At 43.2% G+C, this 144179-nt stretch overlaps 8 protein-coding genes and 1 long non-coding RNA gene across 13 annotated transcripts in view; 7 read left to right on the forward strand and 2 right to left on the reverse strand.

The window, feature by feature from the left end:
* Window positions 1-7336: 7336 nt before the first annotated feature.
* On the reverse strand, window positions 7337-12949 carry LOC139372457 (histone deacetylase complex subunit SAP18-like). Its single transcript, XM_071112180.1, has 4 exons — window positions 12797-12949; window positions 12418-12527; window positions 11264-11386; window positions 7337-8113 (listed from the first exon to the last, which is right to left on the reverse strand). Exons 1-4 carry the CDS (start codon window positions 12866-12868, stop codon window positions 7948-7950), a joined length of 471 nt encoding a protein of 156 aa, XP_070968281.1. The 5' UTR covers window positions 12869-12949; the 3' UTR covers window positions 7337-7947.
* Window positions 12950-23259: 10310 nt separating this feature from the next.
* LOC139372458 (gap junction beta-2 protein-like) lies at window positions 23260-28022 on the forward strand. Its single transcript, XM_071112181.1, has 3 exons — window positions 23260-23328; window positions 26547-27069; window positions 27538-28022. Exons 2-3 carry the CDS (start codon window positions 26585-26587, stop codon window positions 27899-27901), a joined length of 849 nt encoding a protein of 282 aa, XP_070968282.1. The 5' UTR covers window positions 23260-23328; window positions 26547-26584; the 3' UTR covers window positions 27902-28022.
* An 856-nt stretch (window positions 28023-28878) lies between these two features.
* On the forward strand, window positions 28879-33775 carry LOC139373037 (gap junction alpha-3 protein-like). Of its 4 annotated transcripts, none has more exons than XM_071113047.1 (4): window positions 28879-29088; window positions 30490-30552; window positions 31778-31865; window positions 31982-33775. In XM_071113047.1, exons 3-4 carry the CDS (start codon window positions 31797-31799, stop codon window positions 33329-33331), a joined length of 1419 nt encoding a protein of 472 aa, XP_070969148.1. In that variant the 5' UTR covers window positions 28879-29088; window positions 30490-30552; window positions 31778-31796; the 3' UTR covers window positions 33332-33775. The 4 variants fall into 4 exon arrangements, with proteins under 4 accessions (XP_070969148.1, XP_070969151.1, XP_070969149.1 ...); XM_071113048.1 differs by lacking the exon at window positions 28879-29088 and adding an exon at window positions 30309-30365; XM_071113050.1 differs by lacking the exon at window positions 30490-30552.
* Window positions 33776-39587: 5812 nt separating this feature from the next.
* On the forward strand, window positions 39588-67056 carry LOC139373038 (paraspeckle component 1-like). 2 transcript variants are annotated; one of them, XM_071113052.1, is made up of 9 exons: window positions 39588-40149; window positions 40505-40806; window positions 40924-41019; window positions 41217-41413; window positions 42317-42401; window positions 42491-42596; window positions 50342-50399; window positions 52872-53026; window positions 53641-54409. In XM_071113052.1, the coding sequence occupies exons 1-9, from the start codon at window positions 39733-39735 to the stop codon at window positions 53875-53877; spliced, it is 1653 nt and encodes a 550-aa protein (XP_070969153.1). In that variant the 5' UTR covers window positions 39588-39732; the 3' UTR covers window positions 53878-54409. The 2 variants fall into 2 exon arrangements, with proteins under 2 accessions (XP_070969153.1, XP_070969154.1); XM_071113053.1 differs by lacking the exons at window positions 50342-50399; window positions 52872-53026; window positions 53641-54409 and adding an exon at window positions 66923-67056.
* Window positions 67057-78318: 11262 nt separating this feature from the next.
* On the forward strand, window positions 78319-93970 carry LOC139372249 (zinc finger protein 420-like). The gene is made up of 6 exons (XM_071112017.1): window positions 78319-78581; window positions 82527-83353; window positions 87254-87318; window positions 88036-88403; window positions 90523-90771; window positions 93082-93970. Exons 1-6 carry the CDS (start codon window positions 78389-78391, stop codon window positions 93825-93827), a joined length of 2448 nt encoding a protein of 815 aa, XP_070968118.1. The 5' UTR covers window positions 78319-78388; the 3' UTR covers window positions 93828-93970.
* A 2061-nt stretch (window positions 93971-96031) lies between these two features.
* LOC139373039 (zinc finger protein 502-like) lies at window positions 96032-103699 on the forward strand. The gene is made up of 2 exons (XM_071113054.1): window positions 96032-96333; window positions 101677-103699. The coding sequence occupies exons 1-2, from the start codon at window positions 96144-96146 to the stop codon at window positions 102504-102506; spliced, it is 1020 nt and encodes a 339-aa protein (XP_070969155.1). The 5' UTR covers window positions 96032-96143; the 3' UTR covers window positions 102507-103699.
* Window positions 103700-106734: 3035 nt separating this feature from the next.
* LOC139373040 (uncharacterized) lies at window positions 106735-112747 on the forward strand. The gene is made up of 2 exons (XR_011627527.1): window positions 106735-107079; window positions 110210-112747. It is a non-coding gene; the product is annotated as an uncharacterized lncRNA (long non-coding RNA).
* A 14085-nt stretch (window positions 112748-126832) lies between these two features.
* Window positions 126833-143686, forward strand: LOC139373041 (rho GTPase-activating protein 20-like). The gene is made up of 15 exons (XM_071113055.1): window positions 126833-127255; window positions 133130-133215; window positions 134433-134603; window positions 134725-134874; window positions 135614-135655; window positions 135927-136095; window positions 136217-136283; window positions 136433-136621; window positions 136840-137021; window positions 137161-137325; window positions 138319-138443; window positions 139328-139517; window positions 140357-140459; window positions 140595-141625; window positions 141725-143686. The coding sequence occupies exons 1-15, from the start codon at window positions 127160-127162 to the stop codon at window positions 142553-142555; spliced, it is 3597 nt and encodes a 1198-aa protein (XP_070969156.1). The 5' UTR covers window positions 126833-127159; the 3' UTR covers window positions 142556-143686.
* A 51-nt stretch (window positions 143687-143737) lies between these two features.
* The window catches only part of LOC139373043 (adrenodoxin, mitochondrial-like), a 6863-nt gene continuing 6421 nt past the window's right edge, over window positions 143738-144179 (reverse strand). Inside the window, exon 4 of the mRNA XM_071113060.1 lies at window positions 143738-144179. This exon is cut by the window's right edge and continues 2896 nt beyond it. The gene's annotated coding sequence lies outside the window, so the exon portion shown is untranslated.

The raw sequence follows: 144179 nt of genomic DNA on the forward strand, positions 1-144179 counted from the left end.
GGTTTGTACAATATTTGCACATTATTATTTTTTTTAATTATTCAAGCTCTGTCAAGTTGGTTGGTTGTCAAGTTAATTTCTTTGACACATTTTTTGCAGTTTTACTTTAGTTCCATGTTTTGGAATATTTGTATTCTGTACAGGCTTCCTTCTTTTCACTCTGTCAATTAGGTTAGTATTGTGGAGTAACTACAATGTTGTTGATCCATCCTCAGTTTCCTCCTTTCACAGACATTAAACTCAGTAACTGTTTTAAAGTCACCATTGGCCTGTGAAATCCCTGAGCTGTTTCCATCCTCTCCGGCAACTGAGTTAGGAAGGACACCTGTATCTTTGAAGTGACTAATTAACAACTTCACAATGCTCAAAGGGATATCAATGTCAGCTTTTCTTTTTACTTTTTTTTTTTACCAAGAAGTGCCCTTCTTTGCGAGGCATTGGAAAACCTTCCTGGTTTTTGTGGTTGAATCTGTTAGAAATTCACTGTTCAACTGCGTCAAGCCCATTTTTACTCCTGAACTTATTTAGGCTTGCCAAAACAAAGGGGTTGAATACTTATTGACTCAAGACATTTCAGCTTTCCATTTTTTATTTAGTTTTTAAACATGAAAACATAATTCCACTTTGACATTTTGGGGTACTGTGTGTAGGCCAGTTGTATTCACACTGTAACACACCAACATGTGGAAAAAGTAAAGGAGTGTGAATACTTTCTGAAGGTCCTGTAGATGATCTAATGAGACAAAGAGGGAGAGAGGGAGAGGGAGAGAGGGAGCGGGAGGGAGAGAGGGAGAGGGAGAGAGAGGGAGAGAGAGAGAGGGAGAGAGGGAGCGGGGGGGAGAGAGGGAGAGGGAGAGGGAGGGAGAGGGGGATGAGGGGTTGCAGACTATATTTGAGCTAGGACATGAAACTATAATGAATTACAACCAATATTAACTCTCAAATTTGACACAAAACGCATAAAACCAAATACAAGGAAAGTGGGTATCTATTTGAATCAGTGTTGTTGTGTATGTTGTGGTTGTGCTGTCTTCGTTGCTGAGGATTTGCACTTTACAGAAAGGGTTTGTATATAGAGGGTTGGTATATAGAGGGTTGGTGTTACGGTTTTCTTCCGATGAAGGGGAGGAGGACCAAAATGCGGCGTGGTTATTTAGATTCATGTTTAATGACGAAAAATACAAACAATACAAAAACAATAAACGTAACGCAAAAACCAAACCAGCCTATACTGGTGCAAAACAAACACAGAGACAGGAACAATCACCCACGAAACACTCAAAGACTATGGCTGCCTAAATATGGTTCCCAATCAGAGACAACGATAAACACCTGCCTCTGATTGAGAACCACTCCAGAACACACCACATAAATAACCCATGTCACACCCTGGCCTGACCAAAATAATAAAGAAAACACAAAATACTAAGACCAGGGCGTGACAGTTGGTATATAGTGGGTTGGTATATAGTGGGTTGGTATATAGTGGGTTGGTATATAGAGGGTTGGTATATAGTGGGTTGGTATATAGAGGGTTGGTATATAGTGGGTTGGTATATAGTGGGTTGGTATATAGAGGGTTGGTATATAGTGGGTTGGTATATAGAGGGTTGGTATATAGTGGGTTGGTATATAGTGGGTTGGTATATAGAGGGTTGGTATATAGTGGGTTGGTATATAGAGGGTTGGTATATAGTGGGTTGGTATATAGTGGGTTGGTATATAGTGGGTTGGTATATAGAGGGTTGGTATATAGTGGGTTGGTATATAGTGGGTTGGTATATAGTGGGTTGGTATATAGAGGGTTGGTATATAGTGGGTTGGTATATAGAGGGTTGGTATATAGTGGGTTGGTATATAGTGGGTTGGTATATAGTGGGTTGGTATATAGTGGGTTGGTATATAGAGGGTTGGTATATAGTGGGTTGGTATATAGAGGGTTGGTATATAGTGGGTTGGTATATAGTGGGTTGGTATATAGTGGGTTGGTATATAGTGGGTTGGTATATAGTGGGTTGGTATATAGTGGGTTGGTATATAGTGGGTTGGTATATAGTGGGTTGGTATATAGAGGGTTGGTATATAGTGGGTTGGTATATAGAGGGTTGGTATATAGTGGGTTGGTATATAGTGGGTTGGTATATAGTGGGTTGGTATATAGAGGGTTGGTATATAGTGGGTTGGTATATAGAGGGTTGGTATATAGTGGGTTGGTATATAGTGGGTTGGTATATAGTGGGTTGGTATATAGTGGGTTGGTATATAGAGGGTTGGTATATAGAGGGTTGGTATATAGTGGGTTGGTATATAGAGGGTTGGTATATAGAGGGTTGGTATATAGAGGGTTGGTATATAGTGGGTTGGTATATAGAGGGTTGGTATATAGTGGGTTGGTATATAGAGGGTTGGTATATAGTGGGTTGGTATATAGTGGGTTGGTATATAGTGGGTTGGTATATAGAGGGTTGGTATATAGTGGGTTGGTATATAGTGGGTTGGTATATAGAGGGTTGGTATATAGAGGGTTGGTATATAGTGGGTTGGTATATAGTGGGTTGGTATATAGTGGGTTGGTATATAGAGGGTTGGTATATAGTGGGTTGGTATATAGTGGGTTTGTATATAGTGGGTTGGTATATAGTGGGTTGGTATATAGTGGGTTGGTATATAGTGGGTTGGTATATAGTGGGTTGGTATATAGTGGGTTGGTATATAGAGGGTTGGTATATAGAGGGTTGGTATATAGTGGGTTGGTATATAGTGGGTTGGTATATAGTGGGTTGGTATATAGAGGGTTGGTATATAGTGGGTTGGTATATAGTGGGTTGGTATATAGAGGGTTGGTATATAGAGGGTTGGTATATAGTGGGTTGGTATATAGTGGGTTGGTATATAGTGGGTTGGTATATAGAGGGTTGGTATATAGTGGGTTGGTATATAGAGGGTTGGTATATAGAGGGTTGGTATATAGTGGGTTGGTATATAGAGGGTTGGTATATAGTGGGTTGGTATATAGAGGGTTGGTATATAGAGGGTTGGTATATAGAGGGTTGGTATATAAAGGGTTTGCAGAGGGTTTTTTACCTCTTGCCATCTGATAATGTGTTCCCAATACAAACCTTTTAGTGTGGAAAAAGCATTGAGGCTGGAGAATAAAAATTCCCATCAATGCAGTTAATGAATTCAAACGTGATGCTACGTAGTTAATGAGGCAGCTAATATTCTCTGAACATATACAGCGCATTCGGAAAGTATTCAGATCCCTTGGCTTTTTCCACATTTTGTTACGTTACAGCCTTATTCTAAAATTAATTTAATTGTTTTTTTCCCCTCATCAATCTGCAAACAATACCCCATAATGACAAAGCAAAAATAGGTTTTGAGACATTTTTTCAAAAAAATAAATAAAAAAGATCACATTTACATAAATTTTCAGACCCTTTACTCAGTACTTTGTTGAAGCACCTTTGATAGCGATTACAGCCTCAAGTCTTCTTGGGTATGACGCTACAAGCTTGGAACACCTGTATTTGGGGAGTTTCTCCCATTCTTCTCTGCAGATCCTCTCAAGCTCTGTCAGGTTGGATGGAGAGTGTTGCTGCACAGCTATTTTCAGGTCTCCAGAGATGTTTGATCAGGTTTAAGTCCAGGCTCTGGCTGGACATCTCAAGGACATTCAGAGACTTGTCCCGTAGCCACTCCTGCGTTGTCTTGGCTGTGTGCTTGGGGTCGTTGTCCTGTTGGAAGGTGAACCTTCGTTCCAATCTGAGGTCCTGAGCACTCTGGAGCAGGTTTTCATCAAGGATCTCTCCGTACTTTGCTCTGTAAGCTTTCCCTCGGTCCTGACTATTCTCCCAGTCCCTGCCACTGAAAAACATCCCCACAGCATGATGCTGCTAACACCATGCTTCACCGTAGGGATGGTGCCAGGTTTCCTCAAGACGTGACGCTTGTCATTCAGTCCAAAGAGTTCAATCTTGGATCATCAGACCAGAGAATCTTGTTTCTCATGGTCTGAGAGTCTTCAGGTGCCTTTTGGCAAACTCCAAGAGGGCTGTCATTTACCTTTTACTGAGGAGTGGCTTCCGTCTGGACACTCTACCATCAAGGCCTAATTGGTGAAGTGCTGCAGAGATGGTTTTCCTTCTAGAATTTTCTCCCATCTCCACAAATGAAGTATTTTTGTATTTGCAAAAAATTCTAAAAACCCGTTTTCGATCTGTGATTATGGGGTATTGTGTGTAGATTTGTATTTCATCCATTTTTGAATAAGGCTGTAATGTAACAAAATGTGGAAAAAGTCAAGGGGTCTGAGTACTTTCCGAATGCACTGTAAATAGATAGAAACATAAATAGATAGGTTGAGAGAGAGAAGGGGGAGTAAAAGAGAGAAAGAGAGAAAGAGAGAGAGAGAGTGAGTGAGTGAGTGAGTGAGTGAGTGAGTGAGTGTGTGAGAGACAGAGAGAGAGAGAGAGAGAGAGAGAGAGACAGAGACAGAGAGAGAGAGAGAGATGGGGGTGAGTCTCTTTCTTAATAGGTTTCCTTCAAACACACCTGCTGCCAGAAATACCATTTAATGTCAGCCGTCCGTATCAGACACACACACTGGCCCCTGTCCCATGAGCCTCCAGGGTAAGTTCAAGGTCGTCTTGCCAGGCTGATGCCATGGTCTGTGACTCAGACCAGAGTGGGTGGCTGAAGAGGCTGCCAGTAGAAGATGCACCCAGGCACAGGTCTGGACAACTCAATATTAGGAAGGCGTTCTTAAAGCTGCAATATGTAACTTTTTGTGTTATAGATCTGTCAATGTCATTGAAAGCAAGTCTAAGAAGCGGTGTATCTGTTCTATGTGCACTATTTCTATGCTTCCCATTCTTAAGTTTTGTGTTTGTGTCTTTTACTTATGTTTTTATACACCAGCTTCAAATAGCTGAAAATACTATATTCATGTTATGGGAAAGATATTTCACAGCGTTTTTGGTGTTACAATGATTATCTACACTATTCTTGCTTGTTTTTTCACACAAACTGAAATTAGGCTAACCATTCTAATTTTAGCAACAAAGAAATGCCGGAGCGATTTCTGCATAGTGCATCTTTAATATTTTGTATACTTAGTGTACGTCATAATAATGTTAAAATACAATGGTATTAGATTTTGTCCATTTTGATATCAACAAGTGTTTTTGGTTGAAAACAATAATGGCCAAAGGCAAGCCAAACTCTGTCGATAACTCTGTAGAGTCGCCCAGCCCTACTGGACTGGTAGCACCACCGCACACAGGGAAATAACTATTCATCTCAATTAGCCCGTTGGACAGTGCTCAGCTACGACTGAGTGGCTACTGGGCTGAGTACACCATCAAGTCAGAGATAGAAAATAAACACACACACATCTTGGCATGAGCACACTGTTGCATATGTAATATGATGGATGTGGCTGAATCAAGAGTGCACGTGCCTGTTAATATCATATCATCTGCAATTCTAATCTAATCTAGGATACTCACTGATATTAAAATCATTCATTTAATTGGCAAAGGGACTTGGGTGTGTGAGTGCTGCTTCATTTCTTCATTCATGTTCTACTCCTTTCTATCCATCCTGTCCATTGTCGCAGCTGTGTCTGTCTCACCAATGCAGTCCCACAATCATTGGTGTGCTTGCTCCTTAATTGGCAATTTCTCCAAGTGCCACACACCCAGTTGGGGGCCAACTATAAATAAACCCAGCGATTGCTCTCGGAGAATAAACAGGTTTCCCCCCCTTCACACACCCAGTTGGGGGCCAACTATAAATAAACCCAGCGATTGCTCTCGGAGAATAAACAGGTTTACCCCCTTCACACACCCGTCTGACAGCAGCGTGTCGAATGAATGAACCGGGAGGGCGTGCAGGCAGAGAGAAAACGCTCTCTCCCTAAAACATGGGCTTGTCTTTACATCTCTTCCCATTTACTCTGAATGCCCACCGTGGCCTCTCTGCGTAGCTCAGGTGGAATAACTCAGCCCATATTTGCTCTGATGAAAAGTGGTTTGCTCCTCTGATTCAAATGTCCGTTGTCATTAAAGCAAATTGCCACTGAAGCGTCAGTCTGTTGTGTTATTCTCTGTGATGTCTCTTCTCATTTCAGAGACACAATACCCATTACGCTATTACAGTATATAGTTGGCTCAATAACCCCAGTGACTGGACCACTGATCTGACATGACAACCTATTCCGAGGTTGTTCCAGTATATCTGAGAATCAACAGATCAACGGTGCTGTAAATTAGCCTTACCTAGAAGCATTATACTACAACGCTCCTGACTGTGGGTGATTCGGTGGTCAGCGTGTCACTGTTTTGTGTCTGTTCCCTGTAGAAACCATTGGAGGAATGAAATGGGAAAGTCACATCAAAACCGCTTAGCCTCAGATGAATATCTTCAGGAAATATGCATCAACTTACACTGCAAGGCATGTGTTGCCACATAGACAATGTTGACAACCACCACAAACAAATTGGGATGCCTTATGCAGATACGAGAGATGTAAGATAAGAAAAACATTATTGTCCCTCAGGGGACACAGCTGTAAACACCCTATATGGCCATGTTTTGATGTCATACTTGATTCTTATTTAATATGTGCAAATATTAATCTCTAATAAAACCCTCAATGGTGTCATAACCTTTTCTCAGTCTGATGCATCCAATAATAGCAGTGTCTAATGTGAATTAATGACTGGCAACATTAGCAGTGATGCATTATCAATCATCGGAGACCTTAGAACACAGAGACAGGAGCAGGTTTCAAAACAAGTCTTCAAACTCACTGAGGATTATTATATTAGAAAGAAAGCCATTGTCACTTTTTTTACACAATCATTTTTTTAAGCTACATCAGAATTCAAGACCTGGTCCCATGTCCACAAAGCAATTCAGAGTAGAAGTGCTGATCTAGGACCTGTCCATATATTTTAATTACGATCTAAAAGGCCAAACGGATCCTAGATCAGCACTCTGAGACGCTTTGTAGCTATAAGCCCAGAACATTAAAATGGCTATCCTTATTGGTAGAGTCGATCATAGATATAGAACAATTAGAATTACTGGCAACTGATATGTCTATAAGGTCTCTCCTAAGTGAAGTATAAGAGACATTCATCAATATAAAACATCCGATTCAATAACTGGATCCAAGCCAGATGAGCAGATGGCAGAGGGGTTCCCTGGCCTAGATGACAGTACAGGTTTGGTTCTGCAGGACCACAGGGATCCATCATATCTGTGATGCGCTCGCCAGCCCTGATGTTCCGTCCTCATTACGGCTGGATTCCAGAAATAAGGGGTCTAGTAATCACCATGCCAACAGCTTTATTACATCACTCTTCACAAGGAGGGGGGGGGAACAAAAAGAAGGGGGAAAAAGTATATTACAGATGAAAAAAAAAGAAACATTCCAAGAGAAGCCTTCGGAAACAGATGAGCTGGGATGAAAGGAAACAAGGCCCCAGATGGCTTCCTCTGTTCTAGTGGGAAGGGGTCTAGACTGGGTTAACAGTATGTGTATTAATGCTGCCCCCTATAGGAACCATTATGACATTGCAACAACCCCAACTACACCAGACAAGGCATTACACAAACACTCTTTCTGCTGGTATCGTTATAAAAAGGAATGACAGAAATTGTTTTAAGACGAAAGACGGCAACTTTATTTCACATTATCCAAGATGGGAGACAAGAGGGTAAAAAATTAACATGCATGTCTGACAAATATGATCTATCAGAAGATAAAAAGGCCCCAAAAAAAGCATGTATGTGGGGGACAGTGAAATCTGAAGGATGGCCCTATTGAAAGTCACGGTAGTCTCCTCAGTCAGTCAGTGTGATCAGAAAGGCTTTATGTATGTTTAGAGGTGGGTTTGGGTTTTGTGATATGATGGTTATGTTCAGGTGTGGATGCGTTCAGAAGGGCCTCCCCATGCCCATGCGTGGGTTAAGTGGGGGGGCTCTGTTGGGTGGTGTGATGGCTATGTCCAGGTAGTCTCCTATCTGGAAGCGCTGCGACTGTAGCGTCATGGAGTCATTTTCCCCCTTCCTGCCTGACACAGTGTTGCCGATGTCTTTCACTCTGTAACCATAGAGACCGTGGGTGAGACAACAGTACTTTCATAATGACATCATCCAATCAAACAACTGAGGTCATGTTTAAATACTTTTAAAAAAGGCAAACAGCCGATTTACCTAATCCACTGACCACCAAGCTGTTGATTTAAGGTAGTCAGCAATGCACAAAGCAAACAGCAATGTCAGGCCGACTTCCGCAACAACTACAGAGCATTCAGAATGTATTCAGACTCCTTGACATTCTCCAAATTTTGTATATGTTACAGCCTTATTCTAAAATGTATTAAATTAATTGTTTTCCTCATCAATCAACACACAACCCCATAATGACAAAGCGAAAACAAGTTGTTTTTAAAAAATATTTTTCTATTTTTTTAAAACATTTTTTTTTTTTTAAATACCCTATTTACATAAGTATTCAGATCATTTGCTGTTCCTATTGATCATCCTTGAGATTGTACAACTTGATTGGCGTCCACCTGTGGTAAAATCAATTGATTGGACATGATTTGGAAAGGCACACCTGTCTATATAAAAATGTCCCACAGTTGACAGTGCATGTCAGAGCAAAAACCAAACCAGCTCGAAAGGAATTGTCCGTAGAGCTCCGAGACAGGATTGTGTCGAGGCACAGATCTGGGGAAGGGTATCAAACATTTTTGCAGCATTGAAGATGGCCAAGAACACAGTGGCCTCCATCATTCTTAAATGAAATAAGTATGATACCACCAAGACTCTTCCTAGAGCTGGCCTCCCGGCCAAACAGAACAATTGGGGGAGAAGGGCCTTGGTTAGGGAGGTGACCAAGAACCCGATGGTCACCGACAGAGCTCCAGAGTTCCTCTGTGGAGATGGGAGAACCTTCCAGAAAATCAACCATCTCTGCAGCACTCTACCAATCAGGCCTTTATAGTAGAATGGCCAGACGGAAGCCGCCACGCAGTAAAAAAGCACATGACAGTCCACTTGGAGTTTCCCAAAAGGCACCTAAAGGACTATCACACCATGAGAAATAAGATTCTGGTCTGATGAAACCAAGATTGAACTCTTTGGCCTGAATTCCAAGACTCACATCTGGAGGAAACTTGGCAGCATCCCTACGGTGAAGTATGGTGGCATCATGCTGTGGGGATGTTTTTCAGCAGCAGGGACTGGGAGACTTGTCAGGATTAAGGGAAAGATGAACGGAGCAAAGTACAGAGAGATCCTTGATGAAAACCTGCTCCAAAGCACACGACTTCAGACTGGGGCGAAGGTTCACCTTCCAAAAGGACAACGACCCTAAGCACACAGCCTAGACAATGCAGGAGTGACTGCATTGGAGTCTATGAATGTACTTGAGTGGCCCAGCCAGATTCCGGACTTGAACTTGATCGAACATCTCTGGAGAGACCTGAGAATAGTTGTGCAGTGACGCTCCCCATACAACCTGACAGGGCTTAAGAGGATCTGCAGAGAAGAATGGGAGAAACCCCCCAAATACAGGTATGCCAAGCTTGTAGCATCATACTCAAAGACTTGATGCTGTAGTTGCTGCCATAGGTGCTTCAACCTAGTACTGAGTAAAGGGTCTGAATACTTCTGTAAAGTATATACACATTTTTTTCTCTATTTTTTTCAAATAAACAAATAAAATCTGATTTTCTATATCATTATGGGATGTTGAATCCATTTTAGAATAAGTCAGTAATGCAGTGGCATGAAGTGCACCTACGCAGATATTTTTTTGCCAGTGCAACGTCTTGCATTGCACTCATCTGAACCCTGCGGTTCATCCTGCTGCTCGTGACAACATGTCGCTGAGTCTCACTTTAATTAAGTCAGGTGTGTTACAGGGTTTCCATTAGCCAGCTAATGCCAGCTTTTAGCTAGAAAAAAAAAATGAAGCCAATAAATAAATGTTGCCAGCCAAAATTTAAAAAAAATCCAGTTGCAAAATATTACTTTTTAATCATTGATGTTAAGACCAGTGGATGGAAATACATTTGACTGAGATGCTTATCAGTCTATAGGTTCATTTGAATAATTTAGTGGAATTCAAGTTGTCCTGTGTGTATTTGTTATTCATTGTGTATCTTATTTATCCAATACAACTATCACACATGCATACACAGCCTATTTTAAGCGGGATTTCTCCTGCAGCTCAACTGGTTACTGCTGGAGTAAAACATGTGATTTATCAGCCCATTCAATGCACAACAATTTCTAAATGCAATTGCATGTTAACAGTTTTGGTACACGATTAAAGAGAGCTACCATTTTTATTTCTCAACTGGTAATTGAAGCACGCCTCCCATTCACTATGAAAGTGCAGGCCAACAAGCTATCAGCGCGACATCCACCACTTTACAATGTGAGCTGGAGGCAGTATGCATTTTGTTTTTTTAAATACTTAATTGTTTGAAACCTGAATATTTGATTTAATATTATGAGACATGTCTTACCTTGCTTCAAAGTAGCCTATAGGCAAAATCCAACCATGGAAACGTGGAGGCAATTATTTTATAAAGGCTTCATAGGCAGCGCGTGAGTATCAAGTTGGGGAAGCTTACAATTTATCCTACCATTTCTATCGTTCTGCCTGCTAGTTATATTTCCAGATACTCATTTTCTTGGACCAGTTTCATTTCAATAACGGTTTTGTTTCTCAAAATCATTGTGAAATGTTTAATCATAAAAATGTCAATTAAAATGTCATTGAATTTAAAAGTCGAGATCACCAGCCTCTGCCATATGGACACATTTTCAAATCTTCCTGGTCACGTTGTCCACCGCCACATTTTCCTAACAGAAACCCTGGTGTGTTAGCACTGGACTGGAACAAAACCGTGCACACCCTGTGTCCAAGATTATAGAGCACAGCGTGACTTCAATCTACAAGAGTCCAGTTGCTCTGAAGGTAGATCCAACAAAATGACATTGCCACGAGCAGCACCACAGATATTGAGATGCAAAACTTCGCTCTCACAGTATCTGCAGATGTGAATGGGTTCACATCACGCTGACACAGCGTGATAGCCATGGGACCAAAACAGCAGAGAAGTTGAGACTTGCGCTTCAACGCTCTTAAAACTGACCCACTACTGTTTACTTTGTGCCTCTGTCATATCGCTGACTCTACCTTTAAGCTAGGGCCGGAGAGTAATATACTAACCTGTAGCCATTTCTTTTGGGCTCAGGATAAACGATGGCGAAACCAAAGTGTGTTCCTTTCTTCCGAGCTTCAGGGTACACCTCCTTCACTAGGCTGGTCAGCTCCTTTAGCGAGGCATCCATCCTTCAGGAGAAGGACACAACATAGTTTTGATTATTGTGGTGATAAATTATGTAGCCATGGTACCCTGTATAATACACACAACACTACCACCAGTGCTCAACTTGGGCAGAGCAGAATGTCAGTACCACATGTTTTACTCCTTGAGTTCATGCACCTCTTATAGAATATTAGCTCAGAGGTATTGTGGCACTCCTGCACCTAAATATAAGCACCCAAAATGAGTACCGGTGTTGTGCCGAAAATCTCCCCCCTGCCAGAACCCCCCCCCCCCCTTTGCGTTCTTCATTTCTGCGACTTGTTTGCTAGTTGAGATTTCTGCTCTTCACTCAGATCTTAGTAGCAGAAAGCATTTCTCTGCAGTTCTGCTATTTGTTTCAAGTGTATGTGGCGGTTCAAGCTTGTATGGCGCCCTGGGTGAACCACCCTATCAGCGCCCGCCCCCAGGCCCCGTTCCACCCCGGCGGCTGCCCATGTCACCCGCACCGAAATCCATTAATGATTTTGTATTAGTCTATAAATAAATCTCTTTGCCAAAATTCGTCATCTCTCCCATGTCTTATTCAACTAGTATATTTTAAAGTGTAAGGAAAATAATTCAGCCATAGTTGTTCTGAAATGTTTATTGCTTGCCAACATTTTACTCCCTCTGTTTAACATAACACACATACATTAATTCATAATTTTGGTCTGGTTTGTTCTACATAAAGTATTTGACTCTAGCCAAAATGAATGAAATTAGAAGGAGGGTGAATTCTGGCAAAGGGAAGATTTTCAGCACAACCCCGGCACCTATTTCTGTCCAATTCGAGCACTGGCTATCACATTTAAAAAAATCTTTATTTATCTAGGTACGTCAGTTAAGAACAAATTCTAATTTACAATGACGTCTAGGAACAGTGGGTTAACTGCCTTGTTCAGGGGCAAACTACAGATTATTTCCTTGTCTTCTTGGGGATTCGATCTAGCAACCTTTGGGTTACTGGCCCAACGCTCTAGACCCTAGGTGCAGCCAACCATTTATATCTTCTTACCATGTGTAGATTTGCAGCTCACTTGAAGGGACTTGTCCTCGTGCGAATTCGTCCCCTCTGTGATGCCTGCCACCGTTGGTCGTAAATACCCGCAGCAGAAGAGGACACGTCTATAGACACACAAACAGTTAACGTTAGTTAGACAGGCACGTGGCTAGTCTCCTAGAAAATGCGGTAGCAGGAAAAAATATTAAATGCCCGTATAGCCACTTACAGAACTACAACCAATTAGTTGAGTTTTAAGTGTGAGTCACTTGCACAGTTCAAGCAGTGCAGCGGCGTTTGCTAGCACAGCAGGCTCGTTAATGCTAGCTAACGTTACGTTAACGAATTGCTGTCTCACAAACCAAGCGAAGATAAAACGCTTATAGCTAGCTACCTTTTCTCGGTCGATAGGCTTTTCGGGTATTTTTCGAATCTCTTCTTGTGTGATTCTTGATTCAAGAGCCATTTTAGGGAGTAAAGAATTAATTAATTGACGTTGATGCTCACACCAGAAGATTTGCAAACACTGTGCCAAATAGTTGTTTCCGCTTCCGCTTTTCCATCATGATGACGTACGAAAGGTGCGCTAAAACTTTAACGATTGCCTTATAAAAAACATATACGAATAGATTCCAGTTAGCTGGAACTAGGCAAGTCAGTTAAGAACAAATTATTATTTACAATGACGGCCTACCCTGGCAAAACCCTATCCCCGGACGGCGCTGGGCCAAATGTGCGCCGCCCTATAGAACTCCTAATCACGGCCAGTTGTGATACAGCCTGGAATCAAACCAAAGTCTGTAGTGACGCCTCTAGCACTGAGATGCAGTGCCTTAGACCGCTGCGCCACTCGGGAACCTTAACCCCTACCCTTACCTTTACCCTTACCCTAACCATAACCTGTACCTAACCATAACCTTAACCCTTAACCATTTTAAATGTCAACCTCAATGTACCCCACTCTTATGGGACAGTGGTGCATATACATATTCTAAATCTCCTCTCAATAAGGTTAAAATACTGTTAAGTGGATGTCTACTGAGAATATTTTGTTCACTTCCCAGTTCATGTCAAATCAAATCAATTTGAATTTTATTGGTCACATACACATGGTTAGCAGCTGTTAATGCAAGTGTAGCGAAATGCTTGTGCTTCTAGTTCCGACAATGCAGTAATATCTAACAAGTAATGTAACAAATTCACAACAACTACCTTATACACACAAATGTAAAGGGATAAATAAGAATATGTACATATAAATATATGGATGAGCGATGGCCATACAGCATAGGCAAGATAGGTAAAGGTATAGAATACAATATATACATATGAGATGAGTAATGTAGGATATGTAGACATTATTAAAGTGACGTTATTTAAAGTGACTAGTGATAACTTTGTGAAGTCCATTTATTTAAGTGGCCAGAGATTTGAGTCTGTATGTTAGCAGCAGCCTCTATGTTAGGGATGTTTAACAGTCTGATGGCCTTGAGATTGAAGCTGTTTTTCAGTCTCTCAGTCCCAGCTTTGATGAACCTGTACTGACCTCGCCTTCTGGATGATAGAAGAGTGAACAGGCAGTGGCTCGGGTGGTTGTTGTCCTTGATTATATTTTTGGCCTTCCTGTGACTTTGGGTACTGTAGGTGCCCTGGAGGGCAGGTGGTTTGCCCCCAGTGATGCGTTGTGCAGACCACACTACCCTCCGGAGAGCCTTGTGGTTGAGGGCGGTGCAGTTGCCATACCAGGCGGTGATACAGCCCGACAGGATGTTCTCGATTGTGCATCTGTAAAAGTTTGTGAGTGTTTTAGGTGTAAAGACAAATTTCTTCAGCCTCCTGAGGTTCATCACGCTGTCTGTGTGGGTGGACCATTTCAGTTTGTCCATGATGTGTACGCAGAGAAACTTAAAACTTTCCACTTTCTCCACCACTGTCCCTTCGATGTGGATGGGGGGGGGGGGGGGGGGGTGCTCCCTCTGCTGTTTCCTGAAGTCCACAATCATCTACTTTGTTTTGTTGACGTTGAGTGAGAGGTTGTTTTCCTGACACCACACTCTGAGGCTCTTCACCTCCTCCCTGTAGGCCGTGTTGTCGTTTTTGGTAATCAGGCCTACCACTGTAGTGCCGTCTGCAAACTTGATGATTGAGTTGGAGGCGTGCATGGCCACGCAGTCATGGGTGAACTTGGAGTACAGAAGAGGGCTGAGAACACACCCTTGTGGGGCCCCAGTGTTGAGGATCAGCGGGGTGGAGATGTTGTTTCCTACCTTCACCACCTGGGGGCGGCCCGTCAGAAAGTCCAGGACCCAATTGCACAGGGCGGGGTTGAGACCCAGGGCCTCGAGCTTAGAGATGATTTTGGAGGGTACCATGGTGTTAAATGCTGAGCGGTAGTCAATAAACAGCATTCTTACATACAGTGCCTTGCGAAAGTATTCGGCCCCCTTGAACTTTGCGACCTTTTGCCACATTTCAGGCTTCAAACATAAAGATATAAAACTGTATTTTTTTGTGAAGAATCAACAACAAGTAGGACACAATCATGAAGTGGTTCCACTTCATGATTGTGTCCCACTTGTTGTTGATTCTTCACAAAAAAATACAGTTTTATATCTTTATGTTTGAAGCCTGAAATGTGGCAAAAGGTCGCAAAGTTCAAGGGGGCCGAATACTTTCGCAAGGCACTGTAGGTATTCCTCTTGTCCAGATGGGATAGGGCAGTGTGCAGTGTGATGGCGATTGCATCATCTGTGGACCTATTGGGGCGGTAAGCAAATTGGAGTGGGTCTAGGGTATCAGGTAGGGTGGAGGTGATATGATCCTTGACTAGTCTCTCAAAGCACTTCATGATGACAGAAGTGAGTGCAACGGGGCGATAGTCATTTAGTTCAGTTACCTTCGCTTTCTTGGAAACAGGAACAATGGTGGCCATCTTGAAGCATGTGGGGACAACAGACTGAGATAGGGATTGATTGACTATGTCCGTAAACACACCAGCCAGCTGGTCTGCGCATGTTCTGAGGACGCGGCTAGGGATGCCGTCTGGGCCGGCAGCCTTGCGAGAGTTAACACGTTTAAATGTTTTACTCACGTTGGCCACAGTGAAGGAGAGCCCACAGGCTTTGGTAGTGGGCCGTGTCAGTGGCACTGTATTGTCCTCAAAATTAGCAAAGAAGTTGTTTAATTTGTCTGGGAGCAAGACGCCAACGGGGGCTGGTTTTCTTTCTGTAATCCGTGATTGACTGTAGACCCTACCACATACGTCTCGTGTTTGAGCCATTGAATTGCGACTCTACTTTGTCTCTATACTGATGCTTTGCTTGTTTGATTGCCATGAGGATGGAATAGCTGCACTGTTTGCATTTGGTCATGTTTCCAGTCACCTTGCCATGATTAAAAGCGTTGGTTCGCGCTTTCAAATTTGCGCGAATGCTGCCATCAATCCACAGTTTCTGGTTAGGGAAGGTTTTAATAGTCACAGTGGGTACGACATCTCCAATGCACTTGCTAATAAACTTGCTCACTGAGTCAGCGTATACATCAATGTTATTGTCTGAGGCTATCCGGAACATATCCCAGTCCATGTGATCGAAGCAATCTTGAAGCGTGGAATCCGATAGATCAGACCAGCATTTCATAGACCTGAGCACGGGTGTTTCCTGTTTTAGTTTTTGGCTATAGGTTGGGAGCAAGTCAGATTTGCCGAAGGCAGGGTGGAGGAGGGCTTTGTATGCATCACGGAAGTTAGAGTAGCAATGATCCAGAATGCTACCAGCATTCAATATGCTGATAGAATTTAGGAAGTCTTGTTCTGAGGTTAGCTTTGTTAAAATCCCCAGCTACAATAAATGCAGCCTCAGGATGTATGGTATCCAGTTTACATAGAGTCCAGTGAAGTTCTTTCAGGGCCAATGAGGTATCTGCTTGGGGGGGATATACACTGCTGTGACTATAATCAAAGAGAATTCTCTTGGTAGATAATGCAGTCGGCATTTATTGTAAGGAATTCTAGGTCAGGTGAACAAAAGGACTTGAGTTCCTGTATGTTGTTGTTATTACACCATGAGTCGTTAATCATAAGGCATACACCCCCACCCTTCTTCTTACCAGAGAGATGTTTGTTTCTGTCGGCCCGATGCATGAAGAAACCGGGTGGCTGTACCGACTCTGACGACATATCCAGAGTGAGCCATGTTTCCGTGAAACAGAGAATGTTACCATCTCTGATGCCTCTCTAGAAGGCACCTCGTGCCCTAATTTCGTTCACCTTGTTATCTAGAGATTGGACATTGGCGAGTAATATGCTCGGAAGCGGTGGATGGTGTGCTCGCCTTCTGAGACCAATAGGCCGCTCAGTCTGCCTCTTCTGCGGCGACCGCGTTGTTTTGCGTCGGCCTCTGGGATAAGATCCCATGTCCAGGGTGGAGGTCCGAACAAAGGATTCACTTTGGGAAAGACGTATTCCTGGTCGTAATGTTGGTAAGTTGACATTGCTTTATATCCAATAGTTCTTCCTGGTTGTAGGTAATAACACTTGAGATTTTCTGGGCTAACAATGTAAGAAATAATACAGAAAAAGGCGACCATCTGTGTCAAGGAAAGAAGCCACTATTGAAACCCCACATTTGTCATCATCATTTGTGTTAATTAAGAAATAATCATTTTCCAGCAATTGAGGTGTAGCTCAAATCTGACATAATGATTTAATTGATTTGTCTGCTGGAGTGTGGACAGTGCATGTCAAAAAAACAGTAGTCTATAAAGCATACCAGACAGACTGGGCAATGTAGTGCGTGTATAGGCTATCTATCAATGCAGATCGTGTGTGAATTTCTATGTGTGATTGTAGTTGTGCGCGTGTCTACGTATGCCTCTGCTTATCTCCACATACTGTAATGACTTAGTGAGTGTGTAAATGTACTGGATATACATGATGGGTTTGCAGTTGGGTCTGCATTGCAAGCCCCATTGTCTGAGCCTCTGGCCTGGACATCTGTGTGCGTGCGCTCGTGCAAGTGTGTGCATGTGCATGCTTGTGTGTGCGGCATGCCAGCAGGAGTGGGACCGTCCAGTCGTAGATCACCTCTGACCCCTGTTCTCAGATCAGCCCAAACCTCCCTCATCAGGAGTTACACAATACAGCTGTATATCAAATGTGTTTTGCCTTGAAATGAATTGAATCAACCCAACTCCATCAAGTGACTTCTGGCCTTTTAAGACAACTAAAGACAAGTATGAGATTACCCTTTGATACTGTTTATCAGTATTCAAATTGCTGTGTATTGAAGAAACTAGAGTCAAGCACGTTCCAACCTCATCTATCACAACTAACTTGGCTGAGATCAATGGTAATTGTCCACCTACACGGCCGAGACCTACTGTTTAGTCACATGCAGCTAGAGCCTCTCTCTCCCACTGTCTATCCTTCCCGCTGAGAGAGGCCTCACACTGGCCTCCTCTGTTCGGCTGCTGGCTGGATGACCAGGGTCTACTCTCACTAACAATCACATCCATTTTACCCTGAACAGGCCCATCCCCTCGCAGCCCCGCACCAGAATTCTCATGGATCCACTTCAAAGAATCTATCCGCCACTCTCTCTCTCTCTTTTCATTCTTCTTTTCTTCTCTCTCTCTCTCTCTTGCTTTCGCTCTCTCTTTCTCTCCACCTCTCTCTCTCTCTCTCGCTTTCTCTATCTTTCTCTCTCTCCATCCCTATCTCTCTGTCTTTCTGTATCTCTCTCTCTCCACCCCTCCATCTCTCTCTCTCTCTCTTTCTATCTCTCTCTCTGTCTCTCTCTCCCATAACAGTGTGTTTTAGAGCCCTCTCGAGACACTGATATCAATTCATTATTTTCCGCAATAACCGGATTACGATCAATGACCCCCCTCCATCTCCTCTCTAAAAAGGGATCATTTCCTCTGTCCATTTTCTCTCATTCCCCCCGAATCCCTCTATGCTCTATGCGTTTAGTTGTAATGTATAAACCCCTCTTTTCAGATGGACACAATGGGGCCTTGTAACCCTGCTGGTGTTGATTCTGCCTCAGGGAGAACAGAGACATTTACTGTAGCTCCTGTACCTGAATCTGGTAACAAGGTGACTGACTGATGTGAAAAGAGGGGATGGAGAGCGGAGGTAGACACTTCAGAGTCTCTTTTTGAAAGTGTATACTGTAGGCTGATTTTGAAGGTCATTTGGTCATTTTAATGTGTGCTTCCCGGGTTCTGGACATGTGTGCATGCATGTGTGTGTGTGTGTGTGTGCGAGTCACTGAGTAGTTGGCCTTCCTCTGGACTGTGAGTGGCTGACTGCTGCCTCCTCCTCCTGTATGGAGCAGCAATACATAGGGTATTATGGCTAAAATGCCTCATCTCTCTGCTCACCTGAAGACATCTAATGTAATGGACACATTACTGTCATCACTGGCCACCACCATCAGCTTAGTAGGGGCAGAGATGGGAGTGATACGACAGAGAGGAGACATTTGGTTATAATGAGCGTACCTCACTTCCTCAACATCTTTGGTATTTGGTCATTTATTAGGATCCCCATTAGCTGTTGTGAAAGCAGCAGCTACTCTTCCTGAGGTCCACACAGAACATGAAACATGACATAATACACAACATTAATAGAACAGATCAAGGACAGAACTACATCAATTTAAAAATGGCACACATCGCCTACATATCAATACAAACATGCAAACTTTCTAGGTCAAATAGGGGAGAGACGTTGTGCCATAAGGTGTTGCTTTATCTGTTTTTTCATTTGAGCAATATGAGTCCATGCAATAAGGGCTCTATATAATACTGTACGCTTTCTTGAACATGTTCTGGATTTGGGGACTGTGAAAAGACCCCTGGTGCCATGTCTGGTGGAGTAAGTGTGTTTCAGGGCTGTGTGTAAGTTGACTATGCAAACAATTTGGAACACATTAAGTGTGTGTGTGTGTGTGTGTGTGTGTGTGTGTGTGCGTGTGTGTGTGTGTGTGTGTGTGTGTGTGTGTGTGTGTGTGTGTGTGTGTGTGTGTGTGTGTGTGTGTGTGTGTGTGTGTGTGTGTGTGTGCTGCAGGGTTGAAGCTACGAACCCATAGGCTTGGCTCTCTCATCCCTCCTGGGCTTTTGGGAGGGAGGATGGAAAAATGGGCCTGTCATAGCAGATGTAAGAAATGTCCCCACGCGCTCTGGCAGCTTTTATGGCTGGGATAAGTTCTTTCCTCTTCTGGAGCACAGCTTCCGAATAGTTCTAGATGAGGAAGATATACATTCCTCTGAAGTTCTTGGCTCTTTCCAGAACAGATAGTGGTCAAGGATCTTGACCACTATCTCATGTGGAGATTCTGCAATTCCGTCCACAGCCATGTTGTTCTGCATTGATTGTCCCTCGAGATAATCAGATTTTTCCGTCATTGTTATCATGGATTCACATACAGAACTAATGTCCTCTCTCTCAATGACTTACAGAATGCAGTCATGTTTCCGTTCTCATGTTTAAAGTCATCGAGCTGACCCTGGGAGAACTGCCAATTGCTCTTCAGGTCCTGGACCTCTCTGGTCAGGTCGTCCATTCTTTTATTAGTTGACTCCACCAGTATTTGGACAAAATACTTGAAGCTATTTTCTTGTTGTTGTGACAACTGCTTGTAGAACTCTTTTTCTTTGTTAAAAGATCCTTCCCCTGTGATAGAGAGACACCACTGTCCTCATAGGTACTCCTGCCCGCTTTGGTCTTTGTCATGGTAGCAACACAGGTTACGCTGTAACTCCTCGCAGTTCCAGACAGGGCAGGTCGCAGGGAAGATTGAAAACAACAAACAGCAGAGATCTAGACAGCCACAAGCCCAGGACAAGCTGCGGTCCCAGCCACAATGGCTAACAGCGTCGCGTGCTGCCTTCAAGCCCTCAAGAAAACCCAGCTATTTTGATAGGCTGGCTGCTACGCCAAGCAGCTCCTCAGACCCTGGGTCGGCAGGATCACTGGACAGATAGCAGCGGTCCAAGCACCCGTGCCAAGTGTGGAGAAGTGTGAAAAAATGAATATGCATATTAATCTTCCTGTTACACAAAAACATGCCATAGAAATATAGATATATATATATATATACAATACACACTCACTGTCTCAATACAATACACACTCACTGTCTCAATACGATACACACTCACAGTCTCACTACAATACATACTCACTGTCTCAATACAATACACACTCACAGTCTCACTACAATACACACTCACAGTCTCACTACAATACACACTCACTGTCTCAATACAATACACACTCACAGTCTCACTACACTACACACTCACAGTCTCACTACAATACACACTCACAGTCTCACGACAATACACACTCACAGTCTCACTACAATACACACTCACAGTCTCACTACAATACACACTCACTGTCTCAATACAATACACACTCACTGTCTCAATACAATACACACTCACTGTCTCAATACAATACACACTCACAGTCTCACTACAATGCACACTCACTGTCTCAATACAATACACACTCACAGTCTCAATACAATACACACTCACAGTCTCAATGCAATACACACTCACAGTCTCAATACAATACACACTCACAGTCTCACTACAATACACACTCACTGTCTCAATACAATACACACTCACAGTCTCACTACAATACACACTCACTGTCTCAATACAATACACACTCAATGTCTCAATACAATACACACTCACAGTCTCACTACAATACACACTCACTGTCTCAATACAATACACACTCACAGTCTCACTACAATACACACTCACAGTCTCACTACAATACACACTCACAGTCTCACTACAATACACACTCACTGTCTCAATACAATACACACTCACAGTCTCAATACAATACACACTCACAGTCTCACTACAATACACACTCACTGTCTCAATACAATACACACTCACAGTCTCAATATGGTACACACTCACAGTCTCAATACAATACACACTCAATGTCTCAATACAATACACACTCACTGTCTCAATACGGTATACACAGTCGAAATACTACACACACTTTCTCAGATGAGCAAATCACATCTGGCTGAGGAGGACATTACCAGTTATCATCACTCTGGTTGTGTCTCTTGTCATGCAGCACCAGACCCCAGTGTCAACTCACCTCGTTGGTAAACAGAACTGTTGTTGTCGCCAAAAAGAGCCACACAAAGCCATGCCTGTACTCACTACCCACCCCACCTCAGCCCTATCGAGCCCTGTACCCCCTCCTTCCTCTGCCCTCACCAGGGTTTGTGACCAGTGCCCACCCTTCAGCTCCTCTGCTCTGTCCACACCCAATCTACCATTGGGCATCCGCCCCCAATCCCCAAGAAATAGGAGACAACCGTGTGTGTGTGTGTGTGTGTGTGTGTGTGTGTGTGTGTGTGTGTGTGTGTGTGTGTGTGTGTGTGTGTGTGTGTGTGTGTGTGTGTGTGTGTGTGTGTGTCCTCACTGTGCCCTGCTGTTACCCTGGTGGGGCAGGATGGGGGTGATTAGGGAAACCCAATCTGGTGGGAGCAGTTTGGTAGTGAGGGATGAAGGGAGGGAAGAACAGAGAGATGAATAGAAAGGAAAGTGTTTCACTTCGTCCACTGAGCCACTCAGACAGAAGGGGAGTGTTTGGGATGGAATACTGTACACTGCTACAATGCAGTTCAACCAAGGTGCATGAACAAACTGGATCTTGCAAGCACCTGGATGGGGGTGGGATGGGGTAGGCTAGTTGAGAACAAATTCTAATTTACAACTGCGACATGGCCAAGATAAAGCATAGCAGTGTGAACAGACAACAACACAGAGTTACACATGGAGTAAACAATAAACAAGTCAATAATACAGTAGAACAAAGAGTCTATATACATTGTGTGCAAAAGGCATGAGGAGGTAGGCAATAAATAGGTCATAGGAGTGAATAATTACAATTTAGCAGATTAACACTGGAGTGATAAATGATCAGATGGTCATGTGCAGGTAGAGATACTGGTGTGCAAAAGAGCAGAAAAGTAAATAAATTAAAAACAGTATGGGGATGAGGTAGGTAAATTGGGTGGGCTATTTACCGATGGACTATGTACAGCTGCAGCGATCGGTTAGCTGCTCAAATAGCAGATGTTTAAAGTTGGTGAGGGAGATAAAAGTCTCCAACTTCAGCGATTTTTGCAATTCGTTCCAGTCACAGGCAGCAGAGAACTGGAAGGAAAGGCGGCCAAATGTTGGCTTTAGGGATGATCAGTGAGATACACCTGCTGGAGCGCGTGCTAAGGGTGGGTGTTGCCATCGTGACCAGTGAACTGAGATGTGTTTTGTGGAGTGTTTAAGTCTATTTTAGCAAAAAATTCAGAGTGTGTTAAACATTCCCTGAGGTCAACATTTTGACCACATTTGAGTGTAAAGACATCAAGACCTGGTTTGTGCATCCACACACCCAAAAAAAGTATAATCACCCAATGTGGGATTCGCTGTTTGGTTAGAACCACAAGAAAGCAAAACAAAACCTCTTTTGATAAACTGACTGAATGAACTCCTCCTCAGTCAGTATATATATACACACACACACACACACACATAAATATATTTGAGTGAAGCAGAGAAGGATGCAGATCAGCACAACATCTATGGCTTGTGTGTTTCTTATACATAGGAACATCCGCTCAAGACTCACTCAAACTGCACTTGTTGTCGCTCCAGATTTCAGCTCTGCACCGAAACTGACGTCACGTAGGTGAATCCACAAGTTCAGGTGCGTCTCTGAGAGCGCTCAGAGCACATCAGTTCTAGTCAGCGTCTCACCCTAGACGGCCTCTCCCTGGAGCTCTGTTGGATCTGACTATGGCAGAGTGAACCAAGCAGCCGAAAGTGGGGGTACATGGAGCCTCCCTGACACTCAGGAGAGAAAAGGTGAGGAAGACAGGCTGATGTGTTGTTCTGTTCTCTGTCAGCTGACTTCTCTTTCTCTGTTTATTTAATTAGATGAAACATTTCAAAAACTTTGGAGACGTGTTATGTAAAGTGTATTTTTGTTATCACATGATGAAAGTATTGTGGGGTTGAAAATAATAATTTCATGCACAATGTCTTGAATTGACCTATCATAATAATAATAGATGTATTTTATATAGGGGTTTTCAGTACACATTGAATCTCAATCACTTTAAAAACACCTTATGAAGTGAATAAAAAAACAACACTTCAACTTCTTGATATTTTATTACTATAGCATGTAAACCGCATTGATGTGAATATTGTGTGTCTTCGAGAGGTGAATGTAACGTGCAGTTATAAAAACTTAGTACGGCTATACAGCTCAGCTGTACAGTCTTAGGGGGAACCTAAAAGGGTTCTTCGACTGTCCCCATAGGAGAAACGGGTTTGACCTGGAACCAAAAAGGGTTCTACCTGGAACCAAAAACTGTTCTCTTATGGGGAAAGACAAAGAACCCCTTTTTTCTAAGAGTGAAGTACATTAGAAATGTTCTAGCCAAGCAGCTGTATTCAGTTCTCTTTCTCTGTCTCTCTCTCCTCCTCCTCTCATCTCTATACTTCCTCCTCTCATCTCATTCTTATTCTCCTCCCTCCCTCTCTATTTATTTTTTTAACCTCAACTTTCACCCCCCTTCTCCTCTCCTCTCTCCCTAGAGTAGAGAGATTGTTCCTGGGCAGCAGAGGAACGATGAGCTTGGGGACCCTGTACCTAATGTTTTTTATTATTTTTATTTTACCCCTTTTTCTCCCCAATTTCGTGCTATCCAATTGTTAGTAATTACTATCTTGTCTCATTGCTACAACTCCCGTACGGGCTAGGGAGAGACGATGGTCGAAAGCCATGCGTCCTCCGAAACACAACTCAACCAAGCCGCACTGCTTCTTAACACAGCGCGCATCCAACCCGGAAGCCAGCCGCACCAATGTGTCGGAGGAAACACCGTGCACCTGGCGACCTGGTTAGCGTGCACTGCGCCCGACAAGGACATCCCTAAATCAAATCAAATCAAATTTATTTATATAGCCCTTCGTACATCAGCTGATATCTCAAAGTGCTGTACAGAAACCCAGCCTAAAACCCCAAACAGCAAGCAATGCAGGTGTAGAAGCACGGTGGCTAGGAAAAACTCCCTAGAAAGGCCAAAACCTAGGAAGAAACCTAGAGAGGAACCAGGCTATGTGGGGTGGCCAGTCCTCTTCTGGCTGTGCCGGGTGGAGATTATAACAAAACATGGTCAAGATGTTCAAATGTTCATAAATGACCAGCATGGTCGAATTATAATAAGGCAGAATAGTTGAAACTGGAGCAGCAGCACAGTCAGGTGGACTGGGGACAGCAAGGAGTCATCATGTCAGGTATTCCTGGGGCATGGTCCTATGGCTCAGGTCAGTTGAAACTGGAGCAGCAGCACAGCCAGGTGGACTGGGGACAGCAAGGAGTCATCATGTCAGGTAGTCCTGGGGCATGGTCCTAGGGCTCAGGTCCTCCGAGAGAGAGAAAGAGAGAAGGAGAGAATTAGAGAACGCACACTTAGATTCACACAGGACACCGAATAGGACAGGAGAAGTACTCCAGATATAACAAACTGACCCTAGCCCCCCGACACATAAACTACTGCAGCATAAATACTGGAGGCTGAGACAGGAGGGGTCAGGAGACACTGTGGCCCCATCCGAGGACACCCCCGGACAGGGCCAAACAGGAAGGATATAACCCCACCCACTTTGCCAAAGCACAGCCCCCACAACACTAGAGGGATATCTTCAACCACCAACTTACCATCCTGAGACAAGGCTGAGTATAGCCCACAAAGACCTCCGCCACGGCACAACCCAAGGGGGGGGGGGGGGGGGGTGCCAACCCAGACAGGATGACCACATCAGTGACTCAACCCACTCAGGTGACGCACCCCCTCCAGGGACGGCATGAGAGAGCCCCAGTAAAGCCAGTGACTACCGGCCAAGCCCTCCCTAACCCGGACAACGCTAGGCCTGGGCTCGAACCCAGAGTCTCTGGTGGCACAGCTAGCACTGTGATGCAGTGCCCTAGACCACTGCGCCCGACAAGGACATCCCTACCGGCCAAGCCCTCCCTAACCCGGACAACGCTAGGCCTGGGCTCGAACCCAGAGTCTCTGGTGGCACAGCTAGCACTGTGATGCAGTGCCCTAGACCACTGCGCCCGACAAGGACATCCCTACCGGCCAAGCCCTCCCTAACCCGGACAACGCTAGGCCTGGGCTCGAACCCAGAGTCTCTGGTGGCACAGCTGGCACTGTGATGCAGTGCCCTAGACCACTGCGCCCGACAAGGACATCCCTACCGGCCAAGCCCTCCCTAACCCGGACAACGCTAGGCCTGGGCTCGAACCCAGAGTCTCTGGTGGCACAGCTGGCACTGTGATGCAGTGCCCTAGACCACTGCGCCCGACAAGGACATCCCTACCGGCCAAGCCCTCCCTAACCCGGACAACGCTAGGCCTGGGCTCGAACCCAGAGTCTCTGGTGGCACAGCTGGCACTGTGATGCAGTGCCCTAGACCACTGCGCCCGACAAGGACATCCCTACCGGCCAAGCCCTCCCTAACCCGGACAACGCTAGGCCTGGGCTCGAACCCAGAGTCTCTGGTGGCACAGCTGGCACTGTGATGCAGTGCCCTAGACCACTGCGCCCGACAAGGACATCCCTACCGACCAAGCCCTCCCTAACCCGGACAACGCTAGGCCTGGGCTCGAACCCAGAGTCTCTGGTGGCACAGCTGGCACTGTGATGCAGTGCCCTAGACCACTGCGCCCGACAAGGACATCCCTACCGGCCAAGCCCTCCCTAACCCGGACAACGCTAGGCCTGGGCTCGAACCCAGAGTCTCTGGTGGCACAGCTAGCACTGTGATGCAGTGCCCTAGACCACTGCGTCCGACAAGGACATCCCTACCGGCCAAGCCCTCCCTAACCCGGACAACGCTAGGCCTGGGCTCGAACCCAGAGTCTCTGGTGGCACAGCTAGCACTGTGATGCAGTGCCCTAGACCACTGCGCACCTAATGTTTTCTTATTTCCTCCTTCCTCTCTCTTCCCTCCAACTCTCCCTACTTAGATCCAGCTCTCACCCCCTCTCTCCTCTGGTCTCTCCCCAGGGTAGAGGTGTGTGTTCTGGGCCAGAGGAGCAGGAGAGATGACCTGGGGGACCCTGTATGCCCAGCTGGCTGGTGTGAACCGCCACTCCACCAGCCTGGGGAAGGTGTGGCTGTCTGTCCTCTTCATCTTCCGTGTCACCGTGCTGGTCCTGGCGGCCGAAAGTGTCTGGGGGGACGAACAGAGTGACTTTGTCTGCAACACCCTGCAGCCGGGCTGCGAGAACGTCTGCTACGACCACTTCTTCCCCGTGTCCCACATCAGGCTCTGGTGTCTACAGCTTGTCTTCGTCTCCACGCCCGCTCTCCTCGTCGCCATGTACGTGGCCTACCGTAATCACGGCGACAAACGCCAGGTCCTGCAGCAGGGTTCAGTCGGGGGGCGTTGCCGTAGCGACAAGGCCCAGGCGGCCCAGGAGGCTGAGCTAGAGAGCCTGAGGAGGCGGAGGCTGCCAATCACCGGGCCGCTGTGGTGGACGTACGCCTGTAGTCTGGTCTTCCGCCTGCTGTTCGAGGGAGGCTTCATGTACGTACTGTGTTAGCTCACTGAGCAAAGCCTAACAAGTCTTTATTTCAGGCCGACAAGTTACTTGAGTGTAGCTCAATGAACCACCTCCATTACATACAAACGCTTAAGAATAAGATGTCGATACACTTCCTCAAGATTCATGACATCACCATGTACAAGTGTAGGATCTTAATTTGATCACCCTGTTGCGGGAGAATGTTCCCGCAATGCAGGAAATGTAAATCTTGTAGTGTATTTGAGGTTAAAAAGGCTTCTGAAGTTTGTAATTTCCACTTTGAAATGTCAGACATGATTTTCCCTTTAAGAAAAATATATCAACCCTTACAAAATGTCCATTAATTATAATCCACATAATAATTCACATTTCCTGTTGCTGTAGGACTTTTTACCCGCTGTTGCAAACTGTCTGAAATAAAGATGCTACATCTGTAGTTCTAAGGTTTTATCTTCCCCTTCGTTCTCCAGGTATGCTCTGTACGTCTTGTACGACGGCTTCCAGATGCCCAGGCTGGTCCAGTGTGACCAGTGGCCCTGTCCCAACGTGGTGGACTGCTTTGTCTCCCGCCCCACGGAAAAAACTGTCTTCACCGTTTTCATGGCCGCCTCCTCCTGCGTCTGTATGGCTCTCAACATGGCCGAACTGGCCTACCTGGTCGCCAAGGCTATCGCTCGGTGCCCGTCATCACGGCGCAGAGGGGGGAAACAGAAAGGGAAGGGTGCAAACTGTTCCTCAACCTCTTCCAAAGACAAGACTGCCCAGCAGAACAAGAAGAATGAGAAGTTGTTGTCGTCCTCTTCGTCTGGGTCCACCTGCAGCAAGGCGGTGTGAGGACGGGGGAGCTATAGACATAGCGTACATATGCACACACAGACGTGCAAAACATAAGTAGCCTACAGTACACACACAAACACACTGAATCATAAATATGTGTAAACACTGTGTAGTCCACTCCAGATCTCCTTCCCCGCTTCAGTCATTGGAGTCACTACGCCATCTAGTGGCCAATATTCACACATGGCCACTGACCACTCACAGGCAAAGACAGACAGACAGACAGACAGACAGACAGACAGACAGACAGACAGACAGACAGACAGACAGACAGTATTGCTCCTATGGAATTGTGATGTTGGTAATGAAGAGATAACATTGTAAATACACTGACAATGGCATTCGCAGAACCACAGTAGAGTACTATGAGTCAAGGCTTACGCAATGACCTACAGAGGATGTGTGTGTTTTAAAAACGCTGAAATAAAAACATTAGATATTTGATATACTGTCTGATCATTGAGACACATTTTAGCAAAGCTGCATTTCACAATTTGGGTGATGGTGAGTGGGTAGATGTTTGTAAATCATGTGGTTGTGTTAGTGGGCCTGAGGAAGCACATCCCAGCACTTAATCATGAGATGTGATGTGATGTATTATATACATTCTTTTCAGATAGCATAAATGTCAAATAGAATACTACAAAAAATATACAAAGTGCACAAAGAAGATGTTCAGATAGTACAGATAATATGGGAGAGGAACATCCAGTCCTGTACCATAACTCATCTATATGCATTTATGCCTACTCTCCAACATAGTCAAGGCCATCATTTCCCCCCTGCCCGCGGAGACGCCATGCACAATTTTGGAGTCCTGGTGTGGAATTTCGGAAGAGCAGGGTGGCAGGGTGGGATGGGAGGTGACGGGGGGTTGACGGGTGGGCGACGCCGCCCCCACCCTCCCCCACGCGTGCACTTATGGATGGTCACACAATGTGACAGTAGCAATGGTTGGGCACGGGACGCAGCCGCTGCGCTTTGCGGGACCCAATCTCCAGGTTCCACACGCGCCCTTAGACTAGCATCGCTTTGCTCACCCTCACGCTGTCTCTCTCTCTCTCTTGTTCGCTCTCTTTCTCTCCCGCACGCCTGGCCTCGAACCCCGCGGGAGAAAATAAGAGAACGCAGATCGCGACGCTTCCGGGAAAAAGTTGTTTGCCGGCCGCTGTCAAAGGAGATTGGTAAGCTGTCAGGGATGGGGAGTGAGGGGGAAGAGGAGGGATCTTTCTACCTGGGAAGGTCTGTAGGATTTTCCAACCCTTTCATTTGGATAGCTTCAGTGACCACCGGAGATTGCTTCAAGTGGCCAAGGCTTGGGGAGTCTATCCATGCACCCTGTCCTTATGCTTATTTGGGAACGCCAAGGAGACACTTTTACGCTCACCAATTCCAATGCGAGTGATGTTGACTTGACTTAGCCTGCAATCAATTAGTGCATCAATAGGTATTCTGTTAGTATATCTACTGCCTAAGGTTAATATATTTAAATTACTTGGGTCAGTGTGGTCAAAGAGTTAAATGGTACGGCCGCTGGAACACAATGCCGCTGATCCCCGTCAATAGCCAGTGCCAATGAGCACAATGCGTGTCTGGCAGCTTCTCTATTGTCACAGGTGACAGACGGTATTTCATCAAAACCTCAAAAGGATCAACACATATACTGTGCAGCTCGACACATACTGTTATTATAGAGGGGTATTGCACCACTTTGATACCAGCGCGTTATTGAGTAGGCTAGGCCAGGAATAACGACCATGGAGTCATCTATTGAAATTAACATTGAACTGTAGAAGGCCAGTGATTTGAGTTGAGCTGATATGGGCTACATTCAGCAACAATGCAACACCAATCATAGATTGGGATACTGTGGTAATCATAGTGATCATAGATTTGACAGTGTTTTAACATGGGGAAAATAACTCCTTGTTTTCAAAGTTTGTCCAAACAGGAGTTTGTAACAGGTGGGATCTAATGCAGCTGGGATCTGTTGTTTTGTGGTTGTTGTATCTATGCATTGGTGATATAAAGCCCTCTGTAAATGCATATCAGTCGATCCGGGGCAAATATTTCCCCTCATCAGCAGTTCTGTGTTCTGATGATCCGAGCATTCCTCCCAGGCTGTTATGTACTCATTCAGACTGCCACAGATGGCCAGCCATTGTAACCCGCTTGCCCAGCAACACACAGACAGGCCTATGGATGGATTGTATACATTCCTCAATTAAATCTGCCTTTCAAAACAAAACACATATGTCTATCAATGCTGTGGCATTCATAGGGTTCATGGTTCCATGTAGTCTGTCCAATTAGAAACACCAGTCACCTATTTCAGAGAAATAGACATTTTTGGGGAAGATAATGGAGGTTTTTGACTGATACATTTTTATTGGTGGCCAGTAGGCTTGTAGCCAGTTTAAAAAGATTAGAGTTTTCCACTCATCTCCGAAGTGTCTATATCGTAAGTTGCATGGACAATAGGCATACAAAAGAATGGTTAATTAGGGTATTTGGGTAATGTGAGCATATTTAAATGACATTATAATTGTAATTCATAACTGATATGATTTGTTTTTTGCTTCCAGGTATTGTATTTATTTTGAACCACTAGTTGATGGATTTATCACTGACAATACAACAACATTTTAGTAAGTCCACCGTCTGTCACTACTTTGGGTGCTTTTTGTGTCATTGGATATCTGGTCCTTTTTTCGTCTGCCTTGTTTAAAAGTTGCCGTGGGAACTAGATTCTCAATTGTAGCTGATTTGAAATTGATACAACTGTAAAATGTCAGCACCGGGAAAAACTTTCCTTTGAATTGCTGCTAATGATTCTAGTAGGCCTGTAAGAAGCACAATGGTGGTGCTCAGGATTTTTTATTGGCACGTTTAACCTCAGTCTCCAGTACTGTGATTAGAGAATGTATTAGAGAAGTATGTGGCCGGCCGAGAGTGAAAGTGATCAAGGCAGCTTGTTAGTCCCGTATGACTGACTCGATGGCGTCCATCCTGTGTCTGAGGGTGGTTGTTCGGTGGTCTCCACAGCTGTTCTGGGCTGTGCTGAGTGGGATGCCACATTACAGAACCTCCAAATAGAAATATATTAGAACAGATATGTATCCTTTACGTAGAACAAGGAATCATGCCGCCTCCTAAATGCAACCCTGCTGCCTCCTTCAGTGCCAAACGCATTGGCTTTGACTGAGAAATTGTGTGACTTCACTGAGTGATGTCGGGAGCAGAAAGTGCATAGGATGGATACAATGTGTGTGCATAATATGAAAGTAATCTTTTGTAATATTATGGCTTCAAACCAGAGGTCAACTCCACCAATGTTTGTTTTGGTTTCTGAACCTGTAAATTTTCATTCAAAGTTTTTATTCCCCTCTTCTCTCATGTCCCCTTCTCTAATTTCCCCACCTCCCTTTCCTGTTTTCTTACCCTCTCAGTTGTTACTCACCCATGCCTGTGCTCCCCCTCTCCCTGGCCTATGCTCTCTCATTCTGTGTGTGTTCTCTCCCCACCTCTCTCTTCCCTCTCATCCCCAGTCGGTGCCTACACAGCCCTATTCCCTCTCTGTTGCTCCCACCTATCTCCAGCTTTCCCCCACATCTCTATCTGCACCTCTCTCCAGCTTTCCCCCACATCTCTAGCTGCACCTCTATCCTGCTTCACCCAACCTTTCTCCTGCCTCTCCTCCAACCTCTCTCCTGCCTCTCCTCCAACCTCTCCACTCCTCTCTCCCCCAGCTTCTCCCCCTCTCTCTTTCCCAGCCGTTCCCCACCTCTCTCCCCCAGCCATTCCCCCCTAGCCTCTCCCCACCCAGGCCTCGCCCAGTTGCTACTCATCCCAGGCTGTGCTCTCTCTCCCCAGGCTAGAAATCGTGTGAAGCATGGGGGACTGGAGCTTTCTGGGGCGGCTGCTGGAGAACGCTCAAGAACACTCCACCGTGATTGGCAAGGTGACTGATTGATGGATTGATACATTTATACAGTCATTTGATTGATTGACCCTTTTATTCCTGTGGTATATAGCCCCTTATGCCGTCTTATGTGGCGTTATGTCCCTTGTGTCCAGGTGTGGCTGACAGTCCTCTTCATATTTCGTATCCTGGTCCTGGGGGCGGCTGCGGAGGAAGTGTGGGGAGACGAGCAGTCGGACTTCACCTGCAACACGCAGCAGCCCGGTTGCGAGAACGTGTGCTACGACGAAGCCTTCCCCATCTCGCACATCCGCTTCTGGGTGCTGCAGATTATCTTCGTGTCCACGCCCACCTTGATCTACCTGGGACACGTGCTGCACATTGTCCGCATGGAGGAGAAACACCGGGAGAAGGAGGAGGAGCAGCGGAAGGCCAGCCGGCACCAGGAGGAGAGAGACCCTCTGTACAGGAACGGAGGAGGAGGAGGGAAAAAGGAGAAGCCCCCAATCAGAGACGAGCACGGTAAAATCCGCATCCGGGGGGCTCTCCTGCGCACATACGTGTTCAACATCATCTTCAAGACGCTGTTCGAAGTGGGCTTCATCCTGGGTCAGTACTTCCTGTATGGCTTCCAGCTCAGCCCCCTGTATAAGTGTGGTCGCTGGCCCTGCCCCAACACGGTTGACTGCTTCATCTCACGCCCCACAGAGAAGACCATCTTCATCATCTTCATGCTGGTGGTAGCCTGCGTCTCCCTGCTACTCAACCTGCTGGAGATATACCACCTGGGATGGAAGAAGGTGAAGCAGGGGGTCAGCAACGAGTTTGCGCCTGACCGAATGGCGCTCCCCCTGGCCAGAGACGAGGCGGTGGAGTCCAACATGATCCAGGAGGGGATCGCCCACCGGACCCTCAACTGCCTGCCCACGTACGGTGGCGTGAACGTGGTGTACCTGCCCAACGAGCATGCAAACGCCACGGCCGCTTTATCCGAGCAGCAGGTAGCGGCGGCAGAACTCAAGATGGACCCTTTCCATGAAGACTTCCTGCTGGAGGCTCCTCCCACGTCCTTCTACAACAGTGAGGGCAGTGGCCAGCAGCAGTCCATGGAGCAGAACTGGGCCAACATGGCCATGGAGCTGCAGACTCTGGACCCTGCCAAGTCCTCCTCGTACCCTCCTCCTCCCTCCTCCCCTTCTCCGCCACCCTCCTCCTCCTCCCACACCTCCTCTGACCAGGAGCAGTCAACCCCTCCACCGGACACTGCCCCTCCTATCCCCGACTCCCGCTCCTCCACCCTCCCGCTGGGGGAATCGAGAAGGAGTGAGGAGCACCAGCAGCAGGAAGAAGAGGCGGCGCTGCCGCTGACGCACGTTGATGATGTCACGGTGACCCGGGTGGAGATGCACGAGCCGCCCGTTTTCATAGCGGCGGATGCGCGCAGGCTGAGCAGGGCCAGCAAAACCAGCAGTGTCCGAGCCCGGCCCGACGACCTTGCCGTGTAACACATACACACACACACACTCTCACACACCTTCACACAATCACATACAAACACATGCAGACCCCTATCCACCACCGCACCCCAACGCCTCTGGGTTCTATACATTATATATCTTTGAGGCTCAGGTGTCAAATGTTGTGTGAAATACAGAGGCGATGTGGGAGGGGGGGGGGGGGCTCTGGAGTTGAGATGCTCCTGACATTACTCTCTACAAAAGTTGCGTTATCTGGAGATGCATTCGGTGAGGTGAGGCATAGCTTAGTGCCCCAACGTTATGAGGTGCCAACACGTGTGTGGAGAGGGAACACACACATTCACTGTTTGCAGCTCAGATGCCATGAAAGGATTAGAGATATTGGACTAACTAGTTTGGGACATTAGCAACATTTCGGATGAATATAATTCTGCTGTTTTCTTTAGTCTTTGATGGTAGACATCAGAAGAGGGTTTGTGCTTTCGTTCATTTCTTTCTCTCCCCCCTTTTCTTTTTTCTTTCCTTTTTCTTTCCCTTTAAGATGAAGCCGATGTGTCCTATTGTCTCTTCCTGGTGTCTGTCTGTCTGCCTCGTAGCTAGCCGTCTGTCTGTTCCATGCTCACCCTTCCTATTAAGCTGAATGAAGAGAGGGACGCTCTGACAGTATGGTGGAGTGGAGAAAGACAGGGATGAGGTACCTGGGTGGCACTTTATTCAAAATGACTTGCTATTTACTTACAAATGACATGTTAATCACACACGACTAGGCACATTTTGGTACCAGGTAGTTAACAATGAAGTACCCTCTGATAATATGTAATGTACCAGTAAATACCAGGTTAATACCAGTGCATAAGGTAACGTCCTACCGGTTACTGTCGTGTGTAGCCATACTAGTGTGAAGCTTCAACCTATGTTACCACCGCGATCCCAACCTGAGGCTTGGTCTTTAGGATTCACAGGCTTTGTGTGTGTGTGTGTGTGTGTTTCTGTCTGTCTGTGTGTGTGTGTGTGTGTGTGTGTGTGTGTGTGTGTGTGTGTGTGTGTGTGTGTGTGTGTGTGTGTGTGTGTGTGTGTGTGTGTGTGTGTGTGTGTGTGTGTGTGTGTGTGTGTGTGCGTGCGTGCGTGCGTGCGTGCGCAATAGATATATTATAGAGTCTTGTTTCAATGTCTACAACAACATTTAGGCAGTTACATCAGGGTAAATAATATATATATGTAAATATATTACATAGTACATACAGGGTATATCATACATATAGAATTATGACTTATAAAGAACCCATACTGACGCTTGTGTTTGCAGTGTGTTAAAGAAGTGTGTGTCCTCATCGTAAAGAAATTCAGCAGATTTAAGACTGTAGGCCCCCACTGGTAGTCAGTATGGGAAGTTTCAGTATAGTGCTTAGAGAGAGTAGGCAATAGAATTGCTAGAAGATAGATAGATACGGAGTATTATTTAAAGCAATGACATTTCATTCTTTGTTACTGAGTCATAATAGCAAAATCAATAGGAATGTGCATTTGCGTATCATTTTCTTAAACTCCTGCCAGTTTTTTAAATCAGAAAATGGCTCTTAACATGCAGTTGTATTTCTTTTAAGCTTCCTGTTTTTTTTTCTCTCCAGATTAATTAATTATTGTCATCTAACATTCAGGAAAAAATCATAGCTATCGAACAATGTTTTGGACAAATCTCTTTTGCATTTTGTACCTCTTTATGTTTTGAACAACGGTATATTCTGTTACTGTGAAACTACAACTCACTACTCCCTCAAGCACTTGACCTTTGACCTTGTTATGATGAAATCATATGTTATCATTCCACCACCACCTGGGGTTATTACCATAAAGCAACAAGAAGCAGGGGGCACTTCAATTTTGCCACTTAAAGTAAGAACAGAAAGTTGTGATTCTTACAGTACATTTCAACAATGTAGATAGGCTGTTTGTTCCCATTTCTCTCTCTATCTCCCCCTCCTTACCCTCACACTCGTCCTTCCTTCCTTCCTTTCTTTTCTCTCTTTCTTTTATTCTCTCTCTCACACACACACACACACACACACACACACACACACACACACACACACACACACACACACACACACACACACCACACACACACACACACACACACACACACACACACACACACACACACACACACACACACAAACTCTACATTGGGGTATATCTTGGAGTAGAGGGTTCAGACCGAGACTGTGAATGGGCTGTTGCTATGCTCTGTTGTATGATGTGTTAAAATGCTTAGAGAATCAGGTCTGCTGCTTGTTGCGTTGCCACACACACAGAATCCAAGTGCCTCACAAATCGTTTACATACCATGCACATACAGTATGTTAAAAAAAAGCCACCAGGTGATGGGATCGAGCTGTGACATTGTAATCCAAAAAAAACGAAGAGCAAGTCAGCTGTCCACCAAAGAGAGAAAATCTAAAATGGCCACCAATAGAACTCTGTTAAGAGTTGTTGAAAACAGGTTACGGTTCTGTTAACTCATAATTTCTGTTTATAACCTTGTCATTTCGATTGTTTAAAGTTGACACTTTAGCATGTAGATAATGATCTGGACAGTTAAGACAGAATGGTGTTCTAAGATAAAATAACAAAGGACATCTCAAAAAGAGGATGTCTCAGTATTTTAGAAAGTATTTATATTTATGAGAGAATTACAAGATTACCAAATACAAAAAAGTTGATTTTGAAAAAAAGATTGCATCTTTGTTGACTTTTTTGTCGAAAAAATACTGGAGAGGTGTTTGGCTAGGTTAAAGTTATACTCCATTGTTGTGTCAGGCACCCCCCCCCCCCCTCCCCCCATCAGAAAACTGACATTTTGTTGGACTTTTGGAATCTCTGGCGTGGAGTGAGATTTCATTGGCCAGTGAGGCAGGGAAGGAGATTTAGACATGCTCAGACCAGATACCCCATTGTGAAATCACTGTCTATGAAGAGAAGTGCCTTACGTCTGAACTTTTGTAAGAACATGTTGATGTAAATGTTAATTTACCTCAAATGTTTACAAAACTGTTAATGAATAAACTTTTTGTACCATATCTAACTTGTCGCCTGGGGGTTTTGTTTGGTGAAATAAAATAAGTACTTTGGCTTCCCACAATGCATAAAGAGAGAAAAAGTTATGCTCTTTGAGGACATGGGGGTATGAAGGGAGGGGGAGACGAAGTGAGAGGAGAGGAAGGGGTGGGGGAGAGAGGAGAAGGGAGTGAGAGGTTGGGAAGACACACAGGCACACGGTTTTCACACTGTGATGAGGAACATCCATCAAAATGTAATTTAGTTTCCTTTATAACATGTAACTATAGCTAGCCTATCTGACAGGCTGTAACCAACACCAGTTGGGTGTGATAGTGAAATTCAAGATATCTCAGTCACTTTCAGTACTTAGCCCTTACTGGTTCAGTATTCACAGAGATAAAAAAAAATACAATTTGGGGAGGGGCCTGAGGGAAGTGTAGGGGTGAAATGGATCACAATCTTGGAGAATTGGGGACGTCTGGAGTGAATTTGGTGGATTGAAGAAAAGATAGTGGGCGAAGTGTTGGACTAGGAGAGGAAGATCTTAGTCCTTGGAAGAGTACAGACAGCATATTCCATCCTTAGCTCTCCCTCCTTTGCTCTACATACATCTCTCCTACTCTTCCTGTCTCTCTCTCTCCCCCAAACCCCACCGTGTAGTGTGCTCTCTCCCGCTACATACCACCCCTCCCTCCACATCTCCCACTCCCCCGCCTCTCTCACTCTCACTCTGACCCCCAAACCCCACCCTATACTGTGCTCTCTCCCTCTACTTACCTCCCCTCCCCTCCCCCACATCTCCCTCTCCCCTGCCTCTCAATTCAGTTAAATTCAAGGGGCTTTATTGGCATGGGAAACATATGTTAACATTGCAACAGCAAGTGAAGTAGATAATATACAAAAGTTAAATAAACAATAAAAATTAACAGTAAACATTACAGTCACAGAAGTTACAAAAGAATAAAGACATTACAAATGTCATATTATGTCTATATACAGTGTTGTAACGATATGCAAATGGTTAAAGTACAAAAGGGAAAATAAATAAACATAAATATAGGTTGTATTTACAATGGTGTTTACTCTTCACTGGTTGCCCTTTTCTTGTGGCAACAGGGCACAAATCTTGCTGCTGTGATGGCACACTGTGGTATTTCACCCAGTAGATATGGGAGTTTATCAACATCGGGTTTATTTTCGAATTCTTTGTGGATCTGTGTAATCTGAGGGAAATATGTTTCTAATATGGTCATACATTGGGCAAGAGGTTAGGAAGTGCAGCTCAGTTTCCACCTCATTTTGTGGGCGGTGTGCACATAGCCTGTCTTCTCTTGACAACCAGGTCTGCCTACGGCGGCCTTTATCAATAGCAAGGCTATGCTCACAGAGTCTGTACATAGTCAAAGCTTTCTTTAAGTTTGGGTCAGTCACGGTGGTCAGGTATTCTGCCACTGTGTACTCTCTGTTTAGGGCCAAATGGCATTCTAGTTTGCTTTGTTTTTTTGTTAATTCTTTCCAATGTGTCAAGTAGTTATCTTTTTGTTTTCTCATGATTTGGTTGGATCTAATTGTGTTGCTGTCCTGGGGCTCTGTGGGGTGTGTTTGTGTTTGTGAACAGAGCCCCAGGACCAGCTTGCTTAGGGGACTCGCAGGTGATAGGTGTAGGAATCGCTTCCTTTTAGGTGGTCTCTCTCTCTCCCTCTCCCCCCTGTTGGTTTTTCATTGCCACACTAGTTCATATCATGTGATTGGCAGAGGATTGTCTAGTTAATCGCTGGCTATAATTCCCCCTTCGCCACTGGCGTGCCTCTGCAGACCTAGCCCACTGACCCTGCTGAGAGCAGCACTTCCTTTATGCCCCCGAAAGCACAGGGGATTGAGCCCTAACAACAAAAACTAATCACCCTCCTCCCCTCTCTTTCTATTGCCCGGCCACTAGCCTGGCAGTGTGTGTGTGTGTGTGTGTGTGTGTGTGTGTGTGTGTGTGTGTGTGTGTGTGTGTGTGTGTGTGTGTGTGTGTGTGTGTGTGTGTGTGTGTGTGTGTGTGTGTGTGTGTGTGTGTGTGTGTTCATGTGACACACACACACATCAGTCAGGTGAAGGTTAGCTGCCAAACTTTTCTCTGTGACCCTTTCCAGGGATCTGGGAAGACTATCGTTGCTATGCAAACATTAGCACACAGACGATAAATTGGGTAAACAACTTTGGTAAAGAGACACCAGATGCTGGGAAACTAGCCCATCACAGAGCTAGGTACCTACCTATACATTATTTTGTCACTGAGCTTGTCCAGGTAGAAATGGACCTTTGGCATAGATCTAGGACCAGTTTACCATCACCTTAATAACCATTAAGGGGGAACACAAAACTGACTTAAGATCATTCATCTGCAATGAGGATAGTATACCAGCTGTCATAAACAGGAATGACAGCTTATGTCAGCTTATAACCAGTTTATGTGGGCTCTGGTCAACTATGTGGGGAATAGGGGTTTTATTTTAATATCAGCTCCCTGTCGTTTTTACACATTATACAATACATAGGGAATAGTGTGTATTATACTGTCAGGCATCTGTGTCTGTCTGGTTTCCAGTGACCCTGGCGTCTTTTGTCATCACAATGGGCAAAAATGTGGCTACAGGGCCATTTAGTTGTGTGGAGGTCCGTGAATGCCATCGTTGTCACATGACCAGTCTCAGCCATCGTTGTCACATGACCAGTCTCAGACATCTGGCACAAAGAGACCAACCATCCCTTTTATCACCCCATGAACCCCTTCCCTCCACTTTACCCCCATAGGATGTGTGTGTGTGTGTGTGTGCATAAACTTTGGACCATAGACAGAGTGACTGAGTATGAGATCTGCCCCAGGCTTAAATGGCATTAATGATTATTTATATAAGCAATAAGAATAGTGAGCAGTGCCAAGTGGAGTAATACTCCTACTGGCATAGTGTTCCCACCTTGGGAAGGGAACCAACATGCTGCTGTTACGAATATCAATCATTTAGATAGTAAAGTGTCAGCGGCAGCACACTGAATCTTCCCATGACATTGACCTTGAACATGTTGAACAAAGTGGACACCAACATCAGCATCAGCATGCCACCGTGTCATGCAAAAACTTCCCGACATCCCTGAGCTTGTGAAAGTCTTCGTATACCACCTAGTGGCCAAGGGGAAAACCACAGCCACGTTGAATACCTCGCGTCAACGGTGCGCGCGCAGTCATCGCCATTTTGAATTACAGCCGCACTTCGCTGGCTGTTGACTGAAAGGAAGGCACGATTTCTTCGTTTCTGAAACATTTCTGCGCATTCAAAGCTATACTTACTGGATACATATTGTGAGGGATTTACTTCGCTCTAAGTATGGCTCACCGAAATCTTAAACAGATCAACATTCAAAACAACGCACCGTCGCCGAAACCTCAGCAGCAGCAGCAGTACCACCAGCAGCAGCAGCACACAAAGCGTAACATGGACTCTCCAGGCATGGAGCGAAGGCCGAATGTTGCGGATGGGAAAACCCCACTACCAAAGCCGCCGACGGCTGCCAGCCCTGCGGCAGAGGGGGAGGTTGGAGCCGGAGAGTCGCAGGAGATGACGCTGGATATAAAGAGTTTCAGGAGACCCGGGGAGAAAACCTTCACGCAGCGTTGTAGATTGTTCATCGGTAACCTCCCGACAGACCTCACGGAGGATGATTTCAAAAAGCTGTTTTCCAAGTATGGCGAGGCTAACGAGGTGTTTATCAACCGAGACCGAGGATTCGGCTTCATTCGACTGGTAAGACTGCGTATTAGAGTAACGTTAATCAGTAATATCTAACTCCGTGGTGAAGGAAGCTCCTTTTGAATGTTGGCGTTTAGGCCGCATTAGTATCGATAGCCATCTGTTTCCCCTAGTTAGTTAGCTACGATTTATTACTCAGGCGGATGGGTCTGCCTCACCAGTTGTTAAGCCTACTCCTCCACCCGAAACCATTCATTACTTGATACATCGGGTCCCTTTGAAACATACTTGACTAGAGTTTGTGGTAACACTATCTAGGTGGCAATTCTCATTAATCAACCAAGACTGTATAAAAAAACGTTTGAAAGTTTGCTATCAATAGAGCCTAACCTTTGACCTGGTATTCTAGGAAACCAGGACGCTGGCGGAGATTGCCAAGGCAGAGTTGGACGGCATAGTGCTGGGGAACCGACCTATCCGGATCCGCTTTGCCACTCACGGCTCTGCCCTCACGGTGCGGAACCTTTCCCCCGTGGTCTCCAACGAGCTCCTTGAGGAGGCCTTCTCCGAGTTCGGCCCCGTGGAAAGGGCTATCGTTGTGGTGGACGACCGAGGAAGGCCCACTGGGAAGGGCTTCGTGGAGTTTGCCAACAAACCTTGTGCTCGTAAAGCCCTGGATCGCTGTGCTGACGGGGCGCTGCTGCTCACCACGTAAGACAACCAACGACTGCATTTACTTAGTTACCTGGTTTAAGAAATAACCCAAACGCACCAAATCAATTCCAAGCAGTGTGAGTGATCACTCCCATCTCACCATGTTGTCTCCAGGTCTCCTCGGCCTGCCATTGTGGAACCCACCGAGCAGCTGGATGAAGAAGATGGACTCCCAGAGAAATTGCTTGTGAAATCTGTACACTACCACAAGTACGTTATACACACAATCTCCTATTTGGAGTTTTACTCTCTGTACCAGTCTTGACAACCGGAGTTCTTTATCATAACCAGTATGAATTTGTTGATTTATTCACTTGCCTGTGTGTGTGTGCACCGTTCCACTTTCCTCGTGGTCTCCCTGCAGGTCTTAGTCCAGCCACTAACCCCTCTCCTCCCCGTCTCTCCAGGGAGAGGGAGCACCCCCCGCGGTTTGCCCAGCCGGGGACATTTGAGTTTGAGTACTCGTCCCGCTGGAAGGCCCTGGACGAGATGGAAAAGCAGCAGAGAGACCAGGTTGAGCGCAACATCCGAGAGGCAAAGGAGAAGCTGGAGCAAGAGATGGAGGCCGCCAAGCACGAGCATCAGCTCATGATGATGAGACAAGGTACACACACTCAAAGGAACCTCTCACACACACACACTGAGGAAGACACTCACTTCTCAAGGACAAAGTTAACATGTTACCTTTTGTGTTGTGCGCATATTCAACATTAGCAGACATAGCCATAGGCCTACTTCAAGTGTTGTCAGAAACTGTCACATGTGAATACAAAAAAACATTAATACCAAGCCAACCCCGTTCTCTCAGACCTGATGTAATACCAAGCCAACCCCGTTCTCTCAGACCTGATGTAATACCAAGCCAACCCCTTTCTCTCAGACCTGATGTAATACCAAGCCAACCCCATTCTCTCAGACCTGATGTAATACCAAGCCAACCCCTTTCTCTCAGACCTGATGTAATACCAAGCCAACCCCGTTCTCTCAGACCTGATGTAATACCAAGCCAACCCCTTTCTCTCAGACCTGATGTAATACCAAGCCAACCCCTTTCTCTCAGACCTGATGTAATACCAAGCCAACCCCTTTCTCTCAGACCTGATGTAATACCAAGCCAATACCCCGTTCTCTCAGACCTGATGTAATACCAAGCCAACCCCTCCTCTCAGACCTGATGTAATACCAAGCCAACCCCTTTCTCTCAGACCTGATGTAATACCAAGCCAACCCCTTTCTCTCAGACCTGATGTAATACCAAGCCAACCCCTTTCTCTCAGACCTGATGTAATACCAAGCCAACCCCTCCTCTCAGACCTGATGTAATACCAAGCCAACCCCTCCTCTCAGACCTGATGTAATACCAAGCCAACCCCTTTCTCTCAGACCTGATGTAATACCAAGCCAACCCCTTTCTCTCAGACCTGATGTAATACCAAGCCAACCCCTTTCTCTCAGAACTGATGTAATACCAAGCCAACCCATATTTCTCTCATCTTCTCTTTCTCAGACCTGATGAGGCGTCAAGAGGAGCTGAGACGTCTGGAGGAGCTTCGCAACCAGGAGCTGCAGAAACGCAAGAATATAGAGATGAGGTACGTGTGTGTGTACCTCCCACTCTATTTTCTACTCGTCACAAGGAGAGTCAGAAGTGAGTGTGTTAAACGTTCTTTCCTGTTTGTAGACATGAGGAGAGGCGTAGGCAGGAGGAGGAGATGATGCAGCGCCATCGAGAGCAGGAAGAGTTGAGACGCCAACCAGACGGCTTCAAGCCAAACTATGCGGACAACGTGAGTTCACCGGACAGACACACAAACATGCACACACAAAGTCTAACTTCATGAAGAGTGTGAATACACTTGGAGAACACACACACAGCCAACATAGACATTCACATCAGTACAGTCAGTATCACTCATTTCTAGGTTTCTGAATACACAAACTATCACACTTTTTTCTTCTTCTTCACACACGTTCATTCACATGATTCGGCGGATATGATAGGGATTTTTCGGGTCCATCGATCATGTTGGGTGCTGAGAATAGATGCCTAACAGTCCTACCACTCTACGTCACACTGATGATCAAGCATACTAGGGACAGGCACGGTTAATTAAATACCCGGATATCCCACCGAATGTTAGTATTCAATTACCCTAGTGTTCATTTTTTTAGATACATATTTATTTAGACCTTTTTTAATGATGAAAAAGCTTTGTCTATATTACATCGTCCTTGTGATATTTTTTATCTACAAAGAAATACCAGGACATTTGAAATTCTTAATTTAATTAAATTACAAATCTTTGAATGTAGTTTCTATAGCGGTGCGTTGAGCTACTGCTGGGTATTTAGCCCTCCAGGCTGCCCCGACTCGTTATGCCATTTCCCCCACTTCAAATAGCAATTACAGGCACTCCCTTCACAGAGTTTCCACTATACCTGACACAGTTCAATGCAAAACACTCACCAGAAAACCTTTTTCGTAGCAGAATCAGTTCTATCACGGCGAAAATCGGACTTCTTTCGCTGTTGCTGTTAGCCAAACTACCGGAAACGCAGTATCTCCTCTGTTTACCTCTGCCATGTGCATGTGCATTTTTCGACTATCCGGATATCTGGAAAATATAAGTGATGATATTATTTGAATGGTAAAATCATTTTGAATACCCATTCCTAAAGCATCCCAGAATGCTGCCTTTTTCTTTTCAAATAGTGTCCCATATCACTATAGGAGCATATATTTTCTAGGTAACCACAGATGAACATAGTGTACCGTAGTCCTGTGTGTGAAAGTCTAATAAAAATGTATTTTGGGTTGGTCTAGTTTAGGGTAGCCTACTACCTATTTAGTGCTATTTTTTATGTAAGTAGCATGTCACAATATCAACAGGGCTCTAGGTTTGGCTTTGGTATCTTCCAAAGACTTTCGCGTGAAAGACACAACCCTGATCTGAAATTGGCGTCAAGCCACTATTAATTTTCCTTCTTACGGGACTGATAGGTGTAAGCAGTGCAGCGATTGCTCAATCTAGCCCTCCAATGTGCTTAGGGTAGCAGCTGACGGCCACCATCTTGTTTACACCCATCTGGTTTCTTCAGATCTGCTAAAACCAAAAGAGAAAGGCTGAGGGGTTTTCATATTGGTTCATCTGTGTTTTACTGTGGTTTTCAGGGTGTATTTTTCTCACCAAACTGATGTCCAGCAGTAGCAGCCCTTCTAAGCCATGTATCCACAATACTAGCCTCACAGCCAGCGACATAAAACACCATGTAGCTGTCCCACGTTATACGTATCTCATCAATTCAAATGTCTGTTGTATTTACCTGGGTTTTAAACACCTGTTTTACTAAAGTAGTATGGGAGAGGGACACCTGCTAGAACAAAATACTGCTCTATCTCTGCTGAGTTGTCTGAAGTAAGTTAGATCCTGTAACCGACAGCTTGGCTTTCTTGTGGGAACGTTAAGAGGGGAGAGGCTAATGATTTGACAGACCCTTTCACCACAATGCTCATTTGTCATGCTTGAGTGTGTTCCAGATGAGAGTAACTTCACTTCCAGAGAGAGTCCTCAGAATAGTTCTAAGTTTTTCCATGAAGGCGATAGGGTAACTTGAATGTCAATCTGTTAAAATTTGAATGGCATGTCTAGAAATGGCCACTGTGCAAATGCTGTGTCCTTTGGTATCTTTATCTAATCACTTGACAAAAACACACAGGCAAAGAGTTGAGGAATCTGTCATCGGCTTTTTTGGGGTGGATTTTGGTCCCAATTTTCAGAACTTCAACAGTCTCCAGTCAACTTTTTCATCATTGCAACTCTGTGATCATGGGTTGGTGAACATACTGACATTCTCAGGAAACATGTGTTTATCTACTTAGCCCTTAGTGCACTTGTATTACTGCATGCCTGTGGATGTGATGTGTCTTATGATGTTGCTGCATAATAACTTTTCTTCTCTGTTTCTATTGTGTGTTGAGAGGCCGTAGAGAAAGAGGACCGGCTGGAAATATCGTCTGTTACAGCCACCCTTACACTACTCTTAGCATGTAACTGTTGCATAGTAGCAAGAGTTCAACTCCTACAGCTTAACCTAAAACAACCCGCACAAGGATTAGCTTAGCTCTATTGTCGTTACCCTTTACCATTAGTCTTGGGGGGGATGTTAGACTGGCGGCAATCTCAGAACATGCTCGCAAGCCTCACACACACTTACGAACAACACGTATACCTAACACACTTTTAGATTTACATTTTAGTAATTTAGCAGACGCTCTCATCCAGAGCAACTTGCATTCATCGTAAGAAAGCTAGGTGAGACAACCACATATCAGTCGTAGTAAGTACATTTTTCCTCAATTAAAGTAGTGATCAGCAATGTCAGTGCTAGTAGGAAAAGACGAGTGCAAGTTAAAAAATAAAATGAGGCTCCATCCCCTAACTTAATGTGCTATCGACCGAGGAATGAAAACCAAAAGGGGTGGTTGAATAGAAGTCCAGAAGACAAAGCTGAACTACAACTTAGAAGTCAGAAGTGTCTGGCATTAAAATAACTTTTAAAGATCTATCAATTGGGCGCCACTTTGTATTCAATGTGTCCCGTCATCCAGAGTGCCAAAGTTGTGCTCGTGTAAAACATACACAGGATTACAGTATATGTAGGCCTACTATTATTAGTGGCACTAGCAACAGTCTTCGCTTTAAATATTGTAAAAAAATATAGAAATAAAAAAAACAGACTTGTGGTTATGTAGCACACTACACTGTTTCAGATAGAAATACCATTCAAATGTCAAAATGTGTAGGCTGGTCTGGATTAAGTTGCTTGCATACAGGTTTTTTTCATAGCATATATACCGATTTTTTTTTATTTTTTACCCCCCCGTTTTTCCCCAATTTTGATCTTGTCTCATCGCTGCAACTCCCCAACGGGCTCCGGAGGCGAAGGTCGAGTCATGCGTCGTCTGAAACATGACCTGCCAAACCGCGCTTCTTAACCCCCAACAGCTTAATCCGAAAGCCAGGCGCACCAATGTGTTGGAGGAAACACTGTTCACCTGACGACCGAGGTCAGCCTGCAGGCGCCCGGCCCGCCGCAAGTGGTCGCTAGAGCGCGAATAGCCAAATGAAGTTCCCCCGGTCAAACCCTAACCCGGACGATGCTGGGCCAATTGTGCGCCGCCCTATGGGATTTCCGATCACGACCGGTTATGTGATACAGCCCGGGATCAAACCAGGGTCTGTAGTGACACCTCTAGCACTACGATCGATGCAGTGCCTTAGACCGCTGCGCCACTCAGGAATCCCAGCATATATACTTTTTAAAAGATTCAACTTTTTGTCCTTCTTAAAAACTTTGTAAAACAAGGTGACTTTTTACACATCAGCTACTTGAACACTTTCCCAACAATTTAGACAAAACTTAGAGGATATGAAATATTGGTCTTCTCTGCTATTCAAATCTGAAATTGGGAACGGAATTATCTTCTAACAATCAAACTATACAGCTGTTTTAGGAACCGCATCAACTACTATTTCTTCAATTTGACAAACTTTTGACTACTTTCATAAAAACTTAGTGTATGAAATCTTTAGTCTGCTTTTCAAATCGGAAATCAGAACAGCAAAATCTAATTATAACACTTACTCTAACTAACCTATGGCCTACCTATCTAAAACACTACTGCAATGTAGACTACTGCTACTAGTACTTCTGGGCTACTTACTACTACCTAGTCTCTCACCGAAGGCTACTATTCACTATTTATAAATCAGTCACGCCCTCTACTACACCAGACTTAAATTTAACACTAACAAGCTTCTAAACTTCCACCACTTGGTGTAACATATTCATCACCCCTAATTATAGCCTACAACTTTTCTAATTCCTTATGAGTAAAAATGTTGTAGTCTGAGTGTATTTACTGTATTTGTGGTGAAATATGTGATCTAACTCCCCTACACGCCAAAGTAATAAGGTTTTTATAGTTGTCTATCATAGTATGGGCTTATCAGACTAGATATTTTATCATTTAATTTTGGCTATAATTCTTCACTTAAGTAAAATGTTTTACATTTCCTCAACTACCACACAAATACTTTCAATGACCTAAAGCAAGTCCCACAATTTTTGATAATTGATAATTACCTTCTAGTTACTTTTTATGACAAAACAAATGTCATAAAAATGTTTAGTAGTAGTGCATACTGTACTTTGGGGAGTTTTTATCCATAAACATTGTGTGGAAATTGTTCCAGGCAAAAGACCTATATCTTGATCAATACTCAAGATTTAATTCCAACAAATACTGTTTGTTTTGTTTCTCGCTTAACAGTTCTCATTCTTTTTCCTTTAAAGTTTCTTGCATTTAATTATTTCAACATTATAGATGACAAACGTTTGTAATACTGTCACGTCATGTTAATTAACATGACATTTTAATATCCCATACTGCACTTACCTCTGTACTCAACAGAGACGAGAGAGAGAGAGTGTGTGTGTGTGAGAATTTGTTGCCGTGTGTGTTTGTCTGTGATTTGAATTTGTTTCTGTGTGTGTACTTAAACTACTTCATGTGCTTGTCTTGAGGGAGTGTTGTGTGCAAGTATGTGTGATGGAAGTGTTCGATCTTCAATGTGGACCATTTGCATTGTATTCCAGGTAAGTATATTCAGGTGGAGCTGTAACTATATAACTAGAACACAATTTGTCCCACTACAGATGAGTGAATGCAACCGGTGAAGGATATCGTTTTTAGTGTCCATCCCTCATTAACTATTTAAATGTAACATGATTTGAAATATAGTATATTAATATGGAATATATAATATATGTACTATTTACCCATGTTTACTTTGTTTTAGCTGGCCAGTTTAAAATTCACAGGAAACTCAGATTTTGCAACATATCTTAAGACATTTTGGACCAGGAGGTGTATTCTGTGGTTCTGCAATGTTTAGAATGTTGCTGGTAGAAATGCAATGTGTAGAGCTGACACTGTTCCCTATTACACGTTACAGAGCATGTCTGTTCTAAACAATGCTTTTCTATCTGTAACGCTTCTGACTTTGACAATATAACGTAGCACACAGGACTATACTGTATGTGTATCATATTTGTATGATGGTGTGAGTGAGCGAGTTAGGAGGATGTTGAGTGTACTTGCATATTATTTGTGTCTGTGCGAGTGTGTTGGGGGGGGTTGAGTTGAGTGATCATGTTGTGTACTTACAGGTGTGTGTGAGAGAGAGCAAGTGTGGGCATGTTTATTGCATGTCCTTTATGATAAGATATTTTATGTGAGTGTGTGTGTGAGGGGAGGTCAGTGTTGATAATGTGTGTGCTTTGTACAGCTTCATTTGTGCGTTTGTGTAGAGTACATATATATTTGTGTGTACTAATGTTTGGGTTGTCTGAACATCTATGTGTGGAGGGGATTTGGGGATTTATCTACTTCTCTATCTTTTGTCTTGCATATTTATCAGTAACCCTTATTCCTCTAGGCTGAAATCACCACAACAAGGTCACTTCAGTGTTTGATCAACTTTGGACTAAATCCATGTTATATTTTGGCTTAGCCCATATTAAGTTATATGCTCATCACATACAGACCGATATTGACCTTTTTAGATGGGCCTTGAGAATCCATACTGGACACATAGGTAACTTGTTAAGCAAACCTAGGAACTCAGATGATCATTCCGTATGTGCTCCTCTCTCACTAAATTCTTACATATCCAATACAGTATCATTCCACACACAGCTTTTGTAACTCCTCCTTCAGGACTTTTTCTATCACAGTTGGGAGAACATTATTATCCTTATTCCCTGGCTGTTGCTTATACAGTGAGGCAAACAAGTATTTAGTCAGCCACCAATTGTGCAAGTTCTCCCACTTAAAAAGATGAGAGGCCTGTAATTTTCATCATAGGTACACTTCAACTATGACAGACAAAATGAGAAGAAAACAAATCCAGAAAATCACATTGTAGGATTTTTTATGAATGTATTTGCAAATTATGGTGGAAAATAAGTATTTGGTCAATAACAAAAGTTTATCTCAATACTTTGTTATATACCCTTTGTTGGCAATGACAGAGGTAAAATGTTTTCTGTAAGTCTTCACACACTGTTGCTGGTATTTTAGCCCATTCCTCCATGCAGATATGTTTTGGGGCTGTTGCTGGGCTACACAGACTTTCAACTCCCTCCAAAGATTTTCTATGGGGTTGAGATCTGGAGACTGGCTAGGCCACTCCAGGACCTTGAAATTCTTCTTACGAAGCCACTCCTTCGTTGCCCGGGCGGTGTGTTTGGGATCATTGTCATGCTGAAAGACCCAGCCACGTTTCATCTTCAATGCCCTTGCTGATGGAAGGAGGTTTTCACTCAAAATCTCACGATACATGGCCCCATTCATTCTTTCCTTTACACGGATGTCGTCCTGGTCCCTTTGCAGAAAAACAGCCACAAAGCATGATGTTTCCACCCCCATGCTTCCAAGTAGGTATGGTGTTCTTTGGATGCAACTCAGCATTCTTTGTTCTCCAAACACGACGAGTTGAGTTTTTACCAAAAAGTTATATTTTGTCATATGGTCAGATGAAACCATTCTCCCAATCTTCTTCTGGATCATCCAAATGCTCTCTAGCAAACTTCAGACGGGCCTGGACATGTACTGGCTTACGCAGGGGGACAACTCTGGCACTGCAGGATTTGAGTCCCTGGTGGCGTAGTGTGTTACTGATGGTAGGCTTTGTTACTTTGGTCCCAGCTCTCTGCAGGTCATTCACTAGGTCCCCCCGTGTGGTTCTGGGATTTTTGCTCACCGTTCTTGTGATCATTTTGACCCCACGGGGTGAGATCTTGCGTGGAGCCCCAGATCGAGGGAGATTATCAGTGGTCTTGAATGTCTTCCATTTCCTAATAATTGCTCCCACAGTTGATTTCTTCAAACCAAGCTGCTTACCTATTGCAGATTCAGTCTTCCCAGCCTGGTGCAGGTCTACAATTTTGTTTCTGGTGTCCTTTGACAGCTCTTTGGTCTTGGCCATAGTGGAGTTTGGAGTGTGACTGTTTGAGGTTGTGGACAGGTGTCTTTTATACTGATAACAAGTTCAAACAAGTGCCATTAATACAAGTAACGAGTGGAGGACAGAGGAGCCTCTTAAAGAAGAAGTTACAGGTCTGTGAGAGCCAGAAATCTTGCTTGTTTGTAGGTGACCAAATACTTATTTTCCACCATAATTTGCAAATAAATTCATACAAATCCTACAATGCGATTTTCTGGATTTTTTTTCCTTCTCATTTTGTCTGTCATAGTTGAAGTGTACCTATGATGAAAATTACAGGCCTCATATTTTTAAGTGGGAGAACTTGCACAATTGGTGGTTGACTAAATACTTTTTTGCCCCACTGTATAGCTGTGTGAGTGTTGTGATGTGTGAGGAATCATCCTACACATGTCCTAATGGTCCTAGTAGTTATTGTCCACAAGGTTTACGGGTGCACCACTCTTCTTCACTTCTTCCAGAGAGAACAGGAAATGAGAATGGGTGAACTGGGCCCTCGTGGAGCCATTAATATGGGAGGTAGGGTCATAATGATGACTCAGCACTGACTGGTCCATAAACAACAATGAACTACCCCCTCCCCCTTTCGGTGTCTACAGATCTAAAGGAACTGGGAGGGTGTTGGCCATATGGCTAGGTTTGTGAAATTCTGGTAACTTTCTCAATTCCCAGGGACTGGGATTCCTGGAAAGCCTGGGAATTTGAGGAAAGTTACTGGAGTTTTGCCGCCCCAGCCATAAGGCAGAAGTTCCCCCTAAGAAGGCTAGGTGGAGGCACCGCCATATTGTGTGCACCTGGCTAGTTCCTTCAGGTCGGCAGACATTAAAGGGCTCGGAGCAGGGCTAAAGATATATTGTGAGGCTCTGAACGGGATGGGCTGTGTGAGGTTCATGGTGGCTCCTTCACCACTTCATGATTGTAACCCGGGGCTGCACATCACCTACATACTGTGTGTACTGAAGTACTAATACTACTGGGGGAAATATGCTCATGTGGTGTAGTCTGAGAACATGCTAATTATGTTTTTGTGTCACTGATTAGATATGTGAGTGAGAGTGACTAGGGTGTAAGTGTGTTTTGGGGGAATGTGAGACTGAAATAATCGTGGAGGGGTAAAAGTTATCGATCACTTTGCAGCAATCCTTTGCAGTGATCGATAACTTTAACCCCGCCACGATTATTTCAGTAGATATAGATATAGATATATAGATATATATATATATATATATATAGATAGATATGACTAAATGGTGTAACTCAGTTTTAATACATGTACAAAACTCCTCTTTCCTGACAAGAAATTATGGCCATGCCTTTTCTATTTTCATGAAAAATGAGTTTTGCAGTCGAACTGAAATTGACTTAAATTTCAGTCATGGGATTTCTTTTGTTTTTACCCCTGATTTGTGTGGAGAAACTGAGTACATCAATTCGTAGAAAGTCACATCTACCTTTTTTTAGTGTGAATTTTACATGATGACTTCACTAATGATCTTTTCATTATCAGGTCATTTGTTATTTAGTCAACTGGTTGAAGTAAACCATTGTTTTCTTTAGTCCTTAATGTTTTATGCAACTTCACTTTTGCCCGTTCTGCAGACCTACTTATTTATCGTGCCACACATGTGGAAGGTTACCTGATTCGAACAATAGATGAGGCCCAAACAGAACAAACATTTTGTATCAGCAGTAGCCACCAATCCCAACACTTGGTAAACGTTCTTATCTACAAGCTTAGAATACACCCATCCCTTTGTTTGTATTTACATTTTATCTGTGTGTATGTTTACTACTTATAAACATAATGGTGTGCGTTGTTCAATGAGATGGTGCATTATTTTTATTGAGGGGGGGGGGTTTGCAGTATCATTTCTGTGTACATATACCATCTAGGAAATAGTTTATCTTTTCATTTCCAGCAGTGTGGGTGGGTGGAGTCAATTCATAACTAATACAGCTGTCTCATTTAGTACCTAGAAAGCATAATGAACTCTTTACTCGTGTTTCCATTAGTAGTTGATGCAACATTTTCTATCTTCTTAATTTAAAAAAAAAAAGTATTTATTAAATGACTTGTCATCCTACTGATGATTTTACAGTGTTCTCAAAGACCTGTGTCATATGGCTGTGAATGGGGTTTTGGGTCCGGGGTTGAGTATTTGGCAACGGTGATGTGCAGTCACGGTTTTTAACCTAGAAGCAGAACTGGGTGATGGTGTTCTTTCGCCTGAAATCGGAAATTCATCCAGACTATCTGAGGGCCTCTCACAGCTTGTCCCACTGTTTTACTGTAATGGAACTCTTGCTCTGTTGATTTTATGGTATGATGCACTGCTCCTGTTCCCAATGACCTGTAAATAGTCTGTTGTAGGCATCTATATGCTAACGTTGGTTTTTGGTTGTTCAGCTTATATTAATACAACTTAACCAATTTTAAGTCATAGCCTAATGATTACAGGTGCTGTAGACTGTTAACCTGCCATATGAAATCATCAACAAATGATGTATGTTTTTAAAAGGGTTTTATATATATATATATACACTAAACAAAAAATAAATGTAACATGCAAACATTTCAAATATTTAGCTGAGTTACAGTTCATAGAAGGAAATCAGTCAATTGAAAAATTCATCAGTACCCCAGCTCATGTAACATGGGACCAACATTTTACATGTTGCATTTCATTTTTTGTTCAGTGTATATATCGATATGGATATCTCACCAAAGACTAACAAAATTTGATATGTTTTCAATTGTGTACCACCGGGCTCAATATTGACTTATTTTTCCCTATCAAACTAGGAAACAAAACATTTGACACCTACATAATTGGCATTGCTTGTGTGACCAACAACCAACGTTAGCTAGCTCTGTCAGCCCTGAGAGATTTTTTTTACACCACTCTACAACAACAAACAGTGCACATGGGGTGTGATGGGTGGGGTTTACTTCCAGTGTGACCAAACGATGCTACGTTGTTTTGCGTGTAGATGGGTTTAACCCCGCCTCTGTTGCCGGGGCCAGTGTAAACCAGGGACCCCCTCAAATGATGGGCATAGGCATGAGCGGAAGGGCCGGAGCCATGGGCCCCGAGGGAACTCCAAACATGGGCGCACCAAACATGATGCCAGACAATGGAGCCATGGTAATGTATGCGCTAAGATGGGCGCTTACACTCAACCTCCTTTTTAATTTCTCTCTCAATAACTCGCTCTCCTTAACCTGCTCAACCCTTGGTGTTGAATAGAAACTACAGTGTATTGTTTTCAGGTTTTAACCAGTGGTGAGAGGAGATGCCAGAGGCTATTTAGATGCTGCTTATGGATATTACATTCCAAGGTGTTTTGCCAGTGACTTTGATTTTAATAGTTTATGGTACAGATATCTCATCCAGCTGGTCTTTTCTGGCATCTTTTCCCCTACCATTGTGATATCTTTAATCATGATATCATAGTATCCCGTGGTGGTTAATAATAACATTTACTCCCCTGATTTCACTTTTCACATCATGAGGTTAGTGCAGGTTAGGAAAGGGATTCTCATAGCTTATATCAGCTCTGCACCCATAACTAATGGACTGATTCCTCTCTCCCTCTTCTGACTCTGCCCGGAACTCCTCTGCTTGCCTACTTTGACGTTCGGAACGCCTTCTCATTGCCTCGCCAAAACGAACATTGTTATTGAATATCCCTCCCATCTGATTCTTCTGCATCTGGACTGCTCATAATATCTCCACCAACCTTTCCCTTTATATTGTAGCTGCGCAACGATAGGTTCCCCCAGGGGGCTCCTAATCAGATTGGTTCGTCCCCCATGAGTGGCCGTCCAGGTGTCGAGTCCCCTCAGCAGCAACAGGCAGTGGGGGCAGGGCTTATGGGGGCAGGGCTTATGGGGGCAGGGCCTGGACCTGCAGTGGGGGGGCCAGCAGGCTTTGGGAGGGGAATCCCTGTTGTGGGAAACTATGAAGGGCCTAACAACAAACGTCGCAGATACTGATTGTGTTATGTTGACATTTTTTCAACGGTGTACCCCAAGGCTCAATATTCGGATCTCCTGCTTCTCCTTTCTCATTATGTAAAATAACTGATTTATTTTCTCGTCAAATGTTTTTTTTTGTTCTTTTAATTTGGGCTGATTATTTCCCTCGGCTTCTTCATGTGTCCCGAATGTTGACTTAGGGGGAAAAAAATAAATAATTATATCACAAGCCAGGCCCAATGTTGATTGAAAAACACAAATCTTCAATGTTGGCCGCCAAAGGCCAATATCAACTGCGATGTATCTTGATGTAGTCAGGTCTGTAGATGGCTTATAAACTTCTGTATGATGTCTTTTCTTGCTTTTTGCTATCAGTATCCTATCCTCCTGTTATTGTTGTTTTCAGTAGATCCTAGTAACAAGTGAAGACCTGCATTGCCTCTGCAATGGTTAGCTTACTTTGATTTCCTCCCGTCCATGGAATGTATTTCCGGTACATTGCATCCTGTAGTAGTTGTTTGACTAACTGCAATAAAACTGTGAAATGCCATTTTGTGAATACTAAGTTGATTGAAGTAAAAAAACAAACACAAACTATTTTGTAGCCTCTAGATATTTTGGGATTTTCTCACCCTCATCCTTGTTTCAAGTATTGTGAACTCAAACTAATCTTTTAATTTTTCAGAGCAGAGAGCCAAAATGATGTCTGTGTAAAACATGCACAGCCTTATGTTGTCACCCAGAGTCACATTTGTTTAGCTATAGCACACAATATTTTACAAAGCTAGGTTTTAAAGGACCATAGAGTTTTCAGTCTGCTTCGTGTTTTCTTTTTTGCCAAGGAAAATCTGCTATCTTAGTATTGCGATACTGGTATCGGTACAACGCTATTGGGTGTATTGATCCTCAAGCAGGCAGAATACCCATATCGGATATTCTGATCAATACACTGGAGTTTAATTTGAACCAATAGGCAACTCAACATTTTGTTAGTCATTTCTCATTCTTTTTCTGTATATTTAAAGTTTCTTGTATTTTAATTAACTCAACATTATAGACAAACTTTTGTAATATCGTGTTAATTAACATGACATTTGAATATCCCATACTCGTGCACTTACCTCTGTACTCGAGCAAGAGAATTTGTGTTGCCGTGTGTGTGAAGAATCATGTGCTTGTCTTGAGTGAGTGTTGTGTGCAAGCATGAGGAAAGTCTTTGTGACGTGTAACATTTGCATTATATTTCAGGTAAGTATATTCAGGTGGAGCTGTAACTACACTACATGCCAAAGTATGTGGACACCTCATCGAACATCTCATTCCAAAATCATGGGCATTTAATATGGAGTTGGTCCCCCTTTGCTGCTATAACAGCTTCTAGGAAGGCTTTCCACTAGATGTTGGAACATTGCTGTGGGGACTTGCATCCATTCAGCCATGAGCATTTGTGAGGTGGGTCACTGATATTGGGCGATTAGGCCTGGCTCGCAGTCGGCGTTCCAATTCATCCCAAGGTGTTTGATGGGGTTGAGGTCAGGGCTCTGCAGGCCTGTCAAGTTCTTCACACCGATCTCGACAAACCATTTATGTATGGACCTCGCTTCATGCACGGGCATTGTCATGCTGAAACAGGAAAGGGCCTTCCTCAAATGTATTTATTTTGATTGAATATCCAAAACATACAATATACTTGCAGTGAAGCCGCTCAACAACTACACCACACCAGTCATCCAACAGACTCCCATTCAGGATGACACAAGGCCAAAAACAGGGACCCAGATCAATGTGTATTTTCAGCCATTCCTGAACCTAAGACCAGAAACAGGCTTCCTGAGGGCAATACCAAAATAAATTGTCTATTGATTCTGTATCCTCACAACAAAATCTGCAGAGCTTCAATGATTTTATGCCCCAAATATTCAACGTTTTGTTGGTGGCAAGAATTCTGTATAATAATTTTTGCTGACGAGCTTGAAGTCTTGAATCTTGCTTCGTTTTAAAAATCAACTTAAACACCCTGTACCATGGAATCGGTATATCAAAAAATGTCTTCCCAACTATTTTGCAATCTGTATGGCACAGTTGTCAACATCCTGGTCCTCAAATGAAACTGGTATACTTTCTTATTTGTTCTGTTTTTATTCTTCTGACAGTTTTTATATTGGGCAGACAGATAAGTTCCCTACCACCTCCCGCTGCCACCTGCCTTCTCTGTTTTTGGGGTAACGCTGTAATCAGTTGCTTGTACTCTTGGATTGAGCAGACCTTCTTGTACAATTCTGATAACTCCATGAAAGACACAACTACCATTCCAATTTACAATATACTTTAAGTACAAAATACAATTTTCCCATAAATACAGGTATTTTGACAACCAGCACATTTTTAGTTCAGCCATAATATTTGTTAGAACAAATATTACATTTTCAGGGGGATGAAATTGTAGTCAGCTCTGCAATGCTTGTTTGAAAAAGAGAGATTTTGAAAAAAAGTATAATTTTCAATTCATTGAAAATGAGACATGGCTATCTGCAAAAAGACTTTAAATATTGGATGAGCTTTTCTTAATCTACTTGAGAACCATTTAGGGTTCAAGTAAAACTTTTGAACTGGTGAAGCTTTTAGAGTGGTTTAGTGCTTTTATATTTAATACTCTCAACCCACCCTATTCATTATATGCTTTATTTTGTCTGGTTTAGCGTTGTCTGGTTTAGCGTCCCAGATAAAGCAAAATATTTTTTGCTCATGATTTGAAAAACAAATCATCAGGAGTAGGCAGTGCCGTAAGTGAGTAAACAGAGTTAATCAGGGCGATTTTTCCACAAATAGACAGGTATTTTCCTCTCCATGGTTGCATGATCTTGTCTAGTTTTCTATTTTTCTATTGAAATTCATTGTGGAGGGCTCATATCTTTTGTCATATGAATACCAAGTATGTCAACTTCACCGTCAGCCAATTTTATAGGTAAACTGCAGGGTAATGTAAAAGTTGTATTTTTTAAAATCCAATATGTAATATTGTACACAATTAGATTTTAGTCCAGACAAATATAGCTTGTGGACTTAATATAAAACTTGAGTCATTGGCATACATGGGCACCTTTGTTTTTAAGCCTTGGATTTCTAATCCCCTAATGTTATTGGATCTGATTTTAATAGCTAGCATTTCGATGGCCATAACTAATAGATATGGTGACAGCGGACACCTTTGTTTAACTTCTCTTGGCAATTCAAAACTCTAAGTAGCCGATATTTACTATTTTACACCTGGTGTTACTATACATTACTTTTACCCATTTTATAAGAGAATCACCGAAATTTTAAAAATCCAGTCTTTATCAAAGGCCTTTTCAAAATCCGCTATAAATACCAGGCCTGGTTTCTTAGATATTTCATGATGTTCTATTATTTCTAGTAGTTGTCATATATTATCTCCAACGTATCGTCCATGTAAAAATAAACCTGCCTGATCAGATGGAGCAATACCTGGTAAAACCTCTTTAATTCTGAGTGCTATGCATTTCGCTAGTATTTTTGCATCACAACATTTAAATGTAAGGGGCCTACAGTCTAAAAAAACGGAATCTTTATATTTGCCATCTGGGTCTTGTTTTAGTAATTAGTGAAATCAGACCTTCCTGCTGAGTACCTGACAGACTACCATTTCTATAGGAGTAGTTAAAACAATCTAACAATGGAGCTTTTAGTATATATACAGAGGGGAGAACAAGTATTTGATACACTGCCGATTTTCCTACTTACAAAGCATGTAGAGGTCTGTCATTTTTATCATAGGTACACTTCAACTGTGAGACGGAATCTAAATCTCACATTATGATTTTTAAGTAATTAATTAGCATTTTATTGCATGACATACAGTGGGGCAAAAAAGTATTTAGTCAGCCACCAATTGTGCAAGTTCTTCCAATTAAAAGATGAGAGGCCTGTAATTTTCATCATAGGTACACTTCAACTATGACAGACAAAATGAGGAAAAAAATCCAGAAAATCACATTTGTAGGATTTTTTTATGAATTTATTTGCCAATTATGGTGGAAAATAAGTATTTGGTCAATAACAAAAGTTTATCTCAATACTTTGTTATATACCCTTTGTTGGCAATGACAGAGGTAAAATGTTTTCTGTAAGTCTTCACACGCTGTTGCTGGTATTTTGGCCCATTCCTCCATGCAGATCTCTAGAGCAGTGATGTTTTGGGGCTGTTGCTTGGCAACACGGACTTTCAACTCCCTCCAAAGATTTTCTATGGGGTTGAGATCTGGAGACTGGCTAGGCCACTCCAGGACCTTGAAATGCTTCTTACGAAGCCACTCCTTCGTTGCCCGGGCGGTGTGTTTGGGATCATTGTCATGCTGAAAGACCCAGCCACGTTTCATCTTCAATGCCCTTGCTGATGGAAGGAGGTTTTCACTCAAAATCTCACGATACATGGCCCCATTCATTCTTTCCTTTACACGGATGTCGTCCTGGTCCCTTTGCAGAAAAACAGCCACAAAGCATGATGTTTCCACCCCCATGCTTCCAAGTAGGTATGGTGTTCTTTGGATGCAACTCAGCATTCTTTGTCCTCCAAACACGATGAGTTGAGTTTACCAAAAAATTATATTTTGGTTTCATCTGACCATATGACATTCTCCCAATCTTCTTCTGGATCATCCAAATGCTCTCTAGCAGACTTCAGACGGGCCTGGACATGTACTGGCTTAAGCAGGGGAACACGTCTGGCACTGCAGGATTTGAGTCCCTGGCGGCGTAGTGTGTTACTGATGGTAGGCTTTGTTACTTTGGTCCCAGCTCTCTGCGGGTCATTCACTAGGTCCCCCCGTGTGGTTCTGGGATTTTTGCTCACCGTTCTTGTGATCATTTTGACCCCGCGGGGTGAGATCTTGCGTGGAGGGAGATTATCAGTGGTCTTGTATGTCTTCCATTTCCTAATAATTGCTCCCACAGTTGATTTCTTCAAACCAAGCTGCTTACCTATTGCAGATTCAGTCTTCCCAGCCTGGTGCAGGTCTAAAATTTTGTTTCTGGTGTCCTTTGACAGCTCTTTGGTCTTGGCCATAGTGGAGTTTGGAGTGTGACTGTTTGAGGTTGTGGACAGGTGTCTTTTATACTGATAACAAGTTCAAACAGGTGCCATTAATACAGGTAATGAGTGGAGGACAGAGGAGCCTCTTAAAGAAGAAGTTACAGGTCTGTGAGAGCCAGAAATCTTGCTTGTTTGTAGGTTACCAAATACTTATTTTCCACCATAATTTGCAAATTAAATTCATAAAAATCCTACGATGTGATTTTCTGGATTTTTTTTTTCTTATTTTGTCTGTCATAGTTGAAGTGTACCTATGATGAAAATTACAGGCCTCTCTCATCTTTTTAAGTGGGAGAACTTGCACAATTGGTGGCTGACTAAATACTTTTTTGGCCCACTAAGTATTTGATACATCAGAAAAGCAGAACTTAATATTTGGTACAGAAACCTTTGTTTGCAATTACAGAGATCATATGTTTCCTGTAGTTCTTGACCAGGTTTGCACACACTGCAGCAGGGATTTTGGCCCACTCCTCCATACAGACCTTCTCCAGATCCTTCAGGTTTTGGTGCTGTTGCTGGGCAATACGGACTTTCAGCTCCCTCCAAAGATTTTCTATTGGGTTCAGGTCTGGAGACTGGCTAGGCCACTCCAGGATCTTGAGATGCTTCTTACGGCGCCACACCTTAGTTGCCCTGGCTGTGTGTTTCGGGTTGTTGTCATGCTGGAAGACCCAGCCACGACCCATCTTCAATGCTCTTACTGAGGGAAGGAGGCTGTTGGCCAAGATCTCGTGATACATGGCCCCATCCATCCTCCCCTTAATACGGTGCAGTCGTCCTGTCCCCTTTGCAGAAAAGCATCCCCAAAGAATGATGTTTCCACCTCCATGCTTCATGGTTGGGATGGTGTTCTTGGGGTTGTACTCATCCTTCTTCCTCCAAACACAGCGAGTGGAGTTTAGACCAAAAAGCTATATTTTTGTCTCGTCAGACCACATGACCTTCTCCCATTCCTCCTCTGGTTCATCCAGATGGTCATTGGCAAACTTCAGACGGGCCTGGACATGCGCTGGCTTGAGCAGGGGGACCTTGTGTGCGCTGCAGGATTTTAATCCATGACGTCGTAGTATGTTACTAATGGTTTTCTTTGAGACTGTGGTCCCAGCTCTCTTCAGGTCATTGACCAGGTCCTGCCGTGTAGTTCTGGGCTGATCCCTCACCTTCCTCATGGTCATTGATGCCCCACGAGGTGAGATCTTGCATGGAGCCCCAGACCGAGGGTAATTGACCGTCATCTTGAACTTCTTCCATTTTCTAATAATTGCGCCAACAGTTGTTGCCTTCTCACCAAGCTGCTTGCCTATTGTCCTGTAGCCCGTGCAGGTCTACAATTTAGCCCTGATGTCCTTACACAGCCCTCTGGTCTTGGCCATTGTGGAGAGGTTGGAGTCTGTTTGATTGAGTGTGTGGACAGGTGTCTTTTATAGAGGCAACGAGTTCAAACAGGTGCAGTTAATACAGGTAATGAGTGGAGAACAGGAGGGCTTCTTAAAGAAAAACGAACAAGTCTGTGAGAGCTGGAATCCTTACTGGTTGGTAGGTGATCAAATACTTATGTCATGCAATAAAATGCAAATTAACTACTTAATCATACAATGTGATTTTCTGGATATTTGTTTTAGATTCTGTCTCTCATAGTTGAAGTGTACCTATGATAAAATATTACAGACCACTACATGCTTTGTAAGTAGGAAACCCCCCCCCCCCCCCCCCCAAAAAAAGCAAAATCGGGAGTGTATCAAATACTTGTTCTCCCCACTGTGTGTGTGTGTGTGTGTGTGTGTGTGTAATATATACATATATATATATATTTAATAAAAGGCTTGATAGACCTCTACTGGTATGCCATCAAACCTCTACCGGTATGCCATCCCCAAACTGTTGCCATAAAGTTGGAAGCATAGAATCGTCTAGAATGGCATTATATGCTGCAGCAATAAGGTTTCCCTTCACTGGAAATAAGGAGCCTAGACCGAACCATGCAAAACAGCACCAGACCATTATTCTTAGTCCACCAAACTTTACAGTTGACTATACATTGGGGCAGGTAGTGTTCTCCTGACATCCGCCAAACCCAGATTTGTCCGTCGGACTGCCAGATGGTGAAGCGTGATTTCATCACTCCAGAGAATGCGTTTCCACTGCTCCAGAGTTCAATGGCGGCAAGCTTTTACATCACTCCAGCCTACGCTTGGCATTGCGCATGGTGATCTTAGGCTTTTGTGCGGCTGCTCGTCCATGGAGACCCATTTCATGAAGCTCCCGACGAACAGTTTGGAACTCTGTAGTGAGTGTTGCAACCGAGGACAGACAATTTCTACATGCTTCAGCACTCGGCTGTCCCGTTCTGGGAGCTTGTGTGGCCTACCACTTCGTGGCTGAGCCATTGTTGCTCCTAGACATTTCCACTTCACAATAACAGCACTTACAGTTGACCGGGGCAGCTCTAGCAGGGCAGAAATTTGACAAACTAACTTTTTGGAAAGGTGGCATCCTATTACAGTGCCACGTTGAAAGTCACTGAGCTCTTCAGTAAGGCCATTCTACTACCAATATTTGTCTATGGAGATTGCATGGCTGTGTGCTCGATTTTTATACAGCTGTCCGCAATGGGTGTGGCTGAAATAGACAAATCCACTCATTTTGAGGGGTGTCCACATACTTTTGTGTGTGTAACTATGTATGGGTGTCTAACTAGAACTCAGATAAATCCACCACAGATTAGTGAATGCAACTGGTGAAGGAATTAGTGTCCATCCATCATTAAGTATTTTAATGTAAATCATGATTTTCAATATAGTATATATGTTTAATTTGTGTTAGTTGGCCAGTTTTTTAAATTCAGAGGAAACTCTCATATCTTGCAACATCTTAAGACATTAAATTTAGATTTTTGGACTAGGTGTATTCTGTGGTTCTGCAATGTTTAGAATGTTGCTGATAGAAATGTAATGTGTAGAGCTGACACTGTTCCCCATAACACCTTACAGAGAATGTCTATTCTAAACAATGCTTTTCGATCTGTGACTCTTCTGACTTTGACAATATAACGTAGCATACAGGACTATACTGTGTGTGTATATTTGTATGATTGAGCGAGTGGGGAGGATGTGTCGAGTGATAATGACTTGCACTTACAAATGTTTGAGAGGGAGTGATTTAATGGTATGTCCTTCAAAAAGGTCATTTGTGATTTTGGTAGTCTTATGTCATGCTGACTGCAGGAATGTCCATCAGAGCTGTTGCCAGGGAATTGAATGTTCATTTCTCTACCATATGAGGCCTCCGTTTTAGAGAATTTGGCAGTACGTCCAACCGGCCTCACAACCGCAGACCACGTGTGACCACGCCAGCCCAGGACCTCCACATCCAGCTTCTTCAACTGCAGGATCGTCTGAGACCAGCCACCCAGATAGCCAATAAAAGTGTGGGTTTGCACAACCGAAGAATTTCTGAACAAACTGTCTGCACAAGCTCATCTGAATGCTCGTCATCCTCACCAGGGTCTGTTCGGCATCGTAACTGACTTCAGTGTCAAATGCTCACCTTCGATGGCCACTGGCACGCTGGAAAAGTGTGCTCTTCACGGATGAATCCCGGTTTCAACTGTACTGGACAGGTGGCAGACAGCATGACGTTGTATGGGTGAGCAGTTTGCTGATGTCAATGTTGTGAACAGAGTAACCCATGGTGCCGGTGGGGTTATAGTATGGGCAGGCATAAGCTATGGACAATGAACACAATTGCGTTTCATATATAGCAATTTGCATCCACGGAGATACCGTGACGAGATCCTGAGGCCCATTGTCGTGCCATTCATCCGCCGCAATCACCTCATGTTTCAGAATGATAATGCACACTCCATGCCGCAAGGATATGTATACAATTCCTGGAAGCTGAAAATGTCCCAATTCTAAAGTGACCTTCAGACCTACCAGACGTGTCACATATTGAGCATGTTTGGGATGCTCTGGAAGTCCGGATCAACGTGTACGACAGTCGGTTTCAGTTCTGGCCAATAACCAGCAACTTTGCACAGCCATTGAAGAGAAGTGGGACAACATTCCACAGCCGCAATCAACGGCCTGATCAACTCTATGCAAAGGAGATGTCACGCTGCATGAGGCAAATGGTGGTCACACCAGATCCTGACTGGTTTTCTGAACCACTCCTCTACATTATTTTTTTAAAGGTATCTGTGACCAATCGATGCATACCTGTATTCCCAGTCATGTGAAATCCATAGATGGGGTGGCAGGGTAGCATAGTGGTTAGAGCATTGGACTAGTAACCGGAAGGTTGCAAGTTCAAATCCCCGAGCTGACAAGGTACAAATCTGTCGTTCTGCCCCTGAGCAGGCAGTTAACCCACTGTTCCTAGGCCGTCATTGAAAAACATAATTTGTTCTTTAACTGACTTGCCTAGTAAAATAAAGGTAAAATAAAATAAGGGCCTAATGAATTGATTTAAATTGACTGATTTCATCATATGAACTGTAACTCAAGTCTTTGGAATTGTTGCATGTTGTTTTATATTGTTCAGTGTCATTTGGGCCAAAACAAATGTCTCAACAGAAAGAAACAAAACTGGTTTCAAGTTTTGAACATGCTTATATTGCAGTAATTACCAACAATGGTGGGTGCCTTTTTGTAGGCCCACACAATAAAAAAAGACAGTTCAAACATAATTTAGCCAACAAAAATGTCTCGGCAAAGAAACAACACACTATTTGCAATAATAATATACAATACTAAAACAAATTATAATCCGTTCGAAAATAATAATTTCACTATACTATACTTTGTTGCTAATGGAGATCCTATTCAAAATCCTATAACTTTAATTTTACGTCAATGAAAAAGGCATCCATCTTCGCAATCAATAGTAGCCTAGGCTAGGGCTGTTGTGGTGACCGCGGTCACGAGTCATGAAGGCAGTCAAATTCCACATGACCGTTTAGTCATGGTAATTAGGCTTCTCCAAGCTCTGATAGTGCTGCTGGTCATTAGTAGCCTACCAAACGTGCTAACTGCCTGGTACTCCGCACTCTATTGTCCCTCTAATCACTCTGACATCAATGCAAATGTATTCAAATCGAATAAAACACTCATGAAAGCCCATTCGCTCATGTTGCGCAACCTTTCTATAGGCTATGCAATTGAGTGACAAAACAGAGTGATGGCCGCTAATAAAAAGTCCCATCAGCTTTCTATAGGCTAGGCCTACTATATTTATTTCTCAACTTTCCTAATATTAAGCACATTGCTTCTCTTTACAACAGCAGTATAGTGTACCTGGCTGGAATGAAATAAACCACAGGGAAAAGCATCCTCTATTCGTTATTTAAGTGCATAGATGACATGTATTTTTTTCCTGCTGCCCCTGTTTTGATACAGGTGCATGATAATGGTCCATTCTAAATCAAAACAAATGTCACACATTATTTAGTATATGTAAAGACAAGAATAAATCAAGAATAGTCTGATGGATGACAATATTATAAGCTTATCAATTTTTAATTATATATTATCACTTGTGAATGATGCCCAGCATATTTCATAGCCCTTAGGCCTATAAGTATTCATAAGGTTTGTGTCACAACTAAAGTGGCCAAATAACATCTTAAAATGAAGCACATTAATCTGCTTTACAAAGGCTGTAGCGATGCAGCGCGTGAGTTTCAAGTTTGGGGAAGATCATTTTCACCATTAAAAATGCACTTTTTTAATAAAAGCATTACATGCATAATTGCATTTGCGGTCACTTTTGATAATGGTGTTTTCCACTAATGGAACATTTGTGCTTATGTGAAGAAATAGCCTAATAGTTAATAAACATTTTAAGCTAGGCCTAATGAACTGCTAGGCCTAATGAACTGCAAAAGCACTAGGCTATGTCAATCTACTATCCCTCATAGTACAAAGGTTGACCTATTCTATTCAGTGCGAGAAATAAATATTCCAAACAGTCTGGGACAGTTGTGGGATGCGATAGATCCTAAACGAATACAACCACTAGCATCAATTTTATTTATTTGTTCATGCAATGTGGCTGATGCAACAGATCAAAGCATTTAGCTTAAAATGTTTATTAACTATTAGGCTATTTCTTCACATAAGCACAGCAATGCACACATGGTAGTAGGCTATAAGCACGAATGTTCCATTAGTGGAAAACACCATTATCAAAAGTGACCGCAAATGCAATTATGCATGTAATGCTTTTATTAAAAAGGTGCATTTTTAATAGTGAAAATGATCTTCCCCAAACTTGAAACTCACGCGCTGCTTATGTATGCCAGTTAGGCACTACAGCCTTTGTAAAGCAGATTAATGTGCTTCATTTTAAGATGTTATTTGGCCACTTTAGTTGTGACACAAACCTTATGAATACATATAGGCAGGCCTAAGGGCTATGAAATATGCTGGGCATCATTCACAAGTGATAATATATAATAAAAAATTGATAAGCTTATAATATTGTCATCCATCAGACTATTCTTGATTGAAGTTTTTATTTTATTTTAAATTTTCCCCCATTTCTCCCCAATTTCGTGGTATCCAATTAGGCCAAGGCTCCTTTCACTCGTTCTCTCCGTCTCCACATCAGAAGGCACATGTGAGGTGAGCAGCCGAACCCAGTTTCAGCTATACATAAGCTATACATTTGATTGAGTTGCAATTGGCTGACACATAACAAGCTTGCATAGTTATCATCACCTCACACACACATTAAAGAGGACGGTTCTGGTCGGTAAATCATTTTCAATTGCACGTACCTGAGACCGTGACAATTATCAGATCTGAGTCAAAAGTCTGAATTTAGAACCCGCTCGGGTCTCTGGTCAGATCTCAATATTTCAGGCCTGTTGGACCTGTGAAGACCTCTGTTGTCTGTTGACATGCCACTAGTATTGATGAAATAACAGCATTTCTGTAGCTTGTTGGTTGCCTAGCAGCAGGACTGACAAACACTGCTTTAGGGCCATTTGTTCCGTTTAACACAACAGTCCTTACAACATACACCTGTCATTAGTATCCTGAATGAATGTTGTTTCATTGTCCTCTGTGACATGACATACTACCAATCCACTTGGTGGAATCCACGGTGTATTAGTAGAATGAAGGATGAATTAATAAGTGAGTCAATGAATGAAGGATGCTTGTCCTTCAAGTGGATATTACCTGGCGACCATCTCGCACATCTCAAGGCCGCAGCACTGTCTCATTCTAAAGGGTGGGTCTGATTTGTCCTGTTTCACTAAAGCATGTACCACATGGAGTTTCGTATTGCATCTGACACACACACACAATTATCTCTATCGATATGTGTTTGTCATCTACAAAACGTGCACCCAGAGGGGGTCCCAGGACCGAGTTTGGGAAACCCTGATCTACTTAGTAAATGAACCTCATCTATCAGTACTCATAAGCCCATTGACATATCAATATAACGAGTAATAATGATGGCCTGTTTTACAGATGGAGGTCCGGTGTTGAAACAACCCCATGGGTGCACAACTATGCTCCTTGAAGGCAGCTGGTTTTCATCCTAGTGTAATATCAGGGGATGTATTCAGTGAGGTGAAACAGTGACCATTTCAGATCAACATCGAAGTTAATGAGAAGAGCTGACATGATTTACTCATCTAATGACAGACAACCATATGTTACATTTGAGTCATTTAGCAGACGCTCTTATCCAGAGCGACTTACAGGAGGAATTAGAGTTAAGTGCCTTGCTCAAGGGCACATTGACAGATTTTTCACCTAGTCTCTGGGATTCAAACCAGCAACCTTGTGGTTACTGGCCCAACACTCAGTAGGCTACCTGCTGCCCTGTTCTAATCTATACAATGTATTTCTGTCTGTAGAGGTTTTCCTGGGTTGGGATAGGTCGACTGGTGTGGAGGTGGTTTTAATCATGTCATTGTCTCCCTCTGTTCCCCAGGTGCAGTCACTCTACATGCTACAGATATGAGACCAGAAAACTGGTTAAAAACAACAACATTAACATTGCTCTTCAGTGTTACCTCATTCCAACTGTTTTTATTGGGATTCCCTACAGGTAAGTGTTGCTTTTTCATCCTATTTATTCTTCAACACAGTGTTATGTCTCTTATTACAGTAAATAAAAAATACAGCTTTCAAAAACCAAGTGTTTGGTGCCTTATTCCTTTATTGATTGATTTCAGAGGTAATGACAAATGAGTGTGACTTGTGTATGATTCTCATGCTAGTATTGTTCTGCTTAGAAATTCAGTTCATTTAAACTTGTTCTATGAATTAAGCAAGTTTTGTGTGAAAAAATACTCACTTAGGACTGTTAGATTTGATTAGGAAGCAATAAAAAAAACAGGCCAACTCAACGTTGGTGTCTTGGTCTTGTCTTGGGACCCTCATTGACACTGAAAACAGCTCATACTGCTCAAAGATCACAATACTGCAAAAATACCATAACTTGTGAAATCGTTGGGAATTTATCCGATGCCTATCTGTGTCACAGATGTGGCGTTATAGCAAAATAGCTGGAAATTCAGCGTAGAGGAAAGTCTTAAGTTGTTCGATATCCACTTGTAGGCTACTTTTTCGTCTTACAGTGCATTTGGAAAGTATTCAGGCCACTTGACTTTTTCCACATTTTGTTACGTTACAGCCTTGTTCTAAAATGTATTACATTGTTTTCTTTCCCTCAATCTACACAGAATACCCTATAATGACAAAGCAAAAACAGGTTTTTAGAAGTTTTTGCAAATGTTAAAATATATTTATATCACATTTACGTAAGATTCAGACCCCGTTACTCAGTACTTTTGTTGAATCACCATTTGGTGGTGATTACAGTGTCAAGTCTTTTTGGGTATGATGCTACAAGCTTGGCACACCTGTATTTGGGGAGTTTCTCCCATTCTCCTATGCAGATGCTCTGTCAGGTTGGATGGGGAGCGTCGCTGCACAGCTATATTCAGGTCTCCGGAGATGTTCGATCGGGTTCAAGTCTGGGCTCTGGCTGGGCCACTCAAGGACATTGAGACTTGTCCTAAAGCCACTCCTGCGTTGTCTTGGCTGTGTGCTTAGGGTCGTTGTCCTGTTGGAAGGTGAACCTTCGTCCCAGTCTGAGGTTCTGAGTGCTCTGGAGCAGGTTTTCATCAAGGATCTCTCTGTACTTTGCTCCGTTCATCTTTCCCTCGATCCTGACTAGTGTCCCAGTCCATGCTGCTGAAAAACATCCCCACAGCATGATGCTGCCACCACCATGCTTCACCGTAGGGATGGTGCCAGGCCAGAGTTCAATCTTGGTTTAATCAGACCAGAGAATCTTGTTTCCTCATGGTCTGAGTCCTTTAGGTGCCTTTTGGCCAAGTCCAAGCGGGCTGTCATGTGTCTTTTTACTTAGGAGTGTCTTCGGTTTGGCCACTCTACCATAAAAGCCTGATTGGTGGAGTGCTGCAGAGATGGTGGTCCTTCTGGAAGGTTCTCCCATCTCCACAGACGAACTCTGTCAGTGACCATCGGGTTCTTGGTCACCTCCCTGACCAAGGCCCTTTTCCCCTGATTGCTCAGTTTGGCCGGGTGGCCAGCTCTAGGAAGAGTATTGGTCGTTCCAAACTCCAACTATTCAGAGGAGATTGTGTGAATCAGGCCTTCATGGTTGAATTGCTGCAACAAAACCACTACTAAAGGACACCAATAAGAAGAAGAAGATACTTGCTTGGGCCAAGAAACATGAGCAATGGACATTAGACTGTTGAAAATGTCCTTTGGTCTGATGAGTGCAAATTTTAGATTTTTGGTTCCAACCGCTGTGTCTTTGTGAGACGCAGAGTAGGTGAACGGATGATCTCTGCATGTATGGTTCTCACTGTGGAGCATGGAGGAGGTGGGGTGGGGTTGCTTTGCTGGTGGCACTGTCTGTGATGTATTTAGAATTTAAGGCACACTTAACCAGCATGGCTACCACAGCATTCTGCAGCGATACACCATCCCATCTGGTTTGTGCTTCGTGGGACTATCATTTGTTTTTCAACAGGACAATTACCCAACACAGCCCTTACCACAGCCTGGAGATATTTGACCAAGAAGGAGAGTGATGAAGTGCTGCATCAGATGACCTGGCCTCCACAATCACCTGACATCAACCCAATTGATATGGTTTTGGATGAGTTGGACTGCAGAGTGAAGGAAAAGCAGCCAACAAGTGCTCAGCATATGTGGGGCCTCCTTCAAGACTGTTGGAAAAGCATTCTAGGTGAAGCTGGTAGAGAATGCCAAGAGTGTGCAAAGCTGTCATGAAGGCAAATGGTGGCTACTTTGAAGAATATATTTTGATTTGTTTAACACCTTTTTTGGTTACTACATGATTCCATATGTGTTTAGTTATGTCTTCACTATTTATTATACAATGTAGAAAATAGTAAAAAATAAAAGACAACCCTTCAATGAGTAGGTGTCCAAACTTGACCGGTCCCATATGCAAATAAGGTCCATATATTTTTTATTTTTAATAAATTTGTAAAAAGGTCTAAACCTGTTGTCGCTTTGTCATTATGGGTTATTGTGTGTAGATTGATAATTGTATCCATTTTGGAATACGGCTGTAACATAACAAAATGTGGAAAAGAGGAAGGGGGCTGAATACTTTCCGAATGCACTGTATTATATCGAGCCACTAGGTGACCCTGCAACGGTATAGTAGCCTACATAATTGGACAAACTCTGTAAACCATAGCCTAGCTTACCTCATTGCCAACTTGGTTTTCGAAGTGTGTGGCACTTTCCCTCTGGACTGTCTGGAGAGCACTGAAGGTGACGCAGTCCAGGAGAGACCGACGGATCAGAGCCAAGTTTCCCAGTTGCGGTGTAACTTAAAGGGGCAATCAGCAGTTACTACATACATTTTGTACTTAGAAATATGTTAATTCTTGAAAAATGTAACTTAAATGCATCATGAGCTTAGTTCAACTGTCGTTCTCCACCAGAACCCAACATTTACTCCAACGTTTAGCCTTTTTTTTTCACAAAACATTTTTATATCATGGATGGTCAGGCCTTGCATCCGTAGCTCTATGAATTTGAGAGTGGTATAATTTATCCAGACCCATCCCTGAGCGTTACACCAAACCAGGGGTGGGTAGGGCCCGCTTTATTATTGTTTCTATTGCTGATTGCCGCTTTAAGTGTTACGATGGTCGTAACAAATGCGTCGTTATTTACGATCCAACTTTGTAAGTGTTTACCAAACAAGCAGATAGAGTGACAGCTAAAAGCGTCGTTGGGGGAATGTTCGGTTTTTCACGTGACTCCGTTGGGGGATCTGTCCATTTTCCTGCTGCTGAAATTGATGCCGCTTGCGTCATAAGCAACGACAACTAGTAACCCACATTTCATGTGAAACATAGGCTAGGCCTATACATTTCGCAGACTTTTTTTGAATGAAAATAAATAACACTATAATCTACAAGTCATTTTGATTGATTTCCTGATTTGAACCCCGGTGGTCTTATTTCTTCCACAGTGCTCTAGCACACTGCACCACAATGTTTTGACTTCTGTGCTATGTCCTGATCAGTTGTAGTTTTTTACTGTAAAATGTATTTATTTTTTCCTGTTTTGTATATGTTTCCATGTCTGGATATTTTAGGTACTACGGATGGAAATGAACTATTCGCTAAATCTGGTGCGACATGTTTGGTGCTCTGAGACAGCCTATGCTTTTGTTGTGCATTGTCCCTGCCAAACAAACGTAATAAAAATAAATATCTGTCTGTTTCCTTTTAGCCCACACATATGTACAGTAACTAACCCTCTACTGCACACATTTTGGTTTTGCCCTTATGTTCTGATGACGTGTCCATCCCCAAGGAGCTGGAGAGAACTCCCCACTACGTAAAAACCCCATGCTGTTCGATTGCAGTGGGTTGGTTGGCTGAATGAGGGGACACAAGGTCGAGCAGCCTGAGTATCTCCTCTCTTGTATTTCTAATCCATCATTGTGTGTGTGCAACGGGCTCGGGTTGTTGAGAATATGCGCATTACACCAACCGCCTGCGCAGCCGCGGGTTATGTTGGAGAGCAACAATCTGCTGAATAGCAGCAAAATATATGCTGTATTATTGTTATTTCGCTGAAGCCTGACAATGACTTGGTGTTTATAGTGTTCCAGGTGTTTCCAATTTGTACCAGTTAAGATTCAGCTTGGGATAAAACTGATCTTGACAAAATGTTACAAATACATATTTCAAATATTACATTAGATATTTTTTACATTACCCAAATTAAACATTTGTCATCGTATGATCATCCCCATTTACACAAAACTCGTATAAATAGGTTTTGGAATTATGTCTTGTGAGTTAAGGAAGAAAATTAGCCCAACGGTGCACTTTGGCTGCTCTATATGTGTCTGGATCACTCGTAGATGTGCAAGGGTTTCAGAGCCACGTTACTAACGAAGGCTCTGGGAAACACCTCGGCTACTAAATATACATCGTAAGATGGTTCTAACGCTATACAAAGGCTCTGGGAAAACGATGCCCCGAGCTCCGTTTGCCAAAAGCAGCTTAAAGCTATATTCATCAAGATGATTTTGGGAACTGGGCCCCGGTCTTTTACCCACCGTTGCGCGTCAGAGTTTGAAAATACGTGTCATATGCTATAGGTCCGTGGACAGAGCTCTTAAAACAAATATATCATACCTTATTATTTATGTAACTTATAGGCTCATCACAAATGGCCAGATCCTGACATAGGCAAGACTAAACTAACTATTCTCCATAGGTCATGACCACTGTATAGCATTGGTCATGACGCGCGAATTTCAACGGGCTGACTGCCCATGTGGTCATGTTGTCTAAACTCGTAGGCACTGAAGCTTGTGGTGATCAGTGGCATGTTATAGAGCCTATACACAATTATGTAGGCTACAGGTTAGTCGTTAAGGTTGTAAAAGTTTTGGAAGTTCAAGTGACTGTCTCACTGACCTAGGCCAATTTGGACTCAGGACTGGTCACATGACCCACTACGTTGAGTGTCAATCGTCAAATCATTAGAAGAGAAACTGTTTTGTTTTTTACAAATAAATAATTGTTTGTTTATTCGATTACATATGCAGATTAAACACATGAAGACGCATTTATATTTTCTGTGTTGTCTGGAAGCCACGGCTATTAATTGACCAAAACAAACATACAGTGCACGGATTGAACCAGAACCGATATGTAAAAACAACATTTGAATAATCAAATAATTATTCCGTTTCTCGTTATTTTATATTTACTTTAGACAATAAAAACAATCCGTTTGTTTGATTTTAGATTTAAATCAAATAAAGGAAGAACGACCCTTTACTATTTTTTATCCTTTCATCTAAACAGGAAATATTTTGCCCAAAAAGTACACCGACCCTGTGTCCAACTTTCATCACTTAAACGCTCCAGTCAGATTTAAGCTATGTGTGCAAAATTGATTTATTTGCAATCATAGCAATCAAACGAGTTAAAACGACATGTATTGATGGAAAATGATCTGGCGAGTTTAATAACGGCGAATTAAGCGTTCTCATTCCTATATTGCATCACGTTAGCTCACACGAATGATTATTTTGATGAAACCGAATTTGGCTTCTTACGTCGATTTTCCTTAATTCTCTCGATAATGTTATAGAGAAAGGATAAATGTGTCAACTCCTCTCTTGCTGCGCAAAACATTTTTGGGGATGGTTTTTAGGCCTTGTCCGTGTGTTTCGAGTGGTCATTGATCTGGAAATGTTATCTCAACCTGGCAACACTAGAAAGAAGTAAACAACAATTATGCAGTATGCAAAGGTTGTGGAGTAGACGCCAGCCTAGGCTAATCAGACAGAGTTTTCAACCAACATTTATTTGATAAAACGAACAGCTAGACTTTCATAACCATCGCCAATACGTCCAAACTACAGTTGTTTAATGTGTTCGTCACCGAGCGCTTGCCGGGAGCTGCTGTGAGATATTCGTGGCCGTGGAGAAGATTATAGCAGCGTATCAGCAAGACATCTGCCGTTCAACAGAGGAGATCGAGCGCCTACGGAGGCTGTTGGACATGGTTTTCCAACCAGAGATTAAGTGACATGGAGCAGGTTTGTAGCGAGCTACAGTTGTTATCACGAAGATATTTGATTTGTAGATTAACGTTACAAAACTTGAGAATTAATGTGGCAGTTTGTAATATGCGCACTCTGAACGCAACATTGCTTTCTTGAATTCAGGGTAGAACGACTGCCCCCTCCCATGGAAGCCACGAAGTTCGAGTCCGTTTCCCTGTGCTTGACATACGCAGTCTCAGCCAGGATAGCATGAAGTAAAAAGACTGCACCGTTTTCCACCTGCATCTCCATCCCGAATCTCCCCATTGCCCCCCAGCAACATTAGCCTACATTTAGGCCATTGCTTATAGGTGTATGTCACACTATGTTGAGGTAAAGATCGGAGTATAATGCTGTATAGATGTCAACCCCAACACATGTTCATGACATCGTCATCAATCAACTGCATTACAGTTAAAAACTACTGACTACCACCACCTATTTCTATATGCTAACTATGCTACCAGTTTATACGAATGGGAGTTATCATTTAGCAGTCACTTTTTCCCGAACCTGAAAAGTGACAACTGCTACATTTTATGCAGTGAAAACACCCAAATATATCAAAATCTGATTTTAGTAACCACATTGTGGGCCTGTTACAATACATCAATCATGATGGATTTGACAAATATCCACTCTGTTAGATCAGATTTGTTGAATGTACGCCAATCCAGCGTCCTATCCCCCATGGTCTGCTACCATTGACCTCTTTACCACATCTATCCCAATGACATATATACACTGCTCAAAAAATAAAGGGAACACTAAAATAACACATCCTAGATCTGAATGAATGAAATATTCTTATTAAATACTTTTTTCTGTACATAGTTGAATGTGCTGACAACAAAATCACACAAAAATTATCAATGGAAATCAAATTTATCAACCCATGGAGGTCTAGGTTTGGAGTCACACTCAAAATTAAAGTGGAAAACCACACTACAGGCTGATCCAACGTTGATGTAATGTCCTTAAAACAAGTCAAAATGAGGCTCAGTAGTGTGTGTGACCTCCACGTGCCTGTATGACCTCCCTACAACGCATGGGCATGCTCCTGATGAGGTGGCGAATGGTCTCCTGAGGGATCTCCCAGACCTGGACTAAAGCATCCGCCAACTCCTGGACAGTCTGTGGTGGATGGAGCGAGACATGATGTCCCAGATGTGTTCAATAGGATTCAGGTCTGGGGAACGGGCGGGCCAGTCCATAGCATCAATGCCTTCCTCTTGCAGGAACTGCTGACACACTCCAGCCACATGAGGTCTAGCATTGTCTTGCATTAGGAGGAACCCAGGGCCAACCGCACCAGCATATGGTCTCACAAGGGGTCTGAGGATCTCATCTCTGTACCTAATGGCAGTCAGGCTACCTCTGGCGAGCACATGGAGGGCTGTGCGGCCCCCCAAAGAAATGCCACCCCACACCATGACTGACCCACCGCCAAACCGGTCATGCTGGAAGATGTTGCAGGCAGCAGAACGTTCTCCACGGCGTCTCCAGACTCTGTCACGTCTGTCACATGTGCTCAGTGTGAACCTGCTTTCATCTGTGAAGAGCACAGGGCGCCAGTGGCGAATTTGCCAATCTTGGTGTTCTCTGGCAAATGCCAAACATCCTGCACGGTGTTGGGCTGTAAGCACAACCCCCACCTGTGGATGTCGGGCCCTCATACCACCCTCATGGAGTCTGTTTCTGACCGTTTGAGCAGACACATGCACATGGACACAATCCTGTCTCGGTGCTCTACAGACAATTCCTGTGACCTCATGGCTTGGTTTTTTTCTCTGACATGCACTGTCAACTGTGGGACCTTATGTAGACAGGTGTGTGCCTTTCCAAATCATGTCCAATCAATTGAATTTACCACCAATCAAGTTGAAGAAACATCTCAAGGATGATCAATAAAAAAAGGATGCACCTGAGCTCAATTTCGAGTCTCATAGCAAATTATCTGAATACTTTTATTTTTAATACATTTGCTAAAATTTCAAAAAAACAGTTTTTGCTTTTTCATTATGGGGTATTGTGTGTAGATTGACGAGGAAAACAATTTAACAGAACCTGATGGAGAGGGCTTCAGAGTACCACAACCAACCTGTGATCAGCCCCTCTCAGTTCATCCAGACTACTCTGCTGCAGTAGAGAATCTATATCAGTGTAGACAATGTGGCAAAAACTTTACACGTAAGGGAAACTTAACCTTGCATTTAAAAATACACACAGGAGAGAAACCTCATCTGTGCAAACAGTGGCAAAAGCTTCATCCAGGAGGATGATTTGAACAGACATACAAGGGTACACACAGGAGAGAAACCTTATCTGTGCAAACAATGATGTGGCAAAAGCTTCATCCAGAAGCACGACTTGACCATCCATACAAGGATACACACAGGAGAGAATCCCTATCAGTGCAAACAATGTGGCAAAATGTTTAACCAGAAGGGACACTTGACCATTATTTCAAGGATACATACAGGGGAGAGACCATATCAGTGCAAAAACTGTGGCAAAGCCTTCAACCAGAAGATAGAATTGACATTGCATATGAGAGCTCATACAGGAGAGAGACCATATATCTGTCCTGTATGCAAGAAAGGTTACATCACATTAAGCTATTTAAGACGTCTTAAGCTATTTAAGAAATCTTACCAGTGCAAAGAATGTTACAAATGCTTTGGTTATAAACATCGTCTAACATCACATATGAACACTCATACTAAAGGGCATAAATTATATTACTGCACTGAGTGCAATAGTAGCCTGAAATGAAAATAACAAATTAACATTTTGTCATTGTGAATTTCTTAATACGTCCAACTTCTGAATAATTATGTTCTGTTTTCTGGCAATTGACAACAGAACAAACTGAGTAATGTGTGTTGAGGGGAAATCACCAGTCAGTATCAGATTGGTAAACTGAATCTAGCGCTCAGTTTCACGGACCTACCCTCCAGGACACTGCTGGCTTCAGGAAGTCCTCACCACTGTATCTAGCACAGAGCACACACTTGGATTTCCAAACAACAGGAGTTCCTATTCAATTGTTTAACAATGACATTTAGGATATCTTCTATCTGTACTGATGGCTGCATGTTAGCATATTGAAGTAGCCCATCACATCTGTATTGACTCAATACAGCAAATAAACTTTGTTTTAATAAAGCTGTTTTTTTCAATGGATGTCATAGTGAAACCCTATTTTTCTCTGTTGAACATGATTTCTGTGCTGGTTCATATCAGGAAGGTTTAATACATCCTCAATTCCCTGCTTCTTACCCCAACCCTATCCTGAACCATTAGGCAGATGGGAAACTATCTGAGCCCATATTCATAAAGGCTCAGATAAGTGCTGATCTAGGGTCAGATCACCACTGTAATTTAAAATGCAAAACAGATCCTAGATCAGCACTCCTACTCTAAGACACTCTGTGAATAGAACCCTGTGTTACTGGTTTGGGTCAACATTCACCTCCTCACAGTTGGTGTCTCCTGGGACATGATGATTTAAAGGTGCACCACAGACAGTACAGTATGAAGATGGGCATAAACTGCCCAAATAGAAATCCCTGATCACACTTCTAGGCGACGTTGGCTAGCTAAGCTCATGTGCAGAAACACGTCATCGGGTTGTATCGTGCTGAATTACACGTGCTGGCCGTCAAATAAAGGCACTCCTTCCATATAAAGTTGTTTTTGATGAAAATGAAAACGTGTCAGTTTGTCACAAGGAGAAACACTTTAGGTGACAGACAGTGACACATTCAATACTGCCTTGTACACTCTTGCCTGCATCTAGCTTATCTAAGGTGTAATTATTAGTCCAACAGTTGCAAACGAGAGTTTCTATTGGACAAATTCAGGTATGTTTATTCCTGTTTCATTCCATCTGCATCCGTTTTTCCATCTGCAAACGTTTTTCAACAGAATCGTCAGAATGAATACACCCCTGGTCATGCTGAAACACAGTTCACTTTCATAGCAGCCACATTATATACCTTCTCGCATCTATGCGCTCTCCTTCTCTCACCTTTTCCCTTCGCTTGTGGATTTCAATGCACAACACATCCGCTGTATGTGACCAGGTGAAAAAACCTCTCCAAGCCAAACCATATCATAACCCACTACACACAGCCTACATCGTTGTCACCATATTAGCTAAAGTAACGTCATAGTCAATGTAGCTAATAGAAATAACAGGTTAGTAAACTCGCTTCAATCATGCAGTAATGTTGCAGTGTACAGTCAGTAAACAGTTTAGCACTTACACCGGTAGGGCCCAGTGGTAATAAATGAGTAAAACCAAAAGCTTACCTTGACTTGGAAGAGCTCCAGTGTTGTGTTGGATAGTCATAGCCAGCTAGCTAACATAACATCCCTCTGTTTGAGTAGGCTAAACTAGCTTGCTGCATTTTCTAGCTAAGCAAGTGAAACAAAGGAAATGACAGTCTCCCTCTTGCTTCTCCTTCATTTTGGAAGAAATTAAATTGTTAAAAACTGTTCAACTATTGTCTTTCTCTCTCTTTGACTGAACTACTCACCACATATTATGCACTGCAGTGCTAGCTAGCTGTAGCTTATACTTTCAGTACTAGATTAATTATCTGGACAACATGTCAGTTCATCCTGCAAGAGCTCTGATAGGTTGGTGGACGTCCTCCGGAAGTTGTCATAATTACTGTATAAGTCTATGGAAGGGGGTGAGAACCATGAGCTTCCTCGGTTTTGTATTGAAGTCAATGTACCCAGAGGAGGACGGGAGCTAGCTGTCCTCTGGCTACACCATGGTGATACCCTACAGAGTGCTGTTGAGGCTACTGTAGACCTTCAATGCAAAAGTGTCTTTTAATACATTATTTGGTGATGTGAAAAGAATGTTTTACTATTTAAATTTGTATAAAATTCACTGAGGATGATGGTCCTCCCCTTCCTCCTCTGAGGAGCCTCCATTGGTCCATTGTTGTCCAAAGGTTGCTACCACCTGCTAAACTAGGTGTCCCGTCCTTCCAGGTTGTTGGCCTGAGGTAGGACTACATAGGTTTAAATAGTGGAATAGGGTGGTGGGGTTGTAATGAGTGTAGGGTTAGATGGTGCCGTATTTTACTTTTTTCATGTAAAGTATAAAGGATTTATACCCCAGTCTAGTTGGTGGCGGTAATGCAACATTTATTGGATGCCAACCGCCGTTAAACATCGAAGAAGAAGAAGACGAAGAACGCTAAGCAGAATCAGAGAGAGGTTTCAACCAACATTTATTTGATAAAGCGAAAAGCTACTTTCATAACCATTACTAATATGTCAAAACTACAAATGTTGAATGTGTTTGTCACCGAGCGTTTGTCGGCGGCTGCTGTGGAGATATTCGGAGCCGTGGAGAAGACCGTAGCAGAGTATCAGGAAGAAATCTGCCGTTCAGCGGAGGAGAACGAGCGTTTACGCAGGCTGTTGGATTTGGTTAGCAAACCAGAGATAAAGTTACACAGAGCAGGTTCGTACAACATTCTGTTGTTGTAACGAGATTTGACTAATAGACTAGATTCATGTTTATTTGCGAATTTTTTATTTAATCATGGAGTCATTCGTGTGCAGGGTTGCCAGGTCTAGCTAACATTTATAGACAATGACTACTCAAAACCTGCCACAAGGCCTGAAAACTAGCCCCAATTGGGAGGGGGGGGGGGTAGCAGTAAAAAAGGATTTGCCACGTTTATCCAATAAACCCCTTTTCCATAGCGTTATCGAGCGAATTAAGAAGGAATGTTCACGTCACGACATAAGAATCAAAATTCGTTTTCCATGAAAATAATCATTATTCTGAGCTAACGTGATGTAATCGAGGAATTTTAACATGTCGCAAGAGGAAAGATACATCGCCCTTATTAAACTCGCCAGATCATTTTCCATCAACGGATGTCGATTTAACTCGTTTGACTGCTATGATTGTAAATCAATCCCATTTGCGCATGTGTATAACTTTAGATAAATCCGACAGAAGAGTTTGAGTGATGAAAGTTGGACAGAGGATCACAATCTCTGCTGCAAGACACACTTGGACGAACTTCAGGCTATTTTCTAGCAGTTGTGTCCTTACGTGCCAGCAGGGTTGGGTAGGTTACTTTCTAAATGTAATCCATTAGTTACTAGTTACCTTTCCAAAATGTAATCAGTAATTTACCTTTTGGATTACCCAAACTCAGTAAGGCAATATGATTTCATTCCGTCATGTTCCCCTTAAGAGGCATTGTAAGAAGACAAAAATGTATGTTTACTTTATTTAACCTTTATTTAACTGTTGAGCCACATCTATTGCAGGATAAAACAATGTTAAAGTTTACATAGCTGGCCATATATGGATGTTACATTTTACTTTATGGGTTGGTTATGTCGGCTTCTTCTAACCATTCACTTTCTACTACATATAAAAATACGATTTAATTATGTCTTTACATTAAAAACCAAAGTCTTTCAGAATTCCAGTCATTCCAATAAATGCTATACACCTTGATCTTCAAGAATAGGACTTGGAAATATGGAAGGATATATTAGCCAAATTGTTTTACCTGAGTTTGACCCCAAAATTAAGGATTTATTAGCCAGCACTGTAATGAGTGTTTATGATTTTGTTGTCATAGAGGACTGATTGGGCTCATTGTGGGAAAATAAATGCAGCGCTCTTGGAATGGCATGCTTTGAGCACTAAAGAAAAAATCTATTTGCATGTGAAAAATGAATGCCATATGCTGCATTTGCTATAGGCCTATTGTTTACCTTTTTGTTGGTGACACTTTGATATCTTGATAATATGCAGCTATTTAAAGGACAAATCCACAGATGAAACAATAACAAAACGGTCGCCCCACCTCTGTTTTGGTAAAAAGCCGAGGGATGGGCCTGGAGAAATGTAACCACTCTCAGATTAATAGACAGCTATGGATGAAAGGACTGACCATCCATGATATAAAAAATATTGTTTTAACCATGTTAAGAGGCTTTACAGTGTTTGTTTACATTTACAATATTTTAGAAACATTGGAGTAAAACAAGTTTATATTCTGGGTTCTCATGGAATGTGACAGTTGAACTAAGCTCATGAGGTATTTATAAGTTATATTCTTCAAGAATCAATTGATCTATATATAGTATATTCAGGACCAGTCAAAAAAATTGGACACACCTACTCATTCAGGGGTTTTTATTTTTACTATTTTCTATGTTGTAGAATAATAGTGAAGACATCAAAACTATGAAATAACATATGGAATCATGTAGTAACCAAAAAAGTGTTAAACAAATGAAAATATATTTTTATATTTTAGATTCTTCAAAGTAGCCACCTTTTGCCTTGATGACAGCTTTGCATACGCTTAGCATTCTCTCAACCAGCTTCACCTGGAATGCTTTTCCAACAGTCTTGAAGGAGTTCCCACATATACTAAGCACTTGTTGGCTGCCTTTCCTTCACTCTGTGGTCCAACTCATCCCAAACCATCTCAATTGGGTTGAGGTCTGGTGATTGTGGAGGCCAGGTCATCTGATGCATCTGATGGTTACAACATGATTCCATGTGGGTTATTTGATAGTTTTGATGTCTTCACTATAATTCTACAATTTGGAAAATAGTAAAAATAAAGAAAAACCCTGGAATGAGGAGGTGTGTCCAAACTTTTGACTGGTACTGTATATATAATTTATAAATCAAAAAATGGAAGTAGCAACTACAGATTGCCACTTTTGTCTATCAAAAGTGTGCAAGTTTGAGCATGTGTCCAGCAGGCCTGTGGATTATTTTATTTTTTATCAGCATGAATTTGACTGAGCAGTAAAAGCCCCACTTTTATTCCATAGGCTGGGATCCGCACTATGCAGCTGTTGCAAGAGCACATTTTTCACTGGCTGTCCACTGGTTTCAAAAACAATGATTGATAGGCAGCTTAAATTGATTGAATTCAACCATTATTGGGTTCAAATACACATTTAGAGCTGTGAAAAGCCATCCACAACAACCACGATCCATAAGGCGCAGATATATAAAATTTGAGAGCAGCAGTGTGATTAACATCATTGAGCTAGCAATAATAAGTGATATCTGTATGCAGTAGACTACACCACTGCTGTCATCCCAACCCCTTGTGCCAGACTACAAACCATTATAAAAGGCCTATTTGCGATATTGGATTGTCATTTCAATAGGCATAGGCTACTGACTAACATCTGGGCAGAAGTTGCTTCACCGTGCATCTGTATCACATGTCGCTGGCGGTAGCTACCTGGTTAATTTGTTACAGCCCACTTGATTATATTTAAAGTAGGACAGCAACCTGCACGATAAATAATGTGTAATTTTGGTAGTAACCATCTGGATGTCACCATGATGGAGTCTACTGCTCAACAGTGAGAGTTTGCACCGCAACCCGGCAACAACAGAACGGGGCACAGTCTGTCCTTCAATCTTGATTGCCGAGCACTGCTGTCCTGCAGTAGGGAGAGGGAGGTAGCTAGATAGTCTAGCCAATATCAGGCCAGAGTGACAGCTAAAGCACATTTATTGTAGTGATTTTCACCGAAAATGTACAACTGTGGTAACGTCTACATTAAAAAAAAATCAACAATGGAATGAAGTCCGAACTTCGGCAAACAAGTTTACAAATCTCGACAGGTTACGTGGGTACAGTAAGTGACCCGTTACAAAATAGAACTAGCTAGCTGATTAGGACGACTGACTGAACCGAATCCGTTCATCCCTACTCAACTCTCTGCACGACAAACGTCATCAATTTTGGGCACCAGGCTTGTCCGTATAGCCTCTCCCATGCTAAAGAGCTTCGTCTCTTCGTCGGTCGTCACTAGATACCACAGCCACAGTCATAAATCTCTCCTATTTCTAAAATGTCTCTTCATAAAATGTGATTTTAAACTTAACCACACTGCTAACTTTATGCCTAATCTTAAGAAAGGTTAACTAAAAAAATATATAAAAAAGCACATTTTAGCCAATAAAGACTGTGGCTGTGGAAACCCTTACATTCTGGCTATCCTCGAACGAAACTCTGCTTCCAAACAACATTTCTGAAAATGTATTAAAGCTGGAATATGTCATTTTTTGGCCAACTGACCAAATTCACATATAAATGTAGTTATAGATCTGTCATTCTCATTGAAAGCAAGTCTAAGAAGTGATCTGTTCTATTTGTGCTATGCACATTATCTGCTTCCCATTCTTAAGTTTAGTTTCAAACAACTGAAAATACAATATTTTTGGTTATGGAAAATATATTTCACAGCAGTTTAGATGGTACAATGATTCGCTACACTATACTTGCTTGTTTTGTCATTTAAACTGAAATAAGGAAAACTATTAGAATTTTAGCAACCAAGAAATGACTGATCAATTTCTGCATAGTGCACCTGTTTAAGATATATTGTTTCCCTCCAGACTTCCAGGTACTGACTCCTGCCATTCACCCTGAGCAGCAGAACTGTAAGCAGGAGTGGAGCCCCAGTCTGGGGCAAGAGGACCCAGAACCCACACAGATTAAAGAGGAAGAACAGGAGCTCAGACTCAGTCAGGAGGACTCACCTCAGCCCTCACATCTTTACCAAAACCAAACTGTGGATGACGGAGAGAGGAGTATTCTACCTATCATCATAACTGAAGAGATCAAAACAGAACCTGATGGAGAGGGCTACAGAGTAGCAGAACCAACCAGTGATCAGCCCCTTTCAGTTCATCCAGACTGCTCTGCTGCAGTGGAGAAACCATATCGGTGTCAACAATGTGACAAAAGCTTCACACGTAAGGGACACTTGACCATCCATTCAAAGATACACACAGGAGAGAAATCTTATCTGTGCAAACAATGTGACAAAAGCTTCATCCAGAAAGGCGACTTGGACAGACATACAAGGGTACACACAGGAGATAATCCATACCAGTGCAAACAATGTGGCAAAATGTTTAACCAGAAAGGAAGCTTGACCATCCATTCAAGGATACATACAGGGGAGAAACCTTATCAGTGCAAAGACTGTGACAAATCCTTCAACCAGAAGATGGAATTGATATTGCATATGAGAGTTCACACAGGGGAGAGACCATATAATTGTCCTGTATGCAAGAAAAGTTACATGGCATTAAGCTATTTAAGACTTCATCAGCGTGTTCACACAGGGGAGAAACCTTACCAGTGCAAAGAATGTGGCAAATGCTTTGGTTATAAAGGAAGCTTGAAGTCTCATATGAGCACTCACACAAAAGCTTCAGCCTGAAGTGAGAACAACAAATGATTACTCACATGAATTTCTTGTTACATCCAACTTGTAAATAATTTGTTATGTTCTATTGTCTGGCATTTGACAACAAAACAAATGTAGTTATGTGAGAGGAGTGATAAAACATCAGTCAGTATCAGATTCGTAAGCTCATTTTTGCTCTCACTTTTTTTGGATACCTACTGGCTAGGACAATGAGGGAATTTGACAATGCTGGCCCGGCTGAAACGTGATTGCATCCTTTTTTAAACCAGGCTGCCTCACGGGCATGAGCCACTCCTCCCTCACCACTTTTGCCTGGTCACATGACAGGCCATAATCCGGTGCACCGCGGTTCAGCCTAATCAAACTCTTGCACTGCTAGCTTCAGGAAGTCGTCACAGCTGTGTCTAACAGAGCACACACTTGGATTCCTAAACAACAGGAGTTCATATTCAATTGTTTAACAATGACATACAGGATATTTGGGCCACTATCTTCTATCTGTACTTTTGTCTGCATGTTAGAATATTGAAGTAGCCTATTATGTCTTTTGACTATATAATGCAGCAAATATTTTGTATGTTTAATTATTTTTTTTTGTGTGTGTGTGGGGGGGGGGGGGGGGGGTAGATCTGCTTTAATATTGCAGACAGACTGTGGCTTTCAATGTAATTGTCTGCATAATTTCCAATCCCCCATAAATGTTTTTGTGTGTGTGTTTATAAATATATTTTTTAAATATATTACATTTTATTATTTTCCTCTAACCCTACCATCCCTGCCCTAATTGTAGTAAACTAATGAACAACAACACTTAGGCTTCTACTTCCATCTTATATATACACTATATACATTTTATGGACACAGTATATTTTACAATAGTTATCTTCTGTTTGTTTTTAGTCCCTTCCTTCAGCTACCCTCAACCCCTCCCATATATCTCTGAACACCATCCAATGTTGATTTCTATTTGCCATATGTTTTCCAACTGTGCTGTTTCACATACGTTTTACGGACACTTTTTAGTCCTGCCCTTCAGCTCCACTCAACCCCTCCAATCTATCTCTGAACATCATCCAGTTTTGATTTATATTTGCCAGACCAAAGGACAGATTTCCACCTGTTTAATGTCCATTGCTCGTGTTACTTGGTCCAAGCAAGTCTCTTCTTCTTATTGGTGTCCTTTAGTAGTGGTTTCTTTGCAGAAATTCGACCATGAAAGCCTGATTCACGCATTCTCTGAACAGTTGATGTTGAGATGTGTCTGTTGCTTGAACTCTGAAGCATTTATTTGGGCTGCAATTTCTGAGGCTGGTAACTCTAATGAACTTATCCTCCGCAGCAGAGGTAACTCTGGGTCTTCCTTTCCTGTGGTGGTCCTCATGAGAGCCAGTTTCATCATAGCGCTTGATGGTTTTTGCGACTGCACTTGAAACTTTAAAAGTTCTTGACTTTTCCGCATTGACTGACCTTCATGTCTTAAAGTAATGATGGACTGTCGTTTCTCTTTGCTTATTTGAGCTGTTCTTGCCATAATATGGATTTGGTATTTTACCAAATAGGGTTATCTTCTGTATACCACCCCTACCTTGTCACAACACAACTGATTGTCTCAAACGCATTAAGAAGGAAGGAAATTCCACAAATTAACTAGGCACACCTGTTCATTGAAATGCATTCCAGGTGACTCCCTCATGAAGCTGGTTGAGAGAATACCAAGAGTGTGGAGGGATGTCATCAAGGCAAAGGATGGCTACTTTGAAGAATCTCAAATATATTTTGATTTGTTTAACACTTTTTTGGTTACTACATGATTCCATATGTGTTATTTAATAGTTTGTCTTCACTATTATTCTACAATGTAGAAAATAATAAAAAGGTGTGTCCAAATGTTTGACTGGTACTGTATATAACATTCTATTGGTTGCAAGAATTTTGTATAATTAAAAATGAAAAACACTTTTGAATCCGCCGTCATTTAGTGTATCTGTTCATGTGCCATGTAATCAGTACATCAAAAATATCTTCCCAACTATTTTGCAATCTATATGGCACAGCTGTCAATTTTTTTGTCCTTAACTGAAACTGGTATACTTTATCACAATTATGGTCTTTAATGCAGGGCCGACAGACAAGTTCCTTTCTTCCTCCCCCTTCCACTTGCCTCTTCCATTTTTGCACTAATGCTACATTTAGTTGGTTGTAATTTTGGGTAGAGCAGACATTTCCATATATTTGTGTTGGCTGCATGTGTGACAACTCCACCAGTCCTGTCTATGATATAATTACAGTTGTAATTTAAAAAAATCAAAAATCATGTTTTTTTTTAACCAATTAGTATATTTGAGTTGAACCATTATTTATTGTAATATTTGTTCTGTTTTTTTCTGGTGGATTAAACTGAAATTGCAACCAACTTTCTACAGCTTGTTTTAAAAATAGAGATATTTTGGAGATTTAATTTTTAAATAACCGAAAGTGAGAGGTTGAAATCTGAATAAAGGGGAAAAGGCCATTCTTGAACATGGGGTGAGACATGCTTACTAATCTGCTAGAGAACCAGTACAGATTTAAGTATAACTTTGTATGAAGCCTTTTAGTGAGAGGTCTCATATGCTTTAATATTTAATCATTTCTGCCCACCGAGTTCATATTCATTATATAAATAGGCCCGTTTAATTTTGTCTGGTTTATCGTTCCAAATCAAATTGAATATTTTTTGCTCATATAATTTAAACAAGTCACTAGGTGACTTGGCCATACGTAAACTGGGACATTAATTAACTAAAGAGTTAATCACGGGACTTTTCCACAAATAGACAGGTATTTTCCTTTCCATGGTTGCAGGATCTTGTCTATTTTTACTAACTTTCTATTAAAATGTATTGTAGTGAGAATTTCTTTCTTTCGGGATATGAAAACAGAGTATGCTCTCCAACCCTAACCACTCAGACTTTACCCAAATGGTCATGCACCATTGCAATCGTCGCTCTCTCTATCCCACTACGCTCTCCTCTTCTATCCTATCATCTCTCCCTTCTGCTAAATCCTTCTCCCTACTCCCTCCTGATTCTGCCTCGTCGACCCCACTCTCCTCCCTTTCCGCATCCTATGACTCACACTGTCCCCTTTCCTCCTGGTCGTGTCGGCCCTGCCCTCCTGCTCCGTGGCCAGCTTAGCAAAATTGTAGGAAAACTAAACTTCCGGAGGACCTACCTTCTCTTCCTCTGTATTCACTGCTAAAGCCACATTCTACCACTAAATTTTAAGCTTCTGCCTCTAACCCTCGGAAACTATTTTTCACCTTCTCCTCCCTTCCTCCCTCCCTCCCTCTCTACGGACGACTTTGTCAGCCACTTTGGAAAAAAAGGTTGACGACATCCGCTACTCATTCACTCAGGCTATTGGTCTCACTCACACATAACTGCCCTATGCCTTGACCTCTTTCTCCCCTCTCTCTCCAGATGACATCCTGCGACTTGTGAGGTCTGGCCGCCTGAATCTGCCCACTCTACCCCATCTTCAGACCATCTCTGGAGACCTCCCATTCCTCACTTCCCTCATCAACTCATCCCTGACCACTGGCTGCGTCCCTTCTGACTGCAAAATGGCCTGAGTTGCTGACCTCCTCAAGAAACCAACACTCGACTCATCTGACGTCAAAAACTATAGACCTGTATCTCTTCTTTCTTTTCTTTCCATAACACTTGAGCGTGTGGTCTCTGATCAACTTTCTTGTTATCTCTCTCAGAATTCTCTTTTTGACCCTAACCAGTCAGGCTTCAAGACGGGTCACTTAACCGAGACTGCGCTTCTCTGTCATGGAGGCTCTCCGCACTGCCAAAGCTGACTTTCTCTCCACTGCCTTCGACACCGTGAACCATAAGATCCTCCTCCCCACCCTCTCAGGGCTGGGTGTCTCAGGCTTCGCACACCTTTGGATTGCATCCTACCTGGCAGGCCGCTCTTACCAGGTGACGTGGAGAGGATCTGTGTCTGCACTACGTACTCTCACTACTGGTGTCCACCAGGGCTCAGTTCTAGGCCCTCTCCTCTTCTCTCTATTGTCGTGGAAATTCTAACCAGAAAGGAAAACAGAGACTGTAGATTCCTCAAAACAACTTATGTTATTATAAGATTTGCAATAATGGAGCAGGTGCAACAGTCAAGACCCCAACAAACAACAGTTGGTTCTCAGCTTTTATAGGAAAATACAACCTCTTGTCTATGTGGCATTTTAGCAGGGGTGTGAGATCATGGTGGGAGCATAGTGTACAAACAAGTGATAATGGCAGTTTTGTTACTCCTTTCTGCAGATAAAATTGTCGCTGCTGCTCAAGCTAGCCTCTGTTCTCTTCATATTTCCACACAGCTGTGCCCTTGAAAGATAGGAAAAGAACAGGATGGACCAAAAAAACGGCTCACTCAGACGTCCCTTTTGTCTTTGGCCACGTGACTAAGTTACTCAGAAACAAGAGAGGAAAAACACTGGCTTCTTCTTACATGATATAAATGGACAGTGGAAATGTACAGGTTTAAGGAGTATACAAATGATGTGCATAACAGAGTTTGTAATTTTGTCACTCTACACCAAATCGCTCGGTCCCATCATATCCTCACATGGTCTCTCCTATCAAAGCTATGCGGCTGACACTCAACTACTTTTCTCCTTACCCCCTTCTGACACCCAGGTGGCGACACGCATCTCTGCGTGCCCGGCAGATATCTCAACATGGATGTCGGCCCACCACCTCAAACTCAACAAGACAGAACTGCTCTTCCTCCCGGAAGGCCTGCCCGCTCAAAGACCTCTCCATCACAGTTGACAACTCCACAATGTCGCCCTCCCAGAGTGTAAAGAACCTTGGCGTGACCCTGGACAACACCCTGCTGTTCTCTGCAAAGACCGAAGCAGTGACACTCTCCTGCAGGTTCATGCTCTTCAACATCTGTAGAATACGACCCTACCTCACACAGGAAGCAGTGCAGGTCCTAATCCAGGAACTCATCCTCTCCCGTATGGACTACTACGACTCGCTACTGACTGGGCTCCCCACTCGTGCCATTAAATCCCTGCAATTATCCAGAACGCTGCAGCCCGCCTGGTTTTCAACCTTCCCAAGTTCTCTCATGTCACCCCGCTCCTCCTCACACTCCACTGGATTCCAATCGAAGATCCCATCCACTACAAGACCATGGTGCTTACCTACGGAACAACAAGAGGAACTTCCCTTACCTACATTCAGGCCATGCTCAAACCCTACACCCCAACCAGAGCACTCTGTTCTGACACCTCAGGTCTCTTGGCCCTCCCACCCCTACCGGAGGGCAGCTCCCACTCAGCCCAAGTTCCTCTCTGTCCTGGCACCCCAATGGCTTCTCCCTGAAGCTAGGACAGCAGAGTCCCTGCCCATCTTCCAAAAACATCTGAAAACTTTCAAACAGTATCTTAAATAATCCTCCTCCTCACCTCAAGGTTTTTGGTGTCCATTATAGGAAAGCCCCACACAAACCTCCACCATATATTTTTTAACTAACCTGTTCTTGGCGATAATTTCTTAGTTCTCGATTCCATTTGTAGGTGGTTCTACAAAAACAAGAAAACTCAGAAAGATATTAAATCCATGTTTTGTACCCTGCTCCAGAGTTCCTCTGTGGAGATGGGAAAATCTTCAGGAAGAACAACCATCTCTGCCGCACTCCACCAATCATGCCTTTATGTAGCCGAACAGAAGCCACTCCTCTGTAAAAGGCACATGACAGCCCGCTTGGAGTTTGCCAAAAGGCACCTAAAGGACTCGGACCATGAGAAACAAGATTCTCTGGTCTGACGAAACCAATATTGAACTCTTTGGCCTGAATGCCAAGCGTCACGTCTGTAGGAAACCTGGCACCATCCCTAAGGTGAAGAATGGTGGTGACAGCATCATGCTGTGGGGATGTTTTTCAGCGATGATCTGCAAAGAAGAATTGGAGAAACTCCCTAAATACAGGTGTGCCAAGCTTTATACCCAAGATAACTCGGGGCTGTAATCGCTGCCAAAGGTGCTTCAGCAAAGTACTGAATAATGGGTCTGAATACTTATGTAAATGTGATATTTCAAAAATATTTACAAACCACCTGGGGGGGGGGGGGGGGGGGGGGAGAAACTATTTAATCAATTTTAGAATAAGGCTGTAACGTAACAAAATGTGGAACAAGTCAAGGGGTCTGAATACTTTCCGTATTCCGTACAAGTTTTGCTCAAAGCAGCCAACTAAAGTAATGTAGTCAACGTAAGTTCAATCACAAAGGCTGGTCTGAGTTCATTTCCTGTTTCATTCAGTAGTACAGCACAATTCACAGTTGCATTTCATCATGGGCACAGTGGGAATTTATATCTGTGATGTTTAAAGGACGTCTGCTGAGATGAAGGAATTATCTGGAACGCTCAACTAGATGATCAGGGCAGTCGAAATTACTATTTGCCAGAAGAGGTGAAGTATTGCATTGAGCTATACAACTACTTCTGATTCTAATTCTCAAGAGGAAAGTTAAAACCTTCAGCCATAAGCTAACTGAAGAGGACCAACAGTGATAGGGGGATTGTCTGAAAAGTACTGACATGCAGGGATATAACATAAGGATTTTGGGCACTGGCCAGCAGACCAAGATTTCTACATTCAGGTCCTAAATCTGTGGCATGCGATGTTTATAAAGAAACATTTTCAATAAAGAGGTCACAACATTCATTATGCTATTATATGCTAGTTTTTTTTTTACTTGTAAGGAGGGTAATGTGCATTGTACACGTAACTACAGTTGGTGGTTATCTATACTGAAAAAAATCTAAATGCAACATGTAAAGTGTTGGTCCCATGTTTCATGAGCTGAAATTAAAGATAATTGAAAGGTTATTTCCCTCAAATGTTGTGCACAAATTTGTTTACATCCCTGTTTGTGAGCATTTCTCCTTTCCCAAGATAATCCATCCAAAGAACTACAATTCCCTTTGTCCAGGTAATGGGTTGGATCCCATAACTGTTTTACCATTAAATGCTCCAAAACAGCAGGTGGCGCTAATGTAATGCAGTTTTTTTTTCTACTGACCAGCTTTTGTGAAAGGAGAACACTATCAATTGTTTGTTTTTTTAAATAGAAATTGTTCAAAGGTCACTAAACAGATTCTTATAAAAAGGCTTCAGCCAATATTCCTTTGATAAAACGAACAGCTACACTTTCATAACCATTTCCAATATGTCGAAACTACAGTTGAATGTTTTCGTCACCGAGCGTTTATCCGCGGCTGCTGTGGAGATATTCGGGGTCGTAGAGAAGATTATTACGGAGTATCAGGAAGAAATCTGCCGTTCAGCAGAGGAGATCGAGCGTCTACGGAGGCTGTTGGACATGGCTACCAAACCAGAGAGAATCTCACACGTAGCAGGTTTGTAGTGAAATACAGTTGTACGAGATTTGATTTGTAGACCAATAGACAAGATTAATGTGGCACGTTGTGATATGCCAAAGGGGAGGTGAAGGGTGTAGCTTCATCCCAATATGGCGACTGGATTAAGGGCGAGTATAATGAAGTGGGTACGTCAAAAGCGCTCTGCTATGGGTTAGACGGTTTTTATTGGTGTTTTTTCTTTGGGTTCTTACCATGCTGCTCAACTACTTTCCATAGAGCTACTGTACCGCAAGAGTTTGGATGTCTGTTTTCAAGCTAGAGGACGAGTCTGAGCATTGGTGGAAAAAAGTACTACATTGTCATGCATGAGTAAAAGTAAATATACCATAATAGAAAAGGACTCGGATAAGTGAAAATCCTAGTAAAATATAGTGAGTAAAAGTCAAAGTATTTGATTTTAAATATAGTAAACACTAGAACCGCTGGGCCTCGAGGGACCCCCCTTTATGCAAATGAGTCATTCTGACTGCAAAATTCTAACAGTGTAATTAATACATTTCATATGCTATCACTGAAATAATAATTTGATTGTGTTCATGATGGTGTTTGGTAACATTGGAAATTATGTGTTCCCTGATTCCAAGTAACAAAATAGCATTTTCATTAGTTGATGTAGGCTATATGTAAAAACACAAAATTAAATCAATGTTATTTGTGGAGTGCCTTTGTTACAACTATGAAACAGAAACTATATGGTATGCCTTGGAACATGGTAACAGCTTATTTATTTTTTACAAAATACTAGGGCTGAGTGATATGGACAAAATATCGTATCACAGTATTTTTCTAAATGTTGATAGTATGATGGTACTTTATGTTTTTGAATAATACAAGTTAGACATTTGCTTTATGAGTAGTGCTTGAACCTAGGGTGGCAACACATCCATTCTAAGTTACTTCAATGGGTCTTACTCATTCTAACTGTTCAATTAAACTTCAACTCAAAATGATTTCCTGCACTCATTTGAGATTATTTCCACTGTCACGAAGGGCTGCACGATATGGGCAAAAAAATCGAGGTAGCCTAGTGGTTCGAGCGTTGGACTAGTAACAAATGTTGCAAGATCGAATCCCAGAGTTGACAAAGTAAAAACATCTGTTGTTCTGCCCCTGAACAAGACAGTTAACCCACTGTTCCTAGGCCGTCATTGAAAATAAGAATTTGTTCTTAACTGACTTGCCTAGTTAAATAAATGCCAAATAAAAATAATAAACTTGCGATTTAGATCAACACTTTGGTGAACTGTTGGAATCAGGGAAAAATAATGATTATTCTAATTCTATAGCTAGAAGATAATAGTGGACACTTTGATTACAGTGTTGTTTGACAGGACACAAACACAAATACCAGGGAGGAGTTAGTGGCAGGGTAGGAACCAAAGTGATGGTCTGTGTTTCCTTGGGTACCCTATAATCTCTCTCTTAGCTACTTCATGTAGCTAACATATTTAAGCTTTGCCTATTCCTCTTTGATTTAGAAGATACTGTTGCACAAACAACATGCTGGTTTAGGCCTACACCATCACTGGTATCAGGCTGTATAGCTAGTTAAGTTTGCTCCGACTCAGTACATTTATTAGCTAACTAGCCAGATAACTAGCGATTGGCAGCTAACACAACTTAGCCACAACTTGCTAAGAAAAGACAAACTAGCAGTTTGTAGATGTAAGAAACACAAACTAATAGTGTAATTATAGAACGTTTGTGGATTTATATTAAGAAGAAAAGTTGAAACAGCATCGTAGTTATCAACAGTGTTGCATGTGCTGCATTGAACATGCAGACTGAATGCAAGTGTCCAGTGGTCGAGCAACAACAAATGCACTCCTTGAGGGAAAGGGGGTGGGGCTAGGTCTGTGTAGAAAGCGGCATGAGAGAGCGGTGACTGAAGTAGGGGAGTAAACTATAAAAGTGGACATTACACACAGCGTATCACATTTAACAAACCAAACATTCAAATGCCGTTATAGAAGGTAAAGTAAAAACCCAAACCGGTCTGTGCATCAGTACCGGTATATAGTAATATACGGTATACAGCCCAGCCCTACCACTGTCCGGTAAACAACTAACCAAAATCTAACACTGACCCTTACCGTAACCAAATTTGAACTAATTATGAAGTTAAATATATTTTTTGTAGGTCAGGAGTGTCAGTATAGCCTTTTCCGTGCTGTAGTGTAGACTAGTCAACAAAAATAGTTTTATTTGAGTGCAGAGAGGTCTTCCAAACAAAATGACAAGTATTGTATTAAGACAATATTGACTGAATGTTTTTTTTACCTCCAGACTTCCAGGTACTGTCTCCTGCCGTTCCCCCTGAGCAGCAGGAGTGGAGCCCCAGTCTGGGGCAGGAGGACCCAGAACCCACACAGATTAAAGAACAACAGGAGCTCAGACTCAGTCAGGAGGACTCACCTCAGCCCTCACATCTTTACCAAAACCAAACTGTGGATGATGGAGAGAGGAGCACTCTACCTATTATCATAACTGAAGAGATCAAAACAGAACCTGATGGAGAGGACTACAGAGTAGCAGAACCAACCAGTGATCAGCCCCTCTCAGTTCATCCAGACTACTCTGCTGCAGTGGAGAAACCATATCAGTGTAAACAATGTGGCAACAGCTTCACACGTAAGGGACACTTGACCATCCATTCAAGGACACACACAGGAGAGAACCCCTATCAGTGCAAACAATGTGGCAAAAGGTTTAACCAGAAGAGCAACTTGACCATCCATACAAGGGTACACACAGGAGATAATCCCTATCAGTGCAAACAATGTGGCAAAATGTTTAACCAGAAGGGACACTTGACCGTTCATTCAAGGATACATACAGGGGAGAGACCATATCAGTGTAAAGACTGTGACAAAGCCTTCAACCAGAAGATAGAATTGACATTGCATATGAGAGCTCATACAGGAGAGAGACCATATATCTGTCCTGTATGCAAGAAAGGTTACATCACATTAAGCTATTTAAGACGTCATCAGCGTGTTCACACAGGGGAGAAATCTTACCAGTGCAAATAATGTGACAAATTCTTTGGTTATAAAGGAAGCTTGAAGTCTCATATGAGCTCTCACACAAAAGCTTCAGCCTGAAGTGAGAACAACAAATGATTACTCACATGTGAATTTCTTGTTACATCCAACTTGTAAATAATTATTATATTTCCTGCCACTTGACAACAAAACAAATGTAGTTGTGTGTTAAAGGTTTTGTTTTTTCAATTTATGTTTTCAGGTTGGACTTTAGGATGTATAGCACGTTGGACACACCGATTTATGTCACCTCGTTAGTCAGTATGTGTTACACCTGTGCTGGCCCAGTGCTTCAGTTGCCTTGAAGTGTGGACGTTCGGTCAACACCTTTTTAGTTGGCGCTCCCTATTTCATTTATAGAAAAATGTTCATCTTCCCTGTATTTCTTTTGCTCAACTTTTTGGTTTGCTTCCTGTCTTAAGTTTGGTGTGGGTTTTTCTTGTGTTGGCCTCTTCTTGGGCAAATTTAGTGGGTGCTCATGGTGGGTGTCATTTACGTTCCAGTTGTTGTGACTAGTCAACTTTCAGTGGATACCCCAACGAGTGTCTTTCAGAACCCCTCGTAAAACCCTGCCTGTTTCGTTTTGGTTGTCAGTGACTTTTTGTTACTTCCCCCTTTTGTTTGAGCAACGTTATGTGGTTTTGTAGCTGAGGAAAGTAACAATGTGCGTGTGGAGTGTAAAGCATCATTCAGTATCCGATTTGTAAGCTCATTTTGGTGCTCACTTTTTTTGGATACCTATTCGCCGTTACAATGAGGGAATTTGATTATGCTGGCCTGGGTGGGCGGAGTTTGCACCAGGTGAAAAGTGATTGCATCAGTTTGAGACCGTGCTGCCTGACGGACGTGAGCCAATCACATGACAGGCCATAGCCCAGTGCACCACAGTTCAGCCTAATCAAACTCCCTCACTGCTGTATCTAGCACAAAGCACACATTTGGATTTCTGAACAATGAGTTCTTATTCAAATGTTTAACAATAACAGACAGGATATTTGGGCCACTATCTTCTATCTGTACTGACGTTAGAATATTGAAGTAGCCTATTACGCCTTTGACAATCTACATAATGCAGCAAATAATTTGTTGTAATAAATGACTTTTCTTTTTAAATGGATGTCATTCATATTAGAGGATGTATTAAACCTGCCTATCAGCTCTATTTCCTGCCTCCTACCCCAACCCTATCCTGACCCATTAGGCAGATGGGAATGTATCTGGGCCCGTTTTCATAAAGCATTTTGGATAGGATCAGATCACTCCTGTCCATTCATTATAATTGAAAAAGCTAAACTTATCCTAGATCAGCACTCCTATTTTGAAACGCTTTGAGAACACAACCCCTGACCCTGTGTTACTGTTTAAGGGCAACATTGACCCCCTCCCAGTTGGTGCACCAAAGACATTACAGTATGAAGATGGGTAGAAACTGCTTCTCCAGTAGAAATCCCAATCACACTTGTAGGCAATGCAATGTCGACATTGGCTAGCTAAGTGAATGTGCAGAAACGTCATTGGGTCTTACGGTCGCCCCGCCCCGAACTGCACATGTGCAGGCCGTCAAATCAAAGGCACTCTTTTGAAATAAAGTTGTTTTTGACAAATGAAAACATGTCAGTTTGTTACGTTCACAAGGGTGGAGTAATAGCATTTTCAATTACTTATTACAATGACTCAAATCTAGTTTGTGACTTTTAGACTTAGAGAAAATGAAAAACAGAAAATGCTCTACAGGAATGAGTCCATCCGAATCATCTTGGCTCCTGGACTCTGTCCACGCATTTCAAGGATGCGTTGAGACAATGACTTGTCGATGACCCAAGCCCAGCTCAGTTAATCCCTACCATTTTGTCGCGGACGGTTGTGATACAGACTGGAATCGAACCAGGGTCTGTAGTGACGCCTCTTGCACTGAGATGCAATGCCTTAGACTGCTGTGCCACTCAGGAGCCCAGGTGGTTTAATTAGAAGGTACTAAAAGACAAGGCAAAGGCATGAAAAAAAGTGGTGTTTTGTCTGGTTGGAACCCATATTGAAACAGGTCAAAACTTGGTCCAGGTAATGTGGCTCAAAGATCTCGTACCTTAAAATATTTTGTAATATACTGACTGACAACAACGGTTTTCCATGAAATGCTCCAATACGACAGGTGGCGCTATTGTAATGAAGTCTTTTTTTCCTTGACCAACTTTAGTGAAACGACAGCAAGGTCGCTATCAACCGGTACGCAGAATCAGAGAGAAAGGTTTCAACCAACATTTATTTGATAAAACGAACAGCTAGACTTTCATAACCATTGCCAATATGTCCAAACTACAGTTGTTGAATGTGTTCGTCACCGAGCGTTTATCAGCAGCTGCTGTGGAGATATTCGTGGTCGTGGAGAAGATTATAGCGGAGTATCAGGAAGAAATCTGCCGTTCAGCAGAGGCGAATGAGCGTCTACGGAGGCTGTTGGACATGGTTAGCAAACCAGAAATAACGTTACACAGAGGTTTGTAGCGTAATGCAGTTGTTGTAACGAGATTTGACATGTAGACTAGTTAATAGACTAGATGCATGTGGCACGTTGTGTTATGCCGAAGGGGATAAGCTATACGGACATGCCTTGTGCCCAAATTGATGACGTATGTCGAGTGGAGACGAATGGATTCGGTTCAGTCAGTCGTCCTGGTGAGACTAGTTTATGATGGCTAGCTGTCAACGACCGCATTTATTTCGATGGGCAAGGGAGAAATAACTTGTATTATTGGTCACCATTCTAGATATCACCGTGACATGCCAATTAGCTAACGTAACGAATTAAAAACTCGATCCATTGGAATACTGCGTTACAAATGCTTATTTCAAAGAGCCACGTACCAGTGGTTGAAAACTAGGTATGTTGCACTAGAACATATTTTATTATGGAAAAAAAGCCATACATTGTTTCCGCCATGGTTCAGTGTAGCTTAGTAATGCTAAAATATTTGAGACCAGTGTGTTGCAGTTCATTTCGTCTTTAACATAAGTTAAATATCTTTGACTAATAAATGGAATATACAGTGCATTCGGAAAGCATTCAAACCCCTTCCGCATTTTGTTACATTACAGCCTTATTCTAAAATGGATACAATTTAATTTTACCCTCAAATCTACACACAATACCCCATAATGACACAGCGAAAACAGGTTATACATGTTACATTTACTTATTTACATAAGTATTCGGACCCTTTGGTATTAGACTCGAAATTAAGCTCAGGTGCATCCTGTTTCCATTGATCATCCTTGAGATGTTTCAACAACTTGATTGGAGTCCACCTGCAGTAAATTCAATTGATTGGACATGATTTGTAAAGGCTGTCTACATAAGGGCTGTCTACATAAGGTCCCACAGTTGACAGTGCATGTCAGAGCAAAAACCAAGCCATGAGGTCGAAGGAATTGCCCGTAGAGCTCTGAGACAGGATTGTGTCGAAGCACAGATCTGGGGAAGGGTACCAAAACATTTCTGCAGCATTTTAAGGTCACATAGAACACAGTGACCTCCATCATTCTTAAATGGAAGAAGTTTTGAACCACCAAGTCTCTTCCTAGAGCTGGCCACCTGGCTAAACTGAGCAATCAGGGGAGAAGAGCCTTGGTCAGGGAGGTGACCAAGAACCCGATGATCACTCTGACAGAGCTCCAGAGTTCCTCTGTGGAGATGGGAGAATCTTCCAGAAGGACAACTATTCCCTGCAGCACTCCACCAATCAGGGCTTTATGGTAGAGTGGCCAGACGGAAGCCACTCCTCAGTAAAAGGCACATGACAGCGCACTTGGAGTTTGCCAAAAGGCACCTAAATGATTCTCTTTGGCCTGAATGCCAAGTGTTACATGGTGGTGGCATGGTGGTGGCAGCATCATACTGTGGGGATGTTTTTTCAGCGACAGGAAGACTAGTCAGGATTGAGGGAAGATGAACGGAGCAAAGTACAGAGAGATCCTTGATGAAAACCTGCTCCAGAGCGCTCAGGACCTCAGGCTGGGGCAAAGGTTCACCTTCCAACAGGACAACGACACTAAGCACACAGCCAAGATAACGCAGGAATGGCTTTGGGACAAGTCTCTGAATGTCCTTGAGTGGTCTGGCCAGAGCCCGGACTTGAACATCTCTGGAGACCTGAAAATAGCTGTGCAGCGAAGCTCCCCATCCAACTTGACAGATCTTGAGAGGATCTGCAGAGAAGAATGGGAGAAACTCCCCAAATACAGGTGTGCCAAGTTTCTAGCTTCATACCCAACAAGACTCAAGGCTGTATTCGCTGCCAAAAGCGCCTCAACAAAGTACTGAGTAAAGGGTCTGAATACTTATGTAAATGTGATATTTCCTTTTTTTTTGGTCATTATGGGGTATTTTGTGTAGATTGATGAGGGGGAAAAAACAATTGAATCGATCTTAGAATAAGGCTGTAACGTAACAATGTGAAAAAAGTCAAGGGGTCTGAATACTTTCTGAATGCACTGTACTGTACCAACAAGCTAAGCGCCAGTACAGAGACAAAGTAGAATCTCAATTCAGCGGCTCAGACACAAGAGGCATGTGGCAGGGTCTACAGTCAATCACGGACTACAGGAAGAAATCCAGCCCAGTCACGGACCAGGATGTCTTGCTCCCAGGCAGACTAAATAACTTTTTTGCCCGCTTTGAGGACAATACAGTGCCACTGACACGGCCTGCAACGAAAACATGCGGTCTCTCCTTCACTGCAGCCGAGGTGAGTAAGACATTTAAACGTGTTAACCCTCGCAAGGCTGCAGGCCCAGACGGCATCCCCAGCCGCGCCCTCAGAGCATGCGCAGACCAGCTGGCCGGTGTGTTTACAGACATATTCAATCAATCCCTATACCAGTCTGCTGTTCCCACATGCTTCAAGAGGGCCACCACTGTTCCTGTTCCCAAGAAAGCTAAGGTAACTGAGCTAAACGACTACCGCCCCGTAGCACTCACATCCGTCATCATGAAGTGCTTTGAGAGACTAGTCAAGGACCATATCACCTCCACCCTACCTGACACCCTAGACCCACTCCAATTTGCTTACCGCCCAAATAGGTCCACAGACGATGCAATCTCAACCACACTGCACACTGCCCTAACCCATCTGGACAAGAGGAATACCTATGTGAGAATGCTGTTCATCGACTACAGCTCGGCATTCAACACCATAGTACCCTCCAAGCTCGTCATCAAGCTCGAGACCCTGGGTCTCGACCCCGCCCTGTGCAACTGGGTACTGGACTTCCTGACGGGCCGCCCCCAGGTGGTGAGGGTAGGCAACAACATCTCCTCCCCGCTGATCCTCAACACTGGGGCCCCACAAGGGTGCGTTCTGAGCCCTCTCCTGTACTCCCTGTTCACCCACGACTGCGTGGCCACGCACGCCTCCAACTCAATCATCAAGTTTGCGGACGACACAACAGTGGTAGGCTTGATTACCAACAACGACGAGACGGCCTACAGGGAGGAGGTGAGGGCCCTCGGAGTGTGGTGTCAGGAAAATAACCTCACACTCAACGTCAACAAAACTAAGGAGATGATTGTGGACTTCAGGAAACAGCAGAGGGAACACCCCCCTATCCACATCGATGGAACAGTAGTGGAGAGGGTAGCAAGTTTTAAGTTCCTCGGCATACACATCACAGACAAACTGAATTGGTCCACTCACACAGACAGCATCGTGAAGAAGGCGCAGCAGCGCCTCTTCAACCTCAGGAGGCTGAAGAAATTCGGCTTGTCACCAAAAGCACTCACAAACTTCTACAGATGCACAATCGAGAGCATCCTGGCGGGCTGTATCACCGCCTGGTATGGCAACTGCACCGCCCTCAACCGTAAGGCTCTCCAGAGGGTAGTGAGGTCTGCACAACGCATCACCGGGGGCAAACTACCTGCCCTCCAGGACACCTACACCACCCGATGTCACAGGAAGGCCATAAAGATCATCAAGGACATCAACTACCCGAGCCACTGCCTGTTCACCCCGCTATCATCCAGAAGGCGAGGTCAGTACAGGTGCATCAAAGCTGGGACCGAGAGACTGAAAAACAGCTTCTATCTCAAGGCCATCAGACTGTTAAACAGCCACCACTAACACTGAGTGGCTGCTGCCAACACACTGACACTGACTCAACTCCAGCCACTTTAATAATGGGAATTGATGGGAAATGATGTAAATATATCACTAGCCACTTTAAACAATGCTACCTTATATAATGTTACTTACCCTACATTATTCATCTCATATGCATACGTATATACTGTACTCTATATCATCGACTGTATCCTTATGTAATACATGTATCACTAGCCACTTTAAACTATGCCACTTTGTTTACATACTCATCTCATTTGTACATACTGTACTCGATACCATCTACTGTATCTTGCCTATGCTGCTCTGTACCATCACTCATTCATATATCCTTATGTACATATTCTTTATCCCCTTACACTGTGTACAAGACAGTAGTTTTGGAATTGTTAGTTAGATTACTTGTTATTACTGCATTGTCGGAACTAGAAGCACAAGCATTTCGCTACACTCGCATTAACATCTGCTAACCATGTGTATGTGACAAATAAAATTTGATTTGATTTGATTTGAGTTGGTACAGTTCCAGTGTTTGGAATACATTGAGCTCGTTGACAAAAACAGACCATGGGAGGCCTTTTCACGCGGGGATGTATTTGTCCGCGGTGGGTCTGTGTAAACTATGAGGTTATATTGGAGAAAGGTTTATAGCAGTGAATGTCATCAAATGATTTACTGTTACAGTATTTCTAAGTAGCAGACATATCAGACAGGGAAACTAAGAGCATTCAGATGTTTCTGCCTGACTGTGGCACTCTACCGGAGTTAACATTTTCTTGTGATCACAACAAAACTACTTATTTCACTAAACTTGTGATTTAAATAAATAAAACTACTTATTTTACTAAACTAGAGATTTAAATACATTGTAATTCTTTAAAAAGATGGGCCTGACTGACATGGACTGTTTCCTCATCTTATTCTCCTTGTGGTTATCCGTGGTTGTTGGTAACTCAGATAAAAACGGAATGAATCTGAACAAACTCACAAGTTCCTACTTTGGCAGACAAGTTTCAAATTCATCACATTAAATCATCTCAGTCAGATCACGTGAAGGGGAAGGAGTTCCCATAGTTCGTTTAGCGACCCTTTACGAAAACATAAGAGAGCTAGTTACGATGATTGACTGAACAGAATCCGTTTGTCTCCACTCAACTCTTGCTGCGTGACATGCATCATCAATTTTGTGCACCAGGCGTGTCCGTATAGCCTCTCCCAGGCCAAAGAGCTTTGTCTCTTCCTCGGTCGTTACTAGTTACCACAGCCACAAAGCCATAAATTCCGCCTATTTCAAAAATGTATCTTAAAATGTTAACCCTAACCTTAACCACACCTTAAATTAAGATCAAGAATAAAAAAAAATGTTTGTTTTCATAATTTAGCCTCTCTGGCTATGCACACCCTTGAACGCAACTCCTGGTTCGCCAACATTGCTTTGTTAAGTCACGTGCTGGGGTACCGGGTATAAGGCACTCCTGTCCTGTAACCAAAATCTAAAAATGACCCTTACCTTAATCCTAACCATAAACTTAATGTAATTTGAACAAATTCTGAAGTTAAATATATTTTTTGTAGGTCAAAGAGTGTCAGTATAGCCTTTTCCGTGCTGTAGTGTAGACTAGTCAACAAACTAGTTTTATTTTTGATCACAGAGAGGCCTTCCTAACAAAATGACAGATATATTAAGTCTATATTGATTGAATATATTTTTTCCCCTCCAGACTTCCAGCTACTGTCTCCTGCTGTTCCCCCTGAGCAGCAGAACTGTGAGCAGGAGTGGAGCCCCAGTCTAGAGCAGGAGGACCCAGAACCCACACAGATTAAAGAACAACAGGAGCTCAGACTCAGTCAGGAGGACTCACCTCAGCCCTCACATCTTTACCAAAACCAAATTGTTGGTGATGGAGAGAGGAGCGCTCTACCTATCATCATAACTGAAGAGATAAAAACAGAACCTGATGGAGAGGGCTACAGAGTAGCAGAACCAACCAGTGATCAGCCCCTCTCAGTTCATCCAGACTGCTCTGCTGCAGTGGAGAAGCCATATCAGTGTAAACAATGTGGCAACAGCTTCACATGTAAGGGACACTTGACCATCCATTCAAGAACACACATAGGAGTGAAATCTTATCTGTGCAAACAATGTGGCAAAAGCTTCATCCAGAAAGGTGACTTGGACAGACATACAAGGGTACACACAGGAGATAATCCATATCAGTGCAAACAATGTGGCAAAAGGTTTAGCCAGAAGGGAAGCTTGACCATCCATTCAAGGATACATACAGGGGAGAGACCATATCAGTGTAAAGACTGTGGCAAAGCCTTCAATCAGAAGATAGAATTGACATTACATATGAGAGCTCATACAGGAGAGAGACCATATATCTGTCCTGTGTGCAAGAAAGGTTACATCACATTAAGCTATTTAAGACGTCATCAGCGTGTTCACACAGGGGAGAAACCTTACCAGTGCAAAGAATGTTACAAATGCTTTGGTTATAAACATCGCCTAACATCACATATGAACACGCATACTAAAGGGTATAAATGATATTACTACACTGAGTGCAATAATAGCCTGAAATTAATCTGAAATGAAAACAACAAATGAATACATTGTCATTGTGAATTTCTTAATACTTCCAACTTCCAACATAACTGAATACTTATGTTCTGTTTTCTGGCAATTGACAACATAACAAATTGAATAATGTGTGTTGAGGGGAAATCACCAGTCAGTATCAGATTGGTAAACTGAATCTAGCGCTCAGTTTCAGGGACCTACCCTCCAGGACACTGCTGGCTTCAGGAACTCCTCACAGCTGTATCTAGCACAGAACACACTCCTGTTCTCCGTATACACAAATAACAACTGTACGCAAAAACAGTGACCTCACCTTCATCAAATACCTGTATGCGGACGACATGGCTCTGGTTGCTTGCCTGGATGGTAAATCCAGCTCAAGTTTCTCCCAGTTTTGACCTCGTGACATGTTTTGACAATAGCTTCAATGACGTCCATTTCACCAAGACTAAAGAACAATGCCTTGGTGGTAAGATGCGGAATAATGCAAGCGAACACACACTGACCATGGTGTAAAGATCCCTGATCGAGAGTGTTCTCACCTTCATCTCCACCTGGTATGGGAATTGGGATCCTCTCGTTCAGGGACAGGAGTAAACTGGCAAAAGTTGTCAGTCAGGTCAGCAAAATAGTCAGCAGCAAAACAGACCACAACTGCAAGAACTGTACACACAGAACATTACAAGGAAAGCACTCCAGGTCTTCAACGACCACGCCCGCCCACTGCATTATCCTTCCAAATGCTGCCGTCTGGTTGGAGATGAAAGGTGCCACTCACACGGAAGAATGGCTGGAGAAATCCCCTCCTCAGTGACAATTCTAAATAAGATGAACTGACATGTAAATGCTTCATGTAATGTGTATGTTTTCATCCATTTAATGTGAGCCAGAGCGCCAAAGACACTTTCCCATTCTGTGCAAACTTAATGGCCCAAAACGTTTTCTAATCTCATCTTTCTAAACAACAGGAGTTCTTGTTCAAGTGTTTAACAATGACATACGGGACATTTGGGCCACTATCACATCTGTACTGACAGCTGCATGCTAGAATATTGATGTAGCCTATCACATTTGTTTCTACTTCCAGTGTAACCCCCTAGAGTCCATTGACACATCGGTGTGTCAATCTAAGTAACATAATAAAAAATCTGTCAGTTTAAGCTAGAGATGTTTTTTTGTTGCATTGGATGCCTCTCAATCAATCCGCCTATGTTGCACTTCTGCATTTGTGGCTAACGGTGGCAGAGCTAGAGCGATGTTTGTCAGACCATGTGACCTCGGTCTTCTCACAAAAATGTATATCAGTGTAAACAATATGGCAACAGCTTCACATGTAAGGGACACTTGACCATCCATTCAAAGATACACATACGGGAGAGACCATGTCAGTGCAAAGACTGAGAAAGCCTTCTACCAGAAGATAGAATTGACATTGCATATGAGAGTTCATACAGGAGAGAGATCATGTATAGTAGCTGTCCTGTACGCAGGAAAAGTTACATCGCATTAAGGTAAACTACATGACCAAAAGTATGTGGACATATGCTCATCGAACATCTCATTCCAAAATCATGGGCATTCATTTGGAATTGGTCCCCCCTTGCTGTTATAAAAGCCTAAACTCTTCTAGGAAGGCTTTCCACTATATGTTGGAACATTGCTGTGGGGACTTGCTTCCATTCAGCCACAAGGATTAGTATGGTCGGGCACTGATGTTGGGCGATTAAGCTGGCTCACAGTCGGCATTCCGAAACATCCCAAAGGTGCTCGATGGGGTTGATGTCTGGGCTCTGTGCAGACCAGTCAAGTTCTTCCACACCGATCTCGACAAACCATTTATGTATGGACCTCACTTCATGCACAGGGGCATTGTCATGCTGAAACAGGAAAGGGCCCTCCCCAAACTGTTGCCACAAATTTGGAAGCACAGAATCGTCTAGAATGTCATTGTATGCTGTAGAGTTAAGATCTCTCTTTACTGGAACTAAGAGGCCTAGCCCGAATCATGAAATACAGCCCCAGACCATTATTCCTCCACAAAACTTTACAGTTGGCACTATACATTGGGGCAGGCAGCGTTCTCCTGGAATCCGCCAAACCCAGATTTGTCCATCAGACTGCCAGATGGTGAAGTGTGATTCATCACTCCAGAGAATGCGTTTCCACTGGTCCAAACTCCAACGGCGGCGAGCTTTACACCACTCCAGCTGAAGCTTGGCATTGCGCATGGTGATCTTAGGCTTGTGTGCGACTCCTCGGCCATGGAAACCCATTTCATGTAGCTCCAGAGACAGTTTGGAACTCGGTAGTGAGTGTTGCAACCGAGGACAGACTATTTGTATGCGGTACGCGCTTCAGCACTCGGCTGTCCCGTTCTGTGAGCTTGTGCTGCCTACCACTCGGCGGTCCCGTTCTGTGAGCTTGTGTGGCCTACCACTCGGCGGTCCAATTCTGTGAGCTTGTGTGGCCTACCACTCGGCGATCCCGTTCTGTGAGCTTGTGTGGCCTACCACTCTGCGGTCCCGTTCTGTGAGCTTGTGTGGCCTACCACTCGGCGGTCCCGTTCTGTGAGCTTGTGTGGCCTACCACTCGGCGGTCCCGTTCTGTGAGCTTGTGTGGCCTACCACTCGGCGGTCCCGTTCTGTGAGCTTGTGTGGCCTACCACTCGGCGGTCCCGTTCTGTGAGCTTGTGTGGCCTACCACTCGGCGGTCCCGTTCTGTGAGCTTGTGTGGTCTACCACTCGGCGGTCCCGTTCTGTGAGCTTGTGTGGCCTACCACTCGGCGGTCCCGTTCTGTGAGCTTGTGTGGCCAACCACTCGGCGGTCCCGTTCTGTGAGCTTGTGTGGCCTACCACTCGGCGGTCCCGTTCTGTGAGCTTGTGTGGCCTACCACTCGGCGGTCCCGTTCTGTGAGCTTGTGTGGCCTACCACTCGGCGGTCCCGTTCTGTGAGCTTGTGTGGCCTACCACTCGGCGGTCCCGTTCTGTGAGCTTGTGTGGCCTACCACTCGGCGGTCCCGTTCTGTGAGCTTGTGTGGCCTACCACTCGGCGGTCCCGTTCTGTGAGCTTGTGTGGCCTACCACTCGGCGGTCCCGTTCTGTGAGCTTGTGTGGCCTACCACTCGGCGGTCCCGTTCTGTGAGCTTGTGTGGCCTACCACTCGGCGGTCCCGTTCTGTGAGCTTGTGTGGCCTACCACTCGGCGGTCCCGTTCTGTGAGCTTGTGTGGCCTACCACTCGGCGGTCCCGTTCTGTGAGCTTGTGTGGCCTACCACTCGGCGGTCCCGTTCTGTGAGCTTGTGTGGCCTACCACTCGGCGGTCCCGTTCTGTGAGCTTGTGTGGCCTACCACTCGGCGGTCCCGTTCTGTGAGCTTGTGTGGCCTACCACTTGGCGTCCGAGTGTTTGTTGCTCCTATATGTTTCCACTTCACAATAACAGCACTTTCAATAGACCGGGGCAGCTCTAGCAGGGCAGATTATTATTATTTTTTTTAAAGATGGCATCCTGAGCTCTTCAGTAAGGTCCTTCTACTGCCAATGTGTGTCTATGGAGATTGCATGGCTTTGTGCTCAATTTTATACACCTGTCAGCAATGGGTGTGGCTGAAACAGCCAAATCCACTAATTTGAAGGGGTGTCCACATACTCATGTATATATAGTGTATCTAAGATGTCATCAGCGTGTTTCACATGGGAGATCTCTTACCAGTCAAATCATGTGGCAAATACTTTAGTTTGAAAGGAAACTTGAAGTCTTATTTGATCACTCACAAAAGGGGTTACATAAAAGCTTAACCTGAAGTGAATCTGAAGTTAAAACAATACATTCATACTTTGTCATTGTGAATTTCTTGACACATCCAACTTGTGAATAGGTTTTATATTATGTTTTCTGGCAATTGATAACAGAACAAATTGTGTAATTTGTGGAGAGGGAAAAGCATTAGTCTATCAGATCTGTAAACTGAATCTAGCTCTGACTCACGGACCTTACCCTCCAGGACACTGCTGGCTACAGGAAGTCCTCGCGGCTGTCTACAACAGAGCACACACGCCTGTTCTCCGTATAGACGACATGCTCTAGTTGCTTGCCTGGAGGGCAAATCCAGCTCAAATTTACCCCCGTTCATTGACGGCCTCCGGACGTGGTTTGACGTGCTCCAAGACATCAGGTGGCGCTAATGTAATGCAGTCTTACACCGTCAGCGGTTGATGAATAGAAAACACAGCACATTGTTGTTTACAAAGGTATCTACTAGATAGCGTAAACCCGCTAGGCTGAAGCAGACAGACGTTTTAACATTTCTTTGATAAAACAAACAGCTAGACTTTTATTGCCCTCGCCAATATGTCCAAACTACAGTTGCTGAATGTGTTCGTTACCGAGCGTTTGTCTGCGGCTGCTGTGGAGATATTCGGGGCTGTAGAGAAGACTATAGCAGAGTATCGGGAAGAAATCTTCCGTTCAGCAGAGGAGAACGAGCGTCTACGGAGGGAGATGGACATGATTATCAAATCAGAGATACAGTTATACAGAACAGGTCTGTAGCGAGTTAACGTTCGAGTTATAACATTTTACTTGTAGAATAATGATAATAGACTATTTATGTGGCACGTTGTGCAATTCTCACCCTGACCGCAACTCTGGGGAGTAATCATTCGTGCAAACAGATGCAAAATAATATTTTCTATCAAACAAATTCAGGTAGATCCCTCCCCGTTTCGTTTGCTTCCGTCTAAGAAACGTTTTGCAACAGAATGAATGAATACACCCCTGGTTTGCCAACGTTGCTTCTTTGAATCACGTGCTGTAGTGTAGACCAGGGTTGCGTTCAGTACGACAGAAAGGGGTGCAACGTTGAATTTAACGGAAACGGAACGACTATTTGAAAAAGTTGTGATTATGGTGGCCCAGAGGGCAGTTACCATGTGGTGATGGACGACTTTTTGCGATTTCAGACTGAAGGGTTTCGATTAACCTGCCCGGGTTGAACCGCTAGTCCGGGCTGGTGAGGGAGGCACGCCCTACTCAAATCGAATTGTAATCTGCGCTGCTCGGCATATTGTCAAAAATGGAGCATGGTGCATCATTCGGGAACATTCAACATCTCTTCTCCATAAAATATAAAGTACCAGTCACAAGTTTGGAGACACCTACACATTCAAGGGTTTTTCTTTATTTGTACTATTTTCTACATTGTAGAATAATAGTGAAGACATCAAAACTATGAAATAACATATGGAATCATGTAGTAACCAAAAGTGTTAAACAAATAAAAAAATATATTTTATATTTGACATTCTTCAAAGTAGCCTCCCTTTGCCTTGATGACAGCTTTGAAGAATCTAAAATATATTTTGATTTGTTTAACACTTTTTGGGGGTTACTACATGATTCCATATGTGTTATTTCATAGTATTGATAGTTATTTCACAGTATTGATAGTTATTTCATAGTATTGATAGTTATTTCATAGTATTGCACCTGGCTCACGACCGGGAGACAGCCCGGTTCTAAAACAAATGCAGTCAACGCTAACCCGGTACACCAGGAGCATGCATCGAATCCCCTCAAGTTCACACCCATATGTTATACCGCCTAGCGACCAGGGAGCGGTGTATTCAGTTCGCTTGAAAGTTTGCTATGTTGCGGAACGTTTTGTCTTGTATGTTCTTTGAACCCACAACCCAACCTTATCCGTTCAATTGAACATTATTTAAAGTTTTTATGTACTGAATGCAACCCAGGCAAGATGTCAGACCTCAAACAAAGTAGTTTTTCTACAGATTTTGGGAAAACTCAAATTTGAGCTTCTCATATCGCCCCAAATTTACTCCAGTTACTGTGTGTGGGGAGAATCAGTAATATTCAGTCAGATCCTATGGCTGTCTCATAGTCACCAATGTGATATCAGCTGAACATACAGTTTATCTTTTGCATTGAAGTGTGTATCAAATCAAACTTTAATTGTCACATGCACCGAATACAACAAGTGTAGACCTTACCATGAAATGCTTACAAGCCCTTAACCAACGGTGCAGTTCAAGAAGAGTTAAGAACATATTTCCCAAATAAACTAAAGTAAAACAATAATAAAAAGTAACACAATAAAATAACAATAACGAGGCTATATACAGGGGGTACTGGTGGGCAGTACCAGTACTATTAGTACTATTAAATTCAAACGATCTGTTTACAGGTCCACCGCCATTTGCAATTGCTGTCTTTCCTAAACTGTATGTCTGTCAGCCTAGGCCTACAGCAAGTTTAACATTGTGCCATCTCCTCCAAAGACATTTGATCAAGTTCACTATTGCTATATCCTTTAGAAACATGCCTCGGCCTAATTCAAATACTTTAAAAGTATACAGCAAATAAGGGCGTTATTGTGACCATAAAGGGTGAACGATAGGCGTTTTTCAGGCGGACTTTTAATGCTCGTTCATGAGTGCAGTTTCAGGACGGGTCTGATTTTATAACTGTAAACATGCGTATGTATGGCCTGCGCCAAGTTGATCAATTTTAATAATTTTGTATGTGCGCAAACTTTTCAGAAATGGCGCACGCATTTAATTGGTGTGAAATTTACGCAACGTTATAAATGAGGCTGGTCTACTTACGCGCCAACCAGATAATATGAGCCTATGAGGCGTCTCGGTTTCTATACCTTCTCTGGTATAGATGCTGCGTTCATAACCAAGTGGGAAAGTGTTAATTACCAGTTGTAAAGTCGTAAATACGAGTTGGATGCATCCACATGCTTTGAACTCGTTGAGAAATGCAGATTGGCCAATGGCAAACAAGCTGCTTCAACCATAAACTAAAAGTACAGTTATCATGCTCACAAACAAATTGTGTTCAAAAACCACATTCATAGATTGCTTTTTATAAATAATGTTTTGTTGCATTTACTGGCCAAAAATGCCATTCCCGTGATAATTATCTTAATATGTGGGATAAGCATGTGGGATAAGTCAGAGTTTGGGATGATAGATGAGTTTCCCACTAGTATTTACCAGTTGAAGGGACGTTTTTTCCTTTTGTATGTGGTAAATAGCATCTTCCCATTTGGTTATAAACAAAGCAAGACCAGTCTTCTTCTAAAGTGGGATTTTAGGGCAGACAGTGTCAGTGCTCCAAAATGCACTCAGAACCCTACTGGGGACCTGACAGGACGGAACTGCTCCAGCCAGTACTCTTTGTAGCCCCTCGTCCATGACATCCTTCAATCCCAAGAGGTGTTCAGCTGCAGATATGATATCGATCAATCTTGAGTTCTTATCCATTCCGATGCAGTTTATAACCATAGCGATAAATGCATAAGTCCACCTTTTTCAAGGCGAGGGTATCTGGACCCTGTACCTGGCAAACGGCACCCACAGGACTAGACTACGGTGTATCCACCATGGCAACCGACCCACTAGCACTTTCTTTCACTCTTTTGGCTGCATCGGCATAAGAGACACTGACTGGACAGCTCTTATCCTGGCAATCTCTGCCTCCTTCACCCTTACAGGGAATTCAGGGAGCTCATGTTCATGTTTCCCACCAGTGTAGACTAGACAACAAATCATCTTGTTTTTTTTTGCACAGACAGGCCTTCCAAGTAAAAGTACAGATTTTGTATTAAGATAAGTCAATGTTGATTGAAAATATATGTTTCCCTCCAGACTTCCAGCAACTCACTCCCTCTGTTCCCCCTGAGCAGCAGAAGTGTGAGCAGGAGTGGAGCCCCAGTCTGGGGCAGGAGGACCCAGAGCCCACACAGATTAAAGAGGAACATCAGGAGTTCAGACTCAGTCAGGAGGACCCACCTCAGCACTCACGTCTTTACCAAAAACAAACTGTGGATGACAGAGAGAGGAGCGCTCTACCTATCATCATAACTGAAGACATCAAAACAGAACCTGATGGAGAGGGCTACAGAGTACCACAACCAACCAGTGATCAGCCCCTCTCAGTTCATCCAGACTGCTCTGCTACACTGGAAAAACCATATTGGTGTAAACAATGTGGCAAAAGCTTTACACGTAAGGGAAACTTGACCTTGCATTTAAAGATACACACAGGAGAGAAACCTTTTATGTGCAAACAATGTGGCAAAAGGTTTAACCAGAAGAGCAACTTGACCATCCACACAAGGGTACACACAGGAGAGAATCCCTATCAGTGCAAACAATGTGGCAAAAGGTTTAACCACAAGAGCAACTTGACCAGCCATACAAGGATACACACAGGAGAGAATCTGTATCAATGTAAAGCTATTTAAGACTTCATCAGCGTGTTCACACACGGGAGAAATTTAACCAGTGCAAATAATGTGGCAAAAGCTTTGGTTATAAACAGCCATACATCACATATGAGCACTCACATTAAAGGGCATACATTATATTACTGCAGTGAGTACAGCAAAAGCTTCAGCCTGAAGTGAAAGTGAAAACAACAAATGATACTTTGTATCATAGTGGATTACTTCTCACATCCAACTTGTAAATTAATGTTATGTTCTGTTTTCTGGCATTTGACAACAAAACAAATTGAGTTGTGAAAATCAGTATGAAAATCATCAGTCAGTATTAGACTTCTTAGCTGAAACTAGCTCTCAATTTCAGAGACCTACAGTGCATTCGGAAAGTAATCAGACCCCTTGACTTTTTCCATTTTGTTATGTTACAGCCTTATTCTAAAATTGATTAAATAGGTTTTTTTCTCTCATCAATCTACTACACACAATACCCCATAATGACAAAGCAAAAACAGTTTTTTAGAAATTTTTGCAAATGGATCTCTCCGTTCAGCTTTGCCTCGATCCTGACTAGTCTCCCGGTCCCTGCAACTGAAAAACATCCCCACAGCATTATGCTGCCACCACCATGCTACACCGTAGGGATGGTGCCAGGTTTCCTCCAGAAGTGACGCTTGGCATTCAGGTCAAAGATTTCAATCTTGGTTTCATCAGACCAGAGACTCTTGTTTCTCATTGTCTGAGAGTCTTTTAGGTGCCTTTTGGCAAACTCCAAGCGGGCTGTCATGTGCCTTTTGCTGAGGAGTGGCATCCGTTTGGCCACTCTACCATAAAAGCCTGATTGGTGGAGTGCTGCAGAGATGTTTGTCCTTCTGGAAGGTTCTCCCATCTCCATAGAGTGACTCTGGAGCTCTGTCAGAGTGACCATCAGGTTCTTGGTCTCCTCCCCCGATTGTTCAGTTTGGCTGGGCGGCCAGCTCTAGGAAGAGTTTTGGTGGTTCCAAACTTCTTACATTTAAGAATGCTGGAGGCTACTGTGTTGTTGAGGACCTTCAATGCTGCAGACATTTTTTGGTACCCTTCCCCAGATCTGAGCCTCGACACAATCCTGTCTCGGAGCTCTACAGACAATTCCTTTGACCTCATGGCTTGGTTTTTGCTTTGACATGCACTGTCAACTGTGGGACCTTATATAGACAGGTGTGTGCCTTTCCAAATCGTGTCCTATCAATTGAATTGTAGAAGTTGTAGAAACATCAAGGATGATCAATGGAAACAGGATGCACCTGATATCAATTCCCAGTCTCATTTGCAAACATTTTCTATACTGTTTTCGCTTTGTCATTATGGGGTATTGTGTGTAGATTGCTGAGAATTGTTTATTATTTAATCAATTTTAGAATAAGGCTGCAATGTAACAATGTGGAAAAAGTGAAGGAGGACACTGCTGGCTTCAGGAAGCCCTCACCATATCATTTGAGGAAAAATGTCTCTATGTATTTGTGTTTTTTGTTTTTAATGCTTTGGTTGTTTTGTGCAAAGATGAAAAAAATGAAATGAATTACAAATAAAGAAACATTTTTCCTTTCTTTGTCTACAACTAAAGAAAAAGGAAGCCCTCACCACTGTATCTAGCACAGAGCGCACATTTGGATTTCTAAACAATAGGAGTTCTTATTCAATTGTTTAACAATGACATACAGGATATTTGGGCCACTATCTTCTATCTGTACCAACTGGAGGTTGACCGATTATGATTTTTCAACGCCGATACCGATTATTGGAGGACCAAAAAAAGCCGATACCGATTAATCGGATGATTTGTTTGTTTTATAATAATGACAATTACAACAATACTGAATTAACACTTATTTTAACTTAATATAATACATCAATAAAATCTATTTAGCCTCAAGTAAATAATTCAACATGTTCAATTTGGTTTAAATAATGCAAAAACAAAGTGTTGGAGAAGAAAGTAAAAGTGCAATATGTGCTATGTAAGAAAGCTAATGTTTAAGTTCCTTGCTCAGAACATGAGAACATATAAAAGCTGGTGGTTCCTTTTAACATGAGTCTTCAATATTCCCAGGTAAGAAGTTTTAGGTTGTAGTTATTATAGGAATTATAGGACTATTTCCCTCTATACCATTTGTATTTCATTAACCTTTGACTATTGGATGTTCTTATAGGCACTTTAGTATTGCCAGTGTAACAGTATAGCTTCCGCCCTTCTCCTTGCTCCTCCCTGGGCTCAAACCAGCAACACAACGACAACAGCCACCATCGAAGCAGCGTTACCCCTGCAGAGCAAGGGGAACAACTACTAGAAGGCTCAGAGCGAGTGACGTTTGAAACGCTATTAGCGCGCGGTAACTAGCTAGCCATTTCACTTCGGTTACACCAGCCTCATCTCGGGAGTTGATAGGCTTGAAGTCATAAACAGCACAATGCTTGATGCACAACGAAGAGCTGCTGGCAAAACGCACGAAAGTGCTGTTTGAATTAATGTTTACGCGCCTGCTTCTGCCTACCACCACTCGGTCAGATACTTAGATACTTGTATGCTTGTATGCTCAGTCAGATTGTATGCAACGCAGGACATGCTAGATAATATCTAGTAATATTATCAACCATGTGTAGTTAACTAGTGATTATGATTGATTGTTTTTTATAAGATAAGTTTAATGCTAGCTCGCAACTTAACTTGGCTTACTGCATTCGCGTAACAGGTCTCCTTGTGGAGTGCAACGAGAGAGAGGCAGGTATAAATTGCATTGGACTAGTTAACTGTAAGGTTGCAAGATTGGATCCCCCGAGCTGACAAGGTGAAAATCTATCGTTCTGCCCCTGAACAAGGCAGTTAACCCACCGCTTCTAGGCCGTCATTGAAAATAAGAATGTGTCCTTAACTGACTTGCCTAGTTAAATAAACGTATAAAAAAAGATATATATATATATATTTATTGGCAAATCGGCGCCCAAAAATACCGATTTCCGATTGTTATGAAAACTTGAAATCGGCCCTAATTAATCGGCCATTCTGATTAATCAGTCAACCTCTAGTACCAACGGCTGCATGTTAGAATATTGAAGTAGCCTATCACATCTGTGTTGACAGTTAATAATGGAGCAAATAATTTGTTTTAATAAAGTTATTTTTTTCAATGGATGTCATAGTGAAACCCTATTTTTCTCTGTTGAACATGATTTTTGTGATGGTTCATATCAGGAAGGTTTAATACATCCTCTATCAGCTCTATTCCCTGCCTCTTATCCCCAACCCTATCCTGAACCGTTTTCATAAAGCGTCTGAGATCTAGGATCAGTTCGCCCCTGCCCATTCATTATAATTTACGTAAAGCATCTCAAATGAGTGCTGATCTAGGATCAGTTCGCCCCTGCCCATTCATTATAATTGAAGAAGCAAAACTAGATCAGCACTCCCACTCAGACGCTTTGGATCCGATTTAGAAAACTATGCCTTTTTTATGCCCTTCTCAGTAGTTGGTATTCAGACGTACCATATGAAGGTGCATAATGGGCTTTGCAGGCGTGATTCTTTTGTGTGCGCTGAATAAATGTAATTCAACCGCTGGCCAAAAGATGTTCTCATTGAGTTTTAATTCAGCAAGGTTTTCAGGTCATTTATCTTAAGCCGTGATCCCTTTAAATACAGTGTCCTTTCAATTAGAATTTAGTCGACAGACTAGAATAAATTGAGAGAACGAGTTCAGAAACGGTTCAGAAAATAGGGGTAAATGAAAGAAAGCCATCTAAATATTATTTTTTTAAATCCATATCCCTATTTGCTGAACCCGTTCTCTCGATGTATTTTAGTCTGTCGACAAAATTCTAAATATTGCGACATGGGTTTGGTTCAAACTGTTACGGCTCAGTCTGTGCCCCAGCTCCATAACGATTGAATTAGCCTGCATCCATTTTTTTTGGTAACACTTTACTTGACACCTAGCATCATAACGCGTTATGACACGGTCATATTCATGTCAAAATATGTCATAACAGCTGACATAACTTGTCATAACCTGTCCATAATATCGTCATAACACTGCCATGACCCATATATTTACACCTGTTGTGACATATTGTGTTATTTTATGGCTGGTTAAGACACCTACATAAGAGTGTCAATCTACATTTATTCAAATGTGTTTTTTCGCTGCCAAGAATTGTCCTTTAGTTTGAACGTTTTCCAAGAGTGCACAAAGCTGTAATCAAGGCAAAGGGTGGCTATTTGAAGAATCTCAAATATATTTTGATTTGTTTAATACTTTTTTGGTTACTACATAATTCCATATGTGTTATTTCATAGTTTTGATGTCTTCACTATTATTCTACAACATAGAAAATAGTAAAAATAAAGAAAAACCCTTGAATGAGTAGGTGTTCTAAAACTTTTGACCGGTAGTGTACACACATTACATTTTAAATAAGTAGTAATCAGACATCTCCGGTATACATTATGTAGTTATGTAGAAATCTTACTTTGTGCATCTTCTCTTTGGTGTCATAAACAATCCTTGCTTCCTGCCTGTGCTTGGTAAGGATAAGAGGGGGTCGTTATGACCTCCTCCTTTAGACTAGTTAAGATACGAGACAGTGCCAAACACATGCCAGAACCAACCCTATGAACTATGCCTATGTAACGTGCCTGTAACCAGTCTATAAGGGAACTAAACGGGACTGTCCCGTTAGAGCTTCTGACAGACGTTCACTATGGTTAATTAAGTTTGTTGGAACCTCTCCAGTGCACTGACAATAAACAATGATTCATTTGAGATTGACTTCGGGTGTTCCTATGTAAGAATTGACATGACATAGTGTTTTCAGTAATAACCATTACAGATCATGGACTGAGAGCTCTACTCTCAGTCCATCCCACTTATCTCCATAGACCACCCTCTTTTGATTTCCAAGTGCCGTTTTTCAACTGTGCTGTGATGTTTTACATTAATTTTGCATAGTATACACAGATTGTGAGCTAAAGATTAAGACCTTTCCTGTTAGTGTTATTATGTTGTTGATTGATTGACTATGTCATTCCAAATCGCCCAACACTGTAAGATTAATTTTAAATGGATGTTAATTGTTCAGACATTCCTGAGCGTGTGACCAGAAACAAGCTACATTGGGGCGATACCAGAAAAATCAATGGAGGTTTCTCAGAGGAGGAAGGGGAGGACCATCCTCTTCATTGAATTTCATAAATAAATAAGAAACATTAAAAAAAGTGATCCTTTATAGATAAAACTATACTAAATATTATTTTTTTGTGCTGTTCCAAATGTCTGAATAAAAATGACAGTTAGTGCAGAATGGTGCTTTTTTTGTTGTTGGGGAGGGGGGGGGGGGGGGGGGGGCTGAAGGGGGGGTTCACCCAGGGAGCCATACAAGCTAGAACCGCCACTGATGTGCCATGGAATCGGTACATAGACAATCTCTTCGCAACTATTTTGCGATCTGTATTGCGCAGCTGTCAACATTTTTGTCCTCAAATGAAACTGGTAAATTTAGTCTATTTATGCAAATCTTTTTCACCAAATTTTGGTCTTTAAGATATTGCTGACAAACATGTTCCCTACTTTCTCCCCCTTCCACTTGCCTCCTGTAACGATTGTCCTCTTCTTCTGACAAGGAGTAAGAGAGATCGGACGAATTTGCAGCGTGGTAATTGTCCATTTTAATAAGTCAAACTGAACACTACAACATACAAAATAACACCGTGAAACAAACAAAACGGTCCAGTGTGGTACTAACACGGAAAATAATCACGCACGAAACACAATAGAAAACAGGCTACCTAAATATGGTTCTCAATCAGGGACAACGATTGACAGCTGCCTCTGATTGAGAACCATACCAGGCCAAACACAGAAATAGCAAATCATAGAAAAATGAACATAGACAACCCACCCAACTCACGCCCTGACCATACTAAAACAAAGACATAATAAAAGAACTAAGGTCAGAACGTGACACCTCCTCCATTTTTGCAGTAATGCTGCAATCAGTTGATTGTAATTTTGGATTAAGCAAACATTCCCATCTTTTTTTTTATATTTGCATGTGTGACATAACTCCACCATTCCTATTCAAATTATCATGAATAAATATAAAACAAGAAAAAAAAGTTCAATAAAGATTTGTTTTATTTTTTATTAATCAGTATATTTGAGTTTAACCATAATATTTGTTGTAATATTTGTTCTATCTTTTCTGGAGGATAAAACTGAAATTGTAACCAGCTGTGTATAACTTGTTTAAAACCTCAAGGGATGTAAAGACCCCTGTTTAGGGGACCTGCGTGGTTCTGGTACTGGTTCCGACCAAAATTTTCACTTACAAATCCATCTGTGGACACTGTAGATCGAAATGGCTTGCATTGAGCGATAGCCCTGGTTCCCACGGACACAGTATGAATAGGAATGGTGGAGTTATATTGTCTGAGCCTGGAAACTCCTTGAAGCTGGACTGTCCCTCCTACCATACCATTTTCACAGCTGACTGTCCATCAACTCCTGGCTGAACCCTACACCACATCCACTGACAAAGCACATGCGTGCAATCATTACAGGGGTGGCTCATCACTGTATCACTGTATCACTGTAGCACATTCAGAGATCAATTTATAGCCATTGATCTAAAATTATTCATATATTTTAAACATAGAAATGTTTGTTTGTCATAGACTGACAAGATTCATAGGAAATGATAGGCAAGCTCCTAACTAGTTCAGGAAGCCAAGCTATAGCTCTGTGTGCCGTTCACAGCGATGAGGGCAAATGTTTTGATCAAGAGAAACCTTTAGAAAATATACACACTTTCTCTAACACTAGACACACAGATATGTATTTTACAGTTGGAACGAAGGTGAAATATTATAGTTTGATTATACTATATTTAGAAAGCACACTGTAAGTCATCTCGAGCCTTGTTCATAACGTTTTGTTGAATAGGAAATGCATCATATCAAATATGTCATATTTGTATCTTATTTGTACTCTTTACTTGAGCTTGTGTCCTTAAAAGTGACTACACCTCAGAAATATCTAACTATTTTTACCAGAATGGGGAGATTGAACCTTTCTTGGAGTATGCAGGATGACTATTTATAGTCTGTGGCCCTCTCATGATAAATAATTACTTTTGGGGATTATGTAGATTACATTTAGTTGCATTTAACTGAAAGGGGGATACTTTGAACAAAGTTTCCTTTTCAATTCATCGAAAATGAGAAGTTGTAATCTGTATAAACGCAAAAAGGTCATTTTGAACAAAGGTTGAGCTTTTCTTAATAATCTACTGTAGAACCAGTTTGGGTTTAAGTATAACTTACATATGAGTGAAGCTTTTAGTGAGAGGTTTAATGCTTTAATATTTAAAGGCATAGCCGCGGGAAGTAGCGGTGCTGTAGGTGCTGCAGCACCCTCTGACAATCGAATTAAAAAAATTATTAATATAAAAAATGTATACAGCATTTGTTTTGTTTCACCAAATTAGTGCACTAGGCCTTTATTACTCCTGTATGAGCGGAGAGGAGCAAATTATTGGTCAGCAGAGCGGGGAGAAATGCAGAATCTTCCAGCGGCCATGTTTCATTATTTCAGTCGCACAAACTCATATTCATTATATGAATAGGCACCTTTAATTAGCAATATTTTGGGCTCATATGGTTTTAAAACAACATGTAATCTGGAGTAGGCTGCGCCATAAATTAGACCGTAAAATGGAGATTGGACTCGAGTTAATCAATGTGATTTGTCCATAAATATACAGGTATACCTCTCCTTGGTTGCAGAATCTTGTCTATTTTTGCTAACTTTCAATTCAACTTTATTGTGGTAAATGAATTGATATCTTTAAGGATATGAATATCAAGTATGTCTACTTCACCATCAGGCCATTTTATAGGTAAACTACAAGGTCATGTAAAACTGTGTCTTTTAACATAAGGTACACTTATCATAATTGGGTTTAAGTCCAAATAGGATAGAAAAGGGATCCATATCTTCAATGATACTGTGTAGGGATCCAGATTTGCGGATTTAAGAGGTCATTTTTGTCATTGGTATACATTGACACTTTTGTTTTCAAGCCCTGGATATCTGACCCCCAGAATTGGGGCCTTTGTGAATACAACCCCTGGCCCTAACCCTGTGTTACTGGTTAGGGTCAACTTTGACCTCCTCCCAACTGATGTCTCCTGGGACATGATGGTTTAAATAGAAGGCACTAAGAGACAATGCAAAGGCATGAAAAAAAACGTCTCGTTGTTACAGAATATACAACAGTTAGAAATCTAACTAGCAATTCAGAGTAGTCTGATTGAGACGAAGAAGAAGATATTTTAGCTCAATTTGGTGTTGGGGGTAGGATCTAGTAACTGGTTTTCCATTAAATGCTCCAAGACAGCAGGTGGCGCTATTGTAGTGCAGTCTGTTTTTCACCGATTGCGTTGTGTAAATAGCACACCGTCCATCGTTGTTTACATATGTTCTAGATTAGATCTGCTAGGCCAAATCAGACAGAGAAATTTCAAAATGTCTTTGTTCGCCAATATGTCAAAACTACAGTTGTTAAATGTGGTCGTCACCGAGCGTTTATCCGCGGCTGCTGTGGAGATATTCGGGGCCGTAGAGAAGACCATTGCAGAGTTTCAGGAACTAATCTCCTGTTCTGCAGAGGAGAACGAGGGTCTACGGAGACTGTTGGCCATGGTTATCAAACCAGAGATAAAGTTACACAGAGTTGGTGTGTATAGCGAGCTACAGTTGTGATACGAGATTTGTATATTTAACGTCATTAGACTAGATAATTCAGGTGGCACGTTGTGATATGCGCACTCTCAGCCCAATATTATACCTTTGATCAATTATTTAATTAACTAATAAAACGAGGTTTAAATTGCCAGCAGAAGCAACCTGTTTGCTTACAGCTGCACTAGGGTCTGACAGTTTTCCTGCATAGATGAAGACCGGGTGGAGGGATGACAATTCGGAGTACATTTTTCGAGACATGTCTCGCGCCGGCTCCGTAGGAAGCCTTTCCAACCCTACTGCAGCTGTAAACAAGTGGGTTGGATATGCTGGTTGAGGTCTGGAGGGTATTCCATAACGACTGCATTAGAGAACTCATGGTCCAATGACTGTACCTGTAGTAGACTCACGTGTCCCGAGTCTGAAGCTATCTTCATCCTAGTCCTGATTAGAGCCATTTGTCCCTCGTCTGAAGCTATCTACACTCTAGTCCCGATTAGCTAAAAACATTTACAGTGCATTCTGAAAGTATTCAGACCCCTTGACGTTTTCCACATGTTGTTATGTTTTTGCCTTATTCTAAAATTGATTTTTTTTAAAGTCCTCATCGATCTACACACAATACCCCATAATGACAAAGCGAAAAACATTGGCGTCCATATTAGATTTTGATTTGGGGAGAGAAGTAGCATATAAAAACTGGATTTAATAGTTATTTGTTCATTGGTCAGCGACGCAAACGGCGATTCTGTTTCTGCAAATTCTGTTATTCAATACGTTTCAATGGGCTTTAGTAGTAAAGGCCAAAATCAATATTTTATCAAATAATTGTATATTTTTTTTGATACCTAAAGGGGTTCTAAAATGTAAAACGCAAATCGCTAAATTATCCATATAGTGTGACCATCTTAAAACAATTCCATATAACAGTTTAGCAAATTTCACTCTTGAACTTATTTAGCCTTGCCGTAACAAAGAGGTTGAATACTAATTGACTCAAGACATTTCAGCTTTTAATTTTTATTTAGGTTGTACATTTTTCTCAAAACATAATTCCACTTTGACATTATGGGCATTGTGTAGACCAATGACACAATCTCAATTTAATTTATTTTAAATTCAGGCTGTAACACAACAAAATCTGTCAAGGAGCGTGAATACTTTCTGAAGGCAATGTAGCTTTGGACTTGGGACACATGCTGCTAGTGTTCATTGGACCATGAGTTGTCTCGAATGTCACTATGAAATGCCCAAAGACCTCGTCACTAATTCATTAAATAATGAATGACAAGTCTAATATTGGGATAGCGCACCCTGAACATAACTTTAGTTGGCCAACATTGCTCTCTTGCTGTAGCTAGTGTAGAAGACCATTCAACAAATCATCTTGTTTTTAAGCACAAAGAGGCCTTCAAACAAAATCACTATTTTTAGTCATTCAAAATATTGATTGAATATATATGTTTCCCTCCAGCTACTCACTCCAGCCGTTCCCCTTGAGCAGCAGAACTGTGAGCAGGAGTGGAGCCCCAGTCTGGGGCAGGAGGACCCAGAACCCACACAGATTAAAGAGGAACAATAGGAGCTCATACTCAGTCAGGAGGACCCACCTCAGCCTTCACATCTTTACCAAAACCAAACTGTGGATGATGGAGAGAGGAGCGCTCTACCTATCATCATAACTGAAGAGATCAAAACAGAACCTGATGGAGAGGACTACAGAGTACCACAACCAACCAGTGATCAGCCCCACTCAGTTCATCCAGACTGCTCTGCTGCAGTGGAGAAACTATATCAGTGTAAACAATGTGGCAACAGCTTCACACGTAAGGGACACTTGACCATCCATTCAAGGATACACACAGGAGAGAAATCTTATCTGTGCAAACAATGTGGCAAAAGCTTCATCCAGAAAGGTGACTTGGACAGACATACAAGGATACACACAGGGGAGAGATCTTTTCAGTATGAAGACAGTGGCAAAGCTTTCAACCAGAAGATAGAATTGACATTGCATATGAGAGTTCATAGAGGACAGAGACCATACAGCTGTCCTGATTGCAGGAAAAGTTACATGGAATTAAGCCATTTAAGACGTCATCAGAGCGTTCACACAGGGGAGAAACTTCATCCGTGCAAAGAATGTGACAAATGCTTTAGTTATAAAGGAAGCTTGAAGTTGCATATGAGCACTCAAGCAAAAGGGATACATAATATCCCTGCAATGAGTGCAGCAAGTGGATCTGAAGTGAAAACAACAAATTATACTTTATCATTGTGGATTTCTTGTTACATCCAACTTTAAATTAATGTTCTATTTTCTGGCACTAGACAAAAAAGCTAATTGAGTTGTGTGTGTGTGGAGGGGGAAGCATCACTCAGTGTCAGCTTTTTAAGGTGAATCTAGCTCTCACTTTCAGGGACCTACCCTCCAGGACACTGCTGGCTTCAGGAAGTCCTCACCACTGTATCTAGCACAGAGCACACACTTGGATTTCTAAACAACAGGAGTTCCTATTCAATTGTTTAACAATGACATACAGAATATTTGGGCCACTATCTTCTATCTGTACTGATGGCTGCATGTTAGAATATTGAAGTAGCTCATCACATCTGTATTGACTCAATACAGCAAATAAACTTTGTTTTAATAAAGTAGTTTTTTTCAATGGATGTCATAGTGAAACCCTATTTTTCTCTGTTGAACATGATTTCTGTGATGGTTCATATCAGGAAGGTTTAATACATCCTCTATCAGCTCTATTTCTTGCCTCTTACCCCCAACCCTATCCTGGAACAGCATTCCTAAACTCTCAGACGCTTTGTCCATACAGGCCCTGTGTCAATTGTACCTCATGACTGGTGTCTCGTGGGACATGGTTGAAAGTAAATCTGTGCCTTTGTTTAATTATTGGGTCACAAAGACCTTTGTTGGGTAAAGGTCAGGCTGTAAAGGACTTTGGGAACCATTACCTTATACTGACAGTGGCTTCCTGTGAATGTTTAAATGTAGGTCAGTGTGATATTTGACAGGCCACATTCCTAAGGAACACCAGCGTCATGGAGAATCCTCAACATTCCAACTGACCTGACCGCGCCCTCCACAATTGTGTCTCCTTCCCCCATCCCCGAGCTTGAGGTACAGTGTTGTGAGAATCAGGCCCAGCTTTAACTGAGTGTTTGGGTACATCTCAGTAGTCATAAGTCTGACCCCTCCCCTTTTCCACTCCTTTGACTCCTCCTTTTTCCACTCCTTTGCAATTATTCTGCAGGTCGTTGTTTTGTGAGAGAAGGGTTCTCCGTTAACTAAAGTAACTGGAGTAAAAAATCAGGTAGATCATAGCAGGATAGCTATAATGATACTTTTTGCACTGTGCATACTGCTCTCTACTTGCATGGCTCTCAACACATTTTGGGGTTGTGGTTATTCCTCCTGTGGTAGTGACTGTCAGAAATTCCACTATAATGGCAAACTTGAACTGCTGCTGACCTGACACCAAGACGACTGTCTCATCATCTCTAATAACACTTGGCAAAAGAATGTTGTAGAGATTTATTCGGATAGATATTACTAGATCCACAAAAATCGATCATTTACGTCTAGCATGTTTACTTTTACCCAAATATTTGCCTGAAGGATTAGGGGGACAGTGTCGCTGGCGCCCGTCTTACAAAAACAATAAAGAATCAACCACAAAGTTAACGAATCATGAAATATAATGAAAATATTTCTGAAGATAACAAACGGGTAGTCCCACTTCTAAACTAATCCTCGACCAGCTGTGGGGTGGTTTGATTTGGCCCTATTTGGTCAATGCCTCCTAGTAATCTCCAGTTATTTATCAATCAATAAGAACTGAATTTGAACTAGTACTTGCCGCTTAACATTTGTCTGGGTGACTTTTGTCAGAACTGGTAGTTTCCTCTGTTTCCTGTGTTTCCATGGCAGATCTGGGTTTTTGTTTGTTATCATAGGCTGTGATAATCGCTCCTCAGGCTCCCACCAGTACAAACTAAATGAAGGCGTCTGAAAGGAAGGCCAACCGAAATGAAGTCCAACTGAAAGGAAGGCCTCTGAAAGTTGTGGCCAGAAACATTGTTTTAAATTAGATTCATGTAAGCCGGCATTGTTCGTGTGCCAATGGTGGAAATGTCAGATTAATTTCAGAGAGAAATGGGTCAAGAAAACAGAGAGAGGAGCTGGAGGGTATAGGACTCTTTTATTACTAGTTTTCAGAGTGGAAATATGTAGGAGAAAAATTCCCTGAGGTCTATCATCTAGTTTTCAAAGGGGCCAGAGACCGTAATAGATGACATAGGCCTGCTAGCAGAAAACAATAGACCCTAGATATGATCACTGGGAGGGTAAATACAAATATAGCTAGCAGACGTGATACACATTACAAAGGAATAACATGTAGACCTATCTGAAACACTACAGAAAAAAGTACTACAATTGTTGCATACAACAAACATAATCAAAAGTTGCCGTAAAAAGTCTTAGTACTGATGAGAATGAACCTTTGTGGATGCATTGAAACACGATCTTGATGACAATTCAATGTCCCAGTTTTATCTGACAGTCTTTCAGCATCAATGGCAATTGAGGCATACTGTCAGTAGAACAATGGTCAATTGGTCGATTCAGGGTACTCTGACTATGATGGAGGGTATCCACAGCTTTTTCAAGCCGATCTTGGGCAGCTATAAAGAGAGACGTGAGCCATTAGATTATGGCTATCAGGATGGCGATCGCTGCCACGGGACAAACAGAGTGGATACCAAAGGGCAGACTGTATGTGATCGTATCTGATCACATCTCTATGAACCCACTCTAAACCAGAACCAGAACAGAGCTCAAACCGAAGTCATTCAGCTCACATCTCTGGCCCAGTCCCCAAGTCCAAAAACTTCACTCTGTATATTATCTGTACAGATGATGTATTGCCTTTACAGCGCTGACACAGCAGAGGAATCTTTCCAGAAACAGATGTGTGTGTGTGTGTGAGAGAGAGAGAGAGAGAGAGAGTTTGTCTACTGTTGGATTGAAGGGAGGGAATCTACACACTTCATAAATATTTATCTCACACATCAGTCTCTCATTTATTGGCAATAAACATCTCCTGCCTCTGACGTCTGCAGCTCATACAGGCTACGGAGGGCAGGAAGGAACATCCAGTGAAAGGAGTAACTGTAGATGTATTCTAACCATGTCTGTTACATTGGTTTGGAAGAGCGAATATGACAATGAGAATATAGTACTTAATGTAATTGGATGGCACCAACTTTTTCCATTTGTAATATTCAGTCAATTGTAGTTCTCAGTTTTCAGCCATGGTCTACATGACCCTGTGTTGCTAGTTGCTGCAGGTGAAGAGGAGAGGTGATGTCCTCAGGACCTTGCATAGCGAACAGACACACGCCTCTCTGCCTTTTTCTGTCTGGAACATTGGCTCATTCGGGAAGCTGATTAAATCGATGGGACGAGGGTCGGGCCAACCACTGGAGGGAGAAATGCTGTGCTGGGATGAACATGGAGAGAGGGAGGAGGAGATGAAGGAAGACAAACACAGAAAGAGGTGGAGGGACGAACGGGGAAGTATAGGGCTGTTTGCAGAAGGGAAAGAGGCATGGACAGAAAGAGTGTGGGGAGTTGAGGGAGAGAGGCATGGACAGAAAGAGTGTGGGGAGTTGAGGGAGAGAGGGATGGACAGAAAGAGTGTGGGGAGTTGAGGGAGAGAGGGATGGACAGAAAGAGTGTGGGGAGTTGAGGGAGAGAGGCATGGACAGAAAGAGTGTGGGGAGTTGAGGGAGAGAGGGATGGGCAGAAAGAGTGTGGGGAGTTGAGGGAGAGAGGCATGGACAGAAAGAGTGTGGGGAGTTGAGGGAGAGAGGCATGGACAGAAAGAGTGTGGGGAGTTGAGGGAGAGAGGCATGGACAGAAAGAGTGTGGGGAGTTGAGGGAGAGAGGCATGGACAGAAAGAGTGTGAGGAGTTGAGGGAAAGAGGCATGGACAGAAAGAGTGTGGGGAGTTGAGGGAAAGAGGCATGGACAGAAAGAGTGTGGGGAGTTGAGGGCGAGAGGCATGGACAGAAAGAGTGTGGGGAGTTGAGGGAGAGAGGCATGGACAGAAAGAGTGTGGGGAGTTGAGGGAGAGAGGCATGGACAGAAAGAGTGTGGGGAGTTGAGGGAGAGAGGCATGGACAGAAAGAGTGTGGGGAGTTGAGGGAGAGAGGGATAGGCAGAGTGAGAGAGAAAGATAGGAATGTAGTGTTAGTGATTGTAGTTGGCGGCTCTGAGGGCTCTTCGCCACATGTTTTGGCTGTGCAGGGAGACCAGACGTTCCTTTCTAATGGAACCCTACAGAGCACAGGCGAAAAGCCACTCAAATCCTCTATCTAATGAAATAACATAATGTGTCTGTGTGCCTGAAAAAGAGGGGATGTCAAGAGAAGTTAGGAGGGATGTTACTTTTTCTCTTTTAAATTTCAAACATATTTTTAATTGAGGACTAATTAGGTTCCAGGAAACCGGCCTTCAAGATTAAAGGAGAAAGTGGAAGTTTCAGAGAGACAATAATGAGGGTATGTTGTACTTTCTCTATGTTCTGTCTGCCCAACAGCCCAAGGCATTTCATTATCACCCTCATTCATCTAATCATCTGATTTTCTGAACCACTTTAAATGGGGCTATGATTGTGATTGGTTTGGGGAGCACACACTGTCCTGGTTCTTCTCACTTTAGCCCAGTTTGTGCTCCACTTCTGTCTGATGCTGCAGTAAAATGGATTTTATTACATTCTTTCTTTTTTTGAAACCGACTTCCAAGTTCTACAAAGTTTTGGGTCCCATTTCTTATCTCCTACTCTTATTATGACAGTGGGCAGAGCGCCCTCTTGTCTATTACACTGACCACCTGTTAATGAATGTCTATCATGTCTAATTCCTGCTGATCATGATAATAAGAATAGTGTTTTTCACAAGTCTAACAAGTCTAAACTTCAAAGCTCACCTCAAGTCTTGGAGGAATACAACAAGCACATACGATTTTTTTTATCAAGCTTGTAACATAGTCCCACTTTCATTGAAATGTTACCTGGTCCATTTTCCCTGAGATATTTTTATTAAAAAGAACTAACTCTTATCTACCAGACACGGTCTGCAGTAGGACCCAGGGGCCACCGAGGCGCCGATTCCACAGGGCTCACGAGCTCGTGTGTAAAGAATTGACACAGCCAATTTGTTTCAGTGTGTGGAGAGCCTGAGTGAGGTGCGTGCTTAGAGGACCTATAAATTGTGAAGATGTGCATGGCTTAGACAGTTCGTTTTCAACACCAGACAACTGAACTCTCATTTTCAACCACGACGGGCATAATACCGTATACAGATCCTGTGCGTAGTTTATACGACTTTGGTTGGACTGCAAGGTGTCGACAGGAGAATTTACCTTTCTTTCGCACATGCACAGCGACGCATGGGTGGAATGCTTCTAACGAATAAGGACTTTTATGGAGTTTCTTTCTTTACTTCGTCTTTGGATAGCTTTGGGACAGTAGAGCGCGGTTGCAGCTCCCCTTTTCCCGCGGAACTCTACCTGGATGGAAACCATGTCACCACAGCAACAGAACGAGCTGAGCCGCAGGACGTCACTCACCGGCGAGTCCAAGACCAGCAAGCAACATGAACACAAGAGGGTAAATTAACGTGATATGCCAAATCATGTGTTTTTACGCACTCATTCCCGATTAATGTGTGTGTGATTTGTTATGCGTTTCAAAACAGTGGAAATACTTTTTTTTGTAAAGTAGCTTATTGCAATTGTGTTGTTGCGCGCTCTGTGCCCCGTAGCGCGCTGACTCACACGGGGATTGCCGGTGCTATGTTCGGACTCGGTGTTCCCAGGAGGAGGGAGTAAATCGCCGTTAAACCGAACCCCCGGTTGTAGATACTAATCTGAATATCCATAGACAGATCCAGGAATTAGGCCCATGCAACTCAGTTATTTTCTGAAAACAGCACTACTTGTTGCATATCCATGCGTATATGTGAATTGGTGACATTTCAAAAGCGTTTCAATGCTCTGAAACCATAGATCTTATGCAGTATATCAAATATGACATCTTCGTTTGAAACCGTAGGCTTTTATCATATAGCCAACTGTAGGTTATTATAGGACAATGATCAACAGTTGGAATGTATAGATTCCCCCTCCGCAGTCTTCTGAATCAGTAGCTGTGGTGTTTGTGTAAAAGCTGTGGTGTTCTGTAGCCGGGTATTCCAGTCTCTGGCACCACTATAGTGTCTGGCTGCGTGAGGACTGGCAGCCTTTTGCAGTAGGCTTTACCCACTGCTCTGCTTTGTGTGGAAATAGCAGCTATAAGCAAGCCTGCCATTTAATACAGTGACTGCTTCAGTAATTTATAGTTATTAAAACTATTTCATTTATCTGTCCAGTCACAAGAAAGTATTCAGACCCATTGACTTTTTCCACGTTTTGTTACGTTACAGCCTTATTCTAAAATGGATTCAATTGTTTTTTTCCACTCATCAATCTACACACAATACCCCATAATGACAAACCAAAAACAGGTTTTTAGAAATGTTGCAAATGTATAAAAAATATAAAGCGGAGGAGATATGACCTTTACTTAAGTATTCAGACCCTTGACTCAGTAGCTTGATGAAGCCCCTTTGGCAGTGATTACATCCTCCAGTCTTCTTGGGTGTGACGCTACAAGCTTGGCACACCTGTATTTGGGGACTTTCTCCCATTCTTCTCTGGAGATCCTGTCAAGCTCTGTCAGGTTGGATGGGGAGCATTGCTGCACAGATATTTTCAGGTCTCTCCAGAGATGCTAGATTGGGTTCAAGTCCGGGCTCTGGCTGGCCACTCAAGGACATTCAGAGACTTGTCCCGAAGCCACTCTTGCATTGTCTTGGCTGTGTGCTTAGGGTCATTGTCCTGTTAGAATGTGAACCTTCGCCCCAGTCTGAGGTCCTGAGCACTTTGGAGCAGGTTTTCACCATGGATCTAGTCTGTATTTGCTCTGTTCATCTTCCCCTCAATCCTGACTAGTCTCCCAGTCCCTGCCACTGAAACACATCCCCACAGCATGATTCTGCCACCCTTACGGTAGGGATGGCGCCAGGTTTCCTCCAGACACTTGGCATTCAGGCCAAAGAGTTCAATATTGGTTTCATCAGACCAAATAATCTTGTTTCTCATGGTCTGAGAGTCTTTAGGTGCCTTTTGGCAAACTCCAAGTGGGCTGTCATGTGCCTTTTGCTGAGGAGTGGCATCCGTCTGGCTACTCTACCATAAAGGCCTGATTGGCGGAGTGCTGCAGAGATAGTTGTCCTTCTGGAAGGTTCTCCCATCTCCACAGAGGAGCTCTGTCAGAGTGACCATCAGGTTTTTGGTCACCTCCCTGACCACGGCCCTTCTCCCCCGATTGCTCAGTTTGGCGGGGCGGCCAGCTCTAGAAAGAGTCTTGATGGTTCCCAACTTCTTCTATTTAAGAATGATGGAGGCCACTGTGTTCTTGGGGACCTTCAAAGCTGCAGAAATGTTTTGGTACCCTTCCCCAGATCTGAGCCTCGACACAATCCTGTCTCGGAGCTCTACGGACAATTCCTTCGACCTCATGGCTTGGTTTGTGGGACCTTATATTAACAGGTGTGTGCCTTTCCAAATCATGTCCAATCAATTGAATTTACCACAGTTGGACTCTAATCAAGTTGTAGAAACATCTTAAGGATGATCAATGGAAACAGGATGCATCTGAGCTCAATTTCGAGTCTCCTATCAAAGGGTCTGAATACTTATGTAAAGGTGTTTCTGTTTTTGCAAAAAATTCTAAAACCTGTTTTCTCTTTGTCATTATGGGGTATTGTGTTTAGATGAGGAGGGGAAAAATAATTTCATCAATTTAGAATAAGGCTGTAACGTAACATAATGTGGAAAAAGTCAAGGGTTCTGATTACTTTCCAATGCACTGTATATTACTGTGTCATAATAACTGTCATTACTAATGTAGTATAGATGCCTTCCTTATAACCAGTAGTGACAGCTGATGTCATCACAGGATAGGTCCTAACTGTTTAGGTTAGCAGATTTGGCTGCTGACCAGCAGGCTAGATAACCCTGATGGGCTTAACATAAATAATTGGTCCGTTGAGGGAACTTGATTATGCCTAAAGTCATGACACAAATCATTATCTGTACAGTTCAGAATAACATGTTATTTAGCTGTTTACTTTGAGATAGAACAGGCAATGCTTTACATTGTTGCCCATGTGCCATGTATTAACTTAATAACCAACTACTCTGGTAACCAGGGTTGGGGAGTAACAGATTACATGTAATCCGTTACATGTAAGGGATTACAACAAAACGGTGACTGTAATCCGTTAACAGCAAAAAATATTGTAATCCGATTACAGATACTTTTGAAAAAGTAGATGATTACTTTTAAATTCAGTATTTTTACAAAACAAATCTTGGACTCTTCTCTGTTTTCTCAATGACACTCAAATCGGTATTGAAAAAAGGCGCAAATTTGAAGTTTGTTCCACCTGAGTGAGACTGACCACAAGTCAGAGACCACTATGATGACATCAAATGTGTTTGATGGATCGCATGAAAAGAGCAGGAATAGGTTTTTGTAGGCTACAGTCCAATCTATGTCATCCAATAGTGCGACTGCTGTCGGCATCCAAATATTATCCAACGTGAATAAACGCTTGGAGGCGCTTACAGATATCACTTATTATTGATATCTACCTAGCTCAATGATGTGAATCACACTGCTGCTCTCTAATTTTAGATATCTGCGCCTTATGGATCGTGGTTGTTGTGGATGGCTTTTCACAACTCTAAATGTGTATTTGAACCCGATAGTGGTTGAATTCAATACATTTAAGCTGCCTATCAATCATCAGTCATTGTTTTTGAAACCAGTGGACAGCCAGTGAAAAATGTGCTCTTGCAACAGCTGCATAGTGCGGATCCCAGCCTATGGAATAAAAGTGGGGCTTTTATTGCTCAGTCAAATTCATGCTGATAAAAAAAAAAATCCATAGGCCTACTGGACACATGCTCAAAGTTGCACACTTTTGATAGACTTAAAGGGGCAATCTGTAGTTGCTACATCTATTTTTGACTTATTTGTACATTAATATATATATATAATGTAATCTTTTTATTATTATTATTATTATTATTATTATTATTATATGTAGTAGAAAGTGAATGGTTAGAAGAAGCCGACATAACCAACCCATAAAGTAAAATGTAACATCCATATATGGCCAGCTATGTAAACTTTAACATTGATTTATCCTGCAATAGATGTCGTTCAATTGGTAACATACATTTTTGTCTTCTAATGCCTCTTAAGGGGAAAGTAATCTAAAAGTAACTGAACGTAATCAGATTGCGTCACTGAGTTTGGGTAATCCAAAAGTTAGGTTACTGATTACAATTTTGGACAGGTAACTAACTAGTAACTGTAACAGATTACATTTAGAAAGTAAACCTACCCAACCCTGCTGGTAACATGTTTTAATGCAATTAATCAGCTGTACATTGGTGACCTCAGATGAGGTATGACTGACCCCAAAGTTGTACACAGGGTTACCTGTAGATTTCAGAGAGGAATAACATCTGATTTACGTATTCACTTTATATTTTCTACCTTAAAATAAGATCATCCACCCTCCAATCCAATTTGGACTCCCAATTAATGAATGACGTGTGTTGTCCCTCAAAAGGAAAGTCTCTCCAGAGCTCCCTACAGTCTATACCTACAGTACATTACAGGAGACATCCCTCACTGAGAAAGAACCCCAGTCCTCTCCTGTCAGAGGGGACACCTCAGCCCTGTTATTTAATTGAAACCTCCATTGTTAATTTCACTTCCCTCAAACTGTCTGCTTGGAGGCCATTCTAGCGGTGACTGCTGACACCAAAGTCGATGGCGAGTTATCGCATACAACTAGTGTAAATGTTATCTCTTTACCTCAGACTTGTGCAATGTTTAGGCTGCACCACAGTACGCTTTTGAACCGTTGTTTATATGCTGTATGTGTCTGTCCAGCCAGCCAGCTGCTGCTGTGTACTGTAAATAAGGTAAAACCCATTAGAGAACATAAGTCAGAGTTGAAGACATATTTGGGCTGTTGGATCAGAGTCTCTGCTGTGTCTGGCGTGTCTGTTACAGCTCTCTCTCTCTCTCTCTCTCTCTCTCTCTCTCTGTTTCCCTCCATCTCCACCCATATCGTACCCCTCGCTCTCTCTGTTTCCCTCCATCTCCACCCATATCGTACCCCTCTCTCTCTCTCTGTTTCCCTCCATCTCCACCCATATCGTACCCCTCGCTCTCTCTGTTTCCCTCCATCTCCACCCCTATCATACCCCTCACTGTCTCTCTCACTTTCTCTGTGTTTTACCCTCCATCTCCACCCATATCGTACCCCTCTCTCTCTCTGTTTCCCTCCATCTCCACCCCTATCATACCCCTCTCTCTCTCTCTCTCTGTTTCCCTCCATCTCCACCCCTGTCATACCCCTCTCTCTCTGTTTCCCTCCATCTCCACCCCTGTCATACCCCTCTCTCTCTCTGTTTCCCTCCATCTCCACCCCTGTCATACCCCTCTCTCTCTCTCTGTTTCCCTCCATCTCCACCCCTGTCATACCCCTCTCTCTCTCTCTCTGTTTCCCTCCATCTCCACCCCTGTCATACCCCTCTCTCTCTCTCTCTGTTTCCCTCCATCTCCACCCCTGTCATACCCCTCTCTCTCTCTCTCTGTTTCCCTCCATCTCCACCCCTGTCATACCCCTCTCTCTCTCTCTCTGTTTCCCTCCATCTCCACCCCTGTCATACCCCTCTCTCTCTCTCTCTGTTTCCCTCCATCTCCACCCCTGTCATACCCCTCTCTCTCTCTCTCTGTTTCCCTCCATCTCCACCCCTGTCATACCCCTCTCTCTCTCTCTCTGTTTCCCTCCATCTCCACCCCTGTCATACCCCTCTCTCTCTCTCTGTTTCCCTCCATCTCCACCCCTGTCATACCCCTCTCTCTCTCTCTCTGTTTCCCTCCATCTCCACCCCTGTCATACCCCTCTCTCTCTCTCTCTCTGTTTCCCTCCATCTCCACCCCTGTCATACCCCTCTCTCTCTCTCTCTCTGTTTCCCTCCATCTCCACCCCTGTCATACCCCTCTCTCTCTCTCTCTCTGTTTCCCTCCATCTCCACCCCTGTCATACCCCTCTCTCTCTCTCTCTCTGTTTCCCTCCATCTCCACCCCTGTCATACCCCTCTCTCTCTCTCTCTCTGTTTCCCTCCATCTCCACCCCTGTCATACCCCTCTCTCTCTCTCTCTGTTTCCCTCCATCTCCACCCCTGTCATACCCCTCTCTCTCTCTCTCTGTTTCCCTCCATCTCCACCCCTGTCATACCCTCTCTCTCTCTCTCTCTGTTTCCCTCCATCTCCACCCCTGTCATACCCTCTCTCTCTCTCTGTTTCCCTCCATCTCCACCCCTATCATACCCCTCTCTCTCTCCTCCACAGAGGATGAAGTCTCTGAGCCATCGTCGACAGTCCGCTCCCTCTTTGGTCATCAACAAAGCCCTGACCAGATCCAGAACTTTCTCCAGGTATGTTGGGGGACCAGGGACATTTCACATAAACTAGGTGTAGATTCAGCTCTCAAGGTAGAGCTCTAAGTCAACAGTTTCCATTCTATTTCTATGGTTCTCTCTTGCCTAGAGAAGTGGCCATGGATTGTGATGATCATAGATCAGAGAGGTCAAGGGTCACTGGCTGAACCTGAGGAGACAGTCTGTGAGTTTGTGCGTGCGAGTGAGTGTCTATGTGTGTGCATGTGTGTTTTTGTAAGTGTGTGTGTAGGTGCGTACCCTGGTCAAACAGGAGACAGCAGTGCACTCTTTATAAAAAAAATATTAAAAACCGTGTTCTATGGCTCTCCCCATAGGAGAACCCTCTGTGGAAAGGGTTCTACATGGAACACAAAAGGGTTCTTCAAAGGGTTCTCCTACGGGGACAGCCTTTTAGGTTCTAGATAGCAGCCTTTTTTTCTAAGAGTGTGTTATCAGTCTGAGTTAGCTGTCTGAAGGGACTGACCCAAACAGGGAGACAGACCAGACATCCCCCTCACAGCCTGGATGTGTGACAGGGTCATTACTGCTTAGACGACCCCTGGGACTCTGAGCTGTGATTGAGAGGAGTGGAAGGAGCTGGACCAAGTTTTTAATTGAGTGAGAGTTGCGCCTACGTCTTCCAAATACTCGGAGGGGTGATCTCATAATCTGCACCACACTACAGACGCTTAACAGGAAGGAGTGGAACAACTTCATTACTAAGCGAGGAACAGAGTTTTTTTCCATCTGTTTGTGTGTGTTCACATGCTATATGTCAAGGCAGTTGTGAAATGAATGGTTCACATTGATCTCCAGTTGTTGTTACACACACACACACACACACACACATAAACACCAAGCTCCTAGTCCTAGAGTGGTTCTCCTCTCAGGCATCACTAATCCTCTCAGATAGCTAATCCATCCCAATCAGGATCTGGGATCTATTAATATCCCTGGCTTTGACCCTCTGTCCAGGGCAGTGAATAACCATATTAAAGAGATACTGGAGGTGTGTTCACCCGCCCTGGTGACTACTAACCTAACTGACCCCTTTCACAGCAGGGTCACATTCCATTTAATTCCACACTTCAACCACATACCCCATAATGTTTTTAACCTTTTGTTTCGGTTGTATAATTTGGTTAGGAAAGAATATATTTATTTATTCTGGAAAAGTGTCTAGATTGGATGTATTCCTGATATTTTCTCCCCAGAGAGAGCTTCCTGGTTCCTGTGTGTCCAGAGACGTGCCCATTGGTCCAGTCGTTCCTGTGTCCTGATAGGGCGTTCCTCCTGCACGGCCACGTCACGCTGAAGACAGGGCTGCAGACGCAGGACAGAGACCTCTTCCTCTTCACCGACATCCTCATCATTGCCAAGTCCAAGTAAGAGCGAGAGAGGGATGAGGAAGGTGGGAGATAGAGGGGGGAGGATGACTGCAGTGAATGAACATGAAAATGAGTGTGTGTGAGTGTGTCTCTGACATCTGTTGTTTGTCATCCTCAGGTCTCCCACACACTTCAAGCTGAAGGCCCAGGTGTGTGTGGGTGAGATGTGGACAGCCCAGTGTATGGAGGACGTATGTGAGGGCAGCACCAACCCAGAGAGGAGCTTCGTCATGGGCTGGCCCACCTGCAACTGTGTGGTCACCTTCAGGTACACAACAGACATTCTGGGTCTGCACCCTGCACTGCGTATTTCTGAGCAGTGAAGCATTGCTTATATATACACAGCAGGGGAGGCTGGTGGGAGGAGCTATTGGAGGATGGGCTCATTGTAATGGCTGGAATGGAATTAATGGAACTGAGTCAAGCATGTGGTTTCCATATGTTTGATGTGTTTGATACTGTTCCATTTATTCCATTCCAGCCATTACAATGAGTCTGTCCTCCTGTAGCTCCTCCCATCAGACTCCTCCGATAAACATGACCATTATAGGTTGTATATATTTCAACCTGGTACATTTTTACAGGTGGTTCTATAAGTTGCTGTAGAATGTGTTTAGGTTCTTATTTGACATGTTTAGGTTGCTTGTGTTGTTGTTTTGACATTTATGATTTATTTTTACCAGCTCTGAGGTCCAGAAGGAGAGATGGCTCTCCATGCTCAAAAGGTGAGCAACAGATAAGCCTTCATGGTTTATTTTTACCTGCTCTGAGGTCCAGAAGGAGAGATGGCTCTCCATGCTCAAAAGGTGAGCAACAGATAAGCCTTCATGGTTTATTTTTACCAGCTCTGAGGTCCAGAAGGAGAGATGGCTCTCCATGCTCAAAAGGTGAGCAACAGATAAGCCTTCATGGTTTATTTTTACCTGCTCTGAGGTCCAGAAGGAGAGATGGCTCTCCCTACTCAAAAGGTGAGCAACAGATAAGCCTTCATGGTTTATTTTTACCAGCTCTGAGGTCCAGAAGGAGAGATGGCTCTCCCTACTCAAAAGGTGAGCAACAGATAAGCCTTCATGGTTTATTTTGACCAGCTCTGAGGTCCAGAAGGAGAGATGGCTCTCCCTACTCAAAAGGTGAGCAACAGATAAGCCTTCATGGTTTATTTTTACCAGCTCTGAGGTCCAGAAGGAGAGATGGCTCTCCCTACTCAAAAGGTGAGCAACAGATAAGCCTTCATGGTTTCTTCTACTGTAAACGTATGTTGATGTGTGTCCAGTATGTGTTCTCGCTGTGGGCTGGATCCTAACTTTCCTGTTTTTCCAGTCGAATAAAAGAGGAGAAGGAAAAGGATGATCCTAAAACCATTCCACTGAAGGTGTTTGGGAAAGGCATCGGGAGTTGTGCTCAGGTCGTCAGTAAGACCTTGGGTGTCAGTAACTCTGATTCAACCAATGAGGTTGTCCGACTCGCTCTTCAACAGTTTGGTGTCACGGTGTGTATAGAATTGAGCAATACTGTTTTTTTGTGTCTGGTGTTGTTATCTTGACTAATGTAGTTTTTCGAGTGTTTTTGTTTATCTTGGATCTTAGAATATCTTTGTCTGTGTTCCATAGAGCTGTGTGAAGGACTACCAGCTGTGGGTAAGCTCCAAGAGGGACAACGCCCCTTACCCTCTCATTGGTGAGATTCTAACTAAGGTCTTGTCTACTGGTTGATTCCCTGGTGTGTTAGTTGAATTAGGTGTTGAGTCAGGTGTGTTAGTGCTAGCCTGGAACTAAATCCTACTGGAACCCCTGACCTCTGACCTTTACGCCCTAACCCTCTCCCAGGTCATGAGTTCCCTTTCAGTATCCAGATGAGTCATATGCGGGAGCCCCCGGCCCAGCCGGGCCGCAGGGACACAGTTCCACCTCCAGACAGACAGAGGGCGATGCACCGCGACCAGGTACAGGTGGACAAACAGTGCCAGTTCATCCTAAAGACCCGATGCAGCTCCACAACAACAACGCCTGTGATTGGTGAGGACTGAGGAGGCGCTTAATGTACTAATACTAGTCTATAAAAGGTTTATTAATGGTCTATTACTGGTCTGTTACTGATGGTCCAGGATTGGCTCGTTTTTGCTGTCACGCTTTCTCTTGTTACTCTATTGCTTCCCTTTCTCTCCTGTGTCGCACTGCAAATGATTTGATCTCTGTTGTGACCACGTCCTGTCTGACCTGACATCTCTCTCCAGTAGACCCAGCTCAGAAGCCCTTCAAGCGAAGGCGTTCTCTCATCAACTGGGCATTCTGGAAAGGCTCCAATCCTAACCTCCACAGTTCCTCTACAAACCTCTCCTCTCCTGCCCCCGGCTACCTGTTTGGCCAATCGCTGAGCACCATCTGTTGGGACAACTCCCTGCCCAAGCCCGTCATGGTGAGTGAGGCGATGATGTCGCAGTGACTTCCGAATGACATCATCACAGTGATTTGAGGAAGTCTGTTGAAAATGGTATCACTCACATCTGCAACCTCTGTCTCCCTCTCTCTCTCTCTCTGTCTGTCTCTCTCTCTAGGACATGCTGGTGTTTCTGTACAACGAGGGTCCGTTCACGCGGGGGATATTCCGACGGTCAGCGGGGGCGAGGGCGTGTCGTGAACTCAGGGACAGACTGGACTCTGGGGCTCAGGATGTCCCGCTGTCACGGGAGCACGTCTTCATCATCGCTGCTGTGTTTAAGGTCCACTCTCTAAAACACGCTAGACAACTCTGAAGTCTGTGGCAGAATTACATCAGTTATACCAATGTTGTGATGTGTTATGTAGGCCTTATGGCAGACGGAGGGTTCAAGTGAAGTGGAACCAAATGTACTTTCATGACCTGAGGAAAAACAGGTTGAACCTTTGTGCTTAGTAACTCTGGTCACCTTGTAGGACCTTGGCAGATGAAGCTGTAAAGAAACATGCGGCTGTCACATCGATGCTGTAGTGTTGAGGTTGGGCAAAGAAAACGCTCAAATTACTGCCTTAAACTATATAACTGATCAATGCACCATCATACTAGGTCATTTAATGCTTTAAAATGGCTGCAGAAGTGTAATTTCTTACCGATCTCTAGAGCTTCCGCACTGTGAAATGAGATCAACACATACAGGCGGAGTTACTGGCTAGCTACAGCGGCTACATTTAGCTAACGAACTAGCTACGTCAGTCGCGGCGAGCATGACCAGAATGACACGTCGATGGACCACCAAAGGCACACTCCATTTTCGTTTTTGAATTTTGAGAAAGAGGCGGACCGTTTTTTTTCAGGCCTAAAGTCGACCTTTGAGCCTTGTGAATGACTAATGTCAGGGAAGGACATTGTCCTTGCTTGCCAAGTGTTACATTACACCTGTGCCCTTGTGGTGTGTTGTTGTCGTCAATCCAATTATCGACTCATATCTCTATGGGTGACACATACGAGCCCGTAGCAATGCAGCACAGGCTGTGCCAAAAACGATAGCTAAATAGAGATAAGGTTGTCCAATTTAATCTGTAGCTCATAATCTGGTGGAGATCCACTGAGTGAGTCTGAAGACGTTAACAGTTACATCTGAAAGTCTATGACGACAAATGAAGGTGTCCACCTAAAACTTCACCTCAAAATGAACTTCAATGACATTTTACTGTTGTATATTTTTTCCACTATAAATTGTCAGTCTAGTGACTCTGGTATCTGTCTCGACATTCAGGACTTCCTGCGGAACATTCCGGGCAGTCTGCTGTGTTCCGACCTCTATGAACAGTGGATGGATGTGATGGAGGAAGCAGAATCGGAGGAGGCAGAGGAGGAGGAGCAGGCACAGGATATAACGAGGTAGACGGACACTTTCCATCATCACCTGTATCAGCAGTAGCCTACTCGCCCAGTAATAGGCTGAGTAATGAACCAGGTGATTTAGTTATGAAAGGGAAACTCCTCTATAGGGTTTTAAGAGTGCCAGGATCCACTGCTTCCCTCAGCTCAGTGTTCTAATCATGGAGAGTTTTTTATCTCAATGGTTCACAAAGCTTTTCAGCTAGCTCCTCTAAACAGGCAGAGCACAGGGTTAGGGAACTGAAGAGAAGGACTGGACAGCCTCAGCACGACTGTAGGCCGCTTTAAAGTAGGAAAATATTGGGCAAACTGAATATTCCTCCTGGGCATTCAACTATTTGTTATCGATTCGTTCCACCCAGTCACAAGGGAGCCGCGTGAGTGAGAGAGAGAGAGAGAGAGAAAGAAAGAGTGTGTGAACTGTTATGTTATCATTCATTTCTGTGCTGGAAAGCAGAGTCCATGTTCAGATAGAGGTAGAGGTAGCTCTTTAAGACAGATCTAGGATCAGATTACCACGTTACTTGAATCCTAATCAAAACCATCAGGCTAATGAGAAACATCTGACCACGTATCAGTCATTAGGGGCAGCTTGTACCTACACAAATCAAATCAAGTTGTATTATTTGTATTTTGTTGTATTTTAAATGTGTGACTGTCCTTGTCTATCAGTGTTTTGTTACTAGTCATGTGTTGTGTTTTTTGTAGTCCCAGGAAGAGTTGCTGCTGCTTCTACAAAAGCTAATAGGGATCCAAATAAACAAACCAGCGTCTGGAGTTTTTCCTGTCAGGGAAAACCCAAGACCCTATTCATACTGTAAATAATACACATTTTGATAACCAATAATATCCTTTGACCCATCTGTGACCCTCCTTCTCTGCAGGCTGATTGGTCTACTGCCCAAAGAGAACGCCCTGTTGCTACGCCACGTTGTCGCCGTGCTGCACGGTATCCAGGAAAACGCCCATGACAACCAGATGAACGCCTTCAACCTGTCTGTGTGCATTGCTCCCAGCATGCTCTGGGCTCCGGGCCCCAGCAGCCCCGAGGTGGAGGGGGAGGGCGCCAAGAAGGTGAGGGGAAATGCATATAAGCACTTTCCCTTGACCTTTTATCTAGGCTAGGCTCCACTTAAGCCTTTATCCTGTAACCTAGTGAATGGTCACTCAAACACTGGAGAACCACAGTAGAGTAACAGTTAACATGTAGCTGGGAACTCAACAGTATTGAGAAGGTAGCTGGAAACATAATGGGCTCGCTAGGAAATATGCAACGCATTTCCTTCAGCCTGCAGGGTCAGCACTGTTCTCACACTCGTCTTGCGATGCACACACACACACTCTACCCCTTCCCTCACAATGGGTGTTGTTTTTTTTCTCTAATAGTGTAGCAGTTAATTCTATGGCTAACAGATTTGTCTGACGGCTCTGCTAACATAGCAAAAATGTATTATGCAACAAAGTCTTAGGTTACAAGTAAGTTCATGTGTTCCATAGCCAGTTCAATAGCCCCTAGAAGCTTATCTCGCGTGCTGAGACTGAAAATACAGACAGAGCGACATCAATGTAACCATCAGAGCCATTTTGGTGCTGCATTTGTGTCAGTTCATCACCATATCAACGGAATGTCCAACCCACTCGGAATAGATTGTTCTTTCTCTGAGAAGGTTATCTGGTGAATTCCCATCACTCACGTCACTCCTGCGTTCCTGTTTCATGCAGTTAGAAAGCTGTGAAGCCCTTTGTCCTAAGAATAGACTTCTCTATCTTGGAGACTGATTTCTCATGAGAAAAACACGGTGTCTTAAATGCTAGTTGTTTGTTTAACTCAAGGCCTAATAAAAAGATACATAGAGCTCAGTATCTGTAGTAGTTCCTCCAGGTTAAAGACCTGTCCCCTGTCCTGTCCCCAGGTGTGTGACCTGGTGAGGTATATGATAGAACACTGCCAGGAGGTCCTGGGAGAGGATGTCACCTCTGTGTTTGGAGGTCTACCCCGGAAACGTGCCGAATCGGGTATCTCACACACACACACACACACACACACTAACATCTCTGTTTATGCAAAGATTCCCCTGCTCAAAAGCACACACCATCTAATTTTCTCCTCTTTCTCTCTTTCCATCTCTCTCTTTCTCATTCTCTCCACAGACGTGTCTTCCTTCCACCTGACCGACTCATCTTATGACAGCCTGGAGAACATGCTGAATGATGACAGCAGTGAGTCTCCATGCCTCCACACCTCACGGCGGCGCTGGAGAGCCAAGCCCCTGCAGGGCAGCCTGGACTCGGTCCTCACCCTGAGTGACTGCGACCAGGAGCAGCCCGACCTGGACACAGACCCCGACACCACAGACCCCCAATCTGGCAACCACCACCACCGTGATACGATCACACAACCTGGATCTGGCAACCTCCTCCAGCCCTCAACCCCAGCCCGAAGCAGGACCAGGAAACTCAGCCCAGCTGTGCCCCTCTCCTCCTGTCCCAGCCCCCCAGCTCCTCGGAGGGGGGGGAGGAGGTGCTCAGAGCCGGCCATAGGGTACTCTGTGGCCAGCTTCGTGGCGCGACTGGCAGGGAACGCAGACAGGCTGGGTAGCATCGATGACCTGGCTGGAGGTGGGGAGATGTTTCACAGCTTACGGAAGGATGGACAGACACAGACACACGGACCCACACACACAGGGGAGTGGAATGGCAGTAAGGGTGTGTGTGAGGGTTCGGGGTCACAAGGTACACAGACGCGACGCCGGGACGCGAGCTACTCCAGTCTCTCTTCGCCGCCCACCTCCCCCACCCCCACACGCTCCTCAGTGGACTCCCTGGACAGCCTCCTCTCACACTCCAGCATCCAGTCTGCTCCATTCTGGCAACCCAGGGTGGGACCCAGTGCCGCAAGATTGACTCCCTCCCCTGGTTCTCCTGTCCCTCATGGTCCTCCTGTCCCTCCTGCCCCTCCTGGTCCTCCTGTCCCTCTAACCCCCATATCTTCCCCTACTTCAAAACATGATCTACCCATCTCCACCCCGGCTCCAGGCCAGGGGCTCAGTCCCAATATCTCCCCGCCGAAGGAGATCCCTTCCTGGGGTACGCTGAAGGGCTGCAGGGGGCTCCATCCCAACACCTGGTTGAAGAGAGGCCGCAGACTGTCGCTGTCGCAGCAGGAGGATGAGGGGGGTGTGGTGAGTTCCATTACATGTGGTTGTTGTTTATTAGTACTGTTCATTCATGGAATGTCTCTCTCTCACACACTCATCATTTCTCTCTTTCTCTCTCTGTAGGTGGATTCCACTAACAAGACTCTCCCCACTAGCAAGTCATGTCAGGATAAAGGAGGGCTGAAACAGTCGTCTGAGAACCCACCCAAGTCCAGCCTGGCCAGCTGCCCCCCAAAGGCAGGAGGGTTGCAGAATCGCGGCAGGGTGACCAAGGACCGACGATCCAGTCAAGGCTCGGTGAGCCCACCATTGCGCCAGAGGTCCCAGGAGCATTTCCACTCCTGCCGCTCTCCCTGCTACCAACCCACAGACAGACCCCTCACTGTCAAAGAGCTGAGAGAGATACACAGCCAGGCCTGCGCAGCGAGCAACACAGGATATGACGTCACAAATCAGGGCAGCCTTACCCCTCCCCAACATGTGTTCTTTGGGCAGGGTGGACCCAGCTTGTCCCTAGCCAGGCAGAAGTCCCACTCCCTAGCCCCAGGCATGGAGGGTCTCTCCGGGGGCAGGTGTTCCCAGCGCCGGAGCTCCGAGCCTGGGGCAGCACATCTAGGCGAAGCCTTGGTTCTGGATAAGGCCTCACACCCGGAGAGGCTTCACAGAGAGGCCAAACTGGGTCAGAGGTCAAAGTCAGTGGACGGGTCCCAAGACCTGGGGTTGAAGGTGTCCTGCACGGACCAAAGCGGGGCTCCGAAGTTTTGCCTGTCTCCCTCTGCCACCAAGGCTGTGAGGGACTATTTCACGCCTCACACGCACAGCAATCCCCAAAGTGGTCAGCAGGTGGCGCTAGCCCTGATTCAGGGGCAGAGGGAGCAGCTCAGGAGGTGTAGTGATCCCATGCTGGAGCCGGACTTTGACCAACTGCTCTTTGCTGAAGAGTCCTACGTGTGAGACCATCACTGGTTGTGAACGGTCACACTAAATGCTTCTACATACAGCTGTGAATGTACAGGTAGAGTCATTTAGGACCATAACAGAACCAAAACATAGCGCTTATGAGAATCACAGATATAACAACCTTCTGCTTATTGTGGACAAACATTCCTATACTTACAATGCACTTTTCTTTTCTGAATCAATTGGTAATAAGACTCTTCTATATTATTATAGATTCTACTAAAAGAGCTCACTGAAGTGAATGTATCATGTCCGTATTAGGAGTAGTGAGGGAAGAGTAGTTTCAGATTATGTAATGTGTGCGTTTTAGATAGCAGAAGTGAACAAATGTACTTTAGGGATCAGGCTATTTGGTTGGATTACATGTGAGATTATTCACAGGGACCCTTGCAGTGAACTGCCTATGATCAGTATAAGATTACTAAAACGTTTACTTTTAAACAAAAATTCCTTACTAAACCGTGTCATATTTAGACAGTGTATGCGAGGCTGTGATTTTGCATTGACAGTATTTTGTAAATAAAAGACGATCTTGACTGCCAATGAAGCAATGTTGATAACGACAAAGCAAAGTGCTTTAAGTTTACAGCTGTAGTGTTTCCTCAAAAGATTTCTCAAACTCTGTATTTCAATCTGTGCTGTATATGTGGCAGGGTGTCTGAGAGATGTTGTTCTCTATTCACTCTGTATCGCTGAAGCGTTACTGATTCTGCGATAGAAATGTGAAGGTAATTTCCGATTGAGCTGACATACAGTATCCAGCGTTTACCGTGAATGCAGTCGCCGCTAAAGCGGGAACGTTGCCTTTAAATTTCAATCACGCTCAAAAGCTGAACTTCCACGATGTGGACTGAATAGAGCCCTATGTTTGTATAGATCCGTTTGTCTGACAAGTATACATGAATTATATAATCTGTACGGTAAATTTACAGTATATGCAGTATGATTGTTAGCTTATTTTCTACATTTGAAGGTATTAATTTCATACTAATTGCTGCCAATTGTGTTATGTGCATTTTCACATAGCTTTCTACACCATAAATTGTGCTTTGTTATCTTTTTGTATTTGTGCCCATAGGATGCTTTATAATGTTTAAAGTGTACACGCTGTATTGAGATTGTACACGCTGTGCTGTATTGAGATTGTACACGCTGTATTGAGATTGTACACGCTGGCAGATGCCGCCGCTGCTTTATTAAACTGGCTACTACACTCGTTTGATGTGTAATGCATAAGATAATCAGATCATAAAATAAAACAAACCACCTTGGCAAGTAGGACTAATGGTGCCGTTGTTTCGTTTTCTTTGAAATGTTCTCTCAGTCCAGTAGCACCTGGGAAACTGTCTTTTGAAGTTTAAAACAAACTCAATTACACCCAAACCCCACTGAACTCAAGTTCAGCCAATCACCCACTGTCACCTCAATCAGCAGTGCTGGTGCACCCTGGGGACTCCAGAATTCCAGTTTGATGCCAAGCTGTTCTGAATGACTGATGTAAGAACTTATCTAATTAATTCTGCCATGTTGCCAACCAATTAGCTTGGTGCAGTAACTTCCAACATAGATCCAGCTAATAATATCTACAAAATGTAGATCAGGGTGACTGTCAGTGACT

Source organism: Oncorhynchus clarkii, chromosome 18 (assembly GCF_045791955.1).
Source record: "Oncorhynchus clarkii lewisi isolate Uvic-CL-2024 chromosome 18, UVic_Ocla_1.0, whole genome shotgun sequence".
Classification (NCBI taxonomy): Eukaryota; Metazoa; Chordata; class Actinopteri; order Salmoniformes; family Salmonidae; genus Oncorhynchus; species Oncorhynchus clarkii.

What these genes read in the sequence shown, in the direction of transcription:
- LOC139373041 (XM_071113055.1), top strand. Translation starts at nt 127,160, where the DNA reads ATGGAAACCATGTCACCACAGCAACAGAACGAGCTGAGCCGCAGGACG. An exon ending in AACTGTGTGGTCACCTTCAG is followed by an intron (nt 134,875 to 135,613) that starts GTACACAACAGA and finishes TATTTTTACCAG; the next exon opens with CTCTGAGGTCCAGAAGGAGA. An exon ending in CCGGAAACGTGCCGAATCGG is followed by an intron (nt 140,460 to 140,594) that starts GTATCTCACACA and finishes TTCTCTCCACAG; the next exon opens with ACGTGTCTTCCTTCCACCTG.
- LOC139373039 (XM_071113054.1), top strand. Translation starts at nt 96,144, where the DNA reads ATGTCCAAACTACAGTTGTTGAATGTGTTCGTCACCGAGCGTTTATCA. An exon ending in AGAAATAACGTTACACAGAG is followed by an intron (nt 96,334 to 101,676) that starts GTTTGTAGCGTA and finishes TTTCCCCTCCAG; the next exon opens with ACTTCCAGCTACTGTCTCCT.
- LOC139372458 (XM_071112181.1), top strand. Translation starts at nt 26,585, where the DNA reads ATGACCTGGGGGACCCTGTATGCCCAGCTGGCTGGTGTGAACCGCCAC. An exon ending in CTGTTCGAGGGAGGCTTCAT is followed by an intron (nt 27,070 to 27,537) that starts GTACGTACTGTG and finishes TTCGTTCTCCAG; the next exon opens with GTATGCTCTGTACGTCTTGT.
- LOC139372457 (XM_071112180.1), bottom strand. Translation starts at nt 12,868, where the DNA reads ATGGCTCTTGAATCAAGAATCACACAAGAAGAGATTCGAAAAATACCC. An exon ending in AGCCTATCGACCGAGAAAAG is followed by an intron (nt 12,528 to 12,796) that starts GTAGCTAGCTAT and finishes GTGTGTCTATAG; the next exon opens with ACGTGTCCTCTTCTGCTGCG. An exon ending in GAGCTGCAAATCTACACATG is followed by an intron (nt 11,387 to 12,417) that starts GTAAGAAGATAT and finishes CTTCTCCTGAAG; the next exon opens with GATGGATGCCTCGCTAAAGG.
- LOC139373038 (XM_071113052.1), top strand. Translation starts at nt 39,733, where the DNA reads ATGGCTCACCGAAATCTTAAACAGATCAACATTCAAAACAACGCACCG. An exon ending in AGCCAAACTATGCGGACAAC is followed by an intron (nt 42,597 to 50,341) that starts GTGAGTTCACCG and finishes CACTTCTTCCAG; the next exon opens with AGAGAACAGGAAATGAGAAT. An exon ending in TGGAGCCATTAATATGGGAG is followed by an intron (nt 50,400 to 52,871) that starts GTAGGGTCATAA and finishes TTTTGCGTGTAG; the next exon opens with ATGGGTTTAACCCCGCCTCT.
- LOC139372249 (XM_071112017.1), top strand. Translation starts at nt 78,389, where the DNA reads ATGTCAAAACTACAAATGTTGAATGTGTTTGTCACCGAGCGTTTGTCG. An exon ending in GATAAAGTTACACAGAGCAG is followed by an intron (nt 78,582 to 82,526) that starts GTTCGTACAACA and finishes GTTTCCCTCCAG; the next exon opens with ACTTCCAGGTACTGACTCCT. An exon ending in GAGAATCTCACACGTAGCAG is followed by an intron (nt 90,772 to 93,081) that starts GTTTGTAGTGAA and finishes TTTTACCTCCAG; the next exon opens with ACTTCCAGGTACTGTCTCCT.
- LOC139373037 (XM_071113047.1), top strand. Translation starts at nt 31,797, where the DNA reads ATGGGGGACTGGAGCTTTCTGGGGCGGCTGCTGGAGAACGCTCAAGAA. An exon ending in ACTCCACCGTGATTGGCAAG is followed by an intron (nt 31,866 to 31,981) that starts GTGACTGATTGA and finishes CCTTGTGTCCAG; the next exon opens with GTGTGGCTGACAGTCCTCTT.